General features: G+C 43.4%; 5 protein-coding genes across 6 annotated transcripts; 2 read left to right on the top strand and 3 right to left on the bottom strand.

The window, feature by feature from the left end:
* Window positions 1-29,876: 29,876 nt before the first annotated feature.
* Window positions 29,877-35,435, top strand: LOC118772165. Of its 2 annotated transcripts, XM_036520455.1 has the most exons (10): window positions 29,877-29,899; window positions 30,930-30,952; window positions 31,070-31,239; window positions 31,826-32,021; window positions 32,205-32,296; window positions 32,488-32,555; window positions 33,533-33,689; window positions 34,009-34,110; window positions 34,352-34,477; window positions 35,019-35,435. In XM_036520455.1, the coding sequence occupies exons 2-10, from the start codon at window positions 30,940-30,942 to the stop codon at window positions 35,154-35,156; spliced, it is 1,062 nt and encodes a 353-aa protein (XP_036376348.1). In that variant the 5' UTR covers window positions 29,877-29,899; window positions 30,930-30,939; the 3' UTR covers window positions 35,157-35,435. The 2 variants fall into 2 exon arrangements, with proteins under 2 accessions (XP_036376348.1, XP_036376349.1); XM_036520456.1 differs by lacking the exon at window positions 29,877-29,899 and having other exon boundaries at window positions 30,867-30,952.
* A 7,130-nt stretch (window positions 35,436-42,565) lies between these two features.
* On the top strand, window positions 42,566-102,065 carry LOC118771782 (C-Jun-amino-terminal kinase-interacting protein 2-like). Its single transcript, XM_036519814.1, has 12 exons — window positions 42,566-43,097; window positions 70,014-70,119; window positions 85,638-85,886; window positions 86,116-86,194; window positions 86,819-89,494; window positions 90,784-90,859; window positions 95,196-95,368; window positions 95,696-95,805; window positions 96,732-96,854; window positions 97,233-97,303; window positions 97,949-98,047; window positions 98,755-102,065. Exons 1-12 carry the CDS (start codon window positions 43,033-43,035, stop codon window positions 98,825-98,827), a joined length of 3,900 nt encoding a protein of 1,299 aa, XP_036375707.1. The 5' UTR covers window positions 42,566-43,032; the 3' UTR covers window positions 98,828-102,065.
* On the bottom strand, window positions 56,596-60,172 carry LOC118771785 (gastricsin-like). Its single transcript, XM_036519816.1, has 9 exons — window positions 60,117-60,172; window positions 58,971-59,112; window positions 58,678-58,795; window positions 58,370-58,488; window positions 58,070-58,269; window positions 57,572-57,688; window positions 57,236-57,383; window positions 56,907-57,005; window positions 56,596-56,748 (listed from the first exon to the last, which is right to left on the bottom strand). The coding sequence occupies exons 1-9, from the start codon at window positions 60,170-60,172 to the stop codon at window positions 56,596-56,598; spliced, it is 1,152 nt and encodes a 383-aa protein (XP_036375709.1).
* Window positions 63,656-67,052, bottom strand: LOC118771783 (gastricsin-like). Its single transcript, XM_036519815.1, has 9 exons — window positions 66,997-67,052; window positions 66,771-66,912; window positions 66,468-66,585; window positions 65,759-65,877; window positions 65,459-65,658; window positions 64,892-65,008; window positions 64,376-64,523; window positions 64,030-64,128; window positions 63,656-63,820 (listed from the first exon to the last, which is right to left on the bottom strand). Exons 1-9 carry the CDS (start codon window positions 67,050-67,052, stop codon window positions 63,656-63,658), a joined length of 1,164 nt encoding a protein of 387 aa, XP_036375708.1.
* Window positions 102,066-103,085: 1,020 nt separating the features above from the next.
* Window positions 103,086-110,660, bottom strand: LOC118772034 (arylsulfatase A-like). The gene is made up of 8 exons (XM_036520273.1): window positions 110,159-110,660; window positions 109,670-109,910; window positions 109,065-109,283; window positions 108,338-108,507; window positions 106,373-106,497; window positions 105,409-105,536; window positions 104,681-104,783; window positions 103,086-104,302 (listed from the first exon to the last, which is right to left on the bottom strand). Exons 1-8 carry the CDS (start codon window positions 110,386-110,388, stop codon window positions 104,004-104,006), a joined length of 1,515 nt encoding a protein of 504 aa, XP_036376166.1. The 5' UTR covers window positions 110,389-110,660; the 3' UTR covers window positions 103,086-104,003.
* Window positions 110,661-126,801: the final 16,141 nt, after the last annotated feature.

The raw sequence follows: 126,801 nt of genomic DNA, 5'->3' as shown, positions 1-126,801 counted from the left end.
TATCACTCAGTATAGTATGTGGGAATGATCTGTCTGTGATGCTGGGGAGTTAAAAAGCTCTTTCTGTGTGTCACAGGAGTGGTGTCCATCAAATCGCAGCCAGTGTCTTCCACATTACATGGATGCTGTGCAGTGAAATACAGCTGATCATTTGTGGGTTGGCTTCTACCAGTGACCTCAACACATAATTTAAAATATACAGTCATAAACCAATTACGTGCAGAAAAACTAACATTTGGGATTAAGGTGGTATCTACATGTTTGGGTAAAAACAACCAATATTCTGTTTCTATCCCTAGGTGTTCTGGTATTCGGTAAGTAGAAGGAACTTCTCATTACTATACAATCACCAGCTCCTCAACACCACTCCAAAACTTGTGACTCATGTTGAATTTAAAGCTGTGTTTGCCAGATGCCAGTCCTCACAACTAAAGACCCTGAAGTAAACTGCTAGTGGCCACACATTTTAATCAGTAAATGATCAGGTTCATAGTCGTCGAAAAATTAAATTACAAAAGTGACATCCCCGTCACTGAGGTCCACAATATGATAAGGAAACAGTACAGAGAGAACAGAATGTTTTCAACAGTTTTTCAATTTTTCTCAGTCACAGCATTTGCCATTTCTGTGACTGATGCACCTGCAATTTGGGCACCAACTGTGTGACTGTTTCAAAATCTCTTATATCTCTCATGTTGCTTTAGAAACTCACATTAAAGTGTTGAATTTAATAGTCCTTTTATATGAGAAATATATTGGTAATTAGTATTGACATTAATATGAAACATGTTAGACTCCTCTTTCATTGCAGGTTAGTTACTTTTTCATTTTCTGGTTCCATTATTTTGTTTGCCCCCTGTATACAGAGCAGAGGTAGGCTGATAAGGATTTTTCAAGGCCGATACCAATACCAGTATTTTTGATAGCATAAAGGCCAATACTGGCTAATATACTTGTTTTCTTTCTTAATTTCAGTCTTAATGGTCATTATTCACATCTTGCCATTAACCATGTAAATGTAACCGTGTACTAAAATTTGTTGGCTGTATTTAAGAGTAGGACACATTTTTATGGATCTGAAAAAAAAAATCTGAAACATGAAAATCACACCAAATAATTTAATTTAAAGCTTTATTAATAATTTTGTTTTTTCGAAAAACTACAGTGCGTTTGAACTACAAAGAAAAAGTTCTCAGACAACATCAGATTAAAATAAAAATTGAAGCATAACATGAAGCATGAAGCAAGATGAGCATCCTGGCTACCGTCCTCTTGAACTCCAGAGTAAAAGATCATGAGGATAAAAAGCTTCGCCTGGAAACAGAGCTGCTTAATCATATAGCCTTATATATAGCTGGGGTCACACACCCCTGGTCAAAACTGTGGAAACTTACCGAAGAACTGCTATGCACTGGCTAGGCCAAAGACAGCTCTGGCAGCAAAATGCAACCAGAATATTCAAGCAAAAGACAACAACTGGTAATTGCTAGTTATATACCATTAATCATAAAACATTAAGTCCTGTCCAACACCATTGAGCTGGTTGAGCAGCTCTAGCAGCGAGATGCAATCAGAATATCCCAGATAAACAATAGAACACACCATTGCTAAGTATGGCTAATGACGATTAATTATTTACTTGAATTAAAAATAACTGAAGGCCTATGTTCACTACCTAGCTCAGCCAGCAATACTCTTAAGCACTTCTGTGCAAACCTTACTACACCAGTAACACTAGACTTGTATGGTAGACGAGCATGAAGCCAACAATCTGTCTACCTTCCTCAGGGGTTAGAACAAACAGAAAGAGACAATAATGATACCCTCAAAGCAGAGCTTTTAACTCATGTAGCCCTCAAAAACAGCTGGGGTCACATATCAATCCCACTCCTGGAACTATCAGACAACCCAGCCAGCGCACACAGGTGTACAACCTGCTCGGCATCAACCAGACCTGGCGTTGCATGCGGGCTGTGATTGCAGAGCTGGTCACCACCAACGTGGTATTGAGCCAACTCCTACAACTCCCTGCCACATGAAGCCAAGAGGGTGGTCCACGTCCGGCACCCTCCGAGCCTGTCCGACACCACTGAACTGGTGGAAACCCTGGGAAGTTACCCAGGACCTGCTATGCACAAGCTAGGCTGCGGACAGTTCTAGCAGCGAGATGCAACCAGAATCTCCCAGCAACACTAAATAATACACCATTGCTAGCTATATGCCGCGAATTATGATAAAGTATTCACTTTAATCAAAAATAATTTAAAACCTATTTTTACCATCTAGCTCAGACAGCAAACCTTTTTAGCATTTCTGTGCAATCTCACCAAGATACATCAGTACCACTAAACCAGCTGGAGCATTAAGCCCACGCTCTGGCTATCTTTCGCGTGGGTCAGGCCCAAGAGGAAGAGACTATGAGGATATCCTGAAAACAGACCTCCTAGCTCATACAGCCTTGACAAACAGCTGGGGTCACACACCCATGGACGAAACCCTGGGAAGTTACCCAGGAATTGCTATGCACTGGGTAGGCAGAGGACAGCTCTAGCAGCGAAATGCAACCAGGATATTCAACCAACACACAAGAACAGGTCATTGCAAGTTGTATAATGCTAAAGATGAAATATTAACTCTAATTAAAATAATTGAAAGCATTTTGGACTATCTACCTCAGGAAACAATCCAACTACACAGGCTAAGGAGCTTAGGACAGCTCAGCAGCAAAATGCAAACAATATCCAGCAGCACAAAAGAATACACAATTGCTATTTATATAACGCTAATTATGATAATGATATGATAAATGTTAAAAAAATAAAGGTTTATTTTAATCATCTAGCTCAGCCAGCAGTCCTTTTCATTACATCTGTACAAACTCACCGCACTACACTAGTACCACTAGACCAGCTGAAGCACAATGCCCACGTTCTGGCTACCTTCCTCATACGTTAGGCCCAACAGGAACAGACTATGAGGATATCCTGTAAGCAGAGTTTTTAACTAATACATCCTTGGAAAACAGCTGGGGTCTCGTATCGATCCCACTCCTGGAACTATCAGACAACCCAGACAGCGCACACAGGTGTACAACCTGCTCGGCATCAAACAGACTTGGCGTTGCATGCGGGCTGTGATTGTAGAGCTGGTCACCACCAACGTGGTATTGAGCCAACTCCTACAACTCCCTGCCACATGAAGCCAAGAGGGTGGTCCACGTCCGGCACCCTCCGAGCCTGTCCGACACCACTGAACTGGTGGAAACCCTGGGAAGTTACCCAGGACCTGCTATGCACTAGCTAGGCTGCAGACAGTTCTAGCAGCGAGATGCAACCAGAATCTCCCACCAACACAAAATAATACACCATTGCTAGCTATATGCCGCAAATTATGATAAAGTATTCACTTTAATTAATAGGAATTTAAAACCTATTTTGACCATCTAGCTCAGCAAGCAATCATTTTTAACACTTTTGTGCAAACTCACCGCACTACATCAGTACCACTGGCTACCTTCCTCATAGGTTAGGCCCAAGAGGAACAGACAATAAGCATATCATGAAAATGCAGCTCCTAACTTATAGATCCTTGGAAAACAGCTGGGGTCTCGTATTGATCCCACTCCTGGAACTATCAGACAACCCAGCCAGGGCACACAGGTGTACAACCTGCTCGGCATCAAACAGACCTGGCGTTGCATGCGGGCTGTGATTGTAGAGCTGGTCACCACCAACGTGGTATTGAGCCAACTCCTACAACTCCCTGTCACATGAAGCCAAGAGGGTGGTCCACGTCCGGCACCCTCCGAGCCTGTCCGACACCACTGAACTGGTGGAAACCCTGGGAAGTTACCCAGGACCTGCTATGCACAAGCTAGGCTGCGGACAGTTCTAGCAGCGAGATGCAACCAGAATCTCCCAGCAACACTAAATAATACACCATTGCTAGCTATATGCCGCGAATTATGATAAAGTATTCACTTTAATTAAAAATAATTTTAAACCTATTTTTACCATCTAGCTCAGACAGCAAACCTTTTTAACACTTTTGTGCAAACTCACCTAACTATATCAGTAACACTGACTACATTCCTCATAGGTTAGGCCCAAGAGGAACAGACAATAAGCATATCATGAAAATGCAGCTCCTAACTTATACATCCTTGGAAAACAGCTGGGGTCTCGTATCGATCCCACTCCTGGAACTATCAGACAACCCAGCCAGCGCACACAGGTGTACAACCTGCTCGGCATCAAACAGACCTGGCGTTGCATGCGGGCTGTGATTGCAGAGCTGGTCACCACCAACGTGGTATTGAGCCAACTCCTACAACTCCCTGCCACATGAAGCCAAGAGGGTGGTCCACGTCCGGCACCCTCCGAGCCTGTCCGACACCACTGAACTGGTGGAAACCCTGGGAAGTTACCCAGGACCTGCTATGCACAAGCTAGGCTGCGGACAGTTCTAGCAGCGAGATGCAACCAGAATCTCCCAGCAACACTAAATAATACACCATTGCTAGCTATATGCCGCGAATTATGATAAAGTATTCACTTTAATTAATAGGAATTTAAAGCCTTTATTGACCATCTACCTCAGCCAGTAATCATTTTTAACACTTTTGTGGAAACTCACCTAACTATATCAGTAACACTGACTACCTTCCTCATAGGTTAGGCCCAAGAGGAACAGACAATAAGGAAATCATGAAAATGCAGCTCCTAACTTATACATCCTTGGAAAACAGCTGGGGTCTCGTATCGATCCCACTCCTGGAACTATCAGACAACCCAGCCAGCGCACACAGGTGTACAACCTGCTCGGCATCAAACAGACCTGGCGTTGCACGCGGGCTGTGATTGTAGAGCTGGTCACCACCAACGTGGTATTGAGCCAACTCCTACAACTCCCTGCCACATGAAGCCAAGAGGGTGGTCCACGTCCGGCACCCTCCGAGCCTGTCCGACACCACTGAACTGGTGGAAACCCTGGGAAGTTACCCAGGACCTGCTATGCACTAGCTAGGCTGCGGACAGTTCTAGCAGCGAGATGCAACCAGAATCTCCCAACAACAGAAAATAATACACCATTGCTAGCTATATGCTGCAAATTATGATAAAGTATTCACTTTAATTGAAAATAATTTAAAACCTATTTTGACCACTAGCTCAGACAGCAAACCTTTTTAGCACTTCTGTGCAATCTCACCTAAATACATCAGTACCACTAAACCAGCTGGAGCATTAAGCCCACGCTCTGGCTATCTTCCGCGTGGGTTAGGCCCAAGAGGAAGAGACTATGAGGATATCCTGAAAACAGAACTCCTAGCTCATACAGCCTTGACAAACAGCTGGGGTCACACACCCATGGACGAAACCCTGGGAAGTTACCCAGGAATTGCTATGCACTGGGTAGGCAGAGGACAGCTCTAGCAGCGAAATGCAACCAGGCTATTCAACCAACACACAAGAACAGGTCATTGCAAGTTGTATAATGCTAAAGATGAAATATTAACTCTAATTAAAAAAATTCAAAGCCTTTTTGGACTATCTACCTCAGGAAACAATCCAACTACACAGGCTAAGGAGCTTAGGACAGCTCAGCAGCAAAATGCAAACAATATCCAGCAGCACAAAAGAATACACCATTGCTACTTATATAACGCTAATTATGATAATGATATGATAAATTTAAATAAATTAAAGGTTTATTTTAATCATCTGGATCAGCCAGCAGTCCTTTTCATTACATCTGTACAAACTCACCGCACTACACTAGTACCACTAGACCAGCTGAAGCACAAGGCCCACGTTCAGGCAACCTTCCTCATACGTTAGGCCCAAGAGGAACAGACTATGAGGATATCCTGTAAGCAGAGTTTTTAACTAATACATCCTCGGAAAACAGCTGGGGTCTCGTATCGATCCCACTCCTGGAACTATCAGACAACCCAGCCAGCGCACACAGGTGTACAACCTGCTCGGCACCAAACAGACCTGGCGTTGCATGCGGGCTGTGATTGTAGAGCTGGTCACCACCAACGTGGTATTGAGCCAACTCCTACAACTCCCTGCCACATGAAGCCAAGAGGGTGGTCCACGTCCGGCACCCTCCGAGCCTGTCCGACACCACTGAACTGGTGGAAACCCTGGGAAGTTACCCAGGACCTGCTATGCACAAGCTAGGCTGCGGACAGTTCTAGCAGCGAGATGCAACCAGAATCTCCCAGCAACACTAAATAATACACCATTGCTAGCTATATGCCGCGAATTATGATAAAGTATTCACTTTAATTAAAAATAATTTAAAACCTATTTTTACCATCTAGCTCAGACAGCAAACCTTTTTAACACTTTTGTGCAAACTCACCTAACTATATCAGTAACACTGACTACATTCCTCATAGGTTAGGCCCAAGAGGAACAGACAATAAGCATATCATGAAAATGCAGCTCCTAACTTATACATCCTTGGAAAACAGCTGGGGTCTCGTATCGATCCCACTCCTGGAACTATCAGACAACCCAGCCAGCGCACACAGGTGTACAACCTGCTCGGCATCAAACAGACCTGGCGTTGCATGCGGGCTGTGATTGCAGAGCTGGTCACCACCAACGTGGTATTGAGCCAACTCCTACAACTCCCTGCCACATAAAGCCAAGAGGGTGGTCCACGTCCGGCACCCTCGGAGCCTGTCCGACACCACTGAACTGGTGGAAACCCTGGGAAGTTACCCAGGACCTGCTATGCACTAGCTAGGCTGCGGACAGTTCTAGCAGCGAGATGCAACCAGAATCTCCCAGCAACACTAAATAATACACCATTGCTAGCTATATGCCGCGAATTATGATAAAGTATTCACTTTAGTTAAAAATAATTTAAAACCTATTTTTACCATCTAGCTCAGACAGCAAACCTTTTCAGTATTTCTGTGCAATGTCACCTAAATACATCAGTACCACTAAACCAGCTGGAGCATTAAGCCCACGCTCTGGCTATCTTCCGCGTGGGTTAGGCCCAAGAGGAAGAGACTATGAGGATATCCTGAAAACAGAACTCCTAGCTCATACAGCCTTGACAAACAGCTGGGGTCACACACCCATGGACGAAACCCTGGGAAGTTACCCAGGAATTGCTATGCACTGGGTAGGCAGAGGACAGCTCTAGCAGCGAAATGCAACCAGGATATTCAACCAACACACAAGAACAGGTCATTGCAAGTTGTATAATGCTAAAGATAAAATATTAAATCTAATTAAAATAATTGAAAGCCTTTTTGGACTATCTACATCAGGAAACAATCTAACTACACAGGCTAAGGAGCTTAGGACAGCTCAGCAGCAAAATGCAAACAATATCCAGCAGCACAAAGGAATACACCATTGCTACTTATATAACGCTAATTATGATAACGATATGATAAATTTTAAAAAATTAAAGGTTTATTTTAATCATCTAGATCAGCCAGCAGTCCTTTTCATTACATCTGTACAAATTCACCGCACTACACTAGTACCACTAGACCAGCTGAAGCACAAGGCCCACGTTCTGGATACCTTCCTCATGCGTTAGGCCCAAGAGGAAGAGACTATGACGATATCCTGTAAGCAGAGTTTTTAACTCATACATCCTTGGAAAACAGCTGGGGTCTCGTATCGATCCCACTCCTGGAACTATCAGACAACCCAGCCAGCGCACACAGGTGTACAACCTGCTCGGCATCAAACAGACCTGGCGTTGCATGCGGACTGTGATTGTAGAGCTGGTCACCACCAACGTGGTATTGAGCCAACTCCTACAACTCCCTGCCACATGAAGCCAAGAGGGTGGTCCACGTCCGGCACCCTCCGAGCCTGTCCGACACCATTGAACTGGTGGAAACCCTGGGAAGTTACCCAGGACCTGCTATGCACAAGCTAGGCTGCGGACAGTTCTAGCAGCGAGATGCAACCAGAATCTCCCAGCAACACTAAATAATACACCATTGCTAGCTATATGCCGCGAATTATGATAAAGTATTCACTTTAATTAATAGGAATTTAAAGCCTTTATTGACCATCTACCTCAGCCAGTAATCATTTTTAACACTTTTGTGGAAACTCACCTAACTATATCAGTAACACTGACTACCTTCCTCATAGGTTAGGCCCAAGAGGAACAGACAATAAGCATATCATGAAAATGCAGCTCCTAACTTATACATCCTTGGAAAACAGCTGGGGTCTCGTATCGATCCCACTCCTGGAACTATCAGACAACCCAGCCAGCGCACACAGGTGTACAACCTGCTCGGCATCAAACAGACCTGGCGTTGCACGCGGGCTGTGATTGTAGAGCTGGTCACCACCAACGTGGTATTGAGCCAACTCCTACAACTCCCTGCCACATGAAGCCAAGAGGGTGGTCCACGTCCGGCACCCTCCGAGCCTGTCCGACACCACTGAACTGGTGGAAACCCTGGGAAGTTACCCAGGACCTGCTATGCACTAGCTAGGCTGCGGACAGTTCTAGCAGCGAGATGCAACCAGAATCTCCCAACAACAGAAAATAATACACCATTGCTAGCTATATGCTGCAAATTATGATAAAGTATTCACTTTAATTGAAAATAATTTAAAACCTATTTTGACCACTAGCTCAGACAGCAAACCTTTTTAGCACTTCTGTGCAATCTCACCTAAATACATCAGTACCACTAAACCAGCTGGAGCATTAAGCTCACGCTCTGGCTATCTTCCGCGTGGGTTAGGCCCAAGAGGAAGAGACTATGAGGATATCCTGAAAACAGAACTCCTAGCTCATACAGCCTTGACAAACAGCTGGGGTCACACACCCATGGACGAAACCCTGGGAAGTTACCCAGGAATTGCTATGCACTGGGTAGGCAGAGGACAGCTCTAGCAGCGAAATGCAACCAGGATATTCAACCAACACACAAGAACAGGTCATTGCAAGTTGTATAATGCTAAAGATGAAATATTAACTCTAATTAAAAAAATTCAAAGCCTTTTTGGACTATCTACCTCAGGAAACAATCCAACTACACAGGCTAAGGAGCTTAGGACAGCTCAGCAGCAAAATGCAAACAATATCCAGCAGCACAAAAGAATACACAATTGCTACTTATATAACGCTAATTATGATAATGATATGATAAATTTAAATAAATTAAAGGTTTATTTTAATCATCTGGATCAGCCAGCAGTCCTTTTCATTACATCTGTACAAACTCACCGCACTACACTAGTACCACTAGACCAGCTGAAGCACAAGGCCCACGTTCTGGCAACCTTCCTCATACGTTAGGCCCAAGAGGAAGAGACTATGACGATATCCTGTAAGCAGAGTTTTTAACTCATACATCCTTGGAAAACAGCTGGGGTCTCGTATCGATCCCACTCCTGGAACTATCAGACAACCCAGCCAGCGCACACAGGTGTACAACCTGCTCGGCATCAAACAGACCTGGCGTTGCATGCGGGCTGTGATTGTAGAGCTGGTCACCACCAACGTGGTATTGAGCCAACTCCTACAACTCCCTGCCACATGAAGCCAAGAGGGTGGTCCACGTCCGGCACCCTCCGAGCCTGTCCGACACCACTGAACTGGTGGAAACCCTGGGAAGTTACCCAGGACCTGCTATGCACAAGCTAGGCTGCGGACAGTTCTAGCAGCGAGATGCAACCAGAATCTCCCAGCAACACTAAATTATACACCATTGCTAGCTATATGCCGCAAATTATGATAAAGTATTCACTTTAATTAATAGGAATTTAAAACCTATTTTGACCATCTAGCTCAGCAAGCAATCATTTTTAACACTTTTGTGCAAACTCACCTAACTATATCAGTAACACTGGCTACCTTCCTCATAGGTTAGGCCCAAGAGGAACAGACAATAAGGATATCATGAAAATGCAGCTCCTAACTTATACATCCTTGGAAAACAGCTGGGGTCTCGTATCGATCCCACTCCTGGAACTATCAGACAACCCAGCCAGGGCACACAGGTGTACAACCTGCTCGGCATCAAACAGACCTGGCGTTGCATGCGGGCTGTGATTGTAGAGCTGGTCACCACCAACGTGGTATTGAGCCAACTCCTACAACTCCCTGCCACATGAAGCCAAGAGGGTGGTCCACGTCCGGCACCCTCCGAGCCTGTCCGACACCACTGAACTGGTGGAAACCCTGGGAAGTTACCCAGGACCTGCTATGCACAAGCTAGGCTGCGGACAGTTCTAGCAGCGAGATGCAACCAGAATCTCCCAGCAACACTAAATAATACACCATTGCTAACTATATGCCGCAAATTATGATAAAGTATTCACTTTAATTAATAGGAATTTAAAACCTATTTTGACCATCTAGCTCAGCAAGCAATCATTTTTAACACTTTTGTGCAAACTCACCTAACTATATCAGTAACACTGGCTACCTTCCTCATAGGTTAGGCCCAAGAGGAACAGACAATAAGGAAATCATGAAAATGCAGCTCCTAACTTATACATCCTTGGAAAACAGCTGGGGTCTCGTATCGATCCCACTCCTGGAACTATCAGACACCCCAGCCAGGGCACACAGGTGTACAACCTGCTCGGCATCAAACAGACCTGGCGTTGCATGCGGGCTGTGATTGTAGAGCTGGTCACCACCAACGTGGTATTGAGCCAACTCCTACAACTCCCTGCCACATGAAGCCAAGAGGGTGGTCCACGTCCGGCACCCTCCGAGCCTGTCCGACACCACTGAACTGGTGGAAACCCTGGGAAGTTACCCAGGACCTGCTATGCACTAGCTAGGCTGCGGACAGTTCTAGCAGCGAGATGCAACCAGAATCTCCCAGCAACACAAAATAATACACCATTGCTAGCTATATGCTGCAAATTATGATAAAGTATTCACTTTAATTGAAAATAATTTAAAACCTATTTTGACCACTAGCTCAGACAGCAAACCTTTTTAGCACTTCTGTGCAATCTCACCTAAATACATCAGTACCACTAAACCAGCTGGAGCATTAAGCCCACGTTCTGGCTATCTTCCGCGTGGGTTAGGCCCAAGAGGAAGAGACGATGAGGATATCCTGAAAACAGAACTCCTAGCTCATACAGCCTTGACAAACAGCTGGGGTCACACACCCATGGACGAAACCCTGGGAAGTTACCCAGGAATTGATATGCACTGGGTAGGCAGAGGACAGCTCTAGCAGCGAAATGCAACCAGGATATTCAACCAACACACAAGAACAGATCATTGCAAGTTGGATAATGCTAAAGATAAAATATTAATTCTAATTAAAATAATTGAAAGCCTTTTTGGACTATCTACCTCAGGAAACAATCTAACTACACAGGCTAAGGAGCTTAGGACAGCTCAGCAGCAAAATGCAAACAATATCCAGCAGCACAAAAGAATACACCATTGCTACTTATATAACGCTAATTATGATAATGATATGATAAATTTTAAAAAATTAAAGGTTTATTTTAATCATCTACCTCAGCCAGCAGTCCTTTTCATTACATCTGTACAAATTCACCGCACTACACTAGTACCACTAGACCAGCTGAAGCACAAGGCCCACGTTCTGGCTACCTTCCTCATACGTTAGGCCCAAGAGGAACAGACTATGAGGATATCCTGTAAGCAGAGTTTTTAACTCATACATCCTTGGAAAACAGCTGGGGTCTCGTATCGATCCCACTCCTGGAACTATCAGAAAACCCAGCCAGGGCACACAGGTGTACAACCTGCTCGGCATCAAACAGACCTGGCGTTGCATGCGGGCTGTGATTGTAGAGCTGGTCACCACCAACGTGGTATTGAACCAACTCCTACAACTCCCTGCCACATGAAGCCAAGAGGGTGGTCCACGTCCGGCACCCTCCGAGCCTGTCCGACACCACTGAACTGGTGGAAACCCTGGGAAGTTACCCAGGACCTGCTATGCACTAGCTAGGCTGCGGACAGTTCTAGCAGCGAGATGCAACCAGAATCTCCCAACAACAGAAAATAATACACCATTGCTAGCTATATGCTGCAAATTATGATAAAGCATTCACTTTAATTGAAAATAATTTAAAACCTATTTTGACCACTAGCTCAGACAGCAAACCTTTTTAGCATTTCTGTGCAATCTCACCTAAATACATCAGTACCACTAAACCAGCTGGAGCATTAAGCCCACGCTCTGGCTATCTTTCGCGTGGGTCAGGCCCAAGAGGAAGAGACTAGGAGGATATCCTGAAAACAGAACTCCTAGCTCATACAGCCTTGACAAACAGCTGGGGTCACACACCCATGGACGAAACCCTGGGAAGTTACCCAGGAATTGCTATGCACTGGGTAGGCAGAGGACAGCTCTAGCAGCGAAATGCAACCAGGATATTCAACCAACACACAAGAACAGGTCATTGCAAGTTGTATAATGCTAAAGATAAAATATTAATTCTAATTAAAATAATTGAAAGCCTTTTTGGACTATCTACCTCAGGAAACAATCTAACTACACAGGCTAAGGAGCTTAGGACAGCTCAGCAGCAAAATGCAAACAATATCCAGCAGCACAAAAGAATACACCATTGCTACTTATATAACGCTAATTATGATAATGATATGATAAATTTTAAAAAATTAAAGGTTTATTTTAATCATCTACCTCAGCCAGCAGTCCTTTTCATTACATCTGTACAAATTCACCGCACTACACTAGTACCACTAGACCAGCTGAAGCACAAGGCCCACGTTCTGGCTACCTTCCTCATACGTTAGGCCCAAGAGGAACAGACTATGAGGATATCCTGTAAGCAGAGTTTTTAACTCATACATCCTTGGAAAACAGCTGGGGTCTCGTATCGATCCCACTCCTGGAACTATCAGACAACCCAGCCAGCGCACACAGGTGTACAACCTGCTCGGCATCAAACAGACCTGGCGTTGCATGCGGGCTGTGATTGTAGAGCTGGTCACCACCAACGTGGTATTGAACCAACTCCTACAACTCCCTGCCACATGAAGCCAAGAGGGTGGTCCACGTCCGGCACCCTCCGAGCCTGTCCGACACCACTGAACTGGTGGAAACCCTGGGAAGTTACCCAGGACCTGCTATGCACAAGCTAGGCTGCGGACAGTTCTAGCAGCGAGATGCAACCAGAATCTCCCAGCAACACTAAATTATACACCATTGCTAGCTATATGCCGCAAATTATGATAAAGTATTCACTTTAATTAATAGGAATTTAAAACCTATTTTGACCATCTAGCTCAGCAAGCAATCATTTTTAACACTTTTGTGCAAACTCACCTAACTATATCAGTAACACTGGCTACCTTCCTCATAGGTTAGGCCCAAGAGGAACAGACAATAAGGATATCATGAAAATGCAGCTCCTAACTTATACATCCTTGGAAAACAGCTGGGGTCTCGTATCGATCCCACTCCTGGAACTATCAGACAACCCAGCCAGGGCACACAGGTGTACAACCTGCTCGGCATCAAACAGACCTGGCGTTGCATGCGGGCTGTGATTGTAGAGCTGGTCACCACCAACGTGGTATTGAGCCAACTCCTACAACTCCCTGCCACATGAAGCCAAGAGGGTGGTCCACGTCCGGCACCCTCCGAGCCTGTCCGACACCACTGAACTGGTGGAAACCCTGGGAAGTTACCCAGGACCTGCTATGCACTAGCTAGGCTGCGGACAGTTCTAGCAGCGAGATGCAACCAGAATCTCCCAACAACAGAAAATAATACACCATTGCTAGCTATATGCTGCAAATTATGATAAAGCATTCACTTTAATTGAAAATAATTTAAAACCTATTTTGACCACTAGCTCAGACAGCAAACCTTTTTAGCATTTCTGTGCAATCTCACCTAAATACATCAGTACCACTAAACCAGCTGGAGCATTAAGCCCACGCTCTGGCTATCTTCCGCGTGGGTCAGGCCCAAGAGGAAGAGACGATGAGGATATCCTGAAAACAGAACTCCTAGCTCATACAGCCTTGACAAACAGCTGGGGTCACACACCCATGGACGAAACCCTGGGAAGTTACCCAGGAATTGCTATGCACTGGGTAGGCAGAGGACAGCTCTAGCAGCGAAATGCAACCAGGCTATTCAACCAACACACAAGAACAGGTCATTGCAAGTTGTATAATGCTAAAGATAAAATATTAATTCTAGTTAAAATAATTGAAAGCCTTTTTGGACTATCTACCTCAGGAAACAATCTAACTACACAGGCTAAGGAGCTTAGGACAGCTCAGCAGCAAAATGCAAACAATATCCAGCAGCACAAAAGAATACACCATTGCTACTTATATAACGCTAATTATGATAATGATATGATAAATTTTAAAAAATTAAAGGTTTATTTTAATCATCTACCTCAGCCAGCAGTCCTTTTCATTACATCTGTACAAATTCACCGCACTACACTAGTACCACTAGACCAGCTGAAGCACAGGGCCCACGTTCTGGCTACCTTCCTAATACGTTAGGCCCAAGAGGAACAGACTATGAGGATATCCTGTAAGCAGAGTTTTTAACTCATACATCCTTGGAAAACAGCTGGGGTCTCGTATCGATCCCACTCCTGGAACTATCAGACAACCCAGCCAGCGCACACAGGTGTACAACCTGCTCGGCATCAAACAGACCTGGCGTTGCATGCGGGCTGTGATTGTAGAGCTGGTCACCACCAACGTGGTATTGAGCCAACTCCTACAACTCCCTGCCACATGAAGCCAAGAGGGTGGTCCACGTCCGGCACCCTCCGAGCCTGTCCGACACCACTGAACTGGTGGAAACCCTGGGAAGTTACCCAGGACCTGCTATGCACTAGCTAGGCTGCGGACAGTTCTAGCAGCGAGATGCAACCAGAATCTCCCAGCAACACTAAATAATACACCATTGCTAGCTATATGCCGCAAATTATGATAAAGTATTCACTTTAATTAATAGGAATTTAAAACCTATTTTGACCATCTAGCTCAGCAAGCAATCATTTTTAACACTTTTGTGCAAACTCACCTAACTATATCAGTAACACTGGCTACCTTCCTCATAGGTTAGGCCCAAGAGGAACAGACAATAAGGATATCATGAAAATGCAGCTCCTAACTTATACATCCTTGGAAAACAGCTGGGGTCTCGTATCGATCCCACTCCTGGAACTATCAGACAACCCAGCCAGGGCACACAGGTGTACAACCTGCTCGGCATCAAACAGACCTGGCGTTGCATGCGGGCTGTGATTGTAGAGCTGGTCACCACCAACGTGGTATTGAGCCAACTCCTACAACTCCCTGCCACATGAAGCCAAGAGGGTGGTCCACGTCCGGCACCCTCCGAGCCTGTCCGACACCACTGAACTGGTGGAAACCCTGGGAAGTTACCCAGGACCTGCTATGCACAAGCTAGGCTGCGGACAGTTCTAGCAGCGAGATGCAACCAGAATCTCCCAGCAACACTAAATTATACACCATTGCTAACTATATGCCGCAAATTATGATAAAGTATTCACTTTAATTATTAGGAATTTAAAACCTATTTTGACCATCTAGCTCAGCAAGCAATCATTTTTAACACTTTTGTGCAAACTCACCTAACTATATCAGTAACACTGGCTACCTTCCTCATAGGTTAGGCCCAAGAGGAACAGACAATAAGGATATCATGAAAATGCAGCTCCTAACTTATACATCCTTGGAAAACAGCTGGGGTCTCGTATCGATCCCACTCCTGGAACTATCAGACAACCCAGCCAGGGCACACAGGTGTACAACCTGCTCGGCATCAAACAGACCTGGCGTTGCATGCGGGCTGTGATTGTAGAGCTGGTCACCACCAACGTGGTATTGAGCCAACTCCTACAACTCCCTGCCACATGAAGCCAAGAGGGTGGTCCACGTCCGGCACCCTCCGAGCCTGTCCGACACCACTGAACTGGTGGAAACCCTGGGAAGTTACCCAGGACCTGCTATGCACTAGCTAGGCTGCGGACAGTTCTAGCAGCGAGATGCAACCAGAATCTCCCAACAACAGAAAATAATACACCATTGCTAGCTATATACTGCAAATTATGATAAAGCATTCACTTTAATTGAAAATAATTTAAAACCTATTTTGACCACTAGCTCAGACAGCAAACCTTTTTAGCATTTCTGTGCAATCTCACCTAAATACATCAGTACCACTAAACCAGCTGGAGCAATAAGCCCACGCTCTGGCTATCTTTCGCGTGGGTCAGGCCCAAGAGGAAGAGACTATGAGGATATCCTGAAAACAGAACTCCTAGCTCATACAGCCTTGACAAACAGCTGGGGTCACACACCCATGGACGAAACCCTGGGAAGTTACCCAGGAATTGCTATGCACTGGGTAGGCAGAGGACAGCTCTAGCAGCGAAATGCAACCAGGATATTCAACCAACACACAAGAACAGGTCATTGCAAGTTGTATAATGCTAAAGATAAAATATTAATTCTAGTTAAAATAATTGAAAGCCTTTTTGGACTATCTACCTCAGGAAACAATCTAACTACACAGGCTAAGGAGCTTAGGACAGCTCAGCAGCAAAATGCAAACAATATCCAGCAGCACAAAAGAATACACCATTGCTACTTATATAACGCTAATTATGATAATGATATGATAAATTTTAAAAAATTAAAGGTTTATTTTAATCATCTAGATCAGCCAGCAGTCCTTTTCATTACATCTGTACAAATTCACCGCACTACACTAGTACCACTAGACCAGCTGAAGCACAAGGCCCACGTTCTGGCTACCTTCCTCATACGTTAGGCCCAAGAGGAACAGACTATGAGGATATCCTGTAAGCAGAGTTTTTAACTCATACATCCTTGGAAAACAGCTGGGGTCTCGTATCGATCCCACTCCTGGAACTATCAGACAACCCAGCCAGCGCACACAGGTGTACAACCTGCTCGGCATCAAACAGACCTGGCGTTGCATGCGGGCTGTGATTGTAGAGCTGGTCACCACCAACGTGGTATTGAGCCAACTCCTACAACTCCCTGCCACATGAAGCCAAGAGGGTGGTCCACGTCCGGCACCCTCCGAGCCTGTCCGACACCACTGAACTGGTGGAAACCCTGGGAAGTTACTAAGGACCTGCTATGCACAAGCTAAGCTGCGGACAGTTCTAGCAGCGAGATGCAACCAGAATCTCCCAGCAACACTAAATTATACACCATTGCTAGCTATATGCCGCAAATTATGATAAAGTATTCACTTTAATTAATAGGAATTTAAAACCTATTTTGACCATCTAGCTCAGCAAGCAATCATTTTTAACACTTTTGTGCAAACTCACCTAACTATATCAGTAACACTGGCTACCTTCCTCATAGGTTAGGCCCAAGAGGAACAGACAATAAGGATATCATGAAAATGCAGCTCCTAACTTATACATCCTTGGAAAACAGCTGGGGTCTCGTATCGATCCCACTCCTGGAACTATCAGACAACCCAGCCAGGGCACACAGGTGTACAACCTGCTCGGCATCAAACAGACCTGGCGTTGCATGCGGGCTGTGATTGTAGAGCTGGTCACCACCAACGTGGTATTGAGCCAACTCCTACAACTCCCTGCCACATGAAGCCAAGAGGGTGGTCCACGTCCGGCACCCTCCGAGCCTGTCCGACACCACTGAACTGGTGGAAACCCTGGGAAGTTACCCAGGACCTGCTATGCACAAGCTAGGCTGCGGACAGTTCTAGCAGCGAGATGCAACCAGAATCTCCCAGCAACACTAAATTATACACCATTGCTAACTATATGCCGCAAATTATGATAAAGTATTCACTTTAATTATTAGGAATTTAAAACCTATTTTGACCATCTAGCTCAGCAAGCAATCATTTTTAACACTTTTGTGCAAACTCACCTAACTATATCAGTAACACTGGCTACCTTCCTCATAGGTTAGGCCCAAGAGGAACAGACAATAAGGATATCATGAAAATGCAGCTCCTAACTTATACATCCTTGGAAAACAGCTGGGGTCTCGTATCGATCCCACTCCTGGAACTATCAGACAACCCAGCCAGGGCACACAGGTGTACAACCTGCTCGGCATCAAACAGACCTGGCGTTGCATGCGGGCTGTGATTGTAGAGCTGGTCACCACCAACGTGGTATTGAGCCAACTCCTACAACTCCCTGCCACATGAAGCCAAGAGGGTGGTCCACGTCCGGCACCCTCCGAGCCTGTCCGACACCACTGAACTGGTGGAAACCCTGGGAAGTTACCCAGGACCTGCTATGCACTAGCTAGGCTGCGGACAGTTCTAGCAGCGAGATGCAACCAGAATCTCCCAACAACAGAAAATAATACACCATTGCTAGCTATATGCTGCAAATTATGATAAAGCATTCACTTTAATTGAAAATAATTTAAAACCTATTTTGACCACTAGCTCAGACAGCAAACCTTTTTAGCATTTCTGTGCAATCTCACCTAAATACATCAGTACCACTAAACCAGCTGGAGCAATAAGCCCACGCTCTGGCTATCTTTCGCGTGGGTCAGGCCCAAGAGGAAGAGACTATGAGGATATCCTGAAAACAGAACTCCTAGCTCATACAGCCTTGACAAACAGCTGGGGTCACACACCCATGGACGAAACCCTGGGAAGTTACCCAGGAATTGCTATGCACTGGGTAGGCAGAGGACAGCTCTAGCAGCGAAATGCAACCAGGATATTCAACCAACACACAAGAACAGGTCATTGCAAGTTGTATAATGCTAAAGATAAAATATTAATTCTAGTTAAAATAATTGAAAGCCTTTTTGGACTATCTACCTCAGGAAACAATCTAACTACACAGGCTAAGGAGCTTAGGACAGCTCAGCAGCAAAATGCAAACAATATCCAGCAGCACAAAAGAATATACCATTGCTACTTATATAACGCTAATTATGATAATGATATGATAAATTTTAAAAAATTAAAGGTTTATTTTAATCATCTAGATCAGCCAGCAGTCCTTTTCATTACATCTGTACAAATTCACCGCACTACACTAGTACCACTAGACCAGCTGAAGCACAAGGCCCACGTTCTGGCTACCTTCCTCATACGTTAGGCCCAAGAGGAACAGACTATGAGGATATCCTGTAAGCAGAGTTTTTAACTCATACATCCTTGGAAAACAGCTGGGGTCTCGTATCGATCCCACTCCTGGAACTATCAGACAACCCAGCCAGCGCACACAGGTGTACAACCTGCTCGGCATCAAACAGACCTGGCGTTGCATGCGGGCTGTGATTGTAGAGCTGGTCACCACCAACGTGGTATTGAGCCAACTCCTACAACTCCCTGCCACATGAAGCCAAGAGGGTGGTCCACGTCCGGCACCCTCCGAGCCTGTCCGACACCACTGAACTGGTGGAAACCCTGGGAAGTTACCCAGGACCTGCTATGCACAAGCTAGGCTGCGGACAGTTCTAGCAGCGAGATGCAACCAGAATCACCCAGCAACACTAAATTATACACCATTGCTAGCTATATGCCGCAAATTATGATAAAGTATTCACTTTAATTAATAGGAATTTAAAACCTATTTTGACCATCTAGCTCAGCAAGCAATCATTTTTAACACTTTTGTGCAAACTCACCTAACTATATCAGTAACACTGGCTACCTTCCTCATAGGTTAGGCCCAAGAGGAACAGACAATAAGGATATCATGAAAATGCAGCTCCTAACTTATACATCCTTGGAAAACAGCTGGGGTCTCGTATCGATCCCACTCCTGGAACTATCAGACAACCCAGCCAGGGCACACAGGTGTACAACCTGCTCGGCATCAAACAGACCTGGCGTTGCATGCGGGCTGTGATTGTAGAGCTGGTCACCACCAACGTGGTATTGAACCAACTCCTACAACTCCCTGCCACATGAAGCCAAGAGGGTGGTCCACGTCCGGCACCCTCCGAGCCTGTCCGACACCACTGAACTGGTGGAAACCCTGGGAAGTTACCCAGGACCTGCTATGCACAAGCTAGGCTGCGGACAGTTCTAGCAGCGAGATGCAACCAGAATCTCCCAGCAACACTAAATTATACACCATTGCTAGCTATATGCCGCAAATTATGATAAAGCATTCACTTTAATTGAAAATAATTTAAAACCTATTTTGACCACTAGCTCAGACAGCAAACCTTTTTAGCATTTCTGTGCAATCTCACCTAAATACATCAGTACCACTAAACCAGCTGGAGCATTAAGCCCACGCTCTGGCTATCTTTCGCGTGGGTCAGGCCCAAGAGGAAGAGACTATGAGGATATCCTGAAAACAGAACTCCTAGCTCATACAGCCTTGACAAACAGCTGGGGTCACACACCCATGGACGAAACCCTGGGAAGTTACCCAGGAATTGCTATGCACTGGGTAGGCAGAGGACAGCTCTAGCAGCAAAATGCAACCAGGATATTCAACCAACACACAAGAACAGGTCATTGCAAGTTGTATAATGCTAAAGATAAAATATTAATTCTAATTAAAATAATTGAAAGCCTTTTTGGACTATCTACCTCAGGAAACAATCTAACTACACAGGCTAAGGAGCTTAGGACAGCTCAGCAGCAAAATGCAAACAATATCCAGCAGCACAAAAGAATACACCATTGCTAGCTATATGCTGCAAATTATGATAAAGTATTCACTTTAATTAAAATTTTTTTAAAACTTATTTTGACCATCTAGCTCAGACAGCAAATCTTTTTCACACTTCTGTGCAATTTCACCTAACTACTTCAGTAACACTGGCTACCTTCCTCATAGGTTAGGCCCAAGAGGAACAGACAATAAGGAAATCATGAAAATGCAGCTCCTAACTTATACATATACTGAGGATATCCTGAAAACAGAACTTCTAATTTATACAGCCTTGAAAAACAGCTGAGGTCAACACACCCCTGGTCGAAACCATGGGAAGTTATCCAGGACCTGTTATGCACTAGCTAGGCTGCAGATAGTTCTAGCAGCGAGATACAACCAGAATATCCCAGCAAAACACAGTAATAGGAGACCTAGTTTTAAATCTATGCAACTATTCCGCTACCACAAAACTAAATGGACTATAGCACCCTAATAGCAAAATATTTACTCTTATTAAACGGAAAATTAAAGAGCTGTTTTAGCTATGCTGTTCAAACCTAAAATCCTCTTTGCCACTGTTGCAAGAATTCACCTCGTACACTGCTATCAGTATCCCCCACTTCTCAATTACTTCAATTAATTTCCTAATTTGCTCACAAGCTGACTTTTCAGTATTTTTCATATGTGAACTTATTTACGTAATATTTTAAACATTTTAATTAAAGAATTAATCATGTGCATTACCTACTCTACCCTAGATATATACATAGCTTATTTGTACTAAGTGTTCATATACATTTAATTACATGCATTACCTAGGGTGACCATACGTCCTCTTTTTCCCGGACATGTCCTCATTTTGGGGCCTAAAAAATGCATCCCAAAAAGAGGACATGTCCGGGAAAAAGAGGTCGTATGGTAACCCTAGCATTACCTAACTCATCAGCTTCACAGGATATAAATTGTTTTTTATATCACATGTTTATATACATTTAATTACATACACTACCTACACGTGGCATACGTTATTTTGACTACACGCATTAGGTACAGAGAATATAAATTGTTTATATTACGTGTTTATATATATTTAATTATGCGCATTACCTACATGGAACATACATTACTTCAATTACAAACATTACCTACCCGGGATATAAACTGCTTTGTTATATTGTTGATATACATTTAATTAGGCACATTACCAAAACAGAACATAAATTACATTTCATTAAATGCATTACCTGCACTGTTTCATTATATTAAGTGTTTATATACATTTAGTTATGCTCATTACCTACATGGGACCTAAAGTTTTTTAATTACATGCATTACCTACACGGGACATATATTATTTTAATTACATGCATTACCTAAAATGTTTCATCATAGTAAATGTTCATATGCATGTAATTACACGCATTACCTACATGGGATGTAAACTATTTTAATTACATGCATTACCTACACGGGACACAATTTTTTTGCTCATATACATTGAATTATGCGCATTACCTATCCACGATAAGAACTGATTTGTAACATTATAAGTGTTTATATGCATTTAATTACAGGCATTACCTACACCTGACGTAAATCATTTTAAATACATGTATTTCCTACACAGGGTATAAATTGTTAGTTTACGTTAAATGTTTGTATACATTCACTTACATGCATTACGTAACCCGGTTATAAATTGTTTATTTATATTCAAAGTTTATACACATTTAATTATAAGCATTACCTACCTCTGGACATAAATTGTGTATTCATAGTAAAGTGTTTAAATACATTTATTTACGCGTATTACCGACTCTGGAAATAAATTGCTTACTTATATTAAGCTTTTATGTAATACACATTTAATTACGTGCATTACCTACACAGGACATAAATTGTTGGCTTATATTGTTTATACGCATTTAATTCTGTGTATTACCTACCGCAGATATAAATTGTTTACTTATGTTAAGTGTTTACATACATTTAATTACTCGCATTACCTACACAGGAAATAAATTATTTCAATTACACACATTCCCTATATAGAATACAAATTATTAAATGTTTATATAGATTTAATTAAGCACATTGACTATGTGGGATATAAATTGGTTATTTATATTCAGTGCTTATATACGTTTAATTACATGCGTTAGCTACAGAGAAGATAAATTGTTTGTTTATATTAATTGTTAATATAAAGTTAACATATATAAAGTTAATGAAGTTACCCAGGACCTGCTATGCACAAGCTAGGCTGCGGACAGTTCTAGCAGCGAGATGCAACCAGAATCTCCCAGCAACACAAAATAATACACCATTGCTAGCTATATGCCGTGAATTATGATAAATTATTCACTTTAATTAAGAATAACTGAAGACCTATTTTGACCATGTAGCTCAGACAGCAAACCTTTTTAACACTTCTGTGCAATCTCACCTAAATACATCAGTACCACTAAACCAGCTGGAGCATTAAGCCCACGCTCTGGCTATCTTTCGCGTGGGTTAGGCCCAAGAGGAAGAGACTATGAGGATATCCTGAAAACAGAACTCCTAGCTCATACAGCCTTGACAAACAGCTGGGGTCACACACCCATGGACGAAACCCTGGAAAGTTACCCAGGACCTGCTATGCACTAGCTAGGCTGGGGACAGCTCTAGCAGCGAGATGCAACCAGAAAATCTCAGGAAAACACAAAATTACACCATTGTTATATGTGGCTAATGATGACAAAGTATTTACTTTAAGTAAAAACAATTTAAGGCCTATTTTGACTATTTAGCTCAGCCAGCAATACTCAAGCCAGCAATTTTAATTACACGCAACAGAGACAGAAGATATAAATTGTTTCTTAATACTACATGTTTATATACATTTAATTATGCGCATTACCCACACGGAACATACATTACTTTAATTACACACATTATCTACCCGGGATATAAATTGTTTTGGTATATACATTTATATATACATTTAATTACGCACATTACCGAAACAGGACATAAATTATATTAATTACATGCGTTACCTGCACTGTTTCATTATATTAAGTGTTTATATATATTTAATTATGTTCATTACCTACATGGGACCTAAAGTTTTTTAATTATGTGCATTACCTACACGGGACATACATTATTTTAATTACATGCATTACCTACCCTGTTTCATTTTATTGAATATTGATATACATTTAATTACACGCATTACCTACATGGGACGTAAACTATTTTAATTATATGGAATACTTACACGGGACATAAATTTCTTACTCATATACATTGAATTATGCGCATCACCTACCAGCAATATAAATTGTTTTGTAATATTATAAGTGTTTATATGCATTTAATCATAGGCATTACCCATACCTGACATAAATCATTTTAATTACATGCTTTCCCTACACGGGATATAAAGTGTTTATATACATTTACTTACACGCATTACCCAGCCCGGTTATAAATTGTTCATTTATATTAAGAGTTTTTACACATTTAATTATGAGCATTACCTACCCTGGAAATTAATTGTTTATTCATATTAAAGTCTATATATACATTTAATTAAGCACATTACCTACCCAGAATATAAATTGTTTATTTAATATTAAATGTTTATACACATTTAATTACCCACACTACCTACCCGAGATATAAAATGTTTCATATCTTTTAAGTGTTTATATACATTTAATTATGCGCATTACCTACCCGCGAAATAAACTGCTTATGTATATTAAGCTTTTATATAATACACTTTAATTATGCGCATTACCTACACAGGACATAAATAATTTTAATTACACGCATTTCCTACACAGGACATAAATTTTTTATATTAATTGTTTATACACATTTAATTACGCGCATTACCTACTCGGGAAATAAATTGTTTATTCATATCTTTTAAGTATTTATATACATCTAATTAAGCGCATTACGTACCAGGGATATAAATTGGTTATTTATATTCAGTGCTTACATACGTTTCATTACGCGCATTACCTACACGAGATGTAAAATGGTTATTTATATTCAGTGCTTATATATGTTTAATAACCCACATTACCTACACAGGACATAAATGGTTTCTTTACATTAATTGTTCATACGCATTTAATTACGCGCATTACCTACCCCGGATATAAATTAATTATTCATATTATGTACTTATATAAGTTTAATTAACGCAAATTACCTACATGGGACATAAATTACTTCAGTTGCACACATTACCTGCGTAGTATATAAGTTATGAAGTGTTTATATACATATAATTAAGCACATTGCCTACCCAGGATATAACCTAGCTATTTACATTCAGTGCTTATATACATTTAATTACGCGCATTACCTTCAGTGGACATAAATTACTTCAGTTACACACATTACTTGCATAGTATATAAATTATGAAGTGTTTATATACATTTAATTAAGCGCATTATCTACCTGGGATATAAATTGGTTATTTATATTCAATGCTTATATACGGTTAATTACGCACATTACCTACACGGGACATAAATTATTTCAATTACATGCATTACCTACACAGGACAGAAATTGTTTGTTTATATGAACTGTTTATACGCATTTAATTATGTGCATTACCTACCCCGGATATAAATTGTTTATCTATATTAAGTGTTTATATACATTTAATTACTCACATTACCTACACGGGACATAAATTATTTCAATTACACGCATTACCTGCATAGGATATAAATTATGAAGTGTTTATATGCATTTAATTATGTGCATTACCTACCCCGGATATAAATTGTTTATCTATATTAAGTGTTTATATACATTTAATTACTCGCATTACCTACACGGGACATAAATTATTTCAATTACACGCATTACCTGCATAGGATATAAATTATGAAGTGTTTATATACATTTAGTTATGCGCATTACCTACACGGAACATAAATTATTTCAGTTATACACATTACTTGCATAATATATAAAACTATGAAGTGTTTATATACATGTAATTATGTGCATTACCTTCCCTGGATATAAATTGTTTATTTATGTCAAGTGTTTATATACATTTACTTACTCGCATTACCTACACGGGACATAAACTGGTTATTTATATTACGTGCTTATATACATTTAGTTATGCCCATTACCTACACAGGACATAAATTGTTTCTTTACATTAATTGTTCATACGCATTTAATTACGCGCATTACCTACCCCGGATATAAATTAATTATTCATACTATGTATTTATATATGTTTAATTACGCACATTACCTACACGGGACATAAATTATTTCAGTTACACACATTACTTGCGTAGTATATAAGTTATGAAGTGTTTATATACATTTAATTAAGCACATTGTCTACCTGGGATATAACCTGGCTATTTACATTCAGTGCTTATATACATTTAATTACGCACATTACCTACACGGGACATAAATTATTTCAGTTACACACATTACCTGCATAGTATATAAATTATGAAGTGTTTATGTATATTTAATTAAGCGCATTACCTATCCGGGATATAAATTGGTTATTTATATTCAGTGCTTATATACGGTTAATTACGCGCACTACTTACATGAGACATACATTGTTTGTCTATATTAATTGTTTATACGCATTTAATTACGTGCATTACCTACCCCGGATATAAATTAATTATTCATACTATGTATTTATATACGTCTAATTACGCACATTACCTACACGGGACATAAATTATTTCAGTTGCACACATTACTTGCGTAGTATATAAGTTATGAAGTGTTTATATGCATTTAATTACGCACATTACCTACACGGGACATAAATTATTTCAGTTACACACATTACCTGCATAGTATATAAATTATGAAGTGTTTATGTATATTTAGTTAAGCGCATTACCTATCCGGGATATAAATTGGTTATTTATATTCAGTGCTTATATACGGTTAATTACGTGCATTACTTACATGAGACATACATTGTTTGCCTATATTAATTGTTTATACGCATTTAATTACGTGCATTAACTAACCCGGATATAAATTAATTATTTATATTAAGTGTTCATATACATTTACATTTACATTTAATTACGCACATTACCTACACGGGACATAAATTATTTAAGTTATACACACATTACCTGCATAGTATATAAATTATGAAGTGTATATTTAATTAAGCGCATTACCTATCCGGGATATAATCAATTACACAAATCACCTGTATAGGATATAAATTATTCAGTGTTTATATACATTTTAATTAAGCGCATTACCTACCCGGGGTATAAATTGGTTATTTATACGTTTTGCTTATTGCTTATATACGTTTAGTTATGCGCATTACCTACACGGGACATAGCTTTAAGTTATTTCTGACAGAACGGTGGGTGCCCCTAGTGGGTGGGTTTTTCCCTTTTGTTACCATGCATCCCAGGTGACGTCAGGATATGAGTCCAGAGCAGCTCCAAATGACAGTCTTGGACAGAGTGGATCAAACATGGCGCTCATCGACAATCCCGCGCAACCTCCATCCGTCTTTTAGTCTCCCAGGCCTGAAAAACAACAACACACACACACACACACCTACACCCACACAGTGGCAAAAATTACCAAATTCCTGAGGCGGTTTTCTCTGCTCTAAAGCCCAAAAAACTGTCTGGTCCTGCCCTAATGTCTTGGTTGAGGCCCGCTGGATGAGTCTTTCTGGAAAAGATTTCAGAAAATTAGCGTTAGTTCATTTGAAACGTTATCAAAAATAGCATAGACCTTATACCCAAAACGATTATTTTCCGTATGCCTTCCGTAAGTGTTTCCTCCGTCTGTTCCACGTTGAAATAACACCGTACGTTGAGTTTCACTGTTTTATATTAACCGGATTCCCACTGTGACACCTGCTGGGCCTTCTGTGTCGTAATAATCACAATAGAAGTGTCCAGTTTGATCCGGTTCCAAACGGTCAGTTTACATGTTGTCGCTTAGCAGAAGTTCGCAACCACAGCGACAAACAAAACGAGTACATTAACATTACCTTTACATCGTTGACATCTAGCTGACCATCACAAAGCGATCCCCATAAGTCAAGCACAAAGGCCATCCAACAAAACGACAAAGGACATAAACAGGGACACCACAATCCACACAGGAACAAGAGCTAATTAGCTAAACTAAGAATCTGGCCCAGCACCTCAGTGCAACACAATATACCTGACAAGCGTTTACCGTACCAACACATTGGTCTTCCTGAAACTATTACCGTAGACAGACTCCCTTCTTTTTGCACAAAATACTAAGAAACGATCGTTTCAGCCAAAACACCGATGGGAGCATTATTTTAGCTAACGAACGCTTGAGCTAAATAATTAGACTAAATAACCAAGGCAAAATCAAAGATAGCCAATTAGCAATTTCTTTATAAACAACTGCAATAGTAATGCTCTCTCCTCCAGAAACGCTGCATAATAGGGGGTTCGTGTTTCGCTTTATAGCTTTGAAAGAATTTGTGAAGTCTAAAACCGTAGTGGGGCAAACCGGGAAATAAAGAATATAACAAATTGATCGCTGTAAACGAGATACCTTAGTAATCGACAAAAGAAACCTGAGGGGCCTGGTACCGGGAGTGGTGCTGAATGCAACTCGGAAGCAAAGTCTTACAGGGGTGTATTAATGGACTGCCAATTTGCCATTCCTTTAGCTAAAATAGCTAATGCAATGCGATAACGATACCGTATGACAGCTTTCACAAATTCACGCCCTTGGTAGGGGCTATGATGTCGCTGTAGCTTCCAGTAAATACATATTATTAGCAGCCATACTATCCTTTTTAACTCTATTCAGATAATTGGCAAAAATATGATGACGATGACAAGGTGACTCTCAGACTGGTCTGACAACCCATAACGTATACACACACACACAGTTACCATTTGGGGTAGGTTGAATGTTATCACATTAACACAAAATTGTAGTAATCAAGTATAGTTTTCGTAAAGTGTCACATAGGGCAAGCAGGTTATGCAACGAACCAACCACAACCAAACCGATGGTCTCTGATTAGATCAGTTCAGAAACCCTCGTCGGCACCCTTTTTGACCCATCTGCATTATAATAGGTAGCAGGCTTGCTGGCTAGTTTGCCACTTGCTTCCGGGTAATTTACGTTACTTGCTACCTAGCTAATCAGTCGAAATGCGGTTGGAAACGAGTTGTAGCTAGTTGCCTTAAAAAGACAATTGGTCGCCAAAGCGCAGTGGATGCTATCTCTCAAACTGCAATAAATAGTAAGCTAGCTATCCGAAATCTCTCTTTGCTATTTTACCTTTAAAAAGTGAAGTACATCGTTACAGAAACGACATTAAAACAACAGTTAAATCATTTTGGACAGTAGGATTTTTTCAAAAATTCACAAAATAGTAAAACTACAAAAAAATCCTGTTCACGTTCGCTAATCTCACGCACAGCTAAACGCAGCTCGGGGTGATCACTTTGTGTAGTCATAAGTAAGACATCCATTCATAAGGATACCGAGTGTTTTGTGCACAGCGTGTCGTGAACGCTTCTTTGCCGAACACATTTCCCCACGTCTTCAGTCACTCAAACACACCATCGTTCTTTCCACTACGAAGACAACCCTAAAACTACAAAGTGACCATTTGCTTTTACATAAATACATAACTGGCAGTCTTTAATCCCCTGCCACTTTAAGGCAGGGTTTTCATTACGTAGCAAACATCTGTACTACCCAATGAACGCTTTCGTTTTATTGCGTGGTTTGTTTTGTTGCCAGATTGGCGTGTAATCCTCTGTAGTAAATGTAATTGAATTTGTCCAGACAAAATCAGACGAGGTAAACAGTAAACGAGGGATGGTTTCGTGAACCTCATGAAAAAATAGACTTTTATATTTTATGTAGTATTCTTAGTATCAAATGATTGTGTAATGCATTTTAAACAAAAAATATTTACGTACTGTGTTACATGGAACCTTTTTGCTCCAAAGAGAACAGTAGACTTCAAGTAGAATTGAAGTTCTAATAATTATGGCTGAAATAGCCAGGCCAGTGGCTACATTTTTAGATTTTAGAGGCAAACGAGAGACATAATTCAGCACTTTCAAGTTTCAGTTATTTTGTGCGGAGCGCATGTCCCCACACGAAACGTTTCAGCTTAAACACGATGAAAGAGATTAATGTAAGTATCTGGCAACCCTGTTGGTTCGTCAGAAAAACGCGCCTAAATTGCAAGGTAAGGTTGCTGGCGTTTGCACTCCACTGTTTATGAATTATAAACATCAGCTACTTTTATCCAAGAATTCACGAAAAAGTGGTAGTGTAACGGTGAAACTCATTTCTTTAAAATTAATTAATTCACGCTATACAAGTTAAATATGATAAACAGTAATGTATGCGCACCAGCCAGTGTTGCTGCGCTAGATGTCTTGCTAGCAAATAAATGTGATATCATTCCACTCATTTAGTGCATCTGAATATCTGCATGGATTTTAAAGCAACGCAAGCAGCTATTACCAATTTTATTGTGTGTGTGTGTTTAACGCATTTATATTCATATACGGTCGATGTTGCTAAGTACGTGCTTTATTTTTATTCACTGTCGAAAGGCTTCGCATCTAACTAAGCATGTTTCCGATGTTAGCCAGCCCAAGCGAGCACATGTGAGAGTGGTGGTGTCAGATTCAGGATAACCAGAGCCATGTAGAGAGAGTCGCGTCAACGGAAGTCCAAAATGCTTGCTCGTCACGTGATTCACGTAGACTTCAGATAGTTCCAGGAAGTTCTTGGCGGGCAGTTTGAATGGGTAAATACAGAGACAGAACTGCGATTTTTGGTAATTATTAGTCAATAAATGCATTGATTTACAACATTTAAATAGCACACCGACATGTGTATGTAGTTACATCATAAAAAGTAAAAGAAATATTCGGTACTGTTTGAGGATTAGTGTGAACAGCTAGCGTTACCTGCCTTGTTGACGTATTTTAGGCTAACGTTACCTTGGTTAAAGAGCGTGTTGCTGTTATTTATTGCTTTGAATTCTTTTTTTTTTATTATTATTATGTTCTTAAACTTGTATGGTAGTCAAGAGCAATCATATCCTAATGATTATTGATATATTTAGAGGGAAGGGAAGGAATGTTTCAAAATTCAAATCAGATTAATTTTCTGACATTTATTTAATTCGTGGTGGTTTCAGTAATCCCATGGTAACTGAGGGCCTAAGTAATCTTAATGACTAATGTCATCTTTATGATTTTCAGATAGGACAGAATGAGACCGGCAGGTGACTATCAATGATTGTCATGAATTTGTTAAATACATCTCTAATAAACTCAGAAACATGAATAGCATGTCAAGCAGCTTGTCTGTGCCCTTTCCTCCGTGTTGTCCTTGCCTGTAGTCTCCACCATGGTTTGCTGTGTTGCATGGGGATGCTCCAATCGCTCGGAGAAAGGAGTGCGAATGTACGGTTTCCCCACTGACGCGGAGAGGAGAAAAAAATGGTTGGCTCAAGTCAGCAGGAGAAATTTTACTATCACGAAAGATTACAACAACAAAAAAATATGTGAGGTAATCATATTCAAACACTGCATATGCACTGTTTCACAAACAAAGACCACACCATTGGGAAGCTTAATGTTTGGTTTATTGAAAATAAGGAACAGGGAAAGGCTTGCAAAACCCAGGGAGTTGAGACTCCGGGTGCAGGGTGAGGGTACTGTCTCATTGCAGGGAGTCTTCAGGCTCCATTGAATCCCCCTGTGGTTCTTGTGCTGAAAGAGAGAGAGAATGAGAGAGGGAGAAAAAGACAGGGGAGAAAGGGTTAGACACACCTATATAGGCTTGGATGGGAAATTGCCTTTGGAGATGAGGTGTGGTCTTTGTTCCCCAACTTAAGTTATGGAACTTCATTAGTTGTGATCATGAACAGCTTTTGCTACTGATGTTTAACAAAGCATGACAAGTGGCATCAGTTACTGATGTGATACGAATTCGTATAAATGTTCTTGGTTGCCTTTTAGGTATGTAATGAGTGTATACATGTCCAGTAAGTGTAAAGTGTTCCCTAATACTGTGCATTCAACCGCTATGGGATATGTATGTGGGTAGACAAAACTGAGTTGTGTGTGGGAAGTAAACTCAAGTCACTCTGCAGGCACATTTTGAGGCAGACCAGTTTGTCAAGACCAAAAAGGGCAAGACTAGGCTGAGAGCAGATGCTATTCCCACCATCTTTGTGCATCGCCCTGTGGTCAAAAAGAGGAGGGCCCCTGCACCACGATGCACCCCTGGACCTGTAAATATAGAGCGAATAGCTGCTGATCACAGCTATAGTGTTAAAGGTGACACAGGTATAATGAGTATGAACTCTTAATAATTATAGTAATATTTCTTATTTTGAGTATAATGTTCATATTTTCAGCATCATTCCTTAAAAAATATGGCAGTATAATACACATTTGCTATGATTCCTTGTTACTGGCTTATTTGAAACATACCTTGTTGTGTTTTCAATCTCACCATGGTCCACTCAGCACTCCGGACCTGCAGCATCACTGATGCTCCATCACATAGCAGCCCTGCGGCATCACTAGTCCTCCAGCACACAGCCCCCAGTGCTCCTACAGTAGGTTACTAATATACACTAACAAGATTACTTATACAGTAATAGAATACATGTTTAGTATGATTACTTATACAATACAGCAGTATAATACTTTTAGTATTTAGTATGATTCCCCATTTAGCCTAGTATGATTCATTTTTCAAAATTGCTGGCCTATTTTAAACTTACCTTGTGTTTTCAATCTCACTTAGGTCCTCCAACTTCCCTCCCCCTTTGTCATCAATCCAAAATCAGATGAGCTGCAACATAATATAGACAGGTAATAGTCAAAAGAATCACAAAGCCCAAAAACACTCAGCCCATAAGTTACGTTTTTGTGTACTGTTTAGAAGTCTCAAATATGCACTCTAAATCCATATCAAATAGCGATATATCACAAAAATAGCTCTCTTCCTTATTACTGTGTAACGTTAGCTCCTACTCCAAAATGGATATCCTCATTTCACCACCTCCACCCACCATTCTACAATCACACGCCCCAATGTTATATTTAACTCCCCGCACCCCGCAAAAAAATCACATCTAGAAGCCTTTTTCTCTAATTCCACAACGTTGGGTGAAATGGCATTAAGAGAACGGAATTTACAATTAATAGGCTGTTCGTGGTTAATGTTATGTGTTGCTAACTTTATCCAGTATCTTAGCCTAATCTGTTATCTGTTGACGTTCCCTAAATCTACTAATTTAGTGGGGGATAATCCACTAACATGCTTTAATGCGCGTTAATTTAAACGTCTTACCCTTTAAAAGTGCATCACAAACGGTCTGTTCTGCTGCAACTCTACTGCGCTGCTAGTATTTGCTGCTAACTTCCGGGAACTGTTGAGAGGCTCCATGATCCGCCATTGCTGTAAAAAAAAATGGTCTATTGGAGAGAATGGAGATGACGTGACTCTCTCTACATGGCTCTGAGGATAACTGGTCAGCTAAGTGTCTCACAACAAACTTCCTGTATCAGACACAAGCATACATTGAATTGGCTAACAACGGTATAAACAGTAGTAACAGCATGTGCCTCATATTCCTACTCATAAAAAACAGAGATAGTAAATGGCTCCTATATAAGAATAAGATACGTGGGTAGCTAGGTACGTATGTCTCTCACGTATATTGACAATTTATTGCTTAGGCCTGCTTTAGATTTGTAAGGGTGAAGTTCAGCTGCTAACTAGCCAAGTGTTTAAAGAATTGAATATTCGCATGTCATATTTTCTGGTGATCTGCTATGTTTTGTAGAATGCCATCGAACGTAGAGATCAAAGCCGCTGTCCGGAATGTGAAATTCCTGATCCAGAGGGCGGAAGAGCTGAGCAGGTCTGAAGGAACTCTCATTCGACAACAGGACACCTTTTTTAATGTGCAGAAGGGACGCCTTAAGCTCAGGAACTTAATGGTAAACGCAGTTTTCTGGCTGTTACTTTTCAAAGTATAGCCATAATTCATAATTCATATATTTATCACACCATGTAGGCCTGCTCTATATGGTGTAATAAATATACTAGAACTGGTCACGTGGACATTTTAATGAAAAAATTATGTTGTCAGTCTGGAATTTATATTAAGTTACCAAATTATGGTGTTTTAATATAAATCAACACAATTATTCCATATTGTTAAAATGCATAATTATCATGAAATATTTAACTGCATCAGACCTTGTGTATATTGTTTAACTACATAAAAAATTAAATATTTTCCATTTTAAAATTTAGGATGGGACTGGCCAGTTGATATTTTATGAGAGACCAGATGTGGATGGACCAAAACTTTCAAACTATTCAATCTCCCTCACAAATGACCCAGACGGCCTTACAGTAAGTGTGCCCACAGCAACACATCTCAAGTAATGCACTTCTCACACAGTGTGAAGAAATGCACAAATCTTATATGATCAGACTGAGTGGTTCCATGTGACCACAACTGAATTATGTCTCCTGGTTGAGTTACATACAGGAATGTCAACCCAAGCTATGCAGGTTCTGTTTGTACATATTGAACGTATCGATGCAAGACGGGTACAGTGCTTAAATAAAGGGTGTCTTTACTTTTACGTAGAGGGTCCTTTCAGACGCCCTAGGGGTTAAGGGGGTGGTCAAGAAGGAGCGTCATCTTTACATGGTGGGCCAGACCAGGGTCCACGTTGACACCGTCGAGGGACTGGGTCACTTCATGGAACTAGAGGTAAACATGCTTTGACACAAATATGTGGGCCTCATTGGTGTTGTAATATATGCTTGTCTGTAATACTGAAAACCTATGAGGAAGTGGTGCAATTCCACAATCAGAGTTAAAGCAATAGGGCACACATTTGGTTACAATGGACAGCATTTGGCCTAAGCTGGCCCCATTAATGATTATGACTGATATACAGTATCAGTCAAAACTTTTATTCTTTATTTTTACTATTTTCCAAAGTAGAGTTAATACTAAAGACATCAAAACTATGAAATAACACAAATGGAATTATGCAGTGACCAAAAAGTGTTAAACAAAGGAATACAAATCTTGTATTTTAGATTCTTACCCAAAGATGTTTTTTAAATAATTTTGGAAAGAATTTCATACATAGGCAGCCACTTCACAATTTATATTTGTCTAGGAAACAAATTTCAAGCGCGTAAGCATAAGTCTTCAGATTATGTCTGTCTTTGAATCCATGTTTCCCGTTATTGTAATGAGGTGTGTCCAAACTTTTGACTAGTACTGTGGGTGTTTGGTGCAGGTCGTTATGAAGGATGGACAGAGCGCTGAGGAAGGAGAGGCCATTGCCCACCATCTGATGGAAGAGCTTGGGGTGAACAAGGAAGACCTCATTGTTGGCGCATACATGGACCTTCTGCTATCTGACAAGAAAGGCTAGAGTTAGATAGCATGCTGTTCAAGGAAAAACAGTATTATGTAGATATGTATTGAGGGGGGAGCCGGGGGTGTCTGGGTTTGTTTTGTAATGCCTGTTTTAGTCTGTGTGCTTCTCCAGATGTGTCATTATTAGCATTATTATTTTGAGACGTGTAAGCACATAAATGCCACACTGAGGCTGGAGACAGCGTGGACCACAATAAAAATGTTCACTGGACTGCTTGTGAAGTCATGCTCACAGCTTAGTAACCATGCTAGTATTGTAGAGATCATAAAAGTGACCAGGACATCAAATTTGCTATAGCTGACCTGATAGTCAAAATGAAATGTAAGTTACAGTTTCACCAGTAATACCTGACAGCTGGCACTTTTTGCTCATCATGTTGAAACAGTTAATTGTTGTAAAATAAGAGTAATTGGTCATTTTCCAAAGCAGTAGTATCAACCTGTTAATTCTGGCGTAGATTCTGTGCAAACACTTTCAGCTCTAGTATGGTCATATTTGTTGATCATTTGGCTGCCACCCTTACCTGGAATGGCTTGCAATTTGAAGGAAAAAAGTGCAGGCAATGTACTACAGCACCTGTGCCCAGTAACGTATTTATAATGATATTTTTCCAAGGTGTGCATGGCTTACGTAGACGAATTAAGGGTTAAATGTTTGTCAGTGCCTTTTTTCGCCAGAGGTGGCAGTCTGATCTCTTAGTACAGGAATTCAGCACCAGAGCCTCTGAACAGCTCCACTGCGCTCAGCTTCGCACCTTCACGCAAGTTTCAGCTGCTCGCAATTCCGTATTATATGTTGCCATGGTGGCCTTGTAAATCGCTGAGGTTAGGTGCCAAATAGGTTGTAAAGGTTCTGTTTAGCAGCACCTGTATTGCATTGCACTAAAAACTATTAATGTTTAAAATCGGAAAGCATTACTAAGAAAATATCAAGACTGCTATAACGACTTGTTTTATGTTCGCTACCTATTGTTGCAATTGCACAGAATAGACCTGTGTCGTCCTAATAGCGACATAAAGGTCAAACCTTGAAAATACATAAATTAAGTGTGTTTTCAAATGCATTAAGAAAAGCATGGACATACATTTTTAATATCTGGGGACAAAAAAAAACACAAACATTGTCAAGATCATTTCCACAATAAATTTACACTCCAGGGTGAAATAGGTGGGGGAGTTTCCTTGGTTGCCTTCACGGTGTCGTAACTTTTGTCCGTGATCCATCAGCAAGTAAAAATTATAGTGTGCACATGCACAGATTGTATTATGCAGGCCTCAAGAGGATTAGACAAGGCTGCACGATAGATTACGCTTCCCAGAGTAAAATGGTTTTAGATGCTTAAAGCGCGCCGGTATGACGAAACAAATCCATGGCATTATCTCAAGTCTTGAGGTTGTTCCTTGAAATCAAGACCTACCAACATGTAGACGGTATTCTGTTTGTATGAAAAAGTGGCTATATTTACTCTTGATTGAAACGTAGATGAATATCAATATAACGAGTATTATCCCAGAATGATGCGAACACGTAGGAATCCCTTAATGTTGAAAATGCTCGACATTTTTGTTCAATTATAGTTTTCAGTATGTGTTCACAGATTAAATTTACTGAATGTCAGCGAAAGTAGTGTTTTTTTTTATCAGTGAAAAGTTGGAGCGCGAGGAAGTGTTTCATTGCATTTAATTTACGTTTCACTAAATTAAAGCAGTTGCGTCTCTTTAAATGTACTTTAGTTTCATCGTGTATTTCAGTAGCTTGTTACTTTGATGCACAGCGCCCAGTACTATAGTCCTACATATTTCCCACCCTACACAAGCATACAGAACAACAGTTGGCGGCACCCAGCAGTATATGTAAAGCATTATATCTGATTTCACATGACTGTGAATGTTGATCAACCTATCAGAGGTGTAAGTAAATGAGCGAGATTGTGCTTGCCCTGCTGCGCCTCATTTAAACGCAGCCTGTAATGCGATTATCCGCAGTGCTGTTCTCTGCTTTTCACTTTCAGCACTGCCCACACGCAGCATCATGCTGTTTGCTTTACGTAGCACTGGGGCTAAGCTCTGGATCTCATTGCGCGTCCTCCGAAGGCGACGAGGCTGCGCTCGTTTTTTCCCGTCACTGCTGGCCAGAGCCTATTACAGCTAAAACCCTGCGTGGTGGCGCTTGGTGCTCTGCAGGTGTATGGAAGGGCTTCGTTCACGGATTCTGAAAAGCGAACGTTATAGAACGCAGCCAGGCGTTTCTTTTCTGTGAATTATGTTTGTTTCCCTTCCAAGCGGATTGTCCGAGTAAATGGTTGTGAGTAGATGCGCCTGAAATAGAAGAGGTCGTGTCGGTGGCATCTGCAGTCGGGGAGAGAAAATCTTCGCTGATCTTGTTTGTCTGCATCCTCTCTCTGGCTGTGAATGGGCTGCGCTTTGTGATTATCTGCAGTCGCTTCAGGCATCACTAGTCCTCCAGCACACAGCCCCCAGTGCTCCTACAGTAGGTTACTAATATACACTAACAAGATTACTTATACAGTAATAGAATACATGTTTAGTATGATTACTTATACAATACAGCAGTATAATACTTTTAGTATTTAGTATGATTCCCCATTTAGCCTAGTATGATTCATTTTTCAAAATTGCTGGCCTATTTTAAACTTACCTTGTGTTTTCAATCTCACTTAGGTCCTCCAACTTCCCTCCCCCTTTGTCATCAATCCAAAATCAGATGAGCTGCAACATAATATAGACAGGTAATAGTCAAAAGAATCACAAAGCCCAAAAACACTCAGCCCATAAGTTACGTTTTTGTGTACTGTTTAGAAGTCTCAAATATGCACTCTAAATCCATATCAAATAGCGATATATCACAAAAATAGCTCTCTTCCTTATTACTGTGTAACGTTAGCTCCTACTCCAAAATGGATATCCTCATTTCACCACCTCCACCCACCATTCTACAATCACACGCCCCAATGTTATATTTAACTCCCCCCACCCCGCAAAAAAATCACATCTAGAAGCCTTTTTCTCTAATTCCACAACGTTGGATGAAATGGCATTAAGAGAACGGAATTTACAATTAATAGGCTGTTCGTGGTTAATGTCATGTGTTGCTGACTTTATCCAGTATCTTAGCCTAATCTGTTATCTGTTAACGTTCCCTAAATCTACTAATTTATTGGGGGATAATCCACTAACATGCTTTAATGCGCGTTAATTTAAACGTCTTACCCTTTAAAAGTGCATCACAAACGGTCTGTTCTGCTGCAACTCTACTGCGCTGCTAGTATTTGCTGCTAACTTCCGGGAACTGTTGAGAGGCTCCACGATCCGCCATTGCTGTAAAAAAAATGGTCTATTGGAGAGAATGGAGATGACGTGACTCTCTCTACATGGCTCTGAGGATAACTGGTCAGCTAAGTGTCACAACAAACTTCCTGTATCAGACACAAGCATACATTGAATTGGCTAACAACGTTATAAACAGTAGTAACGGCATGTGCCTCATATTCCTACTCATAAAAAAAAAGATAGTAAATGACTCCTATATAAGAATAAGATACGTGGGTAGCTAGGTACGTATGTCTCTCACGTATATTGACAATTTATTGCTTAGGCCTGCTTTAGATTTGTAAGGTTGAAGTTCAGCTGCTAACTAGCCAAGTGTTTAAAGAATTGAATATTGAATATAATAGAATATATATTGAATATAATATGTCATATTTTCTGGTGATCTATGTTTTGTAGAATGCCATCGAACGTAGAGATCAAAGCCGCTGTCCGGAATATGACATTCCTGATCCAGAGGGCGGAAGAGCTGAGCAGGTCTGAAGGAACTCTCATTCGACAACAGGACACCTTTTTTAATGTGCAGAAGGGACGCCTTAAGCTCAGGAACTTAATGGTAAATGCAGTTTTCTGGCTGTTACTTTTTAAAGTATAGCCATAATTCATAATTCATATATTTATCACACCATGTAGGCCTGCTCTGTATGGTGTGATAAATATACTAGAACTGGTCACGTGGACATTTTAATGAAAAAATTATATTGTTAGCCTGGAATTTATATTAAGTTACCAAATTATGGTGTTTTAATATAAATCAACACAATTATTCCATATTGTTAAAATGCATAATTATCATGAAATATTTAACTGCATCAGACCTTGTGTATATTGTTTAACTACATAAAAAATTAAATATTTTCCATTTTAAATTTAGGATGGGACTGGCCAGTTGATATTTTATGAGAGACCAGATGTGGATGGACCAAAACTTTCAAACTATTCAATCTCCCTCACAAATGACCCAGACGGCCTTACAGTAAGTGTGCCCACAACAACACATTGTTACAATCTCAAGTAATGCACTTCTCACACAGTGTGAAGAAATGAACAAATTTTATATGATCAGACTGAGTGGTTTCATGTGGCCACAACTGAATTATGTCTCCTGGTTGAGTTACATACAGTTATGTCAACCCAAACTATGCAGGTTCTGTTTGTACATATTGAGCATATCGATGCAAGACGGGTACAGTGCTTAAATAAAGGGTATCTTTACTTTTACGTAGAGGGTCCTTTCAGACGCCCTAGGGGTTAAGGGGGTGGTCAAGAAGGAGCGTCATCTTTACATGGTGGGCCAGACCAGGGTCCACGTTGACACCGTCGAGGGACTGGGTCACTTCATGGAACTAGAGGTAAACATGCTTTGACACAAATATGTGGGCCTCATTGGTGTTGTAATATATGCTTGTCTGTAATACTGAAAACCTATGAGGAAGTGGTGCAATTCCACAATCAGAGTTAAAGCAATAGGGCACACATTTGGTTACAATGGACAGCATTTGGCCTAAGCTGGCCCCATTAATGATTATGACTGATATACAGTATCAGTCAAAACTTTTATTCTTTATTTTTACTATTTTCCAAAGTAGAGTTAATACTAAAGACATCAAAACTATGAAATAACACAAATGGAATTATGCAGTGACCAAAAAGTGTTAAACAAAGGAAGACAAATCTTGTATTTTAGATTCTTACCCAAAGATGTTTTTTAAATAATTTTGGAAAGAATTTCATACATAGGCAGCCACTTCACAATTTATATTTGTCTAGGAAACAAATTTCAAGCGCGTAAGCATAAGTCTTCAGATTATGTGTGTTTTTGAATCCATGTTTCCCGTTATTGTAATGAGGTGTGTCCAAACTTTTGACTAGTACTGTGGGTGTTTGGTGCAGGTCGTTATGAAGGATGGACAGAGCGCTGAGGAAGGAGAGGCCATTGCCCACCATCTGATGGAAGAGCTTGGGGTGAACAAGGAAGACCTCATTGTTGGCGCATACATGGACCTTCTGCTATCTGACAAGAAAGGCTAGAGTTAGATAGCATGCTGTTCAAGGAAAAACAGTATTATGTAGATATGTATTGAGGGGGGAGCCGGGGGTGTCTGGGTTTGTTTTGTAATGCCTGTTTTAGTCTGTGTGCTTCTCCAGATGTGTCATTATTAGCATTATTATTTTGAGACGTGTAAGCACATAAATGCCACACTGAGGCTGGAGACAGCGTGGACCACAATAAAAATGTTCACTGGACTGCTTGTGAAGTCATGCTCACAGCTTAGTAACCATGCTAGTATTGTAGAGATCATAAAAGTGACCAGGACATCAAATTTGCTATAGCTGACCTGATAGTCAAAATGAAATGTAAGTTACAGTTTCACCAGTAATACCTGACAGCTGGCACTTTTTGCTCATCATGTTGAAACAGTTAATTGTTGTAAAATAAGAGTAATTGGTCATTTTCCAAAGCAGTAGTATCAACCTGTTAATTCTGGCGTAGATTCTGTGCAAACACTTTCAGCTCTAGTATGGTCATATTTGTTGATCATTTGGCTGCCACCATTACCTGGAATGGCTTGCAATTTGAAGGAAAAAAGTGCAGGCAATGTACTACAGCACCTGTGCCCAGTAACGTATTTATAATGATATTTTTCCAAGGTGTGCATGGCTTACGTAGACGAATTAAGGGTTAAATGTTTGTCAGTGCCTTTTTTCGCCAGAGGTGGCAGTCTGATCTCTTAGGACAGGAATTCAGCACCAGAGCCTCTGAACAGCTCCACTACGCTCAGCTTCGCACCTTCACGCAAGTTTCAGCTGCTCGCAATTCCGTATTATATGTTGCCATGGTGGCCTTGTAAATCGCTGAGGTTAGGTGCCAAATAGGTTGTAAAGGTTCTGTTTAGCAGCACCTGTATTGCATTGCACTAAAAACTATTAATGTTTAAAATCGGAAAGCATTACTAAGAAAATATCAAGACTGCTTAACGACTTGTTTTATGTTCGTTATCTATTGTTGCAATTGCACAGAATAGACCTGTGTCGTTCTAATAGCGACATAAAGGTCAAACCTTGAAAATACATAAATTAAGTGTGTTTTCAAATGCATTAAGAAAAGCATGGACATACATTTTTAATATCTGGGGACAAAAAAAAAACACTAAAACATTGTCAAGATCATTTCCACAATAAATTTACACTCCAGGGTGAAATAGGTGGGGGAGTTTCCTTGGTTGCCTTCACGGTCTCGTAACTTTTGTTCGTGATCCATCAGCAAGTAAAAATTATAGTGTGCACATGCACAGATTGTATTATGCAGGCCTCAAGAGGATTAGACAAGGCTGCACGATAGATTACGCTTCCCAGAGTGAAATGGTTTTAGATGCTTAAAGCGCGCCGGTATGACGAAACAAATCCATGGCATTATCTCAAGTCTTGAGGTTGTTCCTTGAAATCAAGACCTACCAACATGTAGACGGTATTCTGTTTGTATGAAAAAGTGGCTATATTTACTCTTGATTGAAACGTAGATGAATATCAATATAACGAGTATTATCCCAGAATGATGCGAACACGTAGGAATCCCTTAATGTTGAAAATGCTCGACATTTTTGTTCAATTATAGTTTTCAGTATGTGTTCACAGATTAAATTTACTGAATGTCAGCGAAAGTAGTGTTTTTTTTTTATCAGTGAAAAGTTGGAGCGCAAGGAAGTGTTTCATCGCATTTAATTTACGTTTCACTAAATTAAAGCAGTTGCGTCTTTTTAAATGTACTTTAGTTTCATCGTGTATTTCAGTAGCTTGTTACTTTGATGCACAGCGCCCAGTACTATAGTCCTACATATTTCCCACCCTACACAAGCATACAGAACAACAGTTGGCGGCACCCAGCAGTATATGTAAAGCATTATATCTGATTTCACATGACTGTGAATGTTGATCAACCTATCAGAGGTGTAAGTAAATGAGCGAGATTGTGCTTGCCCTGCTGCGCCTCATTTAAACGCAGCCTGTAATGCGATTATCCGCAGTGCTGTTCTCTGCTTTTCACTTTCAGCACTGCCCACACGCAGCATCATGCTGTTTGCTTTACGTAGCACTGGGGCTAAGCTCTGGATCTCATTGCGCGTCCTCCGAAGGCGACGAGGCTGCGCTCGTTTTTTCCCGTCACTGCTGGCCAGAGCCTATTACAGCTAAAACCCTGCGTGGTGGCGCTTGGTGCTCTGCAGGTGTATGGAAGGGCTTCGTTCACGGATTCTGAAAAGCGAACGTTATAGAACGCAGCCAGGCGTTTCTTTTCTGTGAATTATGTTTGTTTCCCTTCCAAGCGGATTGTCCGAGTAAATGGTTGTGAGTAGATGCGCCTGAAATAGAAGAGGTCGTGTCGGTGGCATCTGCAGTCGGGGAGAGAAAATCTTCGCTGATCAACACTATCCCTTGATCTTGTTTGTCTGCATCCTCTCTCTGGCTGTGAATGGGCTGCGCTTTGTGATTATCTGCAGTCGCTTCAGAGTCGTCGCTGGAAGAAGATGGCGGACAGGGCTGAGATGTTTTCGCTCTCCACCTTCCATTCCCTCTCTCCTCCAGGCTGCAGGTAAGATCGCGGCGCGCCCTCGTCCCCGTTTTTCCCCCGCGGCGTAGGAGAGGCACGCAGGCGGCGCCAGCGCCTGCCGCAGCGGAGGACAGGGTCGCCAGGGAGGAACTGCAGACTGTCACCGCCGATTCCCAGCAGGGTTTCGTTATTTCAGGCCTGTTGATATTGCTGTATGCGAGCGTTTGAGCTAATGTACACATCGTTATTAATATTGGAGAAGTGGCGCTTGTGTTTGTTTTTTTTCGGGCTGTGCCCAGTATATACAGTGAAGCACTGGTAACGTTTTGTTTGTGTCCATCTTCACACGGCACGCCTTTAAAATATCGCAAGTTTTAAGCTTGAATTTGAATCTGATAGGAATAGATGCACGATCGATGACCTGCTTAAGCGTGATTCCCGATTGAATTTTTTCCGGAGATTGACAGAGTTGCTCCACGGAGGCCCACGCCCTGTTGTTGCCAAACAACCAACGCTGATACCGAGTTTTTCCACATGTACATAAACTGGGGATTTAAAGAGTGGCATTGAGGAATTGTGGTTTGTTACATTTTCACCGTGATTATTGTTTTGGAGGGCGTTCAGTTACTTTCCAACCGTCACGCACCGAGGTAGTTTTTTTATCTCGACGACAAACTTCATGTCGTCATCAGTCACGATGCTACAGATTGCCAGATGGAGATGCTTGTATTTCGGAGGTTATTTTATAATAATAGTAGTTTTGTAATTATATATTGAGTCCTGAAAGCATATCCTACGCTGAAGTCGTAATTTAAGGAGTGCTGCAACTGTAATAGGATTGTGATTGGTATATGTGTATGATTCTTAAGGAATAGGTTCATTTTCTGTACTGTAGGATACTACAGAATGCCCTGTGAGGCATTGTTGAAAAGAGACAGGTTTCTCAAGTTATAATATTACTGAACACTGACACCTGTGACGATTTGTCTGTGTGTATGTCGTTGTATCCAACGTCCGCCTGATATTCCACATCTTGCAATGGGATCTCATTTCCCACAGTGGGGGTTTGGTGGAGAAACGTGAGTGCTGGTCACATCGGTCTTGTTGTAGATAGTGGCACGCATTGTTCTGGCCTAAGCTCCGAAATCCCCTTGCTTTCCGAGCTGCTGTTTCTTCCTGGACCAATATCCCTGACAAGGCAGGCGGCTTCATGTAAATAACATCAGAAATGACCTTGGAGCCACGGGAGGAAAACAATCATAGGAGTGTGACACATGATGGCAACACGGGGTCGGGACGGGAGAGGGCGAACAGTCTGTCAACAACAGCAAGATAAGGAGGGGAAAACAGGGGATGAGAGATGACAGATAGAGAGGGAGGCAATAATGAAATTGGCGAGGACCACAAAACAATATAAACAGCCTTTTTTTTTTCTGCCATGCCTGGGGACCCTCACGCGATTGGCTGAACTCGGGGGGATGGTGGTGGTGTGGGGAGGGGGATGTCTTAGGTTCGTTGTTCCTCTTCACTGAACACAGACGTGATCTACGCCGTGACCAGGAAAACAGCAGGGAATGGAGGAGAGGGGGATGTTTTTATTAAATAACTCGCAGTAGATTACTCTTTATTCTCCTTGCTTTGTGAGATTGGCTTCCTTTCCACAAAATTAAATGTGTCACCCTTCAGTTGCTCAATGGTTTTCATAGTGCATTTATTCATTCATTTGTTTTCTTTTGGCAGCCACATACAGTGTAGGTGCTGGTTTCACCTTATATTGAATTTTATCATTTCAGGAGTTAAAATATCAAATCTGTGCCCAGAAGTCCTCTTCTTTTGAATTCACAAGAGAGTATTTAAAGAATATCTTTTGGCTCTATCAAACATTTGGCAAGTAGTACAGCTTTGCTACAAAAAGTAGTAGCCTTGCCCATATCTTTCTTGTTGTACCTAGTAGAGTGGTATAAACAAATCCCATAGTATTTGGACACGATAGATTTTGAAATAACATTTCTACACTATGCAGTGATGGTTAGATGATATTTGCCCACTCTTCTTTCAGTGGAGAAATAATATCTCTCGCTACATTAGAAAAGGAATAACCTGACAGCACTCTTATCAGTAATGCACATAGAGACCCTTTCAGATGCCGTATACCACTGAAACTGGTCTGATGTAAACGATAATGCACCATTCAGCACTAGAGGATCCTGCTGTCCCATTGCCAAATCTTCAATGTCCATCATCTCCTCATAGTGAAGTATGTGTGAAGGTGTTAAAGAAAGCTGGTTGCTGTTGTCTTCAGTTTAGTGTAACAAACCAAAACAGCACAAGCACGTTGTAGCATATGAAAATTTGCCAAGCCACTCCTTTTAAAGTAGGTATTTGAAAGTCTGACATTGCACTTGCATGTCTTTTTAACTGCACACATTGGCGGGTAAGTGATTCTGCTTGAGCAACTAGGAGAGGATCCTACCAGCAAAGTAGTGTGATTATTTACAGTATATTAGCAGGCCATTTATCTTTTAGCTCCCCTGTCTGTTGAAAACAGTACCTGCAACACAGGACTCTCGCTGTGTTCCATGTGTTCACCCAAACCTCTTTATCCTGTAAACGCAGGTCTAATCCCTGAAGTGCATCGCCGTGTCTGACACCGTTTTCAACCTTAGCCCAAGGCACTGCAATCGAGGAAGGGCGCCAGAATAGAACCATGTTAACAGTCTTCCCCTTGATGAGTGTCGGACCTGGAGCTGGTTTGTGTGCGAGGGGTGTGGAATACGGCCATCCTGCTGTGCTTGCCAGTCCCTGAGCAGAAAGTTCAACCATTGACACGATGCGTTAGATAATGCCTGGATTAACCTTGTCACCTGAGGTTTTCGATGTAATTACAACCAAAAGCAATTGCTTATTTATTTAGCGCATGTCCTTATCCCAGACATGGTATCTATTAGTATAGATTGGTATGTTCAGAACCAATATGGTTTAGGTACCTTGGTTATAAATGTAAGAGCAGTGTCCCTCCAAAGACCCAAATCATTAGCCTTGCTCTAAGCCTGGTTCCCCTCACCCCTGTTACACATGGTGGCCCTGTGTTATTAACGTCTTCATAATGTCTTCATCCGTCTTGATCCCCAACTTTTTTTCATTATTTTTCATGTGCGCGGCACTCTGGGGGAGGTTCGCTGACGGCGACGAAACGTTTCCAGATGATGTCGCTGATTTATTCAGTCTGATGAATAATGCACAGGGAAATAAATCAGACGGGGACTAACGCAGTCACCAGCTCAATCCTACCTCTGCCCAAATAATCAGTCACAGTCTATTTTAAGGCTCTATTTACAGTGTTAAAAATGCTGATAAATATACGTAATAAAGACTTATTTTCTAAAGCAGGTGGCAAACATAGTGAGCAGGTCATAAATTGGTGATTTACCTCCAGTTTAAGAGGGAAAAAATATCGAATCCTTGTTCTAATAATGCATCTCTGGTGCAGTACGTTCATGTTTGCCATTTTGAATTCATTTTGAGTTTCAAAAGTGATTTTTACAATGACGTCAGGTGTGCAACTTGACCAGTACTCCAGAAATAGTATTAGCTTTTTAACTGTGCTTCGTCTCTGTTTGTTAATCGGTTAAAAGTATTAGTCACACATACAGTCACAGTTAAGAAGTGGTAATACTTTTATTAAGTATTTTCTATGATAGTATTAAGTATAAGGCAATGATGTGCCATGTAACCAGGGGATGGATCCCTGTGGACACCTGTGAAGCTCAGAGTGTGTGTTCTGTACGCAGATTAGCAATGCTCACCTCGTACACAAAAAAGGAAGAGGCCCCCATAAGCACCTCACACCAGGAGTGTTGGGGGAGGGGGCGTGGCAGTGGACTCCCCGCGGTTGACTGGCTGGCCGCCTGTTTAATATTAATGTGACGCTTTAAATTATATTCCAATGAACTCGGCTGGAACCCCTGGGTGGGTGGGGGGGTGTCAGATAATACTGGGCCCTGGAAAAGGCTTTGAGGCTTATATAAACTAAAGAAATGCTTTGGCATAAAGCGTAAGCTTTTTATGCAACACTGAAAGCATTTTTTTAATGTCAGGGTCTGAAATAACATTCATGTTTTCTGCTTGGTGTAAAGGATGGGTTGGTTTTCACTTTATACTGCAGTAGTTTTGTTCATTTGTTTATTTGAACCAACCCCTCTGGTAATTCTTTTCTTTTTTTCTTTTAGTTGAAGGAGGACTTACAGTACTCATACTCAACATAAGCCTCAATCGTACGTCAGACCGTCTCGAGCGTCCTTTTAAATTTTACTCAGTCTGATCCGTTATCAGATGGAGGGCCAGCGTTTGACTGTAATAATCTTGTCCTGTGCAGAATTGTCCGTGATAAGAAAGATAAAATGATGGAACGGGCCCAAGTTGAGCTGGATAACAGGCCGCCAGGACACGCGCGGTCTCTGGCGGCATACGGCAGCTGGTGTTTTTGCAATAAAGCAGCAGCCCATGCAGTGAGGAGCAAGTACTGTGCTGCTGAAACGAGGGTGATTTCAATGGAAAACACAATTTTTCTAAAACAATATTAGAATTCTTTCCAAGAATTCACTATGAATGAAAATATTGGAAATAATTATTGTAAATATTTTGGATACTACTGTCACTGCTGGCAACAGTGTCTGTCCTATAAAATGATCTTGAGCTGCATGCGTAATTATCCGGCTAATTTGAGCTCTGAAGCCTCTGCTTCTGGATTGACATAGGGGAACACCCAAACGGAATTTTGATACAGTTTCTTAATGTTTGGACATGCTGGTCTGTCCCGGTCAGTCTGCAAGCGCAACTCTATATCAAGCACACAGGTGGAATCAGTGGATTGGACAAGTTAGCCAACCATTCAAACTGGAAAGGAATAGTCTTGTAAATGTAATAGAGGCTGCTTTTATACCACAGATTTCATGAATGGCAGGCTTTCCCCTGTGTACATCCGTTGAGGAAGCCTCATTGGTTGTGCAAATATCATAACACACCGTTCTATTGGACACCTGATGGATGATGTCATAATGAGGGAGGTACTATGTGAGAGAGCCTTCAGAATCCAGAGCCAGAGAGCGAGAGAGAGAGAAAGAGAGAGAGAGAGCGCGTGAGCAGGAGTAGTTGATCAATCAACATTCACTTATATGCAAAAGCCTGTCTAAAAAGATTGTTTTTTTTTCCAGATCAGAGCGTCCTGAAAGATTAAATGGAGGGTGAGAGCATCAGGAGACAGTTGCAGGTTCAGTTCAAAAGGGGACCGCAGATGCCCTGTAATTGCTATGATATTATCTCAGATGACAGGGAGCAAATCGGACCGAAAATCTGTGCCTCTGTGACTTGTTATTAGCCTGATTGAGGCCACTTCTCAGGCAGAACATTGCACAGACACAGCTGAGACTTTGAAATTTGACATGATACGATAAAACCCATGAGACACACATAATGCATGCGCATTGCGATGGTAAAATTAAGCCTGATATGTGTACATTATCCTTAAAGTAGAATACAATTATTTGTCATGTAGTTACATTGCACACCTTGTATTACACAGGCAGGCTGGTCTTGTGAGGTTTTGGGGACACTTGTTAATTTTCTATATGCAGTAGTATGAATTGCTCATTGCTTGAGGAATTTCCTTGAAATATCAATAAACAGATGTAATCACAGTGATGGCCACGCTGTCATAATTTGTAGATCCTTCTATGGCAGCGTTTCTCAAACCTCTCCTGGAGTACCACTTGTCCTGCATGTTTTAGATTTCTCCCTGCTCCAACACAGCTGATTCAAATGATCAACTCGTTATGAACTCTTGAAGCTGCTTAATAACAAACTGATCATTTGAATCAGCTGTGTTGGAGCAGGGAGAGATCTAAAACATGCAGGACAAGTGGTACTCCAGGAGAGGTTTGAGAAACGCTGTTCTAGGGTTTTGAACAGCGTGAGCAAACCTTACAGGGTGTTGGCTTGGAATAGATTAAAGCACTTCAATTTCACACTCTGCTTGGATGGCTAATGGTTTGGCGTGTTGTTTTTTTTCAGTCATGTTTGATAGACATTGATTTCATTCATTTAGCAGTCAATTATACACTTGCTGCACAAAATACATCATATCCTTTAAAGGGTACACAGGGTATAATTATACCAAAATGAAAAAGTTTCACAGAAATGTTCTGATATGTAATTCTTCAAATTAAGTAGAATGTAAAAGGTATCAAACTTGTCTTTAACAGACACAGATGGTATTTTAATTCCCTTAATATGAAATGCTTAACCATGTAGGAGGTAAGCAAAGTTGGTTTACACAGCTCATTAATTGCATTTGGTTATTGTTTTTTTTTTTTCTTCAAACTGGAAAGTTAAAATCATCCATTATCAGCTGGGCTCCTTGAAAACTCCAGAAAGTTTGCAGAATAAGACTGTGATGCCCCTGTTGAACGGCTTTGGATTCTGAAGCTAAGAAGGACTTTCCACAGGTCACATATTCAATCACTGTCTGACCCCAGGAGATGCATTTTTTTATTTCTGTCCCTGTTTGGAACTGATTGGGCCATCAGGGTGCGGTTTCACTGCAGATAAGATTTTTACACCCTATTGTACCGTATTGCACACCAAAACCATTTAGGAAGCAGGCTTTCATGGCCTGTAACTGATTGGCTGTTTCTCTCCGGAGGCTGCAGTGTAATTACTAGGAGGCCCCTTAGAGGAGGGTAATTGTTACATTCTAAAGGGGATGAAGGCAGGATCTGGGCTCTGTTTGACCTTGTTTGCCCGGCTGATTGTCTCCAAATCTCTGCCCCTGTGTAAATGAATGAATTCCGAATGGAGGATTATGGTTACACTGAGGTATATGTTCAGGGCTGATTCCCCTCCAGGAGTGGCTGATTACAAAGTCATCACAGTGTTTCAACCGATGAAGAGGGCAAACTCTATGAATACAAATTTTGTTGTTGTGCATTTTATCTTTTTTTTTAATGTATTTAAGATCCCCATTTTGAATTGGATGGCAATCCTTGAGGATACCATAATGTTGATGTTTGTGGCATTATTTTAAGGTTAATAGCAGCTTAAGAAAAGCATAAAACCCATTAAGTAGTTCCATTTTTTGTAACTGGAGCCTGTCTGTGGGTCCAAGATCAAGACTTGGCTGTCATGGAGAATGTCTGAGTAGTAGCAGTTAAGCACACAGTGTTTTGTCTGTTACTGGTATTTAGCAGACAGAGCGACTTACATCAGTTAGAGTTTTTTAGATTATCTTAATCAGGTGTGTACATGGATGCACTAGTACACAAGCCTGGATCCTGAGATGCTTGGCATATTTACTGTAGCCAAGCATGCAAGCATTATGCTGCCAGCATCAGGCAGTGCTCTGTTAGCGTCACTAGCGTGGGGGCTTGGTTTGGACAGAGGAAGTCACAGCACTCATACGTCCCTTTAAATCATATGAAATCAGGTGCTCTATGGGAATCGGGAACACATTTAATGCTGCAGATAATTTAATTAATATGGATAAATCCAATAACTAATCTCTTCAGCTGTACATGTATTGCATGATCACAGTGCAGCAGCAGCTATCAGGGATGAAAACATGCAGAATTAATGAGACTGGTTTTAATTGTTGGCCAGTGATTTCGGTAACTCTTAATTAGTGCAGGAGCATGTGCGGCAGGGCCCAAGGCTGGGATTAAGCAGGAAAGCTCATTGGTGAAACCAAATGTGATGTCACTACCCCACAGACCAAAGTGAGGCTTGAGCTTGTTTTGCCTACAGTGCTGAGTGTTGAGTGTTATCATATGCAGCCTTCCATATTGAAAGAGTGGTGGTCGATGGTCACAGTGTTCTCTTAATTACTATTCACGCTTCACATGAACGGCATTCTGTCTCTACACTTTTAGATTGGTAATGTGATCAGCAAGTCCCGTGACCTTGGTTGTTGCTCCTTTGCTCGTTCAATAATTTGTTTTGTTCATTATGGTAGTAATTATTAGTGATTTATTTCAGGAATTGTTGTTTTGCAGTGTAATTCAATCGCCACTGTCAGCGGTTGGCTGTCCCTTGCAAGATTTTAGCTGCATGATCACAGAAAATGAGTTGTCCTTAAACTAATGACATAATGCCAGCTAGGCATTTTTAATTTAGTTCATGTTTTGAAATGTCTGGAAAGTAAAGTACATGACAGTGTTGGGGCATTGCTTCAGAAAGGCTCCGGAATGGTTTTTGATGTCTTTATTGCACCATAGATTTTGCTTGCCTGTCACGTTTCAGAGATATCAGGAAGACTGTTTTCTGTCCCGTCAGAAGTTCTGCTGTTTGGTATCCCTGTGAGCTGTCTGGTAGTATAGCAACAGCTCCTCTGATCTAGAATTTCTTTGACATGATTTGGTTTGTGGTGCAATGAATCAGTCACGATGACACAGTGAGTCACACTTCTTCTCATCTACCAAAGAGCATGATAAAATTACTTTCTGCCAGCAATTGCTTAATGCCTTCCCAAGGCCTCTTAAAGGCTGTCCATGGCAGTAATACTTTTAATTTGTGCTGCCTGGCATTGGATTCAACATACAGTATGAAGGGTATTGACCCTGTTGGAGGTTACCCTGTTGCTTGTGTAACCTTTTGTAATACAAAAACAATCACTGTACAGCACATTATAGGTTGGATTGACACTGCACAGGAGGCCATCCCATTCAATGACAGCCAATAGTGAGAGAAACAAGTCAGGTGACTTGGTCCAATCGTGGCCTGCGGTGGCAGAGTCCTTCCTGTTTATTGGTGCATCCTGTGCATTTTCCCTAAGCGCACTCAGCTGCCATAGCAACAGCAAAGCAGGGTGACGTGGTTTTTCTGTCAGGCTGCGCAAGAACCTCCCTGGTTCTCGGATTCAAGATCGTTGGCTCACAGCAGGAGTAAACAGCTTCTCCCAAGAGACGAAACCAGGAACTTAAATGCCTCTGTCATGTGCTGATGAGCTTGTGCTAAATGGAACTCTTAGGGCGTCCCTCTGCGTTGCTGAGACGTTGAGGTGAAATGCACACATCACCCACTGATTGGCTGCCCTGAAAAACAGGGGGGGAGGGGCCAGAAGCATTCGCTTGAACCCGCAGTGTTCATAATTGAGGATTCACATTTGTGTTTGACATATGAAATGATCATTAGATGGTTTTCCTCATCCTCATTAATTAAGCAGGCTCCCCTGTGGATGTCTGCGCATATCGTAACAAAGCACCGCTAGCAAAAAGATCTCATGACCACTTTTTCTACTCGCTGGCTGCCATATCTTTCCAGAGCAAGGCTGTATCTGTCCGGAGTGTGCAATAGACCATTTTGATATGGAGGCGTCTGTAGCTACATCCCCCTGATAGCATGTGTGCTGGTAGGAACATGAGTAGACACAGAAGGTCCGCTGCGATTGGTGGAAACAGGATGGGAGCAGGTCCAATGTGCTGAGTGTCACTCGGTACCACGTGACCAAAGCAGCCCCTTGAAGACCGAGCCGCATCGTGCAGCACACCCTCAAACCTCAGAAACTGAAGTTAACACGACCTGGCAGTAACCGCTGAGCTCAACACAGTTCGCGTGTGACGCTTTGTCAATAACCGCTAATGCGGGAGGTCACGTTCCCATGACCTGCAAAACGCTGGCTTTTACGCTACATCACGCCTGCTTGTGATCGTATGCGAACGTGAACACCTCGTTTCCACAAACCCGGAGCGTGTAGCTCTGAGAGCAGCAGCAGGAGCAGCAGCAGCTGTGGAGCTGCTTTGATGTTCTGTGTTGTAGTGGAGCGCGATTGGCTCGGAGCAAAGCTGGAAGCCATGTTACCGCCAGCACACTTTACCGCATGTCCTCCTCAGCACTGCAGCAATGTAGGTGGTTGTGTCCTTAAAGCCTCTACAACACCAGTGCATTGTTATGCTCTGTTCTGATCTGATGTCTACCCAGCAGAAAGGTGAAGAGGGTAATTACCCATTGCTGGCTGTGCACCCATGGCACCCTTGACCGACGGAGCTGCATTCACATGCATCTCTTGGTGTTTGTTACAACCTCATCGATTCCTATTGCAATTTGAGAAGGTTAAAAGTCCATCAGGACAGATGCAACAGACCACGCGCTGTATCTGAGCTTCAGCTCGTAAGAGGCCATGCTACGCGATCAGCTACATTTTTTTTTTCCCTTGGTTACAAATGTACCCATTAGCTTCCGCATTCGGCTCCATCTGTAACCGTGCAAACAGAATTAATTGATTTGAATGAGGCAGCGGGTACCCGACAACCTGCATTAATCTTCAGCTCAAGGCATTTCCTCTCAGAGGTAATCCCTCTGCAAAGTCCAGATGTGCACACACCCTGTTGAGATTGGCTCCCGCTGGAGTGTTGCCCATAGGGCTGTATTAATAGGATTGTTCAGTGGATGGGCGGTCGTGGGAGCGGGGCGCCTTGTGCGTACTGGCCGGCAGATTATGGCGGGACTGCAAACCTGGAGGATTAGTCATGGAGAACACCTAGTACCGACGTCACGACCCGTCGGGGGGGCGGCGATCCTCCGCTCTCTCTCCCTCTAAATGTCACGGCCAGACGTCCTGAATGCCAGCTCCGGTGTCATGAAAGCAGGTTATTACATGATGGCACAGGCTTTCGGTATGGACCGCGTGGCATTTAAAGCACACGTCTGTCTGTGCTGTCACAGCTGAATGGCTGAACATGTTTATTATGTCATCTAATGCGTTATCCTGAACGAGCAGATGAGGTTTTTATCAAAGAAATGCATGCAGATGTTTTCTTCTTTCGCCAGCAAAGTGAATTATCATCTATCAGCGTGTTCCGTACTTTGGTAATAGTTTGTGTGCTGTGTGTTAGATTGTATCCTGTAGTACTGAAAGCCTTGCTTCATTACTCCGCATGCAGAATGAGAAGCAGGTAAGGAGGTATTACGCATACACTGCACTCATCTAAACACCTGGCCTACTCACTAACAGCTAAGGGTCCTCTGTAGATTTTTAGATTATAAATGGACACAGTAGGCCTTATATATGACACGTCAGTATTATAGGTACCATTTTCGAGGAAAGTGATTGTGATCGACTAGTACTGTGTGTGGTTGATGTGAGATTTCTCTTACTGTTGAGATAAGATGGCATTTCCTCCTATACACTTCCACTAGAGCTGTTTGTGAGTGAACAATGGCACTCCTGCAAATGTTGCGTTCAGTACAGAATGACTCACGTTTTGGAGTTCGGGCGTTTGAGCACTGGAGCAAGGCGAGGAGTGCTTTTTGTGAATGGTGTGTAACTTCTCTGTGCTAAAACAGTACATGTTTGGAAAATTGGGCAAATGAATGAGGTATGGGGCTGTCCTAGAGTACTCCTCTGATTTAAATGTGCAGCTTGTGGCTGTGCATGGCTAATTGGTGTACTTGTGCAGCACTGTTTTTTCACTGTTGGTACCCTGGACAGCTCTTAAAGTTATGACTAAAAATAACTAAAAATTTGTTCATTTCATCAAATGCAAATGTGTAGCTCATTATTTGAAGTACACGTGCGCATCCATCCGAGTCCTCAAGCACAGCTTATAACTGTGGCTAAAACATGCATGGAATGGAAACCTTCATTTGTGCAAGAATCTGGAAAATGAAGGAATTTGGCTTTTTTTTCCACAGTTGGCAAGCAACAGCTTTAGGCATGACACTAATTCCATTTTGTAGTGAAATGCATGCCTTTTCTGGCATTCTTATTACATTAGCTGTGAGTAATGCCTTAATCAGACAGACACACATGCAGACACTCCACACGCATGACTTACAGACCAAAGCAATGATCCTCAGATTTTCTGACAGCCTGTTTTAAGCACAGGCGAAAAAAAAGGCCTTTAATGATTTCTGCAGTTTAGCCTTCAGTCCTCCATTGAGGAGAGTAATTGGAAAAGAAATCTTCCTCCACATTGAGGGGAGCTGTTTGAAACCGTGGCACAGCGAGCGAAAATGATAAGATGGCATTAAGGCTAATGTTTTCCTCAGATTCTCCCTGCCACTTGCTTTCATACCATACCCCCCCCCCCCCATGCCTTGAGGGAATCCGTGATTTGGCTCTCCTCTTAAGAGGTCCCAGGTGTTGTATATTGGAAGAATTTTAGGGATTTCAGGAGTGTGATGCCAAGATTTTTAAGCACCGAGTCTCCAGGCAGAAGTTGCCTGGATGACAGACAAGTTTAGCTCTTTAGCTTATACGGGTTAAGGTTAGAATTGAGGTTGGACAATTAGCTAAGCACTTACATGTGACTTCTGTCTTGAGTCCACAGATTTCTGCAAGCTAGCTATGGCAAAACTACAGTTTTAGCTTTTTGCTGGTTTTAGCCGTAACTGAACACAACTTGAAAAAAATCGATGAATGAAAACATGAGTGGTATTAGAGCAGGCACTAATTCAACAGAATGTTTGTTGAATTTGTATTCTGAATTTTTCTCATAACAGAATAAATAGATAAAAGGATGGAAATAGGCCTGAGAGCATAATTCACAAGTCAGATTGTGTTGCACTGAAAAACTGGCAACATATGAGTGTAGATAATTGAGCAGAGCCACTTAGAAAGAGAATGCACCTTGTCGTCACCTTTTTATCTGTCATGGGAACTATGTTGTACATATGAGACGTGGGGGAATTGGAGTGTCACCATTTTCAAGGGCATTAAATGCACAACAGCTAAAAAAAACATCAGAATTCTATTGGTCTGATTTTAAAAGACTCAAGTCTGCTGAGAATAAAAATCTTGTATATTTAAATTTTGGCTGAAAAAATCCTTGTCTCCTCTTTGCACAATTTACTGGACTGCCTGTAACAGTAAATTATATGATAGATATATATACTACTTGTCATTTCTTGTTACATAATTGTTAGGCTATACAGTTATAAACAATGCAGCTTTGTTACTCTTAAGGATAGTTGCTAAGCACTATTTTGTAAGCTGTTGTTTTTTATTCTAATATTGCTTTTGACCTTAACGCCTTAGTGCTACTTATTGCACCACTGGCTGATTTGTACCTATATTATTGTATTGTTCTTGTTTCTTCTGTGATCATTTTAATGTATCATGAATTAATAGACTTGTGAACATATGAAACCAGGAAATATGACTGAAGATGTATGTCTTACTATGTCAATAGCAACCTCATAAAATCCAACAGGACTGGGAAATCTTCATGGAATTGCTTTTCTTTGTGGCAATTTGCTCAGAGTGCCAAGGATGATAATTCTTTCGTCATAATCAAAACACAACCAAGGGACCTTTGAGATAATCTTTAATTAAAAGGCCACAAATCCTACTTAAGGCGTTACTAAAGAAATTATACACAAGGAGGGAGGATTAAGTTAAGCAGTAAATATAATTGTGTCATTTGTCTCTGTTTTTATCTCCCTACTACTGCAGTAACTGATTAAGTGTGGAGTCACATTGGAGCACTGTCCCTAGGAGAGGCAGGGGTGGTAGGAGCAAGTTACAGTGGGCTTCAGAGACTGAGGAGGTTTAGGCAGCCAAGGCAAATCCGACGCGGTTATTGGTGCGGTCGTAGACAGAGTAGTACTGCCTCAGGAAGACGTCTCCCAGAATCCACAGGGGCTGGCCGTTCTGAGAGGGCAGGTAGGTGGGGGTAATGCCCACCATACAGAACTGGTTTTGCTGGGGGGGGTGAAGGGATTGAACAGAATGAGTGAATAGTAGCAAGCAGAGAAGCAGCCATTTTAAGACAGGGGGTGTGTGTGTGTGGGGGGGGGTGTTCAATCAAAGGCACCACTACAGTCCTCGTTTTAAAAAGACATGTTTGGTGGAGAACTCACCTGGATAATGTAGGCAGAGGGAGGCAGGGGGAAGTTCACTCCACTGATGGTGAAGGAGAGGGTGGGCAGGTTGTTCACTTGATTGCAGTCAACCACATACTGGAACGTGAAAAACAATAAAGAGGTGAGCCTCCAAAACATACATGACTGCGTTTCCACGTGATGCTGAAACTGTGGAAGTCTACATCAATTGTGCAGAGTGCTCCGACAGCCTAATAACAAGTCAAAGGTACAGTTTAAAAGTAGATAGGACTTCCCATCAATGACAGAATCGCACTGCTTTCATAGGGTCCACTGTTTTCATGTAGGTTATGGGCGGCCAGTATTACCTCTCCATACTGGTTTTGCTGAGCTCCAAGGCCCCGCATGACGTATCCCAGGAACTGCTGAGGGCAGGTCAGCATGGAGGTGCCGGTGTCCACGATGGCCTGGCAGCCCTGACTGCACCAGCCGGTCGGCCGGTTGTTAACCAGGAACCTGCGAGTGGTCAGAACAGCAGAGTAAGAGGCGTGGGGGGAAAAAAAAAAAACAATCGCAGTGGAACTCCGACCCCCATCCCTTCGGAGCATCTCATTTCTGTGCGGGTGCACTGCAGTGAAACATGATGAAGAGATGGAAAACAAACACAGTTTGAATAAATGAAACGTGACCCAAATGAAACATACCCGTCGATGCCGATCTGCCAGTAGGTCTGAGCAGTGACAGGAGTCCAGTAGATCTGACCCTGGTACCTGCTGGTGTCGACACCTCCGAAAGTCAGCTCACTGCCCTGCTGCTCATTCCTATGAAACACACAAACAGACCCAACATATTACGAAGCATGAATTCAACTTTGTATAAAACAAGTTAAAAGGTGTGTCTATCTGTTGTATTGCATTAAAATGACAGTGCTTCACAATTATTAATTAAGAACAGACTACATAGAAAGGATTGCCAGTAAATATTGAATACTTAGTGATCTATTTGTGAGAATAAAAAAGTAGGCTCATTGATCTTAATGGTAAAAGAGGAGTATAAGGCTGTAACATCAATCCATCTCCAAGTGAGGCCCAAGCGTAGGGACACCTGCTATCTCTTTTGTCTTGGCTCTTAGTTAAGGTGCTGAGCTCAAAGTGAAGGACAGCTAAAGGGATCAGTATGCTTGATCGGTAACAGAGCAGTACCGAGACAGGTAGAAGGCGAATATGTTGTGCGGGAGAAGATTCTCCTGCATCATGGTATCCATCACAGGTGTGGCCTGACCATCCGCAATGGCAGGGTAGGCCAGTCCCAGGATGCCATCAAACTGGGCCGACAGGAAGGGCTGGGAAGGTTCGTTGGTGCTCACAGCAAGTTCCTGATTGGTGACGGTGATACCAGCGACCTGTGAACATGAACCGTGAAACCATGGTTATACTTCCTATTTGCAGGTACCTGGTTACAGGTACAGTAATGTATGTGTACATTTGTAAAAGCAAACTCACATAGACAGTGTCATAGCCAATGACAGCATACAGGCTCCCAGCACCATAAGGCAGGTAGATGGTCTGGCGAGTGCCGGAGAAGGTGGAGGACTGTGAAGGGTTAAACTGGGTGTGACTCGCTGGAAAGGCAAACAGGAGAAATCAGTTGCAAACCCAGCACTCAAAAGTGTGGGTAACAGAATGAATATCCATAAAGAATAAAGTATCTGAATGTTCCTTTGCTACATTGCCAGCTTTTGAAATATATCCTGTTAGTTTTGAAACTCTTTTAGCACATTCTCCCTGTGTCGGACAGATACAGGACTTACTGCAGGCCTGGGTGTTGCAGTAGACGGAGTCCACCCACAGGTTAGAAGAGCCGGTATCAAAGAGGACCTGGAAGGACTGGGGGGGAGTCCCGATGCTGATGGCACCGTAATAGGTGGTCTAAGGAGGAGACACAAGCACACACACACACACACACACACACAGAGTTTTGTGTGAGGACCAGTGGCAGGGAATGACCCTTGTTTCCTCTACTATACCTGTTCCCTGCTGTGTCCCATCCCCCCAGCCCCTACCTAGCTTTGTAGCTGAAAGATGCAGCTGGCACAGGACTTACGTCAGCATAGTTGTTAATGGGCTCGACACCGGTGGCGTAGTCCCTGTAGGGCTGGTATTTCAAGGCAGGGTCAGTGTAGGGCAGGTGAATGCCCTTCTCCCTCAGCTGCTCTCTGATGGACTTGAACCTCGTCAGAGGGACCCTGGGATGTAGAAATCAAAAATAATGAAATAATCCAAAATAATCAAAAAGTATAGTCCACCACTGATATCTTGGTCTTATTCAGTATCTGTATCAGTATCTTAGCTGCTGTGCATGTATGGTGGGCTTGTGAATGGAAGGCATAATGGCCTGATTGGGTGACGTGGGTAGAGTGTGGCTCGGAAGGCACTGCAGTAATTACGACTGCGGGAGAGAATGTGCCTGATATGAGCATATGGCGCATCTGAATTCAGCAGTCATTGCCAACTGTCATGTCTGATGTTCTGAACCATCCACTTGAAATAAAACTGTTACAGCTGTCCAGTTGTGTCGTGTGTTATTTTTATGTCCGTGGCGTAAGACTTACAGCAGATGTGCACAGCTGTGCGGTCAGTGGATCGGCCCTGTTATGTAGTTAAACTGTGCTGTGGGCAATGGCCTTATGTTATTACTGATATTATATCCTAGATTTGGTGTATGAAGTGTCGATCAAACAGGTACAACATACGAGAAAAAAAAAAAAAACAGAACGTCGTGAAACTGTCATGCACACTTAGTATATGAACCTTGTATTATACCGATAGCTAGCTCTATAGCTAATATAAGCTTGGCCGGCATGTGAAACATTTTCAGAGCAACCACTCCTGGATTCCAGTGAATGCTTTGCTGAGCTCTCCCTTTGAGGAGACAGCTCAGTGGGACATAATTAACCAACCGAAGAGACATCACCTGAAAGCACATTTTTGTGCCATATTTTTGTCGATGTAACCTGGCTATTTTTCACTCATGGTGTCTTGACCTGTCTGCATTTCATAATTGACATTTGAATGTGAATTTATACATGCCAAAGTGTCTGCACTTCGGGTACAACAGTAACGTTTGCTATTTGAAATCTGAACCAGCAATTCACAGTTATGTCAATGGCACTGCGGTCAGAGATGTTGCAGGAGTGGGTCTCCGCACAGGACTGTAGTGCAAAGTGAATGGGTGAAAGAACTGCCTCACCTGTGGAGCCCCTCTGACAGCGCCGCACACGCCAACAAGACAAAGAGCCACTTCATGGTCGTCTCTGCGTTGCCCGTCTCCTGTGGTGGATACGAAGTGGTCCACGCGGAGGAGGTCCTTATATATCCGCCGGTGCTGCCCGTTATCAGCTTCAAAACTTCCACCTTCAGCTCATAATCTTAACCTTCCACAGAGCAGCGCTTTTAGCGTAGCTACTGCACACATCAGGGCGAGCGGTGAGAGGCCGCGAGCGTGCCTGTGCTGATAACAGTGTGGGCCCCCCTAAACAGCGGGCTGCCCTATCTGATAAGCCACGATAATGGTTCAAATTAATGGAAAAATAAATCATATTAAAGGAAATACTTTTATTGTACACAGTTGACACATTAAACAAATGTAAAGGACAGGTCAAACGTATTATATTTGGTTCTCTGGAACTGCACTGGCATTACACAAGTAAGTATCACTGCACGCGAATAATGTATATCTAATTTATTGATTCACACTCGTTGAATGGCAGTGAAAATGAGGTCTGGAACACTACAAAAGTGTAGAATAAGTATGGGAAGAATATGACATCTCTCCTTTCTTGTTTTGGATGAGAATTCAGTTGGTGGTAGGTTGGTGTTTTGGTTGGGATAAGGTTTAGAGTTAGATGTTCTGACAGGTTTGTTAGTGTAGATTTGTGTTCAGTTTGACCAACCTGTGTATTTATACAGAAACCACAGATCTGTATTGCGCATTGCCTTTAGTTACAAAATAGTAATGACTCATTATATACAGTACCAGTTAAAAATTTGGACACACCTACTTTTTCTTTGTTTGTACTATTGTAAACATTTTAGAAATAATAATAGTAGTAATAATAATAATAATAAAGACATCAAATCTATGAAATAATAACAATAGAATTATGCAGTGACCAAAAAAGTGTTAAACAAATCAAAACTCTCTTATATTTTAGACTCTTCAAAGTAGCCAAAAATATTTTCAAAAAATAAAAACTTTTTGGAAAGAAATTCATACATAGGCATCAACTTCACTATTTATATTTGTCTAAGAAACTAATTTCAAGCATTTAAGTGTAAGTCTTTAGATCACAATGTCTTTGAATGAATGTTATCCATTATCTTAAAAAGTAATGTCCAAACCTTTGACTGGTATTGTATGTGTTGTGTTTGCCTTTTAATAAGTTAGACAACAGACTGCAATGCTAATATTAAAGCAGTGGCGTTGTTAGGTCTGATCATTCGGGGCCATAGCTCCGAATATTTTAAGCCTAGCCCCGAATATTTTCGCCCTGAAAAAGGAGGTGTTTATAGCAAAACAATAGACACACTGTGTAACAGAATGGGACTTAACCTGCAGTGTCCGAAGGTGTGATAATATTTATTTATTATAAAGGTAGATATAACCTCCCCAACCTACCGATGCCGATCTCTCTTCAAAAAAAAAAAAAAAAGACAAGCCCCAGGCAAACTTGACTTAGCCCCTGGTCTTTTCAATAGCTGGAAGCACCCCTGTATTAAAGGATTCTGAATACTAATTTCATGTCATGAAATATCATCATCAGGTATCCCCCTCCTCAGACCGTACACACCAGCCAAGTAACTCGTCCCAGTTGTTTCCCCCATTCTGGCCGTGATGTGTGTGAATGCGCTTCCCATAGCGGTCAGGACAGCGGAGGCACTAGCTGTCTTTTGCAGCAGACTGAATACCCCTTTCTTTAGACTGCATCTTGGCTCCCTTACCAAAGCGTAACTCACCTTCCTCGTATTTATATGGTCTCATTGCAGGGTTGGCATTGCAGTTATGTGAGATGCTTGTGCACTTACTTTAAATAACAAAATGTGATGCAATGGAAAGTAAATATTGATTCTTTTATTAACTGTGTCTGCCATGAGGCGCAGCTTTGTAAATGAGTAAAAGTCACTTTTAGAATCCAGCAGTACAGATGAAATAATTCTCAGACATTCTATCTTTACAAAAATTGTATTATTAATTGTTTACTGCATACCCCTATGAATTTGATGCAGTTTCACTGGTTTTAAAAATAACTGCTATGATTCATGCATGAATGTTTTCATGCATGAATGTTTTGTTTCCAATATATGTTGACTATGATTAATCATAAAATATAGGGCCTATGTTTTTAAAACCGTACCAAAACTGTAGCAAACGAAATAAAAATTGATAGTCATTGAAGTAACTTTGAACATTAGCCAACTATCCCATTGTAACATATTTAACAAAATATGTTTTCAGATCGACTTGTCTGAGTATTCTTTAATACTGTACTTACTGCATATTTTCTTAGAAATACAGGTTTACCACAGTTAACAAAGTAAATGCATTCCAAAGGGTCACATCATTTTAGAGATTTTGTCATCAGTGATATAAATAACATGACATACACAAACTTGCATTCCATGACTATATGAAATGGATAGCATTATATTATATAGCAAATATTAATAATGACTTAAACATGACAATCAATATACCTTAAACACAGGTTTATATATTAAAACCTACATTGATCATACCTTGACATGTCAAGCAAGCTCCACTGCCTTACTTTCATCTGTTAATGCCACTAGCATTCTGCAGCAAAGTCTTAACCTTTTCTACTTTATTTTAAATGGTTTTCAGCTCTGTGCTAACTCATGCAGTCCATCGCCTTCACTTTTCGTCTCATCTGTAATACCCTTTGTATAATGTGCATTGTAGCATTTAAAGAAATTGATGTACATTTCATCTTTTGCTCAGGAAGGCCACTCACAGTCACATTTAATGGCCATTTGCATGCCACCTTACCTTAATCACTGCCATTAGCAAGAAATGGTAAAGGGATAAGAACAGGAACTGTTTATTTAAAATAGAGACCGCTTAATAGGTTAGCTTTTGATAAAGAAAGAAAACATTTGCTTATGCGCACAGGATTTTGAATAGCTTCCTGTGATTTCTTGAGTTAAAAAAAGTATTAGTATTTTTAATGATGGAAATGTCAACTTTGTTGTAAAGGACCTTCATTCACTGAGGCTTTAAAAATTTCCATCCTTGCTCCCAACTCAACCCCCTGATGACCCACCCCTGGCATAGACTGTCTTGCTCCTTGCATGTCAATAGCAACCATATAGCACAAAGTTAGATTCTTCCAAATTTATAAGTCATACCAAATATTTAACAAAGGATGCATCTTCATATAAGTGTTTGTTGTGGTAATTGGCTCAAAGTACCAAGGTTAAAATTTTTTGCAAAAAAAACAAAAAAAAAAACAAAGAGAGACTTTTGAGATTATCTTTAATTAAATTGCCACAAATTCTACTTAAGACATCACAGAAGAAATCACACATGAGTAGGGGTGATTCAGTGAATTAGTGAATAAATTGTGTTATTTATGTATTTTTTAAAATCTTTGAAACATTGCAGTAACAGAATGTGGTCTGTCATATTGGATGCTTTACAAAGAAAAGGCAAACTTCTCAAGGAAAGCAGTGATGGGTTACAATTCAGAACTGGTCAGTGATCAAAGAGGTTTAGGCAGCAGTGGCAAAGCCGACTTGGTTATTGGTGCGGTCATAGACGGAGTAGTACTGCCTCAGGAAGACGTCTCCCAGAATCCACAGGGGCTGGCCATTCTGAGAGGGCAGGTAGGTGGGGGTAATGGCCACCATGCAGTACTGGTATCCACCCTGGTTCTCCTGGGGGGGGGGGGGGGGGGGGGGGGGATCAAGCAAAGTGAGGAGGCAGAGAAGAACCCACTTGACATCAACCAGGATGAAGTGAACATTTTGGTGTACAAACCAAACAGTGGAATTTCAGCTGAGGGCCAACATTGCCATCACAAAATAATATATAGAAACCTGAGTACTTGAGACTCTTGAGGTACATGTTTTCATGGAGAACTCACCACTGTAATGTAAGCAGAGGGAGGCAGGGGGAGGTTCACTCCACTGATGGTGAAGGAGATGGTGGGCAGGCTGGACATGCTGCTGCAGTCAACCATATACTGGAACAGTGCACACAGCAAAGAGATGAGCAGGCAGTCATGTTCCAAAGCATGCATGTCTCTTTGTATGTATACATGCAACAGGAATTAAATTCAAAGGAGAGCAGTTCTTATACACACATCTACCTGCATTTGAGTACTCCAGCAGTAATAATAGTAAGTAAATGGTAAAATTTATAATTAAATTGGGCTTCCCATCAACTACACAACCGCATGTCAAGTAGTGGGTGCGGGTGGCTAGCATTACCTCTCCATACTGGTTTTGCTGAGCTCCAATGCTCTGCATCAGTTGGCCCAGGAACTGCTGAGGGCAGGTCAGCATGGAGGTGCCGGTGTCCACGATGGCCTGGCAGCCCTGACTGCACCAGCCGGTCTGCTGATTGTTAACCAGGAACCTGCGAGTGGTCAGAACAGCACAGTGAAGTGAATGAAGCGCAGCACTCATTTCCGAGAGAGAAGTGAGAAATGTGAGAAGTATCTCATTTCCGAGATACTTCTCACAGACAGACAGACAGACAGACATGCTGAGGAAAGTGCTGTACACTCGGGGCCAGAGTGACTATTGAGAATTTAGACAAAACTCAAACTGAATACAATTAGAGATATCAAGAATAAGACTCAGAGTATCAGATTATCAGAGACCCACCTCAAATATATCAATATTTATGAATTGTTAAAATGCATATATATATAATACGTATATTTATATATGTATATGAATAAATTAAATAAATAAATGAAATGCAACCCAAATAAAACTTACCCCTGGATGCCGATCTGCCAGTAGGTCTCAGCAGTGACGGGAGTCCAGTAGATCTGGCCCTGGTACATGTTGGTGTCGACACCTCCGAAAGTCAGCTCACTGCCCTGCTGCTCATTCCTATGAAACACACAAAGAGCAACATATTATGAAGCGTGAATCCAACTTTGTATGAAACAAGTTAGAGTAAGTAGTGTTCTTATCTATTATACTGCATTCAAGCACTGTAATTTGTTAGCACCTCTAACTTTACAGCTTGTGATTGAGCTCTCTCATAGGAAAGGTTAGCAGTAGTTAAAGTGGTATTGTCTGTAATGTATTAGTAAGCATGGAAAAAACAGGGGTGTAGATATTGATGGGAAGGCAGGTTGTTCGGCTATAGCTGAATGGTCCATTGTAGGGCTGTAACATCAATCCATCTTCTTAACAGTGAGAACCAAATTTAGCAACAGCTGCAATCTCTTTTGTCTTGGCCCTTGGTTAAGGTGCTGAGCTCAAAGTGAAAGACAGCTAAAGGGATCAGTATGCTTGATCGGTAACCGTGCTGAAGTCAGGTGACCAGAGCAGTACCCAGACAGGTAGAAGGCGAACAAGTTCTGCTGGAGAAGATTCTCCTGCATCATGGTATCCATCACAGGTGTGGCCTGACCAGCCGCAATGGCAGGGTAGGCCAGTCCCAAGATGCCATCAAACTGGGCTGACAGGAAGGGCTGGGAAGGTTCGTTGGTGCTCACAGCGAGTTCCTGATTGGTGACGGTGATACCAGCAACCTGTGAACACGAACCGTGAAACCACGGTTTTACTTCCTATTTGCAGGCACCTGGTTACAGGCACAGTAATGCATGTGTACATTTGTAAAAGCAAACTCACATAGACAGTGTCGTAGCCTATGTTAGCATACAGGCTCCCAGAGCCATAAGGCAGGTAGATGGTCTGGCTAGTGCTGGAGAAGGTGGAGGACTGTGAAGGGTTGAACTGGTTGTGAGCGGCTGGAAGCACAAACAGAAACAGCAGTGGATTGTAGAGCGCAGGTCTGTTTGACAACTGTGCTCTGCTGCATTTTAAGGTTAAATCTACATTTTCTATGGGAAACATAGAAACGCTATGCCTTGGCCATGGAGGCTTGTTGGCCCTGGATAGTGTCAAAGCATCTCTTTTCAAAGCTGCTTTTTAAAGTTTTGCTCATGCTGCAATCTCACTGACATATGTAACTGCTTTTATTCCTATCTGTGACTGGACCATTACAAGCTATGTTTGTTTATGCATTTTTTTAAAATTAGTATTGATACTCTGTATGCTCCTTCAGTTTGAGAGATGGTGCAAAACAAAATTAATTATTATTGCTTTAAGGTTTTGAAATGTATACATTTTTAACCCTCACCTCTATGTAAGTATCAGGATTTTCTTTCACATTAAAATATTTAGTTCATTTATTAATATTAGTTTTTCATCATTTTGTCGTTCATTTGCTGAGGAGGGCAATTTGTAGTGCTGTTGTAATTTTAGAGTTTTCACTGGGAGTCTAGCACAGAGCCTCACGCTGTCTCAAACCACTAGAGATGCCATGCCAAGGACTTACTGCAGGCCTGGGTGTTGCAGTAGACGGAGTCCACCCACAGGTTAGAAGAGCCGGTATCAAAGAGGACCTGAAAGGACTGGGGGGGAGTCCCAATGCTGATGGCACCGTAATAGGTGGTCTAAGGAGGAGACACAAGCACACACACACACACACACACACACACACACACACAGAGTTTTGTGTGAGGACCAGTGGCAGGGAATGACCCTTGTTTCCTCTACTATACCTGTTCCCTGCTGTGTCCCATCCCCCCAGCCCCTACCTAGCTTTGTAGCTGAAAGATGCAGCTGGCACAGGACTTACGTCAGCATAGTTGTTAATGGGCTCGACACCGGTGGCGTAGGAGCTGTAGGGCTGGTATTTCAAGGCAGGGTCAGTGTAGGGCAGGTGAATGCCCTTCTCCCTCAGCTGCTGTCTAACGGACTTGAACCGCGTCAGAGGGACCCTGGGACGGAGAAATCAAAAATAAGTTATTGTGCACCGCTGATCTTGGTGGTCTCAAAGTGAATGGGTGAAAGAACTGCCTCACCTGTGGAGCCCCTCTGACAGCGCCGCACACGCCAACAAGACAAAGAGCCACTTCATGGTCGTCTCTGCGTTACCCGTCTCCTGTGGTGGATACGAAGTGGTCCACGCGGAGGGGGTCCTTATATATCCGCCGGTGCTGCCCGTTATCAGCTTCAAATCTCCACCTTCAGCTCATAATCTTAACCTTCCACGGAGCAGCGCTTTTAGCGAAGCTACTGCACACATCAGTGCTGATAACAGTGCGGGCCCTCATAAACAGCGGGCTGATAATCCATGATAATGGCTCGCAATGGTATGGAAAACTAACATTGTAAAATCAAATTTATTCGGAGAAACATTAAACAAATATGTAGGACATTTTTCCCACACTTACACACAATATAGTGTTCCATAAAGGCACAGTGAGTATGCACTTTGTTATTATAAGCACGTTTTGCGCCTAGCTGAATTACAACTGGGAATAGGATTACAATAATTACAATAAGAATAGGATCACTCCTGTGCTCTTCCATTGTAGTGTACTGGGTGGAAGTGAGAAGTTTCATGGATGGTGTTGAGGTCAAGTGAAGGTTTAGGGTTAGTTCATTTAGGGTAATGACATGACAGGAGAAACAATAGAAGCACATGTACTGCATTGTTTTTGAAATAAAAATATTAGTTGTGGTTACATGTTACTTAGGAACAAGCATACGTAATGATTTACATGAGTAAACTGCACAGTTGACATTAAGTGTGACAGAATTAAAATTTCACATCATCACTGCTGCATGAAGGAAATATTCATTTATTTTATTAAAATTACATTTGCTGTCAGTGTAAAGCTCAGTTAATATGAGGGGTAAAATAAAGAACTTGGAACCTACAATCGAAACACTGAGCTCCATTCTGTTTGGAGTCAAAAGTGATTTTCTAAAAGACATGAAAATATTTATTGCTTTTAGAGTCATGCTTATAAAATTGTTTTATTTGTGGTATGCTTCAGATAGTTGAAAGGCTGGGGGAGTTTTGTTTTTTAAAAGTTGTGCACCGTGTTAAACCATTATATTACATTATGTTACATACATTTAGCAGACGCTGTTATCCAGAGTGACTTCCAGCACAGAAGAACAGAAGTGTATCCATTCAAGTGGAATGAGCAACAGAGTCAGAGCAGGCTAACAACACTCCCAGACCATTGAGTATGAGCATAACACTACATTCATGATAACATAACACTAAACCATCATCAAGGGTTTTGTGTTTGTATTCAAAGTCAAGTTGTAGAACAGTTCCAGAAATAGGAATTATCAGAAGGGAGATGTGGTTACATAAGATAAGTGATGGAAACAGTGCAGGAGAATGAATGTGAATACCTGGTCAAGGTCAGTTTTACATATGTACCCTGCTGTTTCCACAGGAAAGTAGATTTCGTTTATCTTATAAAAATGCTATCAAAAGGCTTAGCTTGATTTGATTGACTTGACTTGATTAGGCTTGATTGATTCCAGACAATATTAGCATGACCGGCCCTTTGTGTTTCCTTAATATTAAATTTTGATTTTCTGTGTCGTTATGGTTACAGCAGTAACCGTAGTGCCCTCGTGGTAAGATTTAGGGCTCGTAGCTGAAAGCTTGCTGGCTCAATTCCCCGCTTGGGTACTGCTGTTGTACCCTTGTGCAATGAACTTAACCCATAATTGCTTCAGTAAATATCCAGCTGTATAAATGGATAAAATTGTAGGCTATTGTATGTAAGTTGTTCTGGATAAGAACGCCTACTAAATAGCAATAATTTAATGTAAATGTAATTATCCAAATATCTATCGGTTTCATCTTCAAATGCTTATTCACTTTTTCTTGAAATTAATTTCAAACCCTAATCATATATGCATATTTAATGACAATTAGTATGGTAAATTGGAGGTAATTAGTCAGAAATGTGCCCTTAGTGCTCTTTCATTAGAGGTAACTTGGTGTTTTGGTGAGTCATTATTACCTTGATAGCAGAAAGCCTTAGGCATAGATTTAGTAAGAGGCCTGGCCATGCTACAGCCTGCTCTAAGAGCATGGATTACAGCAGAGTGAAATCGTACCACTTTAAACCTGCTGACAGACAGCTCGGTGTCAGCCCAGTGTGCCTGTGTGTGTGTGAGCGTCTGTGTCTACCCGTGTGTGCGCGTGCGTGTGTGTGTGTGTGTGTGTGTGTGTGTGTCTCTGTGTCTCTGTGGCTGTGGTTGTGGCTGTGTCTGTGTGTGCCTGTCTGTTTCTAAGCGTGTATGTGTGTGTGTGTGTGTGTGTGTGTGTGTGCGTGTGTGTGTGTGTGTGTATGTGTGTGAAAGTGTGCATGAGTGGAGAGAGACTGGTGTCAGTGTCCTTGCTATAAAAACCTGCAATGCAGCTGTTTCTGTGGGAATCATGCAGTCTCCCTCAATTGACTTCAGGGGGTGAAATTGAGTGGAAACCCGGTGAAATGGCATTTCAGCTCATTTCATATCAAGTTCATTGGTCTAAATCAGAGGGGCCATTAGGCTGAATTTGTCCACTGTTTTTGTGTCATGAACCTAAGATGAAAAGAGGTGCCGCAGAGTATGAACCACACATTTTTGACTCCTGATCGGAGGGTATCAGTAGAGACCTGTCGACCTTCTGTTGTGATCACTCTGCAACAGTGCCATCCTAAACACCTGTAAATATAACGTTTGAACAGAAGCGGTAGGCATTGTAGAAGGGTGTGGGCCACTAGCAGTTCCTCATTTTCAGACTCAAACTAGAATGCGTGCTCCCTTTGTCCAACAGCTGTCAGCATTAGTCACGTCTCGCTGATGAAATGCTTTGTCATCCTCCAACAAACCTGAGGCCTGAGACCCGTCCTCAAGGTGCTGTAGGCTCATACAGAGCAGCCAAAGGTTGGACGTCAAAACGCATTCACGTTTTGGCACAGACCTCCTACTCTTGCTGAAGCCTTGTGACTGAGTCAGCCGTCCCGAGGTCGAGAGCAGTGGACACCTTCTTGACTCTGTCCTCTCGTTCCCGTTGCAGGCCAGCCCACGACATCAGCCTGGAGGAGTTTGACGACGAGGACCTGTCGGAGATCACGGACGACTGCGGGATCGGCCTGAACTACGACTCCGACCCGTACGAGAAGGTGAGCCACGCCCCTCCTCATTCCGACACATAACGAGACATCCGTTAACCACTTAAACAACACACTAGTCAGTTGTCAGAACAGCAGAGTTGACATGATGTGTGTTTATGATATTTTGGTGGTGGTATTTTGCTGGGGAAAGGTCTGAAATGACACATCACTCCTTGCAGCTCCAGGGCATATGAAAACTGAGAACACTTGGAAAAGGCATCAACACATGAGTTAATACTGAGAGAGGTTTCTTGCCAGTGTGGCTGTTTCTTGGATAGCATTTATCAGTAGCCTGGTGCTTTGAAATTGCCCAGCTGCCACTTCATTCTGGTGGCATTTTTTAGGTTAATGATGTTCTGTGCTATGATTCTTGCATCTTATGGACTTGTATTTCTGTCAGGAAATCATTTGTTGTGTTTGGCTGAGTGATGCTGGGCTACTGTGAGTTTATTGGAAAAGGTTGTCAAAAGGTTTCTGCCCTGTGCTTGGAATGGCTGTGCACTGGCCTATCATAACCCACAGCTCTGAGCAGAGTGCCAGGCAGCTAATAATGAAGCTATTTATTACAGATTTTACAACATTAACAAACATGCCATAAGTATGACCCATAGGCAACTTGATTCCTCTTTATATGACTTCACCTTTGATGGCTTTTCCTTTGAGCACTTCACATTGTTTACAAGTTGTTCTATATGTAATGTAAAAGAGGTTAAAGGTGATTATAATGTATACATATGTATACATGTACACAATACATAACCCATCTAGCTAAACCTATTTGTTAGAATTAACATGCTTTAATGTGAAGTGCCAAAAGAGACCGTAATGCTAAAACAGACAGACAGTGAAGTAAAAAGGAATCAGCTGCTGATATGAGATGCTTAAACTAGCAAACTCATACATGCTGAACAACAGGATCATGACAGTAATCTGTAACAGAACAGGGCCGTGACAGTTATCCATAACACCTCTTCTCCCTCGGTCACCGCCACAGGGAGTAATTCAATGAAACACCTGCGACCTTTGAAGGTACTTCCAGCTGGCCTGCCCATCCTTTGCAGCTCTGTATGCAGATGCTCTGATTCTGCTGCTCAAATGTGCTGCAGAGGGCAGGATTTAAAAGTGCTGCGTCAGGGTGAATCACAGGACACTGTTCTTATATTTATACGTGTGCCAGTTTGTGCTATGGGAGTCTCTGCGGACCTTGGCCATCACTCCTGACTGCGGCTGCGCATATCTGCGCTCCCGTGTTTGTCCTGACTGCGATGCTGCCGCAGGTTTAGTCTATCAACATGGGATCCTGATTGGCTCAGTTTGAGCCATAGTGTGGGGTCGATCAGGGCTATGGGGACAGCTGATCCTAGTGCAGTATTTTGATCATCGTGATGATGTCACATCAGCCAACGCCTTCATCCGGGGCCAATCGCAGCGCTTGTTCATGCGCCTGGGGCTAAAAATGTTAGCTAATCAATGTGGAAAATAGAAGCCGTAAGCCACGAATAGCAAAACGATACCCTCCGTAACACAATCACCAGATGAAACCCAGTGAAGATACATGGGCCATTCAGCGGTGCACATGATGGAGGCAGACTGATAGAAATGCCCTTCACTGCTGAGGTCAGGAGTGAGAGCTGGCCGTTTGCACTCCGCTCTGCTACATGCGGTTATGTAAGCAGCTCACCGGGATATTTTTACAGCCGGCTTGATCACAGAAGGTACGCGGGGTGCATTACGCCGCTGCCTTTCAGCTCGGCCCAGTCATTTGCATTTCATGAGTGTGCAAAAAGCGGATGCTCTAAGTCCAGCTCGGAGAACAAAAAAGGAGCCTCCCTAATTTAAGAAAACGGAACTGGATAAAGGCCCTTCGGTGTGCCCGCCTGGTTTGTTGGGTTTAGCTGCTCTGTCTCCTCCTCCCTCCTCTCACGGAGGCGAGGATTATGTGCCGCTTGTGCATCTGCCTACCAGCGGTGAGTCGACGGGGAACGCTCTGTCCTCATTTAGCCCAAAAAGCAACGCTGAGACAGCACTCCCTCCCACGGGCAGTGTTAGCACGGATCTCCACTCCTTCACACTGTTACACAGTGCGACAGGGTATACCGCACAGAACACAGGACGGGAAAAATAAACCTTGTGGATGGATGTGGTGTAGAACATGGCAGGATCAGTTGTGTTTCATAGTCACTTTGGGCTTGAATTCACCTGGTTGGGCATTGCGGTTTACCCCCGCGAGGAGATCTTTTGCAGGCGGAGGGCAGCCACCACCTGGGAAGAGCCAGGGTTATGACTATCATTGATTTGTCATATTTACAGAATTTCTATATATTTTGTGGGCAGTAAAACGAAATGTTAACTTTAAATAGGAAAAATGAGATTGGTTGACTTCTCCAGACCATTAAGAATGATGCCAGCGCCTCTAACTGCCGTGCTGTGAATTAAAGAGCAGAGAGCAGCAGCTGGTGGATAGATTTCACAGGACTGTGCCTGCAGCGGTGGTAGCAAAACGAGACCACGTGCATGCATCTGTGCTTTCCCTTCATCATGAGGCTCTCCAACACAGGCCATGCGGCCGCTCAGGGTTAGCGTTAGGGTTAGGGAGCGATAGGCAGCCTTCCTGGAAGTCTTGGAAGCCTATCTGGACGTCTTTTTCTGGGTACTCCGAACACTGCTCCGTGAAAGGACTAGCATCCTGTTTGTCTTTCTCACTTTAAACATGATCCAATTTACACAATGGGAGAATTTACACAATCTGTCTCTACCCAATTTTTTTTTTATCGTTTTAATCAGACTTGTTTAGAATTTTATGACATGGCTTTGTATGTAAGGTTTTGTGTTACATAAAAAAACATATTATTCAACTCCAGGATGGGACTTTGCCATCTCTCCTTGCCTCTTGTTCTACTGGTTTTTGCACCACTGGGTCAGTTGGCGACACAGTCAAGAGGTCATATTTGAAAGTGGTACATTCCCTCTTTGGGCCCAGTGGTTGTTCCATATACTGCCTGTCAATGTTTCGCCCCCAGACTGTTTTTTGCAAAGCGAGGCAAAGGTTTCCCTGTGCGGTTCATTCACGCAAGTGCAGCCAGGCTGCATAATCTGCATAATCATATGCAGTTACTTGGTGTTCCGAGGGTTTCTAAGTTACAGCCAATCGGGCGGCTGGTTCCTCTCCTCCTATCAGGAGTCTGTGTTCCGTGTATCTCAAAGCTGTTTGTTTACAGGATATGACAGGAGACATGCACTGTGCATACCCAACCGGAAACTCAATGAACCCCTTCACAGATTGTGTGCATTTACCATACAGCCGTGTAATCCGTTTTGTCACCCATGGCTTGCCAGTGTCTGTCTCTTTATCACTACCTTCTTTATTCCTTTCTTTAGTTAAATTCAAGGCAGTTCCCTTTGGGTATGGCCTGATAATGCGGTCTGTGAAGTCTCCCGCCTCTGGCAGGTGGATAACAGCAGATGAGCATGCTGTTGGCAGACGTCCATTAGCACGTAGGCAGGGGCCATGGCTTTACATGGGGGGATCCCTGTGTGATGCAGACACAGCTCAGACCCGACCCTCACCTCACACACCTGTGCAGACGTGACTCCTAGAGGATACAGCTGCAGTAAGGATGAATCTCTCCCACATGCTGCCCTCAGCCGTTGATGTTGAAAATGCCCTCCAAGAGTAACTCCAGGAACAGTGAGCTTTCCTGTCTGGTTTAGGTCATGGTTTAGGGCGCTGATTCTCAATCCTGCTCCTGGGGCCCCCCTGCTCCACACGTTTTCCATCTTTCCCTGCTCTACCTACCTGACTGAACTCATCAGTGGCACTTTTGATTACCTGAGCACACCTGATTTAATCAGGAGCATGTTAATCACACTAATTTCCATCAGGTGTGTTTGGAGGATAGATAGAAGATATGCAGGACAGGGGGGCTCCAGGAGTAGGACTGAGAAACACTGGTTTAGGGCCCTGTTGGGCTGTTGATCCAGTTCAGGAGAACGTGCAATGCACAGAAGATGTCTGAATACAGTGGCAGGGCAGCACAGCTACAGAGGAGAAGTGGCCCATTCCAGCTGCTGCTCTGCAGGGCTCTGCACAGAGGCCACATGTGACGCTGGCATATTTTTGGGGGACGAGGAAGGGGAGAAGCAGATGGGTCTCATTGCATCCATTTGTAACAGTCTGACACAGGCAGTAGCAGAGACTAACAAAGGCAGTAGCAGAGACTAACTCTGGGAGTTTGTTAACAGCGGCATTGTGTCAGACTTGGGCAAAGGCAGCAGCAACAGTCTAACAGATTTATAGCTTAACAGATTTGTTTCCTGCAGATGGACACTAAAGGTCACGACCCAGAGAGAGCGGGGCGCATCCTTAGAGAAAGCAGCATTCTCTGCACCACGCAGTGCGTCACTCAGCAGAACAAACGTGCCACCCAGACACAGGCCGTGCCATATCAGCCGCGTCTCCGGGGCATAGAAAGTTTTCCGTTGTTCCCGCGCTAATAGCAGACATTTGCAAATGGAAACAAACCGGGCAGAAGCATGACACTGTAGGGATTTTTCCTTCTTGTGAAGTTAGGCTCGTAGTTCCAGAGTTTAGGTTAACAGCAATTTAATAACAAAGCAAAAGCTCTTATGTAATTACAGTATGAAACATACCAGGTAAAAGCAAGGCAGATCAGTTACAAAGTGATGTTGTTTGGGTACAAGCTTTTATACCCAAAACCCAAAATAAAATGTTGAAATAAAATGCGGGTTCCTGTCCCTGATTGGATGGCAGAGAAACAAATGGACATTTACATTTGTAAGGTTTTCCAGGCTCCACAGAGCCTCCTCCTTCATCCTGCTCACAGGAAGGGACAGAGGTATCGCACCTCATACAGGAACAAAGGGTGTGGTGTGGAAGGCAACCAAATGGTCATTAACATCAAGACATGCCAATCAATTCCTTTTGTCTTTAGCCTCCCTTGATAATTGAGTTAGTTTTGATTGTATTAGGTGACCATCCAAGGACACTGAAAGTAGGTTTTGCATTTTCCTTTTCAATAATGCTGATGTCATTAAAGCCCTGTGTGTTTCTCGGAACAGGCCTGACCACACACACAGGACTCTGGGCTTGCTGTGAATGCCATATTTCAATATTTCATAACATATAGAAGCAATGCTATTTGTACAGTTTAGATCAGCAGTAAAGCGTGACGCTTAGGTCATAGAGGGAACTAACCAGAGAGCCCTGTGAAACCCGACACTGCTGATCCAAACTGAAATAATGCTGAATCTCTGCAGAAGCAGACACTTTATAAGTTGTTAATATTTTATAAAGTGCTTGCAGGCTGTCCAGCTTTGCTTTTTGTAAGGTACTCAGAATGCAGTTTGTAGCTCTGTTATCAACAAAAGCATATTTAATAAAGTGTAAATGTAAACTCGCTTTATTACATGCAGTGTGGGGCTGCCAAGGGAAGGTACTTAATCTTTTCAAGTGTACAGTTTGCCTAGGCCTGTTTCCTCATCAAAAAGCATAGCTTTATGTTATTCTTCAGCATCTTACACCCCTTTCAAAGGTAAAGGGGGATTCTGGGTAAATTCTATAATGGTAGCTTTGCATGTCAGACACAGCTCATGTTTCAGTGCTCACAGCCCTGATGGTTGCCATTGTTACCTTGCTGTTAGTGTAACACTAGCGCTGGGTCACTGACCTGGGCTGATTTCAGTTTTCTCTGCTGCGTGGCCTCTGATTAATGCGGTATCATCGGTTGAAAGTGTGAGTTTTGAGGGCGCGTGGCGTGAGTGTCGTCCTGAGCAGAATGTCTTCTGACAGACGTGACGCACTCACGCTCCTGGGCTTGCAGAGCTAGAGCCCACACTGAGCCAAAGCTCATGCCTCTGAAGATGTGACAGCGTTTAGAACCTGGGCTGGAGGACGGTCACCTCTGTCTGCTCTTTTTTTATACTCATATGCACAAGAACAACCCATACATATCACAGTGTTCACTGCTAAGCATTATGATGTAGAAAAACATCATTCATGGGTATCAGGTACTTGCAATCTGTTCTGTTCTTTTCATTTCTGTTCTGTTCTGTTCTGTTCTAGAGACACACTCACTTCCCCTCACCCACTTCTCCCTCCTCCAGCCAAGGAATTAGTCACCACATTATTATGTCTCCACATTATTAAAATGTCTCAGCCTCGGTATAGAGGCAGTTCATTGTCCTGAAAATGATATACATTGAATTTCCCTTGTATAAAACATGCCCTTTGTCTTCATTCATTCTTAATTTATCTCTGTATCTCTAGGTCTATTGTCTACGCATTGAATTAAAGAGTGCTTGCGTGCAATAAATGGTTTGCTTAAAGAATTCACAGTGTGAGCCTGTTGGTATAGACCATGCCCACATAAATGCCACACACCTTTGCTCTGTGTCCACAGACATCACGTGCTCCTTAACGGGAGATTCCTCAGAGGACAGAGACGTCTCTCCGTCTAAAAATAGCAGCTCCCAGGATGCATAGTCATGGCATGGGATGTCCAGACAGCCATGCCTGGCCCGGTCTAGCGAGCTGGCCAGGAGCCGTGAAGGCTGTTTAAGGTTATACATATTCAGTCTCAGCGTGGCGTTGGACACGTTCCCATCCGGTGTGTAATGAATTGCACACGCTGCCAATGCGTCTTGCTGGCAGCCGTAGGTTTGGTTATATGAATCTTCTTGTCATCGGGCTGCGGTGTCCAGGCCGCCGGACCCCTCATTAAATCTAACGTCTTTCCAAGACAATGCGATCATTATCTACACGCGGCCTATTTCAATCCGACTGCAGTGTCAGGGTCCATTAATCACGCGGCTGACAGCGTTTTACAGTGCAGGAGACTGCAGTGGTTTGTCATCGATTGAAACAGCGTGAACCGTGTCTCTTCAGAATGCTTTCATCTCTTCTTCTTTAGCCTTTATTCAGGCTTTACTCTGAGAATGGTTTACTCCCAGCAAGCTAGAGATGGGAAGCCAGGTTTTTGGAGTATGTTGAATAAAGCTGATATATTTTGTCCTTTAATGTAATCATACTGTCATTGTGGCTGAAAACAGTGCAACATAGAAATCTCTAGAATATTTCTCATACCTAAAGCCACTGGAGGCGGTTTCCTTTCGGTTTTTATGTAGCTCATAGAAGCACGTCATTAAATGTACTGTATGTAATTAGATATTCTTGTCCTTGTAAGGTATATTGACATCTTCTGTCATTTGGGGCTGGTTCATTGCAGGTTCACGGGTAGTGACCGTTTAAAAAGGGTGATGCAATTTCTTATGCAAATACCAGCTTCAATTAAGCAATGACTTCCCGATGTGGAATGAGAAGCCGTCTTCCCTGCTCCATTGCATCTCTGAGACCTGTGTCATTTCCTTATCTAAAGCAGAATTTCCTGGGGACGTGAGACAGCTGTCTCTCTCTGCAGCACTGTAGATTCCCCATGGCGAGGGCACTCTCAGTGTTCGGCTTTGTGAGAGCTGTCCTGGGGCAGTGATGTGTTTCGCGGTGCTGGAGAGCGTCGGCGGGATTTGGGGAAAGGTGTACCCTCGAAGTGAAGGGGAGGGGGCGGTGGATGATGGAGAGGCCTGGAGGGCTTTCATTTTGGAGACAGAAGGAAAAATCTCCCCTCTCTCCCTGTTTTTACATTAGCTTTCATGCCATGAGTGCTCCTCATCATTCACGCTGCACAGGTCAGTGCATTTAAAAAATGGCCCATTCTGCCGTGTACCTGACAGAGCCGGCACCTCCTTTGTATTCTCTGCTGGATTTCAGTGTTTGACCTCTGCTTTTTTTCCCTGTATGTGAAATGTACTTCTGCTGAAATCTGTCATAGTATTGGAGCAAATATGCTTTAAATTGTGCAGTCATCTATGGGTTTTTTAGCTTTGTGCTGCAAATCCAAATATCAGAGCTATCCAGACACTTTAAGCAGATAATAGATTATGTAAAAAAAGATGGGGCGTAATGAATATACGCATTTCCTAATCATTGTGAGCCTGTGAATGTTGTCACAGTGGTGAGTAGGAGGTGTCTGCTGACTGCCAGGGTGGTGACTGGGTCAGTTACCATGACAGCAGCTGCAGGTAGGGTGTGCCCCCCAAGCGGGAGTGACGTTGACTCCACCGCTGCAGAGCCGCGTCCGGCGCTCCCGCGCCTCGGTCCCACAGCGCGGCGGGACGTGTCGATTCTCTGATCCGGTGCGCCCGTGACTCGCCGCCTCAGCCCGCTCCCGAGGGCGTCTCTCGGTAAGACGGAGCGAAACGCGCGGAGGAGAGAGCGAGGCTTCCTCAGACTCGCTCAGACGCCGCTTACCACACTGCCGCTTTCCCCCCTCAGCGTACCGCGGGAAGCCATTTGCCATTTCAGGATAGCCGTGGGGATGTTCTCGTTCCTCCTCACCCTCCCGCTGGCTCTGTAAAATACCCATTCGTCATGTTCTTTATCTGTCCACCTTCTCAAAGGCCAGAGTCCCCCCATACCCCCCCCCCCCCTCTGCGTTGTATCGCCGTTAAGCTGATTACATTCAGAGTGCAGCTCTCAATCACCCAACTTAAAGCCTCACAACGGAGGGGCCCACAGTAAAGGGTTCATTTGAAAATAGTTTTTAAATCCGCCTTTGGTTTCTATTTTATGCTAAAGAGGGGGAAATAAGCCTTTTCGCCATTGTGGCTCTGTGAAAACACAAAGCCATGCCTGATCCCGGCATTCTTTGTGTGACTGCAGTAGGAGCTGCTTTGTTACTGTATAATATCTCTGTGATGGTGGATGAATTTGATAAAGGGCCCATATCCTGCCTTTGATGTGGAAGGGGCGGGAGGGTGATTGCTGTAAGTTAGGGAGCAATCAGTGGGGACCAGGCAACCCCAAAACCTGTGTGTGTTCACTCCCCACAGAACATAAGAACAAGAAAACAGTTCAATCCATCCATCAACCAATAACTCTTTTTAATATAGTGTTTAACACTAATATTGCCACAGGTCCTTACACATAGCCCAACACAGCCTTAGAAAAGTGGCAGCAAATCAATAATTAGCATTACAGTGGTGAAAAGATAACTGGGTAGTGCCAGTGAGTATTAATAAATCAATGTGTTAGTGCGGACAGATTAATAGAAAGGTGTGGTCATAAATAAATAAAGGCAAAATAAGATTATGGTTGTGTAGTGTAGCTCAGTATGTGTGTGGGTCCAATGTGATATTTTCATCACCTGCTGTAGTGGAGATAGGAGCATGGGGTAAATTGCATTTCTTGTTGGGAAAGACTCTTAGCAGACTCTTATCCGTAGGTTAAAATTTTTACATGCTATATATTTATATAGCTGGATATTTACTGAGGAAATTCTGAGTCAGGTACCTTGGCCAAGGGTACAACAGCAGTGCCCCAGCAGGGAATTGAGCTAGCAACTGTTAGGAGACAGTTTTGTGGAATGGCATGGCATTTGATCCGGAGACAAGCGATGTATATTCAAATACAAACGCTGGAGACAAGCAATGTGTATTCGAATACAAAGCGATGTCGCTACATCCGACCGGAGCCAAACAGCGCCTCTTGTGAACCCTATGGAGCCAATTAGGTTACAGGGCTCAGGAAATACCCAATTCGAGAGGGAGCTGTTTAGCCATGCACAGCTCCACAGAACAAATCAGAAACAGCACCCCAGCTGGTCATCATAACTCATATGTAAATGTGCCTGCTATTAACTGTATAAAAAAAGAACGAAATGTTATACTAGTTGAACTTCTGCTCAATGCTGATGTTCCCACAGCCGGCTGTGCAAATAAACCTTCCTGTCTTTTTCTACGGACATCGAATCTGCTTCTTTGTCGTAACGAAACACGTTTTGGGGTTCAGGACGTTGACTAACACAACCTTTTGGTTATAAGTCCTGCTCCTTGCCACTATGCTATTGATACCTCCCACTGCTATAAAGATCCTTGCTGTTGCACTGGTTCCACTGAGATGCTGTGTGATAAGATAACAGCAGTAACAGGCCATGAGGGGAAGGCAAAGATATGGTCCCACGTGAGTCAGTACAGGCAGGGCCTTATGGGTTAACCCACATAACAGAAGGCCTGTTCGGTTTGGCAGCCTCTTTTGTGCTGTCTCTTGCCACTTCTGTCCTCCCCTCTTCCACCTTCTTCTTCCATCTCCTCTTCTCTCTATATGAGGAAACTTAAGGAGATGTTCAAATTAGCCAAGCACATTGACTTTGCCTTACAATACATTATCCAGGGTGATTTCCAGCAGAACTGAATATAAGTGTATCCATTCAAGTTGAATGAGAGGTGTCAGACCAGGGTAACAACACTCCCAGACGAGTGAGTGTGAGCATAACACCATTCAAGCCCTACCACAAGTTAGCTTGTGCATCCTGACGAGGACAAGGCAAGCCAAGTATACTATTGTACATCAGTCACTAGATCACAGAATCCAAAACGCATTGCGATACTTCATGTAAAATAAACAGCAAGTAATGTTTGAAGCTGATGAGGCCCAGCTCCTTAGTAACATCTATGTGTTCTGTATAAAGGCGGTTGCATCAGCCCAGGCTTTGTGCTCTGGCTTGGCCTGTTTCCCTAGCGGCCCCTTTCTGTGTGCTGGCAGGCTTTGAAATTCGCTGAGGGAGGACGGGGATGGCTACCTCCCCGCTACTCCTGCCTCGGTCCCCGAGGACAGCGTCTGCTGATGCAGAGATATGGATGCGGCCGTTAGTGATGAATAGCTGCCTGTTTGTCCATTACCCCCCCCCCCCCCCCCACCTTCTTTGTGTCAGCTGACTTACAGATGAGCTGCCCGTGCAGGGGAAGGACAGCCATCGCATCTCGGAGATAAATCACGGATCTAACCCGTGAGTCATCGCTTCACTGACGGGCACACGCGCGCCAAATAATAGGATTTGGTACGGGCCTTCACAACTGTGGCAATCTGGATTGGATTTGAATAACTGTCTTACGATTTTTTTGCTTTCAAAATGTAGGAGGGGATATTCTCCATTTTGAAGAACTATTGTTTTTTTTTTTTTGAATATGTAGGCCAGTGACTTCAAGATTACAGCAAATGTCGTACATGTCACAGACTCAAACGCAGAAGGATTAGTCTTAAGCCATAAGTACTATATGTTAAGAAGGGCAGTATTCAAATGGCCCCAAGTGCTGTCACTTAGTTTAGATTTTCTTGTTTTGATGAGGGTATGGTACATGTGAGATGGCTTCTCTTGCAGTAAATTAAAACTTTGCGTGTGTTAGTAGAGACGCTTCTCCTTGTGCAGTTAGTCTAGAGCAATCTCTGATTCTGGCCCCACCCTTGTTGAATTCTCAGACCCACACAGTGAGAATACACCCCTGCTATGAGTCATTCCGCCAGAGTCCGCCGTTGGGGAAGACAAAAGGGATCTCAGAAGCAAAACAAACAACGGGCGTTTGGTTAGCAGAGTGCCGCTGAAGCGTTGGTGATGTAAACAACTGGACCCAAACCTGCGTAGGCAGCAAAGCATCTACTGTTTTCGCCCCACATTCAGACGGAAGCCTAACCCTCCTCCTGCTCTCTGTTAATAAGCCTACATCACCAATGTTTGTTATGAAGCTAGCTTTCCTCAGTTACACCACATTGCTGGATCTCTATCACTTGAGATGAAGATGAACATCAACGCAAGAGAGATCTGTCTCCCAGGGCCCTGCTTGATTCATACACACAGCTGCTAAAAGGGCATCCAGGGATGTACAATTTACATTACATTATTTTTTAATGAGTGTTCCAATGAGAGCTTCAATTATAAAGTTGGTAAGTATTTGAGAATGAACCCCAGAAAGTGTATGTTTTTGTATGTGTGGTCCAACCAAGGAGTTTCCCCTGAAATATATTTCATTTTAGAGCAATCCGTAGTGCTTTAGTCTCCAGTCTTATATCTGTTCATAGCACTCCTACTCTGGGTCATTGTTGGAATTACCTGTACAAGCCTGTGCAGGAGGGAGTTCTTTCATCTTTGGATTGAGTAGAAGTGTTCATTACATTTGGAGATTTAAATGAAGTTATTATGCTGACCCAATTAATGCTTGTAGTGCATGATGGCAGTGGTGTAATTAAAAGATGTACTTTCTGTGGTTGAAGCCGCCTCGCATGAACTTGCCCAAAGCATGTTCTGCTAACTCTGTGAATATGAATTATTCATTACCGCCAGTTTTCACTGTCTTATCTGCAGCAGTAGGCTAACATCCAGTCTCTTGAGTCAGACATTTGTTTTCAAACCCCCCCCCCCCCCCCCCCGCCATGTGCACAGCTTGTTGGTACAGCTGATGTTGCTGTGAGATCTGCGCGGCGGCTGGATGCCACCTTGCAGGTGACACCCCCCCAGCTGGTACTTGGGGAGGATGTCAATCATACAGCCCCTTCCTGTGTTCCTCAAGTACTGGAGAGAAAGCTGGGTTTAGCACTCACCCTCAATGGTTTCTCCTCCTGAGCATCGTGACTGCACAGCACCTCCAATACAGAAAACCAGCAGCATAAAAAAAGTCAACAAAACAAAGTCTCTCTCCCTCTCCCTCCCCCCTGTCCCCCCCCCCTCCCCCTCTCTCTCTGGGGCGGGAGCCAGCTCCGTTAAACCGGTCACCAGATGCACTGACAAATGGCTGCTTGTCTTCTGCAGTGAGCCAGCTGCTTCCAGAGGGAAACCTAGTCCAGTCACTGCCTCACGCAGGCACACAAGCATACAGGCCCCGATTACATTACAGCCCCATTACACTGGCCATTACACTGGCTGCCTGCCTCCCTCCCTCCCCCCTCAGGCTGGGAGCTTGCTCACATTCATTCAGGTTATCTGGCTGTAAGAGGAGCATCTGTTGTGTTTGCAGCAACAGTATTTGACCCTGATTAATGACTCCTGTGGTCGTTTCCCTTCAGTTTCTGCCTTCAAAGGTGTTTACATGTGCTCGGTCATGAGTTCCATTTGCCCTTTTCCACACCCGCTCTCCTCTCATGTGGTTATACCGCTTTGACTTCCACAAGGGAAAGGAGAGGAAATTTCATTCACAACAAAGTCTGCTTTCCACAGGGTCAGCAGTAAGAATCTGCTGGCGTAAGGGCTGTCTGCCGCAGCTATAAAGTGTTGTTTGGTGCTCGGCGGATGGATCGTCCTTGGGCAGATGAGGAAATTGGATATCGTTGATGAATAAACAAGGCAGGGAAGTGGATCACCCCAGATCTTTAACATTCTCCATGTTGCAGGCTTGCATTATTTTGTTACTGGAATTAGAAGCCTTTAAATACGTAGTGGGTTCAGAGGCAGATGAGACAGACAGAGGTCTGAATTGTTTGCAGTTTCTACAGAGATATCCATTCTATTTAATAACATTGCCTGATTAAATGAAGACCATAATTGAATACTTATTGATCAAAAGTGTTATACATAAGTATAATTGTCCATACCTGAATAATTACTGATCTATGAATGGCATATTATTGATTTACATAATGGATATACCTGTGTGATGTTAACTTATTGCTTCTCTCACTGGATCCTTAGTTTCCTGGCACTGGTCATTGATTTTTTCCCTTAAATGAGTTATGATGGCCGTGTGTGTCCTTGCTGCTGTTAATAGCTTTACTGTGCTGTAGAGAATAGCAGTCTAGTGTTTTTCATGTAGTTTGTGTGCTTTTCTATGGCAGAAAGTTGATATGAGCACTCTCAGTTCAAATGTCTGGACATGTTTCAGTTCACAGTGTCAGGTAACTGGATGACAGGGGTCATGGCTGGTATTAGGTGCTTTCATCGTATAGACATCCCATCCATCCCCACTGGGTGGAGACTCAGCAGATCTGCATCCACTCTCCTGATCGATCTCCCCTCTTCTCTTCCTCTTCTCCCTCCTTCCCTCGCTCCCTCCCTTGTTTTGGAATGTGTAGTGTAAAATATTGACGTTTTATGAGATCATTCTCCTTCCAGGAAACTGTCGTTATTCCAAAATTATAAAATGGTTGATGCACTCATTCTTCTTCCTGTCTCTGAGTGTCCTCAAATTCCCGTCTGTAAAGGGTTGACCTTCTGCCTAGCGTGCTGTGATATAAAAGGACAGATGTTACGCGCAGAGCAGACTCACTCTCTTTACAGTAGACCTGAGTGTTTCTGCTCCAATTGCTTTGTAACCCATCAGTCTACCAAACCAAGGTTACTATTTCAATGCTCTTCGACCACAGGGTAGAGAAAGACAAGCTCTTAAGAGGAATTCAGTGTCTGCAGTGAAAACCGACCTTGAGGTATTCCTGGACATGCTGTGCTGGGAGCCCAGGATGATGTCTACTTTTTAATTCTTTTTTTCATTTCTTTTCCATGCCTGCATTTCATGAGGAAACTAAAAAATGCCACGTACACCGCATGTATTATAATGTTTCATATACACTTTATATTGTTATCGCTTTGTGTTACACATGCTGTTTTACAAGGTTATGGGTTCAAACCTGGTTGTAAGTCGAGCTCCAGAACCACTAAACCAGACTGCCATCTATTGACAGTGTATGTCTGTATTCAGAAGTGCATGCCATTCTGTGTCCAAATTTACTTAGGTTGATTCAGCAATGGATTGACTAATGGCTTGATTTACTGAAACAGTCATCGTAATGACTTAGTCCCAGGCTTTCGCTTCTTATGTGGAGCATTTAGGTAGGTGTCATTGTGCCCTCTCTGCACATTTTGGGAAGAGCTTCGAGACAGTGTTAGTTTAATGACCTCAATCAGTAGGAGACATAAAAAATCATTTTTTCTTTCGGTTAAGAAGAGAAGAGAGTACCGAGAGAACTACATTTGACACTTTCTGCCTCAATCCAGGCACACAGACTAATCCAATCAAATGGGCCGCTGAATAGCTTGGAGGAAGGGCTTAGCATGTCCGATGCAGTTAAGACCTGCCACAAGACGAGCCACAGCCAACTCAGGGCCTCAGTGAGTGTGCTACCTTAAATGCTGCTTGCGGACAAAAACAAAACAACAGCTGAATGAAAATAGATTGCTTTCATATTCCGGCAGTCAACAGCCTGTTGATATCCACCTGAGCCCACCATAATGCTTTGATACAGGAGACTTTCAGGGTTTTTAGGTGTAATGTTTGCTCTTTTAGATATGTCCTCCCACTGATTTCTGAATGTAATTAGCTGTGGAGTTGTCAGCTTTCGTGCTGACAAAAAACACAAAGCAGGTTTGTGAAGCTGTGAGAGGATTTGGCCTGAGTTGGTTTTGTCTTCTCTTATGTTTCTGTGTAATTGGCGCATATCTTGTTCATTTGTAGGATTGATGCTATAAACATGCATGTAAGAGGGAATGTTTTCATGTTTTCATAAACTTAATAAAGGGCTAAATCAGGAAGACACCTGCCAAAGGTATGCTGGAATCTGGGACTCCTGCACCAAGCTGCTTGAGTTAAATGAGTGGCTATAGTAGGCTGGCTTGTGAACATGGCTGGTTGAGGAGCAGCTGACTGTGTGAACTCACTGAGCATGCTTTCTCTCTGTCTCTCTCTCTCTCCTGTAGGACTGTCTGATCCTGGAGAAGAACGACGTCCACCAGCCCATCTGCTCCTTCCAGGACGACTTCCAGGAGTTTGAGATGATCGACGATGACGAAGAGGACGATGGCGACGACGACGACGAAGACGAAGAGGAGGAGGTGGATCCCGAGGCCCCTCCCTCTCCGTCGGCCTCCCCGCCCCCGTCTCCGACTTTGAGCACTCTGCAGAAGATCCGGCCGACCACGCTGAATCTCACCACCACCGTCTCCCAGGTAACCCCCCCCCCCCCCCCCCCCCGCCTGTCAGCCTTTCATTTGCACGGTCCATTGCACAGCCTGGCCTGTCACTACATGGTCTCGCTTTGGTGGCTTGCAGCCTGTCATCGTATTCATCCTGGCTGTTAATTCAGCCTTGGTTCATAAATAGGAGATATCAGTCAGTGCTTGTCAGCGAGGAGCGTGATTGACACTTGCGCCTCTCTGTGTGCCCCTCCCTTCACAGGATTCATTGAATAACAACAGCAGTTTCTCTCCGCGGAATTCCAGCTGGCAGGACTCTCTGCGCAATCCAAATTCACATGGTGAGTACAGCTGTGACTCGTGTTTTCTCAAAGCCATTATCCACTTAGATTTGCTTCTCGATAAGAAAAGGTAAAACCGTGCATATCGATCACCTTCCCTGGAATACCGGAGACGCAGGGCTCGGTGTGTTTAGAATTTGTTCTGTTCAGAATACTGCCTTATAGCAGATGGCAAGATAAAACTGTCCTGACACTTTTTTTACAATAGAAATTCCCTGTGGACTCTCAATGAGTCATATCTGTCATGGAACTTTGAATTACGCCATTTCACTTTACAGATGTGCAAATGAGGGAGTCAAGTGATGGAGTGTAGACCTTAAAGGAAATGGCAGTTGCGTGTGTTTAGCTGATCTCTTTTTGAAGCTGGTACTCAAAGGATGAAAGACACTTTTGCCTGTACACTGTAGGCATTATCTCTGATTTTATGTGCTATCCTGGAGGTCGCAAAAACAAAAGAATTGTGAATAATAGGATATGCCACTTTTTTCTGAACAGAACTTATATATGAATATATCTAGAAAATCTAGAAATTATCTCTTTGCCTACAGTTCACACGAATGCTTTGTCGTCTTGGATTATGTAACATGTAGGGGTTGGGGTGTCATTTTCTTTTCATTATCACAGGACGTTTGTCTCCAACTCATTCTTGCCTTGAAGATAGCACCCATCAGAACGGCCAGTGCATGGCTGCACCGCTCGCTGGCTCACAAAGCAAAGGTACACCCCTAAAACAGTCCGGGGACACTGGGCACACCCAGTCGCCACTCAAGCCCCTCCTGTACGACTTTGAGGGCAACAGACGGGAAAGGCCGGAATACGGTAAAAAAACGCCAGACCCTCCCATGGAAGACCATAACATGAACATCCTCTCTTCACCGCCATCTCCACTCTATTCCCCATTCTCTGCCAACTGGGTGTCTCCTAAACAGTATCTCTCCTCTGCAGGGTCTTTTGGTCAACATAAAACGTCCTGCAGCTCAGATGCTGGAGCGGTGCCCAGCGCTGAGGCTGGCAGCCCGGGTGCAACCATCCAGGCTGCGGACGAAGTGTCGCAGTGCTCCGACACGGAGGTTGACCATGACCTGAACAGTGACTATGGCAAACGGTGCCGGTCTAGACTGGCTAATGACACGTACACGGTCACCACCGATTCCGCCCTCGACCCCGAGCTAGAGAACGAGATCACCTTCGACTGCACCAGCAGGTGTCTCTCCTCCACTGCGCCAGCAGATGGCGACGCCGCCACCCCGCTGTCGGACGAGGAGCTCGACAGAGAGTTTGACGTCGACATTATGAGCAAAGAGAGCTACGACTCCCTGTGCAAAGAAGCAGAGGGTTCGTCCTACGTGGAGTTCCCTCCCATTGAACCCTGTGAGCCGGCTCCCTTCTCCAGCCATGTGTCTTTATGCAGTCAGTCCGACGAGGATTTTGAACTTGCCCAGGAAGACCAGCACTCAGGTTCTCAGAGTCGATCATCTGCCGCCTCCATTGAAACAAACTCCCCTTCCTCTGACCCAGGCATCGCCGACATGAACAATAAGGTTTGTGAGCAGTACATGGCGTCCGACCACAACAGCAACGACATCAGCTCTTCGGTCTCAGATTCGGACAGCGAGGGAGAGCTGGAGGCCGCGTTCGTCTGCGCGGGCAACATGCCCAGCCACATGATCTCCTCCATCTCGGAGACGGAGCTGGACATGACCAGTGACAGCAGCAGCAGCGGCCGCTCCTCTCACCTCACCAACTCTATCGAGGAGGCCAGCTCGCCCACGTCTGACCCAGAGCTGGAGGGGGAGCTGGAGCAGGACAGCGGGATTGTGGCTGTCAAGGCCTCCCTGCTCCGTGGCCAGCCTGATCCAATCAAGGAGGAGGCCTCGCCTGCCTCGGAGCCGGAGGATGACAGGCAGGCCCTGGCAGGCCTGCGGAGTGTTGTCGATGCCTCTTATGAGCACACAGCTGACCCTGACGAAACACTCCCGCCCCCAGGCCGCTGTGAAGACGACCTCTCCCGGCCGCCTGACCTGAAGATAGAACCTGACCACAGCCTGGAGAGCTTCAAGAGGTCCTTCTACCTGCCTGTGGGGCCCAAGCTCATGCCCGCTGTGGACGACTATGATGGCAACAGCGAGGGCGACTCCGAGTCGGAGTCGGAAGACGAGCTGAGTGAGAATTCGGACTCCCCCTGGCTTCTCTGCAACCTCGTCAACAAAATGATCTCTGAGGGCTCGTACCCCATCAGCTGCCCGGAGGAGTGCTTTAAACGGTCTGCCTCCATCTCAGATACCATCTCCCCATCCTCACCTGGAGACCTGGAGATGGACGCTTTTAAGGAACCTGTGGACAGCCGGCCACAAACACTTGAATCAAAGGGTGACGTGCAGGGAGAGAGCGCAGAGGAGACCAATAAAGACTCAAGTCTCAGACCTGGAGATGGTGGCAAAGAGGTCCCCTTAGCCAAAGACAACAACATGAGCCCTGAAAGCAAAACAGATTCTCTTAGAAGCACCCAGGGATCAGGTTTATGTCTGTACCTGGACAATCCCACTAATGACACAATCACCCCTGTCTTCATGGATCAATACAGCAGCAGGATGGCAAAGCAGGCATCCCATGTACCAAACTCAGATCAAGCTCATCCCAAAGACTCAGAAAGCTCTCACGTTCATTCGCCAGTCAAACCACAGAGGGAGGAGAAGGCCGAGCCCAATAACGACCTATTGATGGGAACCAAGGAGTCTCCATGCCTAAGTGAGAGCGTGGTGAGCGACAAAGATGGCGAGTTTGAGCGGAAGGATGAAGCCCATGAAGCCAACCGCATGGCGGAGGTGAAGAACAGCCTGACCCTGCACATCCCCACTGCCCAGACCAACCGCTGCTTCAACCTCGCCTTCTCCACTGACAACGACGAGGACACCTTCCCCTTCAGCGAAGACTACCCGGACAGCTCGCTGCCCATCGATGAGAGCGTGGCGGAGCTGCCGCCCGCCGACACACTCCGGGCCCGCCACTTGGACGACTCCCTGGCCTACGATGCCGTCAAGTACACGCTGGTGGTGGACGAGAACACCACACTGGAGCTGGTCAGCCTGAAGCGCTGCACGTCCGTGCTGAGCGAGGACAGCGAGATCTCCACGCTCTGCGACGACGCGCCCCTGGACCTCGACGACGAGTTTGGCCGAGCCGGGACACAGCCGGAGGATGAGCTCCTCAGCTCCTCCGAAGACTCCTCCCCCGAGGCCGACGCCCAGTTCTCCAAGAAGTTCCTCAATGTCTTCGTCAACAGCACCTCCCGCTCCTCCAGTAAGGACAAAACTAAATAATAAAATTTAACAGAGTAGTTACCAATAAACCTATATATCTGTGAGGCATGAGTTCAATATGAGATAGCTGGATAAAGTCAATCCCTATTTGAGAGTCAACCTTAGAGAAAAGGTTTCCTTGAACTTAAGCATAAAAAAACTGGTGTTTGTGGTTCTAAAAAGTACTGTAAATCTACCTAAATCTACATCCAACGAATGGGGTCCGAGAGTTTCCACAATAACCAATGGTGCCTTTCAAAGATGCTTCACCTTTAGGAATGGCTTCTCCCCTCTGTCTTGGCAGGATAAGGGATGATAATCTATTACATCCTATTAAAAAGTGTCAAGCCATTGATCAAATCGTGTTTGGAATTACAATTACAACCCTAATGGTTGTGCTTCTGAGAGATAGGACCACCGTATTGGACTGTTTTTTTAATTGCATGTCGCTTTGACTCATTGGTCTCATTCATACATATACAATATGCATAAGATAAAATGTATGCCCCCATAGATGGCATTTAATCTAAATGAAATGGGAGGCTTTCACCCAGTTTTCTTGGAAATAGGGGATTAAAATTCAATTACACTCTGACACTCATTAAAGTACCGTGGGACTGTGAAAATAATGTCACCGACATGTTTGGTGAAGCTGCTCTGTTCGCATCCGCTGATAGCATCTCTGAGGCGGAGAGGAAATTACTGGGTGTCAGGACACTGCTGGGTGGTTTAACTGGGAAACTATGCAGAAGAATAGCCTCGTTAATTGAGCTCCGCTTCAGAGGTCCAATATAATTAATTATATATAATTTGTGCTTTTCTCTCAGGGAATAGAAGGGATTTACATCAGACAAGCTGGAAGGGAGAGATATTAAGTGCATTTTCACTGTCGTGGACTTTATGTTTGTGTGCCTCTTTGTGGAGCGGGTTCACGTCTCTGTGAATTGCTTTGCAGCCAAAAAATTGACATGATTTTAGAATGGCAGGGTCTTTGATTCGGTGCCAGATTAGATTGACCCAATTACGAAGTACTAAACAGTCTTGTAAATTCCATTGTGTATTAGCATTTTTGCCCCGTAAAATACAATAAAGCTGCTAACACTATGGTCATGATTTGTTATTACCAATTAGCAGGAGCAAAGTGTTGCTTTAATTCCTGGCCTTGTCTTAGAAAACTAATTGACATGATTAATGTTGCCCCAGGGACTCTTCTGTATTGATTTTATACCCCTTTATGTCGTAGGCGTGATGCTGCATCAGCGTCTAATGGCCGCTTTCTTTATCGCACAGGTACAGAGTCGTTTGGCCTTTTCTCCTGCACGATCAACGGAGAGGAGCGGGAGCAGACGCACAGAGCTGTGTTCAGGTCAGTCGCTCTGCCAGCCTCCCCTTTAACGGCTGCTTATGTGAGCCCTCGTTTAAAGCCAGCACAGTTAACGCGGCCTCCCCTTTAATGGCTGCTTATGTGAGCTCTAATGTAAAGCCGGCACAGTTAACGCGGTGCGCGCCGTGTCTGTCAGGTTATGTATGCTGTAAAAGAGCACGGTCGGGTGGCATCTGTAAACCGCCCGGCCTGTAATGATTGGCTCTAGCAGTAACTGAGCTTGTGAATGGAGTCTGAGATATGTGTAACGCCTCGGCCTCATATTTATGAAAAAGACCCTCCAAATACCTCTTTTCAAATGTAGCTTTCATTTGCATATTTAACATTTTTGGGAGTGTGTTCATTTCGACTGTGAGTGTGGTCAGCTATGTGTTATTTGCATATTTTTCTCCTGTGAACTCGTTATAATTGAAATGGGCTTTGACCATACGCTCTGTCCAGTGTAATAATACATTAAGGTGAAATGTTTTGAATGTTTGGCTTCTCTAGGTTTGAACAAATGTCAGACCCTCTAAGAAATGAACTTGACTTGCTTGAGTGGTTACTCCAAGGACCTCTATCAGAATGTTTTGAAATAATGGTTTGGTGTATGTGTGTGTGTGTGGGGGGGGGGGGGGGGGGGGGGGTGATTGTGGTGACAGAGAAATTGATTATGTTGTTGCAGCGAACTGTCTTTAGGGAAATGGATTACCATGCACTTGGTATTTTCCTTGACTTGAGACTGTGGAAATCTTTGAAGCTGTTCCAAGCACATTAGCCATGGCTGGCTCTGTTTCTTCGGGGAACAGAGATGGGGTTCACTCTCTGAATCTGTTATTTAATTAGGACGAGGCTGCTGAATTTTTAGTACCAAAGGTTGATAATTAATAAGTTCATGGTGGCAGAGGGGAGTTTAAAGCTGTTTTTGTGTTTTTAGATTCCATTCCACCAGCGTGGTGTTTGGGAATATAATGCTTTAACACAGCAAAACCCCCTGATTTCCTCTTGGGTGGAACATCTTCCACAGATTCCCTCATTTAACACCCCCCCCCCCCCCCCCCCTTGTAGAAGAACCTTACTCTAAATGTCAGCGCTGTGGGACAAGTGTAATGGATTGCAGAAATGAAAGATGACTGTATTAAAGATGAGGAGCTTTAAGTCTGTGGAAAACAGCTTCTTGGACACAGGCTCAAAACCTCAGCAACAAAAGGAAACCTGCACTTTACAATGTTGACCCCAGGTCTTCTGCATGTCTGTTCACAAACAGTCATACATTCATAGCACCAGACCCCTTGCGCAAAGCTCCCATATTAGTGATCAAAATTCAGTTCATCAACTTCTATTTTATAGTAAGCTTGATATGTGGAGAACTGTACCAAATTTGGAAGACCAAAAATGATGTGAACATTGTACAACTGTGAGCATTGTGATGTCACCCCCCGTCCTTTACAGCTCCAGCCAATGGGAGTGTGCATTTTAATGACATGCACTGCAGCTTCAAAGCAAAAGCCTTTCATGAAAATGAAAGCTGCCATCTGTCTAATATTATCGGCCTTTTATTTTCAATGTTGCCTTTTAGATGCCGCGCTTTATTTGAATTTTCAAAAGCCCTGTAGGTTTTTGGATTACCTCCTCCATGTGTAATGCTGGCTGTGACGCTTCACCACATTCCGTAAGCCACAGCAGTTAGCATGGTCATTCTTGTACAGCCAGGCCTCTATCAGCTCCAATAATGACAGAGCAGCACCACAGCACATTAACCTCAGACCAGCCTCTGGGGCCTGTGGAGGGTGTCTTTCCTGCAGAGCTATCTGAGGTGAAGTGACCCGGGCGAGAGGTCTCTGTGCTGGGTCTACTAATCGAGTGTGAGGATATTTATATATATATAATGTGATATATTTATATCACATTGCCCTGAATAAACAAGACACATCTTTTCAACCTAATTAGTGGAAACCCATGTCTCATCACATCATCATCACTTATTTGGTGAACAAACAAGCGATCTCTTGACATGCACCATTGAGGACAAGTCCTGAGCTCAGTGAACTCGTACTGTGTCTATAGACTAGCATTAGCTTCTCAGGTGGGATTCAGGTGCGCAACATGCCCAGGGTTTAGTTGGTTGTGAAAACAATATAATCTTGACATAATTGTATTTGTTTTAGACTCATCTCCAAACTACTGGTCTTTAAATTAAATTAATTCAGGACCCAAGTTTTTCTATGTTTTTGTTGGATTTCTGCACTCACCCCCAAAGTAATTCAGAATATTTGACAGTGTATATGTCGGTGTTTTACATTCAAGGCTCCCACCATGCAATATTGCAGTCTGCCGGTGTGGTCTGTTGATGCACTGCACTGTCAGACACAGAGGCAGCAGGTGTTGTGGAGACAATGCTGTTGCCATTGGAGACAGGGCAGGGGCTGCTGGGAAATTAGCAAGTCCTACCACCTGTCCCCTCATTATCTGTGTAGCATTTACATCAAACATACACCTCCCTGCCTCTCTCTCTCTCTCTCTCTCTCTCTCTCTCTCTCATGCACGCACGCACGCACGCACGCATGCGCGCGCGTGTGCACACAGACACACACACACACACACACACACACACACACACACATACACAGACACACACAGTTTTTTGGGCGGGGGAGTGTGCAGGATTAGGGACTGGGGAAGCAGCTCTGAGGTGTAATGAGAGATCTCATTAGTGAGAGACTGGGTTTTTGGGAACTCTGCAGGCAAGATCCCATCCGCACTGATGCTAAACTGGAGATGCAGGTGGAGCTTTCCTGCAGCTGGTGACTGCAGGCTTTCAGAGGAACAGGGACCAGCTGGATGGCACTATCACCATCCTCATCAGCCCCTTTGTATAACAAGCCTGACCACCAGACAAATTCACAGGGTGTCTCCAATTACTGTGCTGAACTGCCAGGCTCTCAGAAAGGGATGAGCGCATATGTAAATAGGAATGTGAGCGCATACCTTTGATGGAGCGGGAATAAAACATGGGATAAGAGTCAGTCATCTGCAGTAAGCCCCCCCCTGTCTTCAGCCTGTCTCTAATGCTGTCACGTGGCGCATCCCCGCACTAACAGCAGAGGGGTATTTTAAGCCGAGCGTCACGCGCGCATAATGAGCGACGCTGGGGGTGAGATAAATGAGGCGGAGCCGTCCTCCCGTGGGCGCTGGCTTCCTATAGGTCGAGCTTGCTGGGAATCGGGCGTGCACACCCCGAGGAGCCTGGCACCGACGAGGTGGTTAGCAAGTGGCCGCACACGCGCCACAGAAACAAAGGAGCGCTAACAGCAGCCAGCGACCCCTCAGCCAGAGCGCCGTGCATCTGCATGCATGCATCTCCACTGTGCACCAGCGCTCTGGTACTACAAGCTGAGTGTCTCAGCATGGTACAGCGACAGTGTAATCTGCCGTATCCGCATTATGTCATCGTAACTCTAACTGTCAGACCAGAGGTTTGGACTCTGTTTATTTTAGATATGGGGTTTGAAAAAAAATATGTTTTAAAGGTCAGTTACACTTGCTGCTGCTAAGAAACATTTACAACTAGGTAAGATTAAAATTAGATCGTTTTTGTAAAATAGCGTCACAGAATGATAGCTGGGCCTTCATTTCTTCCTAGGCTGAATTACTGCCCTGCACTTTTTCCTCTAAGTGGTCAGGCTTTGTGCCAGCTGCTGCTGCTGCTGCATCAGAGTGCTGTAGGCAGAGTTTTAACCCGAATCTACCTTCCTCACACCCACCATTCGCCTCCGGGAGTCATGTGCAGGCACCATTAGTTCTGTCTAAGGCTGCACATAGTCGAGCCCCAGCGTGTGTCACGTGGCAGATGCAGGTTAATCTGAAGTTATTTGCATTATTATATTATATTTTCTGGAGGAAAATCCAGACTAAAGAACAAAGGTAATGCAGCCGTCACCGGGAAGGGACCTCGACTCTGTCTCTGGCTTTATGCCATTAATAAAATGCCACAATTTATGGCTTGCTTTTTATTCTCTCTGATGTGTTTTTAACTTGTATCGAACATATATGCATTGATGCATGTATGTACATTCTGAATTCTTTGTACATACTGTATGACACTGTTGTTTTAATCTTCTTTTATTGCTTTCGCTGCTGTACTTGTTGCTTTGAGTGCAATGTAAGATAAGCACAACAGAAGTAAAGTGTATTATTATTCATCCACACTGTCACAAACCTGGCCCATTGGAAGACATTGTTTAAACATAATAATGTAATTGGCGTGTTGGAGTCCGTCAGTCCGTGTTCGTGAGTGTGAGTGCACGGCTGACCCCCGGGTCCCTCCTGTCCGCTCCAGGTTCATCCCCCGCCACACGGACGAGCTGGAGCTGGACGTGGACGACCCCCTGTTCGTGGAGGAAGAGGAGGATGACTACTGGTACAGAGGCTACAACATGCGCACGGGCGAGAGGGGCATCTTCCCCGCCTACTACGCCCATGAGGTTGTGGGACAGGTCAAGGAGTTTATGGGTAAGACTGCCAGGCACAGTGAAGGATAGAATCACTCTGTATAACTATATAATTTACAATCCAGTTATGAACCACAGGAGCCATGTCTTATCCTTTTGATAAAGTGCGATATTTGTGTTTATAGGATATTTGTACTCTATGTCCAGTCAGAATGACTCCATATATTGTGTATAATTATAAGTGGTGAAATAGGAATGATTCTGGCTGTACCAAATGCACTCTACAGCTTTATTTTGGCTGTAGTTGGGATGCATAAGTTGATATGAGCTTGGTTATGTATGTACTGTGCTGAGGTGCAGCAGGGTGAGGATGACTGTGGTGTTGCAGGGATGAAGAGGAGCACGGCCTGGCTGGAAAGCTTCAGTGTGCAGTTTCTGGGCTCGGTGGAGGTGCCCTTTCACCAGGGCAACGGAATCCTGTGCGCTGCGATGCAGAAGGTATGGACACACCCACATACGCAATAGTGCTCTGCTATTGGCAGGAAAAATTTGGATATTGTGATCACAGAAACAGCTTAATCTGAAGACAGCTTTGACTAATTCCCAAACAGAGAAGAGAAAAGTGCAGGGATGTGGGATATTCCATAAATAGTTCAAATATTGAATGAACATCAAACATGCAAACATCTAATTCAGAATTCTCACTCAATCTGTTGTCCTGTGTTTTTAACAATATCAGGTTAGACAAATGTAGCTCACAAATTTCTGAAGAATACTAAAATTTTGAGCATGTTACAGGTGTGCCTTGTGTGTTATGCCAATGTCCATTGCTCATTTGTGTAAACATCTTAGTGGAAATAATAACTTGTATCTCATATATTCTGATTTCTTGTGTGCTGAATATTGGCTACGTGTGATTGGCCAGTGCGTCAGTGGCACTTCATCCTCTGAGGCAGGTTAGGTTGAGGGCGGAGTCTGGTGGATGCTTCATGTAGCTGAGCAGCAGGGGAAGTGGGTAGAGCATTGGCCACCCGCCGCTTGTCGAGACCAGTTTCCCTTCTGCAGGGCTGTGAGTGTTTCCAGTCTGTTAAAATCAGCGCACATCACCCATCGCAATACATAATTTATACACTCAACCGACAGCTTCTGTTGAATGACATACTCCCAATATAGATTGACCACTAGGTGGCAGTATGGTGCAGTAGTTAGGGGCGGGAATGTTCCAGGTGCAATGCTGCTGTTGTCTGAAATCTGAAATAGTATCTGAAATACTTTCGCTGGAGCGAGGCTTCAGTAAAAATGCCAAGGTGTATAAATGGATGCTATAAAAATGTGAGCTGTTCAGGTTTCCCTAAATAACTGTGAATGAATAGAGGTAGCCCCAGCAGAGAGCAACGGTGGCTAACATTGCTGCCTCTCCTCAGATCGCCATCTCGCGGAAGCAGACGGTGCACCTGCAGCCCCCAGCACTCTGCGACCTGGAGATCAACATGCAGGGTATCAAGCTGGTCATGAGCCTGGACGACGATTACGGCACCGCCGACGAGGTGAGGGGGGGGGCGACACGCCCCCGTCGGCGTCACGGGCCGCGCGTCGTGACTGTGCTGCCGAGTGACGCTTCACAGGGCAAAAACGGCTGAATTTCCAGGCCGATGAGCCATTAATTCATGCATTGTTTTGTTTAATTGGCTGGCTGGACACTTGGGCCTATGTCTTTGTGTTGGTTTAAAAGGCTCATAGCTCTTCCCCAGAGCCTCATTCCAGACTCTGTCCTGCTCTTTCAAAGCCTTTATAGTAGCCTCACATGTTCTTGGATTAGAGCTGTAGGTTTTTGCGGAGAGCTGAGACCGGGTGTCTCCCAGAAGAATGAGGGAGTGAGTTCTGTTGCTGCTTCAGCAGTGTTAAACCTGCCTCTCTTTGTTCAGTTTGACAGGTGTAGTCACTTCTTCCAGATGAAGAACATCTCCTTCTGCGGGTGCCACCCCAAGAACAACTGGTAATGTCCGTCAGGAAGGCGTAGTCAGCAAGAGCCATCCGGCTCCTCTGTCTCTATAATAGGCATCATACTGTTCCCAGACATGTTTCTACGCTGATTTCACTATTAAGTATTAAGCCTCTACTTTCTTTTTGGAATATTACAGCATATTAATCAGGAAAAAACAGTACGGTGAAATATAGCATTCATCAGGATATATTTGTCATGCCTTGTTTACAGTAAGTTCTTGCAAAAAAATAAAATTAATTCATTTTAAAACGAAATAAGTGAAAAGTGAAAACATCACCACTAGATAAAGCTATTGGATTTCAACCCAATTTGTTTTCTTTTCCTTTTTATTGTTCCATTTATTTTCCTGCACACTGTTAATTTTTATGGTTTTATGAAAAATATTTCAGTGGCATTGTTTAATACAGATAAATGGTTTGGCAATGCATGAAAAAATCCTTTGTTCCAGTAAAACTCTGTTTAGAAAAGATTTACATAATGTGCAACTGCAACATTATTAAATCACACTGATCACACAAGCATTCATTCTGTCAAACCCTGCTTCCAGCCTCTGTCATCTGCAGTGTCTGTGGATATTAAAGGTAATATAATCCTGCCAGATACCAAAACAGTTGGTGTTTGTCTCCCTCCCCTCAGCTACTTCGGCTTCATCACCAAGCACCCCATGCTGAACCGGTTCGCCTGTCACGTGTTCGTATCCCAGGAGTCCATGCGGCGCGTGGCGGAATGTGTGGGGTAGGTAGGGCCCCAGTGCCTCGTTTAGCCCCCCGTCCACACTTTAAACGGGAAGAATCAGCAGCGACCGCAGCCTTCCTACAGTTAATCAGAGCTGCAGGCAGACTGGATTTGAATTATTGAAGATGACAAAGTTTAATTTTCAACAGGGATCAAAATGATTCAGCTGAAGCCCTTCAGGAGCAGAGAGCTGTGCCCGTTTTAATATTAATACCAAGACCAGTCCTGTCACTGCAATATATCCTCGTTAACGGCTGCATAATTAGTATTCATAGGCATTAAACTTGTGAGAACATAGGGACAAAGCACGCAATGGAAGTGGAGACTCACCACGGTGTAAAGTGCAGTATCCTGGTTTTCCAATATCCAGTGCAGGGTAATTGTTCTGCAGAGCTGAAGCAGTGGGATCAAAGGATCTGTGAGAGAAGATGTTATAATTTGCAGAGTGTGTAAAGGCTAATGATCTGCTGAGTGCTGCTGACACCCCTTTACCCTCTTCCCACTGTTCCTTCTCTCCCTTTCCATCCCCTCTTTCCTTCTCCTCCTGTCTTCCCCCTCCTCCTCCATTCCCTGGCCTTCCCCATTTCCTAGTCCTTTCCCCCCTCTGCCTCCCCCCATCCCCTCTCCCTTTCTCCACCCCTTCCCCTTGTCCCCTCCTCCCTACCCCCAGGCCTGCTGTTAACATTCCCGTTTTGCACTTGTTTCAGGCGGGCCTTCCAGGAGTACTACCAGGAACACCTGGAGTATGCCTGTCCCACAGAGGATATCTACCTGGAGTAGGCGAGACCCCTGTTCTTCGTGGCTCCACAAGGGGGCGCCAAGTAGCTTTTCTCTTCTGTAAAATACCTTCTCTCTGAACTGAGATGCTCTTTACAGTTTTGACTTTTCCTTTTTCCCAGTTCTTTTTTTTTTCTTCTGACTTTGAGAACTCCTCAGATGGAATGTCCATTTGTTTGACATTTTTTCTACAAGAAAAAAGCACGGAACATGGGGTGACTGAGGAGCTGCTTGTGAAGACAAATTTCATTCTTCAGTTTGAACATGGCAGAAAAATAACGACAACATATGTACATGTTTGACATCCATGCATGGCTTTAAGGGTCCCGCACACAGACACAGGAAAAAAGGAAAACAAAAAAAAATTAATGATGTGGTGATTTATAAGGATTATAAGATTGAAATACGCTTTGTATTATGGTTATGGATGAAGAGAGCATTTTAAAAGTTGCGGGAGTCTGTACATATGAATTTGTTCAATGTCAAACAGATTTGATTTCTACTGAACCTGATATTTGAGTGATGTAGATTGTAAGTGCCGCTAACTGTCGTCTATTGGCCAGCTTCACTGGAGGGGAGGAGCCTTTGAACAGGATATCCAGTTTTCTGTAGCCTTCCCTACTGTACATAGATGTACAGACAGAGTAGAACATAGGGGAAGCTCTTAGATAATGTCAGTAGCTGATGGTCTCTCAGTCAACCCGAGGTCAAAAGAAAGAAGGATTGTGTGAAGTTTCGTTCCCTGTCAGATGCAGAGAGTTCTGAAAAAAGCACAGCACTTGTAAATAGGGATCCTTTCCAACTGCGGAAATCGTTGGCGTCTCTGTGTGATAATTTTGCTGGGTGTTGCTGGGCACGGGCGGGATTGGAGGTTCTCAGTCCCCACTGGGACCCCTGGAGGAAGGCCTCGGTGTTCTCTCGCTCATGGACCACCTCTGTGCGCAGTCTTTCCCAGTCCTAATCGGGAAATACGACATCACTTCCTTTCAGTCATGGGGTTTACAGTACTCTTTGGTTAGAAAAAGAGCTGATTGGACAGTGGCAATGGCTGCAACTCATGTGTCACATCAATATTACAAAAACAGTGAAAGTCATATAGGAATGATAAAGCTCAAGTGATGGGCAACACCATGGCAACCATCTTCATTTCCTTGCTTATTTCAGGACATTGATACCTGATTTTTGTGGTCAAGTGGATTCTGGGATATCGCAGCTTTTCTAAACGATTCCTGTATGCAGAGTGGTTATGCGAGTTACAAGAGATGTGATTACATGGCCTCAGTGTAGATACTTTTCTGTACTGCATGTTTTAATGTGAAAAAAAAAATGTTGACTGTGATCCAGTATGATCCAGAGGCTTTTTCCCTGTTACTTTTCCTATGAAATGCTCTAAATATGTTCAGAATTCACTGAATATGTTCAGCAAGGCCCCCCAAAGCAGGATGCCATGGTAACTCAAATGACTGTTTGACAAAACCTTTAATGCAACTATGCTCTGCCAGTGGCGGAAAGGATTGGTCTTCTCTGAAAAAACCCTGAAGGGCTTTGACCGCTCGCGATCAAGGCTAAATGAAGAGAGAGAGATTGGCCATCATCATCTCCAGTGCTGTGTCACATATGCACTATCGCTGACAACAATTTCTGCCATAGTCACTAGCCATGGAGTCCACGATAAACCACAGACAACAGGACATCAGAAACAATTGTATAGGAAAATAAGGTCCTCTAAAGAGATGCATAACTGTTCATTTCCTGAATGATAGTACATACTCTGAAACTTAAATGAATGGTAAATGATCAGGAGGCCCATATGTATAAGAAGACTCAGAATGCACTAGATTCTCACTCGTATACATGCTCCCCTAAAGGTCAAAATGCGAAGGAAAGCAAGTGTATCCTCTATCTTTCCAACTATATCCAGCTATCGCACGTGGATATAGTTGGAAACAGATGTTTCCACAGCCCTGTGACATGACAGCATTGAGGAGTGGGAGAATCATGAGCAAAAGGTTTGTATGGCAGCGTTTAGTATGGTTTAGTCTGCCATCGCAAGGCGCTGCCGGGGCGTGTGGAACTACAGAATAACCGAGCACCCACTCTGCAGTCTGCTGATCACTGTCTCAGTGCAAACCTACTGCAGACCCATTCAAGGGCCCAGACCTACCTTTGCCCCAACAGAATCACATGACAAGTGTACGCTGGTTACATTTACTGTGCTCTCTGCTCCACTGTCCTTGGTATGACCTTCATGCATTTCTGGATGTCATAACAACAATAGCAAGATGGGTATTTATGAGGAGGTATAAGTGAAATATTTAGTGGAACCTGTGTAATGGTATCTAAACCCAAACTGTGCATTTTGCCATTTATTAAAATAGATTAGGCTTCCCTTTGTGAACTCCTTTGGTCATCTCTGCTTATGATTGCCAGCAAGCTTATGAAAGTTAAGTGAAGGTTAATTTATATCTAATGTCCTTAGAAAATTAGGCTTCTGGGGATTTCCAAAATAAGATAAAGAAAAGTGACCAGGTTGGAGGCTAAGTCGTTTCATTAGTTATATGTGCAAGGCTTTGGCTAGCCTCTTATAAAGATGACTTTTTAAAATCTATTTATTCACCTTAATATTTGTAAATAGGAATCAGGCAGCAGAATTTGATGGATAATTGAATTAATCCAGAGATCAGACATGATTGCATAAGACTGAAAATACTCAGTAAGGGATTATAATGATATACTGACAGCACTCCAATAAAGGGTCAATCTGTAATAGAATGGCATGTATTTGCAGCCATAATATAACAATGTACTAAGCATTGGCATACTCTAGCAACATGATATATCTAAAAAGAAGCCTTGATCATAGCAGTAACAGTAGTTTCAGGAAAGACTATGGCTGATTTTGCCCATCATAATACAGTTAATCTTATAATTTTAATCTCCGATCTAACGTGAAGCATGAACCATTGTTCATGTGCATTCCAGTCAGTGGAAATCTGACTCTCGGTTGCTCTTTCAAATACAGTATGATAAAAGATACTGTTATTGTATCCGGTTGGAAATCTCATACAGGACCATTGTGGCATATTGAACACGGAGCTTAAAGGCCTGGTAAACAGACGGAATAAGGAATATCCCCATTCCCCATGGTACTTCCATGGTAACCAGTAGTTGTGAGCGGAAGTTCATATGTGACAGTAATATTAATGTGTGTGTGTGTTGGGGTGGGGGTGGGGGTGGGGGTAGAGTCGGGGGTGATTTAAAGAACATCTATTTATTGTCGTGGGCTAGCTCATTGTACTTGGGTAGAAATTCTACATGCTAATAGCGTGTCGTTCATGTTCAGTATGTTATTGAATTGCATATGTAAAACGTCGAGTAACGACCTGTAAGAAAGGGATGAAAATACTGATGGAAAGATTGTAAAGAATTTCTGGTGTTTTTTTTTTCTTTTTTATTATTTATTTGTCGTTTTGACAGGTTTATGTTTATTTTTGTCATTTTTGTTGTCTTGTGTTGGTCTTTTTACTGTGGCATACATAACACTGCGCAGTTACTGTCATTTCCCATACAGGCAATAGTTAGCGCAGCTGCTCTTGCGCATATAATTTCATTCCAGTGGCAGGAGACATAAATGTAATATACAGAGCATTTGTGCGTGTCACCAGATGCCACTTCGCCAAATCCGCTGCTCTAGACAACTACAACCGAGCTGTGTAGAAACAAACCTATTTAAACAGGGGACTGTACAGAGTTAGCATTCATAAAGAAGCCAATTGCATCTTGCTAATATATTCCACACAAAAAAAATGTATCTCTTTTGTTTTGTACTCCTGTAAACTTACCCCCCCAGTGTCTTACTTTGATGGAAAAGAGGATTTCAGCGATCTCCAGTCCTGACATGGCAACTCACAACCCCTCCTTCCTCCTGTAGGCACACAACCTCCAGTGGACTCTAGCCCGTATAATCCATAAAGTTGTAACTATGAACACATCAGTTATGTGGTCAGCTATCTAACTTGTATCTTTAAATAAGGACTTGTAAAAAAAAAAAAAACTACTACTGCGTTTATTCACACTGCCTTGTCATGGATTTGGTCTTCTGAATAAAATATATGCTTGATGTCAGTTGCTGTCTGTGTGTTTGTGCTTACTGCTATGTTCGATGCTCACAGACCAAACTGCCTGAAGTGTTAAGCTCTTCTCTCAGTTAAACAGCTTCCATGAAACACAAGACAACTTTGTTTCTGAGTCAACTCCCCACAGTGATTTCACAAAATACATTTTAAGTAGTTTAATAAACATTGCTTACAAATGGAGGGCTTTGCTGTCCAATATTTTTGGACTGATAAGTGAATGAGTCCTTGTGCATAGTTCTCTGAAACCCATGTGTTTCGCTTAAGTGGAGTTTCTCTCAGGTGTTCATCACTTAACAGAATGTGGCCCTGGTTTGATTTGTTTTTCTATCACTTCATGATTCCAGGTCAAGGGCTTGTCCCTGACCTTGTTCTCAGTGACTACATTACCCATAAACCCCCAGGAGAGGCACAGAGCTGACCTTTCCCCTCATTTGAAGCGTCATCACCGGCGGCCCAGTGCTCAGAGGGCTGGCCCACTCCTCCTCATAAGCTGGTTAGTTGTGCATGCAGGAGGCTCTGCTTTTCAAAGACTTGAAGTGAGTATTAAAAGCATATTTGCAGCCTGCCTCCCCAAAATGTTAATGGACCAATTTAATACAGGCAGCCATGATCATATTCTATAACCAGAATTATAATGTATGTAACAAAGAATCTGTGTAAAATGATACAACTCGGATCAAACATGGGGTCATTGGTTCCGATCCTTAGAGGGTCACTGCAATTGGGCATGGTACTTTACTGTAATTGTAAAAATGTAATTGCATTGTATTGCAATTGTCTGTAAAAAGCCAGCAGCAGAATTATTTGCGTAGCAGAACATGGAGAATGGCCAGCACTGTCACCTTCTCTGGGTAAGGCCACCTAATAAGCAATTCAATGTAATTTAAAAAAATGAACCCCCAGACAATGTGACCACTCTCTTGGGTCTGTGGATTGATTCTGTCACAGTGCACAGTCATGTTAGGAATGTTCAGTGCAGTTCAGCTTGGCTGAGTGGTGTGTGCGTGACTGAGCCAGGGGGCGTGCTTGGTTCCCACTCGGGCCTAGCTACAGGCGCAGCAGCTGGGTTTGGGGCTGCAGTCCGGGGTACAACAGGGCTCCAGAGCAGGGTCGGTCCCTTTCCCCACCTGGCTCTCCCCGAACACCATGCCCGCCTCGAACTGCTTCTTCACGTCCTGGATGAGCTGCAGCACGTCCTTGTACTCCGGGTGGTCGGGCGTGGCCAGGTTGTAGTTCTCTGAGGGGTCGGCCTCCAGGTCGAAAAGCAGCGGCGGGTCATGGTACTTGAGGAAGGCGATGATGTGGCAGTCGTGGTCCGGGGTCGTTTCGCTGTGCGCGGCTCCTGGAACCGCGGGGAGAGAGAGATCCTGATTGGTGGCACGACCACTGACACCCTTTCATATTTAACAGGGCAGCACTACATCACATCAGCAACTAATTTAAAACACACCTTGACCTCTGTGAGGAAATGCAACCCAGAGAAAGCACCTGGATGGATGTACCAAGCATTTATAAAATCAGCATTAAAAATCAAAAACAAAATCAGCTTAAGCTGACTTAGCCTGACACTCAGAAAGGAAGAAAATCTCCCTTTTTAAACAGAGTGATCACATTCCAGACCATCCTGGATTGCCATTCATTAATTTTTACACAGTAACAGTGTGGACACGTCTTACTCTGCGTGTGCCATCGTTAACCCCTCAATGCCCAGACAGCTCACCTCGAGTGTAGTAATGAGCCTTATACTTTCCCACCCGCACAGCAAACAGCCCATACTCTTCACTGGGGTCTATGGGGTAATAAAACATCGCCTTCCTCTCACTCTGAAACAAAGAGAAAATGGCACACATATTTCAGCATGTACTCCCACAGAGCAAACTGTTATCCAGCTGCCAAGAAATCAGATACTGAGAGACGTCATCATAAAAAGGTGATTAATCCAGAGGGTACAATAAAGATCTGGGATTGGAAGTGAACCACACAGGCACTGTAAAGACAGCCTTTTCTATCTGTTACTATTTTGAAGGACCCCTCTTGGTTGGGAGAAGCTTCCCTACAAAGCTGAAGATCAGCTATCTCTGCTACTTCTAACAGGACCTCTAAAGTTGTCCTCAGCAGGGTAAGACTCATGAGGGAGAATAAGAGAGAAAGTCTGTGCCCAGGTAGATTACTGTCATTTTATTATTAAATGACAAAATCCCAACAGGGGATTTTCACATTCTTGCTTCTGTGTGTGAACGGCCTGCCATCACCATGGCAATGTGAAACAGCATGCTATATTCCAAGGTGAGTATGCACTTCACATTGATTGCAGACAAATTGTGACTGCAAATGAATTACTTCAATCCAAGTGAATTTTCAAGAGATCAGATAATATCTGCTTGTATGGTATTACGCTGATTACAAATGGAATTACATCTGAAAGTATAAATAGCATTGATTGATTACCGGGCCACCGTTGAATAAGATGTTTCTCATGTCAAAGCCATCCAGAGGCACTTTGGGTAGCTGAGCCCCTGCCATGGCGGCGAAGGTGGGCAGGACGTCGAGAGTGCTGGCCAGCTCGTGAGTGACACCTGGAGGAGCACAGGCAGCCTGAGCAACACTGGGAAAGCATGCCACTAATCTCCGCCCTCACAACACGTTCTCATCTGTGATTGGTCTAAACTTTCTGCGTGGCTGCAACCAATCAGAACACAGAGGGAATTCTAGAGTGAAGTGCTTTCCATGTATCTGAAACACAACTGCATTGTTCTTTCATACAAACAGGGACAAGAATTGTGGCAGGGAGGAGGGGAAGTATCTTCCTGCTCTGGGTTGATTGGTTACTTGCTCTGCTTTAACCCCACTGGTGGTGCCTGGCATAGTTATATGACACTGTTGCAACACAAAACCAATCAGCCAATCATCAGAACACACCTGAAACATACAGTACCTAATGAAAAGCCTCACCTTAGTTTGCATTTGTGGGAAAGACAGACATCTGCAGGGATATAAAACTGGCAGTGTAGCACAGAGGTAAGACGCAGGACTCGTAACTGAAAGGTTTCTTGTTCAATTCCCTGCTGAGGCACTGTTATTGTACCCTTGGGCAAGATACTTAACCAGAATTACCTCAGTAAATATACAGCTGTATAAATGAATAAAATTAGTAACCTCCTGTATGTATGTTGCTCTGAATAAGAGTGTCTGCTAAATGCCAATAATGCAATGTAATGTAAAAATACCGGCCCATTTGACCTCGGAGCTAGTTCTTCGCTTCAGTGTATCACAGGAGTTGAAAAACCCCTTCAAACTGTCCCTCTCCCAAACTAGCACACTTAAGAAGTGACTGAATCACAGCTATGGGAACACAAGGTACAGTTTCCTGTTTTCCTGTAATGTTCTATTGTATCAGAGGCTCTGCATTCACCTGGCGCGATCCTCCCAGGCCAGTAGGCGATGGCGGGCTCCCTCATGCCGCCCTCGTAGGTGGTCCCCTTGCCGCACTTGAGCAGGCCGGAGTTTCCCCCCCGGGACATGCGCATGAGCTCCGGCCTGGCAGGGGGGGCAAACAGAGGGGCTGGGGTTGGCATGTAGACACCCTCCCACCTCAGGGCTTACCAGGCACTTAGGCTGATTCCATGAGGAAATGAAACCCAGGGCTCTACTAAGCCTCTGCTAGTCAACCTTAAGAGCTATTGAAAGGTGCTGTCCAATTGTACATGTTACCTGGGGTTCATTTCCAAATAAATGACTCTTTTCTAAAAAAACCTACAATTAACTTTAAGCTCCAACAGAGTTTAGTATTACATTCACATTATGCTACATATACAGTGTTAGTATATCACATCAGTGATAATGTGAACCCTTTCCATTTTTCAGGGACTAGAACTTGATACATGTTAGACAATAACCAAAAATGTGGATATCATTGTGCTGCATTGCAAATGAGTTGCGTTGTTTTGAAATGATGTCATTGGAATAAGTACTGTCACTGTGGCAAGACATCTGCAGGATGATGTCATGTTGAGCAGCTATCCTGGTAGTACAGCAGGCTGTGTGTTTAAATCCCAGATGGGAAGATGTCATCGTTGTACACATCACTGTAAGTGAGGTTTGTATCCTGACCTGACTCTGTAAAATCCACCTGTATCACACTACATTAGAATGCACACATTGGAAGTTGCTGAGGATAATGATGTCTATTCAGCACAAGCATAATGTAATGTTGATGGCATTCAATCCATTTATGTTGCAATCTGGTTGCAAATACTGAAGTGGCCACTGCTCTTTACACCAGTGTTTTTACAGTCAGGCTTATACAAAGTGATGAAATGGGAACTGAGATGGAATATCGTAAGTGGGCTAACCCTATATTCACACAGATGTCACCAATCAGAGGCCTTATATGCAAATGAAACTGACCGCACCGCTTGTTTTTAACCCCGTCATTGAAAACTCGGCCTGTATTGCCGCTCGTACAGTTAAAATATGCAAATGCAAACTCAACAGACTAGGAAATTGGTTTCAAGCCGCGATATGAAAATAAGCAGCCTCTATCAAGCTGATGTAGAGGCAGGGTATCTGGAGAGCGGTCACACGGACCTAATCTGGGCTGGTTTTCAGCTTCGGCCCACAGAACGGAGCCAAAGGTCCCAGCTCTCATTTATCAGGAACAAAAGCTTTGTACAAGAGAGTGAGTGAGTGACTGAGACAGGGGGAGGGGACCTGCGTTAATGCCGCACTCCAAACTTTACTTTTTTTAATTCCTCTTCAAATGGAATAATAGCTCTCCAAGCAATAAGATGCAAATCTTTAAAGGAACTATGCCAGCCAGGGCAGGAATTAAAAGCCTGCCTTTTTTTTCCCCCATTTTTAATTTAATTTTCCTTTCAGACAAATGCAGATTAGCATTTACACGGGAACCAAAAGCTTTGCGTCAATTTAGAGCCCTTTTTCATAATCAAATGGCGTTTTTATCTGAAGCTAGAACCAATTACTATGATTGCTGAACCACAGTTTTGCTCCTTAGAGCGTAACCAGAGAAGTATGGGCATTTATGACTGATATGAAGTTCACAGTAACACAAAGCAACAGGCTAAGGTCTTGTACTACCAATGTCATACTAAAGGATTTTGGTAATTAAATTCAACGAAATGTAGGCCTACTTCAATTGTGTCACCTCTACAGGATACATCAATACCACAGTGCAGTTACTCTAGCAACACCCCTCTACAGCATGGACCAAAATCATGGTGCGGTTACTCTAGCAATGGGTCTGTACAGCGTGACCCAAAACCAAGGCGCGGTCACTGCAGCGATGCCTATTTACAGCGCAGCACAAATGGAGGTGATTTTTCTTTTCTTTTCACTGGTACCTGCTGGAGAGGCCTACCCGTTATCAGCGGTGAAGAACACGAAGGTGTTGTTGTGGACGCCGCTGTCCTGCAGGGCCTGCATGATCTTCCCCACCGTGCTGTCAAACTCCATCAGGGCATCCCCGAAGGGTCCCCTCAGGGACTTGCCGGTCGTCCCCTTCCCGGCAAACTGAGGGTAGTGGGTGTGCTGTGGAGACATTACATTACATTACATTACATTACATGCATTTAGCAGACGCTCTTATCCAGAGCGACTTCCAGCACAACAGTGTATCCATTCAATTTAATGAGCAACAGTGTCAGACCAGGCTAACAGCACTCCCAGACCAGTGGGCACAACGGCATGTTCCCAACACTGTACCAACCAGATCTTATTCAGCATCTCACTATACCCCTTCAATTCATAATTACATACACAGCAAGGCTGATAAACCAGAGGTTGCCAGTTCAATTCCCAAGTAGCGCACTGCTATCGTAACCTTGAGCAAATAGCTTTGGTAAATATTATGGCCTATTTTAATTATCCAAAATAATGTAATATAAAGGTTTCTTACTCGTAGATTTTAAATTGCCTCATAATGAAGGCAATTCATCAATTAAACCAAATGCTATTGAAACGAGAGCCTCTGTTACATAGAGGCAGTAAATCAAACTGTGCAGCGAGTGAACCCAGGGTCATGTAGGTGGCAATGTGCCCTGCGGGGGGAATAACCTGCTGCGGACGGCTTCCCTGCGCAAACCCACATGTGAAGGGTAGTAGAGGAAGAAGGGCTGCTTCCTGCTGGCCGACGCGGAGATGAACTGCGTGGCGAAGTCGCTGTAGGCCTTCTCCAGGTCGGGGAAGCTGACGGGCTGCTGCCTGATGGTGCCGTTAGCCATCAGGGGCACCGTCACCACGCCGAGGTCACACGTCCCGAAGCACTTGATGTCCGGGGGAAAGCAGGTCAGGTTGTGACAGGGCCCCTAAACGGGGAGAGAAAGGGAGACAGACCGTCATCACTGCGTCACATTGCAGTACACTAATGTGCTGTATGTTAACACGGCTCCTACATTTCTACATATTTGATGATTTCAACAAACTCCTATTAAACAAGCACCCCATGAAGCCATTTCCCATAATTGCCAAAACATGCTTATGGTGTAAGATTCAACTCCATGCTCTGGAATGTGAATGTAACCGACAACTCTGCTCATTCCGCGTTAACGCCCACTGTTCTCAAATACTTTCAGCCTGAGGAACAAATGTGGGTGTTGCTTTCTTGGCGACTGTCATACATATGTTAGACAGCCCTAGTGCAGACTCGAGGAAAACACAATGGCCTTTAAACTCAGTACAGTCTTAAACCTACCTGGTCATGAGAGTAAGGGATCCCGAGATAATGGTCAAATCCCTGATTGGTGGGGAGGAACATTCTGTCCGGCCCCAACCCGAGGTGCCATTTGCCAATGATTGCTGTGGCATAGCCGAGGGGCTTGAGGACCTCTGCTATGGTCGTCTCGTTCAGGGGGAGCCCTCCCTTGGAGCCTGGGTAGAAGACCCCCGGATACACTCCAGAGCGGGTCTGGTAGCGACCCGTCAACAGTGCTGCTCTGTTTGAGGAAGCGTGTATAAGTCATATGATATGGTTTTAGTGCCACCAAGTGGATACAAGTGGTATTACACACAGACTATTGCTGAGGGTGTCTTTCCTGAAATATCTCCAAGAAAATCAAATGATCTGCAAAAACAGTAACGTACAACAGCATAGACGAACAGTTGTTATAATCAATCCTCAATAACTAGCTAATTGGACAGATAAAAAGAGTTGAGTAAGGGACTGTATAGGAGTATTCATTACCTGGAAGGGCTACATACGGGACTAGTACAGTAGAAGTCTGTGAACCTGAGTCCTTGAGAAGCTAATTTATCCAGGTTGGGAGTCAGTGAACTCGGATGTCCATAACTTGCCAAATCGCCAAACCCCAAATCATCAGCGAACAAAAGAATGAAATTAGGCGGTTGAGCACCCACGGAGTTCGGAGGGAGGACAATTGCGAAGACAAAAATAACCAGTCTTGAAAAATCCATCAGTAGAATTTTGCGCAGCAACAGGTGATCCGGATTTGTGAACGACACAGTGTCATTCCGATCACTGCTCAAGTTAACTCTTGCAAACTAGCTATGCTATGTGGCTACGCGAAAAATAAAGATCCTGCGTTTTACTTCCTAGATAACAATTTTCTTACACGGTAACACTAAGCAAGTCTTCGCTGAACTTCCATCAAAATTACTAAGGCACGTTAACCAGTCAGCACGTTGAACAAATTCCAGTTTCTGCTGACATAAAGCTAGCGTTCAGTTTTTACTACAGTACATCATATGACAAAACAATGTAAAGATCACCTGACTAGCTTCCTCACGTGACGACACTAACCTTGGCTTCTGGGAAATGTTGTCCCACTTCCGCTGTCTAAGGAACACGTAAATTTTTTTCCGTTACCATGCAAACCATAAAAATGAATTTCAGGAATTAATAGAATACACATAATTTGGAATACCAGATAAATAAAAAATACACCTACTTTTAGCCTATTCTGATAATGATCAGGAAGATTACCGAACGTGCGTTACCGTAATAGTACAGTTAGATGAGATTTAATTTAGATTTAGTCCATAAAAAGATAAGATCTAATCTCTTGCTGCGGTGGAGATGCAAAGGAGCTGATAGCATTGCTAATCGGTCATTGTGTGACAGGCCCTGAAGCCCTCAGCAGGTGGAGACGGACTTGTGATAGATAATAGTTATAATTGTCTTGCAGGTTGTCTGTCACAGTGATTATTTTGGAATTAAATGTTTACTTTAGCGGGATAAAGAGCAAATGCACACCTAGTGAAGCATGCGGAATGTAGTCTTTCTTCCTTGCAACTGAGGCAAAGGCCTTGACAAACCACTCCCTTACATAACCCCCCCCCCACCACCACACACACACACACACACACACACACACACACATACACACAGCAATCATTTGTCGCTTGGCACATTTTAAAGCCTGTATTGTTAATTTTTCCTGACCCTTCTTGAACAGCTTGTGAGCACTTAAATCCAACATTCAGCCAAGCGGGGAAAAAAAAGAAACAGGAAAAGGAATGGATTGCTGATGCTGTTAGGTGTGAATCTCCAGCTCGGGTCGCGGCTGTCAGGGCTGATTTTCTCAAGTGCAGACCGGCCGCTTCCCTCTCCGCCGCTCCCGCAAATAGCAGGGACGGCGTGCTGCATTCAAATGAAGTCGCCGCGGAGACGGCCGGCTTCTCGAAGAGGAGCTCACAGATAATCGAAAGCAAGGTGTACACAGGGCTGCTCTGACCTTTTTCCCCACAGACGCAGTGTCTGCAAGGTGACATTGCAGCTAAACACCAAACCTGATTCAGATAATTATTATAGTCTTTATAGAACCAATTCAGCTTCCCGCTGCAGTTTTGAGGAGTGTAAGTGGTTTCAGGTGAGAGGTGTCTCAGCCCAGAGTTAAGCAGATCTTGTGAACACAAGTACAGCCCTTTGGACAATGGCTTTCAAGCCAGATTGACTGATAAAAAAGTTTTCAACAGAAAGACGTGCGGTGGAGAGGTTATTATGTGCAACAGAGAGTGAGTCATTTCATAAATCTGGGGCACCAGTTCTTGTGACTCTCAAGGACATAATGGGGCAGTGGTGTAGCACAGTGGTTAAGGAGCAGGAGTCATAACTGAAAGGTTGCTGGTTCAGTTCCCTGCTGGGGCACTGCTGCTGTACCCTTGGGCAAGGTACATATCCTACCTATAATACCTACCTATAATTGCCTCAGTAAATACTCTGTAAAGGGGTAACATGTAAAAAAAAATGAAACCTAGGCCTATGTAAGTGGCTCTGCAAGAGTGTCTGTTAAATGCCAATAATGTAATGTAATGGATAGCATGCCTATGCTGTGAATATTCAGAACATGTTTACCAAGGCTGCTGAATGCAGCACCAACAGTGAAGTAGTATATATTTCCTCTACAGTCTTTTTTTTATAAAAAAGTAAGTCAGAAAACGGGAGACCTGTGCAAGCGCAGACCTGTAATTCTGAAGCCAGTTTAAATATGACAGACACATTTTCCAATTTTCCCACACACTGATCTCCCACTTCAGCGGTTCAGCGCAGTCCTTGTTGCGGGCTCGCAGCCCCGGAGTTGGAGTCAATCTGATGTTCATCCGTGCATGACAGGACTGCGCACGGGTTCTGAGAGATACAGGAATGGAATAAAAGGGTAGTGGAAATGGAGAGACTGCTTCTGGAGAGGGAGTGAGACTGATTGCAACGCTGTTCTCCAGCGTTCTGCAGAATAAGGAAAGGCCAGAGCAAAACTGACGTAATATTTGTTGTTGCATTAATGGGATGACCCAATGCAATGCAATTCAATTTAGATTCACAATTTACATTTGTTTTACCCTGATTTTTTTTACACACCATGTCAAAACACATTCATTCTATATTGGAAAAAGTGAACGCGACTATGCAACTTATGTAGCCAGATAATTCCGGTCTTTATTTATGACTGTATCAGAGGGTCAGAGGTCACTAGGTGTCACAGCTGGGGGTGGCTTAGCAGCAGGGTTTACAATACAGGTGCAGATTTTCTTATGATCAGATGTTCAACTCCTGCATTCCTTCTGTTCTCCATATACGGTTGCAAACAGGAAGCCCTAAATCTGGCTGTGTTAAGGATGTTCTGTTTTTGAACATTCCTTCGTTAGAATATTCTGATTTGCTGGTTGATTGTGGACTCTTGGAGCTCCAGCAGTGGCATACAGAGCTGAATATCTGGTCATAATGTATAGAATATCTGTGATATGTGCATCAGCCCACCTTTGGAGGGTCCTGCCCTGGCCCACCCTGCAGGGGGCGCCGTCTCTGGGCTGCGGCAGTCAGTTGGATGGTGACCAGGAGCTGCAGATCGCTGAAAAAACATGACCATGTCTGGTGCTGTGTCAGGCAACCCAGAGCACATTATACTCTCAAATCAGGGCTGAGGCCGCAGAGAGCAGCCTCTGCTCATCTCAGCCTCCAGGAGAATCCAGGAGCATATTTTTCATGATTCATTGAGTGAAAGAGTGTTATGAAAGTAATACTGCGAGTGCATTTTTACAGTCTGTGCCTTTTTCCATCAGGAAGCATTTTTTATCATGTGAGTGCTTCACTTCCTTAAAGAAAAGCCCCTTTGACACATATAATTATGGTCTTAAAATGATACAATGACTCAGCCTTAATTACTTCGGTCTTGAGACATCTAATTTCATATGTAATTACTGAAGTTGCCTTGAAAGGTTTTAAACATTTAAATTATGGTGACAGTAATGTACCAGAAGAGTTCTTGTGTGTGGATATTCACAGATCACCATAAGCTAATGTAAGTTAAGACCATATATGTTACATGACATTTTCACTAATGACATAGTTTGCCACAGTGGATTGAAATGGCAGTATTTTCAGACAAACAGACATTTTATATCTCTATAATTTCATTTTGGTTTGGCAAATTAGGAGATTAGGATCACCTCAAAACACACTTTTTCACCAGTTCCAAGTAATGGGATTCTCCTTATATCTAAATCATATGTTCCTGTGATGTTGGATACGTGTGTGTGTGTGTGTGTGTGTGTGTATGTGTGTGTGTGTATGTGTGAGTGTGTGAGTGTGGTTGTAGTTGTGTGTACAGGTGTTCTGGAGTATTTGTGTATTCATGTTTATGTGTGAATGTGCTTTAGTGTACATTATGGCATTGTATAGAGATGCTGAGTCATGTTATGGTCCTTTATGGAGATGCTGAGTCATGCTATGGCTCTGTCTCTCTGTGCCTGGGACAGGCTTGCAGACCAGACCTCCCTGTCTCCACCTGATAGATGGTGTTAATTTCCCATTTACTTTCACATGTCTCTGCTGGGCTGACCTACATTCTGCTCACCCACCCGTCCCTCTGCATACAGGAGCTGCAGACAGAGAGAGAGAGAGAGGAGAGGGAGGGAGAGAGAGATAAAGCCAGGGATGTTCATGTGCCCCTGGCAAACATTTGCACTCACCTCCCCTCCCCTTCACTCCACCCTCTGTATTTATCAAACTGAAAAACGCTGTGGCCGTAGCGGTCAGGCAAGGTCACAGGTTGGCAGGGGGTGTGAACATAACCCATCATCCTGAGGACTGGAAGCCCAGCATGCCAAATATACACCCAACACCCCCCACCTCCCTCCCGAAAACGCAGAGCAGGGACCCAGAGTTCTCCAAGCTCTCAATGCTCCCTCCACAATCAAAGCGCATCCTGGTTTCTGTGGCACTGAGAGGAGTGAAATGTAAGCACAGCAATTGGACAGGACTGTGGGGAGGACTGTGCAGCACTGGTTAGCCTGACAGCACTGACTCCTTAGAGCTGCCAGAGTGGGGGAGCTTCTCTCCAGAGAAAAGCAGCATGAACGCTGTCCCCCTCCCCCAGCACCCAGGGTCACAGATGTGCAACAACTTCTAAGAACTCCAACTTTCCTGGGAAAGGTGCCAATAGCAGGTACATAGTTAATGAGACGCAAATGAATTGAATCGTCCCGCCTCCCCCCGTGGGCGCTTTCTGGTTCGAGTCGAGAGTCAAATGACTGGGGAGACGAATAGTGAAGCTGAAAAATGAGATTATTGGTTCAGTGAAAGCTGGTTAAGCAGCAGTTGGTAATGGAGTGGGTTTTGAAAGCCCGTTTTACCCCACTGCCAATGATCTCGGTACACTGTGTGTGTAGGTGTGTGTGTGTGTGTGTGTGTGTGTGTGTGAGAAATAGGTAGACTCTCACCTTGACCCATTCAGTTACATGCAGATCAGTGTGTGTGTTGTAATTCTGGACCTTTGCGTGTGTTTGTATTTGAAGCGTGCCACCTCCTTTCACAAACGAAAAGACGCATGGCCACAATTACCACCTTTCTCATTTTATAAATGGCTTCTGTTGCGTTGAAGGTGAGAGGGCCTCAGGTAGACAACAGTGATGTGTCAGAGAGAAGAATGTGCGCTTATGCGCCAGTGCGGTGTGGCTGCAGTCCTTCATCACTTCCTGGGGAGCCTTTGTTTTTGTGCTGCACAGCATGAACGCTACGCGCTTGGCTGTTGTCTCATTATCTGAAGCAAACCACTCCTTATCCGGGAGTCCAAAAACAACAGCCGGAAAACAAGCACTGCACACGGCCCCCTGGTCGTCTGTATAAAAACTCCAGGAGCCATGTGACTCCTTGCGAGGTGCAGTGCATGCTGGGAGAAAGGTTGCCGGGAGGATATTGATAACCGATCATCGGTCTCCTTAAGCCGCGCGTTCCGCCTGGCGAGGCTCGGATGAATAATTTAGCGATCAGCATGAGTGGGAGAGTGATGCAGCGAGCGACCTCCTCCTCTTGGATGAAGGGCCTGATGAATTATTCACTCTGCGCTGTGGAGTTCCCAGGCCGATAGATCTTCCTTTCTCTGTCCTGCTTTGTTGGTTCAGTGTATCGGACAGCGCTGAGCTGGCCGGCCTCCTGCTGGTAAACCTGGACAGCTTCCTCATCAGCCTGGTCTAAAATCCAATCCACTGCTCCTCTTCATGAACAGGAGCCTATAATTCCCACCTCTTTTTCAATATTTGTCATAGTTGCTATGGAATTGAGAGATCTGTGATCTCATGACTGATATATATAGTAGTATACTTTGGCTCCCTTGCCTAGTCAGATTGCACAAGGTAGCTTAGGGTAGGGCTTGAATAGTGTGATGCTCACACTCACTGGTCTGGGAGTGTTGTTAGCCTGGTCTGACACTGTTGCTCATTCAACCTGAATGGTTACACTTCTGTTCTATTGTGCTGGAAGTCACTCTGGATAAGAGCTTCTGCTGAATGCAATGTAATCTAATGTAAAATATTCCACATAGGTGAGAAGATGCACTTGTGTTGACAGCCAGCTGTGTGATTGAAATTTGAACTTCGGTTCCAGTACATATGTGTCTAGTTAACACCACTGAGCGCTTCCTGATAAGAAACCATGGCAAACGAACGTTTCTGAGGAGGTGAAGTGTCCGTTGGCTGCAACCAGGAATCAAACGCTATAGGGACTACACAGGGGAGTGAAATTATCACACCTCTAAAATGCCAAGTCATCCGAGAGCAGCAGGAATGCACCTCCGCATGCTCTCTACCCTACATTTCTCATTATTCATCCAAACCGGTATTCCCTCATTCGCAAGAGAAGTATGAATTTCCACTTCCTGTGAATTTGTGCTATGCTATGGCTACAGTAGGGCTGAATCAAAAAGGGTATTTTGTAGATGTAATGTAGACTCACCTAACCCCCCCCCCCCCCCCCCCCGGACTTCCCCAAAGTCACAGGCTCTGTCTCCAACACAATGCTGCAGAGTGAGTCTGAGGCAATTGACACAGTATTCACTAATGCACGGCAAAATATGAGTGACAGAGAGTCCTACCACTTCTACTGTCCTTTGATATCTCTCTTACCTTTATATTATTATGTAGACGCTCTTATCCAGAGCAACTTATGAAAACTTGCATTATGGCATTGCCATAAAAAGAACAAGAGCTGTCATAAGGTTTAAAAACATATACTACTAAAGCCATTTTCTAGCCAACAAGCTTGTCCCACCACAAACCGTTTACACTGAGCTTCTGCCAATATCTGTGCTGATTTCCGGATTTACTACTGAATCTGTCACACTGGAAATATGAATGGGTGTCTACTTCACATACTGAGGTTGGAAAGGTGATGTCAAAGGCACCTGTGCCATTACAAAGATATGAGAGTTTTATTGCTATGATAGAAAAACCCTCTGTTTTGGCCTAATGGACACTGGGGTTCTTCAGTTCTAGTGACTTTTGGGTGAAGGTTGAGGTTGCCCAGCTTTACTGAACCTATGAGCAGCGAGTCATCAGGTTGCTTAATCGCAGGTAGGAACAGAGAGGGGAAAGGAATCTTGTCATTTATACTCAGGAGGAGCGTTACATCATATCCTGTAAGTAAACAATCAATTGCTTCTCATACATGTTTTATGTGAATAGGAACAGCATATACGCCATTATAGTTGTGTCTTTTGCAGCAGTTCCATTCAATACGCCACAACTTCCGTGCAGAGTCCCTGTCATTTCAGTTCACTTCACTGGATACTGTGGCTGGCATGATGTGCTAATGACAGCACAGCGCTCAGAGATCCTGATCAGCTCATCTTTTTCGCTCTCTCAGCGCGAGCCCTCCGGTTTGGCCCATTTGCCGCAGTGGTCCTCTGGCTGGATGTGGAGTTATTTAAATGTCACGCCGTAGTTCATCAGGGGAGCGAGGCTCAGAGGATCCTGCCACTTTTGATACAGAAGTTTAATGAATGGCTGCCACGGGGAGACTCGGGCGGCGTCGCGGTAATTTGGTGGCTTTGACCTTTCTCACGCGCAAATGAAAAAGCTGTCAGCGGCAAATGATAAACCGAGCAAGTGGATGCCCGTTAGGGGGTGTTTGTGTGCAGGGCCTCGATACGGGAGTGACACCAGCCACAGGCGGCAGGTGACATTTTATTAATGACTACGGACCTGTGCACGCTGAGTTGCGCACATGCAAAGGCCAGCAGATGCAGTGATTCACCACTGATAAGGTTTATCAACTAATGAGCAGCAATGATTCCAATTAGTTTTAATAAGCCATTGATTTAATAATTTACAAAGGGACAGTTAGTTTATTACTGCACAGTTGTATCATTAAATGAGTATTATATCTGTGAAGTGAACTAAGCATTTATTATATCCTTCAAAACTGTTGGTACACTATTCGATGGTCGCTGACTATGAAATGAGTGTCACAGGGTCAAAGGGATGATGGGAAGTGTAGTTTTTTGATCAAGAAGCAACATGTATTTACATTTACATTTACATTTTATTATTTAACCGCTAAAGTGCGGGTGTTGCGTGTGATTGGCTGAGAGGAGGGGTAGGGGTGCAAAACACTGTAGTCCTCAGAACCCCCAGACATGCCAACTGAAGTTAGAAGCTACAGCTCAGAGGGAGCAGAAACAGCCAATCAGAAGAGTCCAAATAATTTCTGAATATATTTCCCAAATGCTTGTCTGGCTTTGCAGGCATTCCCTTACATCTGAACTATAACACAATGCCTGTTTAATTGTGACATTAGCATGAGCCAATGTGCATTGCTGCTCTTGCTAGTTTTCATGCTATTCTGCATATAGAGCCATACTCAGCTTGACTTATCTACCACTATCTGTTATCTGCCATTATCAGATTGTTGTGTGGGATCTTTTGGCTTTCATAGCACCCCAACAATAACATGTGGCACACAAGAAATAACAGTTTGTGGCTGGGATTTTTTGGAGTGTTGAGAGGGCTCTTCACAAGTTTACTCTGAGACATTCCCAGGAAATATTTATTCCCACGATTATGTATGGCTGTCTATGAATGTGATGTTCTGTTGTCTTCTGTCCCCATCACGTTTCAGAAGTGAAGAATAACACTTTACCAATGTCCTGTAATGAGCATCGGGCAATCACACAGAAGGGGAAGGTCAGAGAACTGCACTGTGTCAAGATACTGATCTCCAAAAATGATCATTTACCATTTATTTGGCAGGTGATCTTATTCAGTGACTTACAAGGCTAATATAGCAAGATATAAGAAATGAATATCCCAGTAGCAGCAAAAATAACTAGAACATACATAGCACATATATGTAAGAATAGCCAGTGACATGGTGTATGAGAATCCAGCTGAAAACTGCAGCAGTGATTGTTTCAGTGTATGTTTAGTGCCTGATAGTTATCCTTAAGAGAAACTTGTGTACATCGGTGCTAGTATGACCATACAGACGATAATAATGATCAACAAGAACAACATCCCTTCTGTATCAGTAGCAATAGAACTGGGGACGAGACTGAGAAGACAGTGTTTTCATTCAAAGTTCGCCCAGGAAAGGAAAACTGCACTCACTCTGTTCACTCAAAGAAGGAAAACTATTCAGATTCATCATTAAACAGCCTCTATCTGTTCCAAAGTTTATGAATGGAATTCAGTACATGCAGGGGAAAATGTATATCATTACTTGAGTCGTTTAAGAAAGCGAACCAGTGACAGGTGTTATTCAGCTGTTACAAAGCCTGGCCGTCCACACAGTGAGTCAGACGCCCTTCAGTGATAACCAGCATGGTCTCTGCCGATTTGATGCAGCCCTGTGGGCGGAGCCAAGAGGAGAGGAGAGACACTAATGACCTCCCCTGGCGTGTCACAAAGAGTGACGTCGTATCTACTGTGGAGTGACAGTGTGGGCTGGTGACCCTGGGTTGCACTCGAGAGGACTGTTCCTTTGCACTCAGGGAGCTGCCCACATGGACAGGAAGTGGGGCGGGTAGCATTGTGATGCAAATCGCAGCCACTCGGGCTGAGAGGGCGGGAGGGGGCGAGTCCTCAGCTTCAATAGCAGTGCTGCTGCCGGAGAGGAAGCAGCCAGGTTATGACAGCCCCTTTCGTGTTTCCCACCTGACCTGGTCTCACTTCTCTCTTTGCTTCTCTGTCTCATGTAATGAGCTCGGAACACTTGACACGATCTTTTGATTGAATACTACATACAACTGCATATCTGGCACAAAGTATGCACCATTGACTGTCCAGCCCCTTGACAATTAGCAACACGATTTGCCTTTGTTTTGTGATCTTACGTAATTCAGTTAAACAAGCACTTCTCTCCAGCCATAGGCCACATTGATAAATACAAAAAATACTGGTAACCTTGCAAGAACTGAGTTGGATCTTTTTTCCCTGGATATATACTACTGCATGGGATAAAATTGTACTGGGTTACTTTGGTCAGTTGAAACCAAATGAAATTCCACCATGGTTCAGTCATGTGACTTTAAGGGAGGGTGGAGACAGGCCACTGGATTCCTGCATGAATGACCCTACAATAGATCATCTGCATGAAACCTGATGCTGAGACCCTGGAATGACCATATGTGTCAACAGTGGTAGAGTCAAAGAAGTTAAGAAGGTAGAAGAGAGGGAATTTGGAATTTGGAAGCTGAAATCCAGCACGAATCCAATGTCCTCTACTGAATAGTAGCAATGATAAAATATGCAGTTATGAATTTCAGTGAGAACTCAAACCAAGAACTGTGCTTATTAGCGTTAATATTATCATCTAATTTAGCTGACACCTGTATGCAGGCCATAAAGTGCTTTATAATAATCTGGTGCATTATATATTTCAAAGCTGTGTCTTGAGGCAGAATGCCGACACTCTCCGGTGGTTCTGTTGTTTACTTTGTTAATGGAATTCCCAATGACATTGTTTTCCCTTATCCTTCACAGGAAATTTGCATTTAAACAAGAAACAACACTGGATTGCTGAATGCACAAAGCAACTTGTAGTGTGTGACATCAGAACATTTAAAGATTAATTCCAAATTGTCCTCGTCCTCAGCGGAATACATCATGACCACATTTGGTGGTTGTTCTGCCTCACCTGCTCCAATGAGGGTGCACATCTCTATCTGAACACTAGAGGGCGCTGCTTGATCAAAGTAGACATGACCCCCCTTAAATGAGCCTAGGCTTCACGCCGTCATCATTGAGCGATGTCCAGCCTGCTTTGATGCTCTGTCCTTGAAATATGCATTTAAGATATTCTGTGGTGTAATTATGAAACACTTTGAATTCTAATTGTCTTTCTTTAACTAATGCTGAATGAAGTGAACAAAAGTGTTACATAAAAGGGGTTGGTTCACATGCATCACTCAGAGATTCACAGAATGCATATAACATCACTGCCAACATTTTACCACAAACACATTACCTCGTGATGAAGGTGTCAAACTCCACATGTAGACAAAAGGGTGAAGACAACAGAAATCATTTGCTTATGTTACAGTTCAACACCAAGTCAGAGCTCATGCTTTCAGAACTGCAGCTATAATGGTTTAAACATGAAACACAAATAGTGGAGTCTGTGTCAGCACCTCTGAGTGTAAGGCAAAGGCACTGATTATATTATTCCATAAAATGTAATTACAATGTAAGTGTATGCTTAAGTAAAATGCTTAAGTAAGATTAAGTAATAAGTAAAGGTTGGGTTAAGGGTTAGATGTAAGTTTTGGTTTTGGTTGAGGTTGGTACCACAGTTATTTGCAGTACTTGTGAAATACCTGCAAAGGCAGGCATAACAGTCATTATAAATCAGTTGCTCAGTAATTACAATGCAATATCCAGAATACACACCTGGATTGAATGGTGAAGTTACTCTCTTCGTACAGATACGATAATGAGCATGGGAAAGAGCTTCTTCCGTGTGATCTGACATCATCCCTGTTCCTGCGAATTCAGGATAACGCTCAACATCACTCACAGAGACAGCAGGTCATTTCTGCTATGAATAAGATCCATGTTTGATTCTAGGACTCTCCTTTTATTCACACTGTTGCTAGACAGATGTAGTATGTGTCTCCTCAGGACAGCGTGGAGGCAGATAGAATCCAGCCTGTGGCTCAGTGTCTGCAGAAGAACTGTTGGTTACAGCAGCGCCATTCCTGCCAGCCACTCCCAACCGCGTTGTTCTGTAGTTAGAAGGTCCCTAAGCCGAAAACTCATTTTTGTCGTGAAAACTCACTTTCCAAGAGGAAGTTAAAACCTCATCTCTCACCAAGCTTTATCTCTAGTCTGCCTTCCTCTCTATCTATCCTATCTATCCCTATTTTCTATTAAAAAAAGCACTTTACACTAGTTTAGCACTTAACTCAGTATTTTGCTGACCTCTTGTAGTACTTTTCAATAACTACTCTTAGCATTGCGATGCACTTATTTGGAAGGTGCTCTGCTAAAAGACGTAATGTAATGTAATGTAATGTACGAGTCCCATTGTTTTTTGAGAGCAGGTGACATAATGCCTTATTAAGGGCAGGTCCAGCTCAATATGATGCGAATCCACCGCCACCATGTTCATTTCCCACACCGCGTCACTCCTGTCAGCAATGCAGGGTGAGTTTAACCTTCTCTGAGCCTGACTCTGGAGAAATATGTTCATTATTTATATCCTTATCCATTTCACACATTAGCCATCCATATAGCTGAATATTTACTGCAGCTAATTAGTTTAAGTGACTCGCTCAAAGTTGCAACGCCAGTGGACCACCATGGATAATGGATTGCATGGCGTATATGTGACCCATTTGTGATACTCATAGGTGTACAGCCTGTAACCACTGCAGCTGGAATCTGGGTCTACAGACAGAACGCAATCATAATATTAGTGATTGATAACCCCTTTCAAGGGTTTCTAAACTACAAATCTGCTGAAGTCATTTTGCAGGGTCTCTTGCATAGCAACTGGTCTGCTGTCTCTGAAGAAGTCACTGGACTCCTTCGTTTGAAATGATATACTGTACGGCTGTACCTGTGCACTGTCATGGCTCCCACAAGGTTACTTTTTATTGCGTTGTGAAACAAACAGACAAACAGCTCTGACCCCAGAGGTCTCCATCGTATGAACAGTGACTGAGAAGATGAAACCGTATATAACTTAAACATTACTCAAGCGAACTCATCCCACAGCTGAATCTGCTGTACCACACAAAGACTAAAAAGGCTTACCATGCAATTACAGCACAACAAGCAGAACATCCCATGATGATATTAAAATACTCATAGGTTGTTAAGGAGCAAGCCGTTTCAGAACAGTAATATTAGAAAGGTTTTGTCGAGGGATCGCATAATTCTGTTTTAGAGTGCTGTCAATAGTGATGTTAAAGTCAATACTTGTAATGGAAGGAATGGGACCAGCAATGAGAGGATGTGAGCTACTCCAAGAGCCTGTACATTAGGAAGGTAATTACAGAAAGAGTGTCAGATTCTTCCTACCCTGTGGCGACGTTGTACCCAATAGCATTGTAGTCCAATAGCAATCTCTGAGGCAAAAGTATGTCACTGCTGTGAAGTTGTTTGGCAAGTCCTGTGCCCCATCTGAGGGTCGAAATGTTACATGCGAAAAGCTGGCCTCTTTCCTTCCACACTAATCCTCAGTTGAGAAAATTTTGCTTAAATTAGGACACAAGATACATTTGTCTGAGTCGGTCGAATGGGAGATTATCCAATTACAGGGAGCTCCATACTTTGCCCTCAGAAACTGAAGCGGGGTTTCTGAGCTGATGCATCTGAATAAAGATCCATGAAAAGCGCCTAATAGCTATGCAGATGTGTCACCCAGAGAGCAGAGACTGAGGCGCTAAGCGATTAGCGCCGCGTGTTCACCTGCAGTGACAGGCTGCACGCCCAGACACGGGCAACAGGTGGCTGCCGACCTCGTCCCATCCCCTCGGGATCCCGAACACTGTTCACGCGTTCGCCGGCTGTGTGTAAACACGGTGTGGAAAATGTCAGTGTGGCTCCCCTTAAAGGGATCTAAGGCACAAACCTACTGCTGCAAATACCACTACAAAACACCTCATGTATCTTTCCATTAAAAACCTTTTAATGTGTTTGCAAGCTAATGTCAGTCTTGCTGGGTATAATGAATTCTATGATTGCCAGTTATTCAGAATGCCTCAAAGGAAGCATTGTATATACAGACAGACATTTTCCTTTTTCAAGTATATCACTGTTTTATGTGAAGAATAATTTCTGATAAATTGGTCATGAGATACAGATAAGACATGAAATGCGTGTGGATTATTAAAACCAAATGAAGAGGACAAGTCAGTCAGAAAAAGGAGACAAAATATTGCTTTGTAAGACATCCTGTGCTTCTGACAGTTCATACGCTAGTCATGTTCCTCAGTTATCAGAGAGGATTAAGGGCCAGAGGTCTCAGTGGTGGAGACTCTGGTACTCTCCCTTCATTGTCTCATCCCCTGCTGAGAGCAAAGACATCTCTGATATCTGAAGCCATGAAAGCGTTTGCTTCTGAAAGCTTATATTCAACAGATTCCACCTACTCAGGCCTCTAAACCCCTTCAGACACACACACACACACACACACACGCACACACACACACACATAGACAAAAAATATATAATGCTTTGAAAATCCAGAACCAGAACCCTGTCGACCCATGTTAAAATCACAGGCCCCAGGATCCCTGGCTTTGAGTTTGTACCCTGTAGCCTTCACTGTCATCTCCACTACATTGCTTTGCTTTTGCCCGTCCCTCTGCAGACCGGCATTCTTTCGACAGGAAGAAATGGAGAGCCTCACACAGAGGGGGGCTGACAATACATTCCAGGAAACCAGAGCCGGTGTGTCGCTTTCAAGTCTTACTGAGAATAAACGCACCCACTGGCTTTGTCATTCAGCACCGTGGGCCCGCCGCTGACCTGCGCATGATGCCCCTTGTCACCTGTAGGTGGTAACATCACCCCTTCCATCATATTCCCCTTTCATGCCCCATGCATCGTGCTGATGGCCAGCCAGGCCTCACTTCAACCCTAATTGCCTGGAGATGAGCGCTCAGATCAGCACCAAACACCGGGAGAGAGCGGCTACCTCAGTGAAATGGAGCGAGGGGGCTCGTAAATGTTTTAAGAGCCGTTTAGGCAAAAAAAAAAAATCAACCATTGTGGTGTTGTGATTGAAGGGATTGCGGCAGCGCTGTCAGCCCTGTTGAGTCCGCAGTTATGATCCAGCAATGTTCTAGCCTGCCGCTGTCCGCTGAACGGTCGCTCCCTGAAAGCAAACTTTAGTATTACAAATACAAATCTCACAGCCCTGGTTGCGATAGAGGGGGATACGCCTGAACAGAATGTACTATCAGGTATAGAATTTTCATGCAATTGCATCATGCGTGGAATTCCCATGGTTTTTAGTATAATAGTACCAAAAACCAGTTGTTTACAGCATTTATAGATTTTGATATTTCAGAACTATCCATAGTGATGTATTCTGTGTAGACACACCTGCTTCTAACATGTCCTGCTTTGCTGGATTTATGTCACTAATAATTCTCCCAGGAATCCTCTGTTTATGAAAATTGAAGGTACTATAAAACATTACTGGATCATAATCCACTGGGAACATATTAGTTGTCCAAAAATTATACCCATGCATTTACATTAATTCATGAGGCAGATAATACGCAGCAACATACGAGATGTGCATTCAGGGTAAGGCAATGAGCCGTACAGATACTGAATCATTAGTGCCATCCTTGAAATATAAAGCATTTGTGCAAAACAGGGCACCGATGGGAGTTAGTGCTGCGTTACCTTAAACTATTACTGTTGATATCCAGCCTACAGGTTTGCACTGCCACAAGTCTGTATGGCAACAGTGCATTTTACCACTGAGCTTATGCTCATATATTTTACAGTTACTGGCTTTCATTGGAGTGATAGGAGGGGGAGAGGGCAGAGTTCGGAGATCCCTGTGTAGCCTGAATAAGTGGGTTTTGACTCTGTGCCAGACGTGGGACAGTGGATTGTATTAGAAGATCAGCCCTTGAAAGTCAGTGTTACTGGCCAGGTCAAATGAGTGCAATTACTGATGGACAGTTACAATGTGTTAAACTGTAGTAAGAGTAAGACATAAGACATTATATTTGGAGTACTGGGCATATAAGATGCAGCCAATGTTCCTTAGAGAAATGTACTCTCTATACAGTATGTGTAGATATACAATGTGCCCTAGATGGGTGTCTCCCATTCAGGTCAATGATATGATATGAAATGTATTACAAGATAAACTGGGCTCACTGTGTGGATTCCAGCACCTTCTATTTCTGCATGATCTGCATTCATTTAGCTCTTCTTCTGTTCACAGAAAACTTCATCTTCAGCTGCCTATTGAAGGCCTGAAAGTGAAAAGCTTGGATTTAGATGCTGATATTGGGTGGATGGGAGAGGTTAGCGAGGACAGAGCACGTTTCCTGCTGACCTGAGTCTGATGCAGGTGTAAAATGCAACAGCCTAATCGGCTGCCTTCAGCGCCTGGGGCAGAACGTATATTTAAATGGGTCTCTTCATGGTCAACTACTTTCAAAAACATTCACAATTTTATGTTTTTTTCTCTCTCCATTCAGTGTCCTGAGACATCCTATCATTTAACCCCCCGGTCCGGGTAAAATAATCCTGCCATTTCCTCATGAATAAGCGCCCGGCCTGTCAGTCAAAGGGGTGGGTGACAATAGAGGGAAATGGAGCGCTTTTCGCCCGTCTCAGTGAGGCGGCTCAAGTGCATTCGCTGTTCTCAGAACAGTGCGCAGAGTGAATGGCCTGTGCAGGTGTGGTGGAAAGTAATGACTCTCATATACCTGTCTCCATCTCTATCGCAAGCATCGCTTTTTCCAGGGCCGGAGAGTAAAAGCAATACATGCTGCTGGTACTTTCTTCAATTTTATATATTTTCTCTTCGTATTAGATCAAAAGCCCCCCTGCGCCAAATGTTTCCTTTCACTTCCTTGCTTGCTTTTGGTTAGAAATGCATTCCTGAAGAAGATGGATTAT

Source organism: Megalops cyprinoides, chromosome 25 (genome assembly GCF_013368585.1).
Source record: "Megalops cyprinoides isolate fMegCyp1 chromosome 25, fMegCyp1.pri, whole genome shotgun sequence".
Lineage (NCBI taxonomy): Eukaryota > Metazoa > Chordata > Actinopteri > Elopiformes > Megalopidae > Megalops > Megalops cyprinoides.
The sequence above is the reverse complement of the archived record's forward strand: the minus strand, read 5'-3'. Positions and strand labels throughout refer to the sequence as shown.

Excerpts from the sequence above, each read along its gene's own strand:
- LOC118772165 (XM_036520455.1), top strand. Across the intron at positions 31,240-31,825 it reads ACAACAAAAAAATATGTGAG|GCACATTTTGAGGCAGACCA; the intron begins GTAATCATATTC and ends GTCACTCTGCAG. Across the intron at positions 34,478-35,018 it reads GTCACTTCATGGAACTAGAG|GTCGTTATGAAGGATGGACA; the intron begins GTAAACATGCTT and ends TGTTTGGTGCAG.
- LOC118771782 (XM_036519814.1), top strand. The coding sequence starts at position 43,033 with ATGGCGGACAGGGCTGAGATGTTTTCGCTCTCCACCTTCCATTCCCTC. Across the intron at positions 70,120-85,637 it reads ACTCCGACCCGTACGAGAAG|GACTGTCTGATCCTGGAGAA; the intron begins GTGAGCCACGCC and ends TCTCTCCTGTAG. Across the intron at positions 95,369-95,695 it reads ACAGGTCAAGGAGTTTATGG|GGATGAAGAGGAGCACGGCC; the intron begins GTAAGACTGCCA and ends GTGGTGTTGCAG.
- LOC118771785 (XM_036519816.1), bottom strand. The coding sequence starts at position 60,172 with ATGAAGTGGCTCTTTGTCTTGTTGGCGTGTGCGGCGCTGTCAGAGGGG. Across the intron at positions 58,796-58,970 it reads CCATTAACAACTATGCTGAC|ACCACCTATTACGGTGCCAT; the intron begins GTAAGTCCTGTG and ends TCTCCTCCTTAG. Across the intron at positions 57,006-57,235 it reads AGCAAAACCAGTATGGAGAG|TATGTGGTTGACTGCAATCA; the intron begins GTAATACTGGCC and ends TTCACGTTCCAG.
- LOC118771783 (XM_036519815.1), bottom strand. The coding sequence starts at position 67,052 with ATGAAGTGGCTCTTTGTCTTGTTGGCGTGTGCGGCGCTGTCAGAGGGG. Across the intron at positions 65,878-66,467 it reads CTGCAACACCCAGGCCTGCA|CCGCTCACAACCAGTTCAAC; the intron begins GTAAGTCCTTGG and ends TTGTGCTTCCAG. Across the intron at positions 63,821-64,029 it reads CCTCTGCTTACATTACAGTG|GAGAACCAGGGTGGATACCA; the intron begins GTGAGTTCTCCA and ends CCCCCCCCCCAG.
- LOC118772034 (XM_036520273.1), bottom strand. The coding sequence starts at position 110,388 with ATGGATTTTTCAAGACTGGTTATTTTTGTCTTCGCAATTGTCCTCCCT. Across the intron at positions 108,508-109,064 it reads TCCTCTACTACCCTTCACAT|CACACCCACTACCCTCAGTT; the intron begins GTGGGTTTGCGC and ends ATGTCTCCACAG. Across the intron at positions 104,303-104,680 it reads GGCTCATTACTACACTCGAG|GAGCCGCGCACAGCGAAACG; the intron begins GTGAGCTGTCTG and ends CCGCGGTTCCAG.